At 50.0% G+C, this 125548-nt stretch overlaps 4 protein-coding genes and 1 long non-coding RNA gene across 7 annotated transcripts; all 5 read right to left on the bottom strand.

Annotated features, from left to right (window-relative positions):
• Positions 1–9572: 9572 nt before the first annotated feature.
• LOC144672258 (uncharacterized) lies at positions 9573–10802 on the bottom strand. Its single transcript, XR_013574089.1, has 2 exons — positions 10732–10802; positions 9573–10631 (listed from the first exon to the last, which is right to left on the bottom strand). It is a non-coding gene; the product is annotated as an uncharacterized LOC144672258 (long non-coding RNA).
• Positions 10803–11395: 593 nt separating this feature from the next.
• On the bottom strand, positions 11396–52619 carry scamp3 (secretory carrier membrane protein 3). The gene is made up of 9 exons (XM_078534092.1): positions 52352–52619; positions 37249–37332; positions 21294–21428; positions 20309–20426; positions 18837–18965; positions 18395–18554; positions 17154–17255; positions 15615–15732; positions 11396–11828 (listed from the first exon to the last, which is right to left on the bottom strand). The coding sequence occupies exons 1-9, from the start codon at positions 52403–52405 to the stop codon at positions 11682–11684; spliced, it is 1047 nt and encodes a 348-aa protein (XP_078390218.1). The 5' UTR covers positions 52406–52619; the 3' UTR covers positions 11396–11681.
• A 4085-nt stretch (positions 52620–56704) lies between these two features.
• Positions 56705–72833, bottom strand: LOC144672253 (cytochrome P450 11B, mitochondrial-like). 2 transcript variants are annotated; one of them, XM_078534090.1, is made up of 9 exons: positions 72449–72833; positions 70909–71064; positions 68324–68520; positions 67555–67758; positions 66764–66924; positions 63090–63256; positions 61831–61909; positions 59395–59586; positions 56705–56970 (listed from the first exon to the last, which is right to left on the bottom strand). In XM_078534090.1, exons 1-9 carry the CDS (start codon positions 72730–72732, stop codon positions 56803–56805), a joined length of 1608 nt encoding a protein of 535 aa, XP_078390216.1. In that variant the 5' UTR covers positions 72733–72833; the 3' UTR covers positions 56705–56802. The 2 variants fall into 2 exon arrangements, with proteins under 2 accessions (XP_078390216.1, XP_078390215.1); XM_078534089.1 differs by having other exon boundaries at positions 67555–67776.
• Positions 72834–81406: 8573 nt separating this feature from the next.
• On the bottom strand, positions 81407–89585 carry LOC144672256 (complexin-3-like). Of its 2 annotated transcripts, XR_013574088.1 has the most exons (5): positions 89304–89585; positions 87250–87514; positions 85958–86045; positions 81508–81834; positions 81407–81452 (listed from the first exon to the last, which is right to left on the bottom strand). XR_013574088.1 is itself a non-coding variant. In XM_078534094.1 (4 exons), exons 2-4 carry the CDS (start codon positions 87405–87407, stop codon positions 81610–81612), a joined length of 471 nt encoding a protein of 156 aa, XP_078390220.1. In that variant the 5' UTR covers positions 87408–87514; positions 89304–89585; the 3' UTR covers positions 81506–81609. The 2 variants fall into 2 exon arrangements, 1 of the variants encoding a protein (XP_078390220.1); XM_078534094.1 differs by lacking the exon at positions 81407–81452 and having other exon boundaries at positions 81506–81834.
• Positions 89586–95472: 5887 nt separating this feature from the next.
• Positions 95473–118547, bottom strand: LOC144672254 (dual specificity protein kinase CLK2-like). Its single transcript, XM_078534091.1, has 13 exons — positions 118402–118547; positions 116848–117011; positions 106534–106774; positions 104405–104498; positions 103947–104013; positions 103349–103465; positions 102438–102604; positions 102090–102184; positions 101832–101961; positions 99434–99516; positions 98820–98899; positions 98332–98422; positions 95473–96674 (listed from the first exon to the last, which is right to left on the bottom strand). The coding sequence occupies exons 2-13, from the start codon at positions 117009–117011 to the stop codon at positions 96489–96491; spliced, it is 1515 nt and encodes a 504-aa protein (XP_078390217.1). The 5' UTR covers positions 118402–118547; the 3' UTR covers positions 95473–96488.
• Positions 118548–125548: the final 7001 nt, after the last annotated feature.

Here is a 125548-nt window from a genome sequence, read left to right on the forward strand (position 1 = left end):
TCCCCTACTACCACTACATTCTATTTTTCCCCCACCACTTGAATAGTTTCCTGTGCCAAGGTGCCACGGTCAGTTTGGTCATCCATCCTGCAGTCCCCGGCTCTCATCCTTACAAGCTGTTTTTTATTTATTTACAGGATGTGGGCATCGCTGGCTAGGCCAGTATTGATTTCCCATCCCTAATTGCCCTCAAGAAGGTGGTAGTGAGCTGCCTCCTTGAACTCCTGCAGTCCATGTGGTGTTGGTACGCCCACAGTGCTGTTAGGGAGGAAGTTCCAGGATTTTGACCCAGCGACAGTGAAGGAACAGCCGATATATTTCCAAGTCAGGATGGTGAGTAGCTTGGAGGGAAACTTCCAGGAGGTGGTGTTCCCATGTGTCTGCTGCCCTTGTCCTTCTAGATGGTAGTGGTCACTGGTTTGGAAGGTGTTGTCTAAGGAGCCTTGGTGAGTTCCTGCAGTGCATCTTGTAGATGGTACACACTGCTGCTACTGTGCGGTAGTGGTGGAGGGGGTGAATGTTTGTGGATGGGGTGTCAATCAAGCGGCTGCTTTGTCGATGGATGGTATCGAGTTCTTGGGTGTCTTGGGAGCTGCAGTCATCCAGGCAAGTGGAGAGTATTCCATCACAATCCTGACTTGTGCCTTGTAGATGGTGGGCAGGCTTTGGGGAGTCAGGAGGCGAGTTATCCATCACAGGATTCCTAGCCTCTGACCTGCTTTTGTAGCCAAAGTATTTAGATGGCAGGTCCAGTTCAGTTTCTGGTCAATGGTGATGTTGATAATAGGGATTCGGTGATGATAATGCCATTGAATGTCAAGGGGAGTTGGTTAGATTCTCTCTTGTTGGAGATAGCCATTGCCTGGCACTTGTGTGGCACGGATGTTACTTGCCAATTGTCAGCCCAAGCCTTGGTCTTGCTGCATTTGGACATGGACTGCATCAGTATCTGAGGAGTCGCGAATGGTGAACATTGTGCAATCATCAGCGAACATCCCCACTTCTGACTTTATGATGGAAGGAAGGTCATTGATGAAGCAGCTGAAGATGGTTGGGCCGAGGACACTACCCTAAGGAACTCCTGCAGTGATGTCCTGGAGCTGAGATGATTGATCTTCAACAACCACAACTATCTTCCTCTGTGCTAGGTATGACTCCAACCGGCGGAGAGTTTTCCCCCTGATTCCCATTGACTCCAGTTCTGCTCAGGCTCCTTGAGGCCACATTCCATCAAGTTCTGCCTTGATGTCAAGGGCAGTCAGTCTCACCTCACCTCTGGAGTTCAGCTCTTTCGTCCATGTTTGAACCAAGGCTGTATTGAGGTCAGGAGCTGAGTGGCCCTGGCGAAACCAAAGCAGAGCATCAGTGAGCAGGTTATTGCTAAGCAAGTGCTGCTTGATAGCACTGTTGATGACCCCTTCGATCACTTTACTGATGATGGAGAGTAGACTGATGAGGTGGTAATTGGCCAGGTTGGATTTGTCCTGCTTTTTGTGTAGAGGACATATCTGGGCAATTTTCCACATAGTCGGGTAGATGCCAGTGTTGTCGCTGTACTGGAACAGCTTGTCTAGGGGCACAGCAAGTTCTGGAGTACAAGTCTTCAGTGCTATTGCCGGATTATTGTCAGGGCCCATAGCCTTTGCAATATCTAGTGCTTTCAGCCGTTTCTTGATGTCAATGATTCGAATTGGCTGAAGACTGGCATCTGTGATACTGGGGACCTCAGGAGGAGGCCGAGGTGGATCATCCGCTCGGCACTCCTGGCTGGAGATTGTTGCGAGTGTTTCAGCCCTTGTCTTTTGCACTGATGTGCTGGGCTCCCCCAGCACTGAGGTTGGGGATATTGTGGAGCTTCCTCCTCCAGTGAGCTGTTTAATTATGCACCACCATTCACAATTGGATTTGGCAGGACTGCAGAGCTTAGATCTGATCCATTGGTTGTGGAATTGCTTAGCTCTGTCTATCACTTGCTGCTTATGCTGCTTGGCACGCCAGTAGTCCTGTGTTATAGTTTCACCAGGTTGACACCTCATTTTTAGGTATGCCTGGTGCTGCTCTTGGCATGCTCTCCTGCACTCTTCAATGAACCAGGGTTGATCCCTTGGCTTGGTGGTAATGGTAGAGTGGGGGATATGCCGGGCCATAAGTTTACAGTTTGTGGTTGAGTACAATTCTGCTGTTGCTGATGGCCCACAGCGCCTCATGGGTGCCCAGTCTGGAATGCTAGATCTGTCAAAATCTATCCCATTTAGCATGGTGGTAGTGCCACACAACACGATGGAGGGTATCCTCAATGTGAAGGCAGGACTTCGTGTCCACAAGGACTGTGTGGTGGTCACTCCTACTGATACTTTCATGGTCAGATATATCTGCGGCAGGCGGGTTGGTGAGGATGAATTCAAGTACGTTTTTCCCTCACTGGTTCCCTCACCACCTGCCACAGACCCAGTCTAGCAGCTATGTCCTTTTAGACTCAGCCAGCTGTCTGTGGTGGTGGTAGTGAGCCACTCTTGGTGATGGACATTGAAGTCCCCCACCCAGAGTACCTTCTGTGCCCTTGCCACCCTCAGTGCTTCCTCCAAATAGTGTTCAACATGGAGGAGCACTGATTCATCAGCTGAGGGAGGGTGATACGTGGTAATCAGCAGGAGGTTTCCTTGTGCATGTTTGACCTGATGCCATGAAACTTCATGGGGGCCAGAATCGATGTTGAGGGCTCCCAGAGCAACTCCCTCCCAACTGTATACCGCTGTGCTGCCACCTCTGCTGGGTCTGTCCTGTTGGTAGGACAGGACATATCCAAGGGTGGTGATGGTGGTGTCTGGGACATTATCTGTAAGGTATGATTCTGTGAGTATGACTATGTCAGGCTGTTGCTTGACTAGTCTGTGAGATAGCTCTCCCAATTTTGACACAGGCCATCAGATATTAGTAAGGGGGACTTTGCAGGGTTGCCAGGGCTGGGTTTGCTGTTGTCATTTCCAGTTGATGCCAGGTGGTCCGTCCGGTTTCGTTCCTTAAAGTTGAGAGAACCTCAAACCTATTGCATAATTGCAGAGGCTGACACTCCTGCCCTCTGGGTCCCCTTACCTCCCTCACTCAGTCACACCCTCCTGTCCCTGACCACTGACCAAATCAAAAGACCCTCTCCTAAGGGGTGTGACTGCCACTTGGTACAAAGCATCCAGGTAACTTTCCCCCTCCCTGATGTGTTGCAGTGTCTGCAGCTCAGCCTCCAGCTCAATGACTCTGAGCCGAAGCTCCTCAAACCACAAACTCTTACTGCACAATGTTATCCAGGAGTTCCCACATGCTGCAGCCTTGAACATCACCTCTCCTGTCATCCTTAATGTGTTTTAATTAATTACTTAATTATATTATTCGCTTATTTATATTGCTTTTTTATATATAAATAAGGAGTCATACTGGCTCTCACAGTTCAATGACCCACACCTCCCTCACCCAGATTTAGCAGTGAGGCATGTGCAATTCAGCACCAGTGGGGCAGGGGAGCAGGGGACTGAGCTGAACAAGGCTAGAGTGAGACATCAGAGGGGTTGATGTGACTGTATAAGGATGACAAAGGAGAGAAAGAGACAGACAGGAACAGAGTGAGAGAAATGGACAGAGACACAGTGATATGGTTCCATTTACTTTAATTGTGTACAGTGCTTTAAAATGTACAGTCTCCACTGCAATAGGAAAAACAATGTGAAATTATCTAATCCCCTCACAGGGGAAATCAGAAAAATCAAGCTTCCTGACTGGACACTAACATCAATGTGTTAGAGGCGCTTCCTGTCACCGCCGGCAATAACCTCTTGTCACTGCCAGCAACGGGCCCCTGTCACTACCGGCAGTGGCCTCCTGTCACACGAAGGTGCGATTTCGGAGCAGCACTAGGCCACTTGGCCCTTCGAGCCTGCTCCACCATTCAATAAGATCATGGCTGATCTGAATGTAACCTCAACCCCTCGTTCCTGCTTGATAACCTTTCACCCCATTGTTAATCAGGAATCTATCTAGCCCTGTCTTAAAAATATTCAAAGACTCTGCTTCCACAGCCTTTTGAGGAAGAGTTCCAAAGACACTCAACCCTCAGAGAAAAAAATTCTCCTCATCTCTGTGTTAAATGAGCGACCCCTTATTTTTAAAAAGTGACCCTTAATTCTAGATTCTCTCACGAGAGGAAACATCCTTTCCACATCCACCCTGTCAAAACCTCTCAGAATCTTGAAGGTTTCAATTAAGTCGCCTCTTACTCTTCTAAACTCCAGTGGATACAAACCTAACCTGTCCAACCTTTCCTCATAAGACAACCTGCCCATTCCTGCTATTAGTTCAGTAAACCTTCTCTGAACTGCTTCTAATGCATTTACATCTTTCTTTAAGTAAGGAGACCAGTACACAATACTCCAGATTGACCTCCTGTCATCGCCGGCAATGGGCCCCTGACACCGCCAGCAATGTCCTCCTGTCACCGCCGGCAATGAGCTCCTGTCACCACCGGTAATTGGGCCCCTGTCACCACCGGCAATGGGCCCCTGTCACCGCCAGCAATGTCCTCCTGTCACTGCCGGCAATGAGCTCCTGTCACCGCCGGCAATGGGCCCCTGTCACCGCCGGCAATGGGCCCCTGTCACCGCCGGCAATGGGCCCCTGTCACCGCCGGCAATGGGCCCCTGTCACCGCCGGCAATGGGCCCCTGTCACTACCGGCAATGGGCCCCTGACACCGCCAGCAATGTCCTCCTGTCACTGCCAGCAATGAGCTCCTGTCACTGCCGGCAATGGGCCCCTGTCACCACCGGCAATGAGCTCCTGTCACCATCGGCAATGGGCCCCTGTCACCACCAGCAATGTCCTCCTGTCACCACTGGCAATGAGCTGCTGTCACCGCTGGCAATGGGCCTCTGTCACTGCTGGCAATGAGCTCCTGTCACCGCTGGCAATGAGCTGCTGTCACCGCTGGCAATGAGCTGCTGTCACCGCTGGCAATGGGCCTCTGTCACTGCTGGCAATGAGCTCCTGTCACCGCTGGCAATGAGCTCCTGTCACCACCGGCAATGAGCTCCTGTCACACTAGCAATGGGCCCCAGTTACCGCCAGCAATGACCTGTCGCCACCGGCAATGGGCTTTGGCCACCACCCAGTGAAGATTCCTGCTCCTGATCACCATCCAATGGTACCTGCACCAGGCATCGAGAGTGAATAGCAGAGTAGGACATCACTGGTATGATACTGGTCATAGTCAAATAGCCAGGCAGTCCTCACCACCTGGGCTCACAGATACAGAATGGGCACAAGGGGAAGGCAGTTGACACCAATGAAACCCAGAGCCACAATAAGGGAGAAGGAAAACAGGGAGGTCTGGGCGATCCAGAATCTGTGCAAGGCTGGTTTCTCATTCTGTAACAGGGCTGGAATGAATAACATGCTGAGGGACGCACTAAAGCGTGGGGCAGCTGCTGCAAAGGCGCAATGGGGAAAGGTCGCTGTCTAAGACCTTTCTGCCATAGTGCACCAAGGGGCTGGGAATTGTATAGACTCCCTTGGGCTGTATGACTCACAATGAACATATGTAGTGACTACTAAATGTATTATAATTGTATTGAAGCACCTCAGAGTGCAACATGATGTATGTTGGTAACTCCAATACTATTGCACTGTCTGACTGTAATGACCATATTGAAATGACTGTAATATTCATTGATTGTATTGAAGCACCTCGTGATCCATGAGTAAAAGTTGAATCTGATTGCACTTTTTGTGATGGCCATTTAGAAATGTTTTGTAATGTTCTTTTAGGTATTTTATGAATAAAGTATATTTTTCCAAAAAAAAATATGGTGAGGGACAAGACCAAAGCAACATTACCAAAACCTGTCAGTGCTTTGCACTGGTCCCCTCATCACAACCTTGTGCAAGTCCACTTTGAAATCTTTATCAATTACTGGTTAGGTCTCAGCTGGAGTGCTGTGTCCAATTCTGGACATCACACTTTAGGAAGGATGTCAAGGCCTTAGAGAGGGTGCGGAGGAGATTTACCAGAATGGTATCAGGGATGAGGGAATTCAGTTATGTGGAGAGATTGGAGAAGCTGGAATTATTCTTCTCAGAGCAGAGGAGGCTAGGAGGAGATTTAATAGAGGTGTTCAAAATCATGAGAGTGTTTTGCTAGAGAGAGAGAAACTGTATCCAGCGATTGAAAGGACAGTAACAAAAAGGGCACTGTTTGATGGTAATTGGCAAAAGAACCAGGAGAGGAGGATTTTATTTTTCTTTTAAAAATGCAGCGAGTTGTTGTGATCTGGAAGGCGCTGCCTGAAAGGGCAGTGGAAGCAGATTCAATAATAACTTTTAAAAAGGAATTGGATAAGTATATGAAAGGGAAAAATTTGCAGGGCCATCCCAGGGACAGGGCAGGGGAGGGAGTGAGGCTAACCCAGTCACTGGAGAGCTGGTACAAGCATGATGAATCAAATGGCCTTCCCTCTATGTCGTGTGATTATATGACATTTTCCCAGTTACCCCGGGCTCAACTCTAACACTGGGTTCACCTCTGGCAGATTCCGTGCTGTGGTTAAGGTACTTTCAGAAAGAAATCGAGCAATCCTATGATCGAATAAATTTCCACCTCCTTAATGGGTTTCTTTCTCACATTTCAGTCCATTTCTCAGACATTGGCATCAGTCACAAGGCATTAATCCAAAGCAGGCTGGGCGTGCCTCTATTCGATTGATGAGAGTCCAAGTGAGGCAATTGTTTTTTATTGTTCATTCACAGGATGTGGGTGTCGCTGGCTAGGCCAGCATTTGTTGTCCATCCCTAATTGCCCCTGAGAAGGTGATGGTGAGCCAAATTCTTCAACCACTGCAGTCACAGTGCTAATAGCAAGTTCAGGTTTTTGTCCCAGTGACAGTGAAGGGATGGCGAGTAGCTTGGAGGGGAACTTGCAGGTAGTGGCGTTCCCATGTGTCTGCCGCCCTTGTCCTCTTAGTGGTAGAGGTTGCAGGTTTGGAAGGTGCTGACTAAGGAGCCTTGGCAAGTTGCTGCAGTGCATCTTGTAGACGGTACCCAATGCTGCCAGTGTGCATCAGTGATGGAGGCGTGAGTGTTGAAGGTGGTATATAGGGTACCGATCAAGCAGGCTACTTTGTCCTGGATGGTGTCAAGCTTCTTGAGTGTTGTTGGAGCTGCACTCATCCAGGCAAGTGGAGAGTATTCCACCATTCCATCACACTCCTGACTTGTGCCTTGTAGATTGTGGACAGACTTTGGGGAGTCAGGAGGTGAGTTACTCATCACAGGATTCCTAGCCTCTGACCTGCTCTTGTAGCCACAGTATTTATATGGCTAGTCCAGTTCAGTTTCTGGTCAATGGTAACCCCCAGGATAGTGGGGGATTCAATGATGGTAATGCCTTCGAATGTCAAGAGGAGAAGATTAGATTCTCTCTTGTTGGAGATGGTCATTGCCTGGCACTGTGTAGTGTAAATGCTACTTGCCACTTGCCGGCCCAAGCCTGGATATTGTCCAGGTCTTACTGCGTTTGGACATGGACTGCTTCAGTATCTGAGGAATCACGAATGGTGCTGAACATTGTGCAATCATCAGCAAACATCCCCACCTCTAACCTTATGATGGAAGGAAGGTCAGTGATAAAGCAGCTGAGAATGGTTGGGCCTAGGATACTACCCTGAGGAACTCCTACAGTAATGTCCTGGGGCTGAGATGACTGACCTCCCACAACCACAACCATCTTCCTTTGTGCTAAGTATGACTGCAACCAGTAGAGCATTTTCCCCCGATTCCCATTGACTCCAGTTTTACTAGGACACTCAGTCAAATGCTGCTTTGATGGCAAGGGCAGTCACTCTCACCTCTTTTGTCCACATTTGGACCAAGACTGTAATGAGGTCAGGAGCTGAGTGGCCCTGGCTGAACCGAACTATTAGAAAACACCTACAATTTCATTCCTCTACCTGTTTTACTTTGCCCAACAACTTGCTCTAAAGTTTCTTAATACTGAACTCAGTGTGCTCTCGGTCAGGGCCTCAGTACCCTAGTTAAGGGAGAGGAAAATTCAGGCAGCCTTCCCATTGCTGATGTCTGTCCAGTATCTCCAAGCATTACAGACATTCGGTAAAATCTCTGATACATACCCCTCATTGCGGTCTTCCCATCAGAGGAATTGACCCAATCAAACCCTTTGATCATATTAAATACCTCGATCAGATCACCTCAAATCTCCATAGTGCAAGGAAATAGAAGCCTATCCTCCTAATTTACCACCAGGATTTAATACATCAGGTAAGGGGGATAAATTCACCATGCCGAATTTCATTTGCGATTTACATTTTCCTGCATTTTAATGCAAAGTCAGGGGTTTGGGTGGGGCGGGGGTGGCATAAGCAGGAAAGTGGAATGAAGGCCACAATCAGATCAGCCGTAATCTTATTGAGTGGCGGAGTGGGCTCAAGGGGCCGAATGGCGTACTCCTCCTCCTTTGTTATGATCTTATTCAGTAACAGTGAAGCGTTCCCAATTTAGTAGCCTCTGTGAAAAACAGCTTCAATTCCCCGAGTCCGGTATAAGATGAACAGTGGGCCGTGCACCGATCCTTGGAAGATATCATTTCCCTCCATCTACCAGTGCAAAAAACTTTGCTCAACTCCTACCATCTTGTTTTGCCACTATCGTTAATCCATTCTGCTCCGTGTCACCCCACACACCCTGGCCTTTATCATGAGGCACCTTATCAAAGAACTTCTATTAGTCCACGTAAACCACTGCACTGGCCTTCTCTACTCTGAAGATACAGCAAAGAATTCAATGTTACTTAAACACAAACGTCCACTCCAGAAAGCTGCTGTATTTATTATATTCCCTCTCTTAAGATACATCAGACCTGACATGGATTCAATGGGTTGAATGACCTCCTTCTGTACCATTTGTTGAGAAATCCATGGAAACTGTTTTGGTCACACTTGTCATCTATTGCGTGGTTTGTCTGAGCACAGTTCGCCTATTAATTCACATGTACCTCATTCTTACCGAGTAGAGTATAAGATAGATATTGTAAATTGTTTTATCTTTCTGAACTTGTAAAGTTTATTTTTGTTTTGTTCTAAACCTGTGGAATCTTGTGGCTTTACACACTCAGTGAGCATCTTGGATCTCAAACTTTATCAACTTTAAACAAAGCGTTATTGGTCCCTAACCAGATCTACCACCCCCCACCCCCAAACGTCCTGGAGTCTGGCCAAGGATGGTAACACACTATATTACCCAAGGAGTCTACAGTTTCCTGGATTAAAGCAGCTGTGAGCTGAGCACGTGGTGAGTGTGAATTACCTGACAAGGCTGGTAGCCGTAAGGGAGAAGCAGGACTCCTCAGGGGAAAACCGAGTACAGCAGTGTCATGGCTATGTTACCTGACTAATAATCCAGAGACCACAAGTTCAAATCCTACCCCAGGAGTCTGAGAATTTAAAATCTGGAAATAGAAAGCTGGAATCAGTAAAAGTGAAGCTGTCAGATCAGCGTTAAAAACCCAACAAGCTCAAAAACAAACAACCTTGCGTTTATGTATGACTGTTAACATAGTAAAACAACCCAAGCTGATTCACAGGAGCAAAGACAGACAAAGTAAATTTGACATGAACCACATAAGGAGATAATAGGGCAGGTGGCCAAAAACTTGGTGAAGGAAGTTGATTTTAAGTAGTGTCTTAAAGGGAGGGGAGGCTGCAGAGATGTCTGGAGAGGGAAGTCCAGAGCTTAGGGTCCAATGGAATCAGGGATGTGCAAGGCCAGAATCGGAGGGTGTAGGGCTGCAGGAGGTTACAGAGATAGGGAGGGAAACGCTCTAGGAAGGAACCTGCCATGCTTACTTGGCATGACTTTTATTATGATTCCTAGCCTACACTGGCCTAGCAAACCTCTCAGTTACATGCGACTGGGGAAAAGGTAATTAGCTCTAGTGTTCCAGCGACAAGTGTGTCCCCAAAGTAAACAAATACCAGTCGCATCATTTCAATGTCATAGGAAAGCTGCTTAAATCTCAAGGAAAATCACTGAAGATGCTTGTGAAAACTAGTATAAAAATGTCCTTGAATAAGATACTGATAATGGGACAGGAAGGGAATGTAGAGACGCTATCCCTATACCTAAATGTCAATGTTATACTCTTGCTAGATTTACCTCTCCAGCCTGTCTCAAGGACACAGAGAAGACAGAAGGATCCAATGTCCCTGGCCTGAAGCAATGCACCCACCACTGAAGTGAGCCTTCATTGAGAGTTTGCTAATCTTAAACTTGGCCATCATTAAAGGGAGGGAGTGAAGTGGTCAAAATCCTGTTCTCAATAACCCAGCTTCCTAGTGGTTTGTTTATGGATGTGCTCCTCACCATCATCTCAAGGGCAATTAGGGATGGGCAATAAATGCTGGCCTAGCCAGGGCTGCCCACATCCCGTGATTGAATAAAAAAACACGAGAAGGCAGCTGAGAACTCTGCTGGGTTATTGAGCACAGGATTTTCACCCCTTCTGTCCCCTCACCAATGATGGCCAAGGTTAAGGTTAGCAAACTCACAGTGAAGGGAATCTCACGCTCAGGTCCCCATCTCAGCAAACCTCGCCCGGGAAATGGTGCCGGGGCCCGGCCCGGCCCAGCCAAACCTCGCCCGGGAAACGGTGCCGGTGCTCGGCCCGGCCCAGCCAAACCTCGCCCGGGAAACGGTGCCGGGGCCCGGCCCAGCCAAACCTCACCCGGGAAACGGTGCCGGGGCCCGGCCCGGCCCAGCCAAACCAAACCTCGCCCGGGAAACGGTGCCAGGGCCCGGCCCGGCCAAACCTTGCCCGGGAAACGGTGCCGGGGTCTAGCCCGGCCAAACCTCTTCTGGGAAACGGTGCCGGGGCCCGGCCAAACCTCACCCGGGAAACAGTAGGAATGGCATTCAGCTTCCCGCTGGTTCTGCAGCCTTCGCTGAGCTATATGTCCTCCTGCACAGTAACTCAAGTCCAACAGTCCAAAGCTACACATTCCATTCAGCATCCACCAGGTAGTGACCTCCTCCCTCCACAACACGACCACCCCCACCTGCCCAGTTTCTCTGTTTATATAATAATAAATGTATAACTGCAATTTACAGGGCTCACCAAAAGGCACACAGTCAGGGATGGGCTCTCAAACTGAGCCAGGCTTCACCCCCAATATCCCCAGCCTCTTAATAACTAATGGAAAGGTCTGATACACATCTTCATCTCAGTTCAAGCTTGTTGTCGCCTAGTTCATCAATGGCCTCCTTCATTGGGTTAGCCTCATGATAGCTTCTTGTTGCCCAGATGAATATTAAATATGGAAAATAAAACCAAGCATGCAAATATGTTCAAACTGTAAGCTTCAGAGCAATGAACATACAGAAGTTGCCTCTGTTTATTAACCAAGAATGAAAAGTGCGCAGAATTCAGAACAAAAAATATACAATAAAAACCCATGATGCAGTGGTCAATCATTTGGCACGACCTTTAACCTCAGCAGCAACCACAGCTTCTGATTGGCTAACCAGCAGGGATTGCTGCTGATTGGCCAAGGAGGCTGTATGAACGTTTGGAATTTCTTTTCCTGTAAATATATGAAGCTAAGATGGAGGGTGTGTGGCTGCCTCACACCATCAATTATGCTGGAAGGCGTTTTGTGCAGCTGCTCCAGCAGCAGTCCCGGCTGCATTCCGCATGGTTTGGTTTGACATGACTCCAGCTGCCAGTTCCTCTTGTGCCTTCTGAAAACTGGCACCAGTCCTCCGGTACAGCGAGTGAACCTACAGCAAGGAAAGGAAACCCATTACTATGAGGCACACATTCGTCCGAGTGCTGAAGTATGCTTAATACATCCGTGACATCCAACATCGACAAACCCTACTGACTTGAGGAGTAAATTCTCAGCAGGCACACACTTCTCTTGATTTTATCTGATTACAGAGCTCTGGTCAGACACAATCTGGAGTAACTGTGCCCAGATCTGGGTACCTCATGGAGGAGATACAGGGCTGATTCACCAGAATGATACCAGGACTAACAGAATTAAATTGTGAAGTCAGGTTGCACAGAGGAGGCTTGCATTCTCTGTGTATAGATGATTAATGGGCAATCTGATTGAGGTGTTTAAGATGTTGAAAGGAGTTTTGATAGGGTACAGAGATAAAAGCTATTACCTTGGAGGGGCATTGGGGTAGGGTTGAGAACAAGGTGGTAGAACCCTAAAATAAGAGCCAGGCTGTTCAGGGGTGATGTCGGGAAACAATTCTTCACACAAAGGGGAGAGGAAGCATAGCTTATAGACAATGTCCCAGACACCACCATCACCATCCGCATGGGGATGTCCCACCAACAGGACAGACCCAGCAGAGGTGGCGGCACAGTGGTATACAGTCGGGAGGGAGTTGACCTGAGAGTCCTCAAAACCGACTCCGGACTCCAAGAAGTCTCATGGAAACAGGTCAAACATGGGCAAGGTAACCTCCTGCTGATTACCACGTACCGCCCTCCCTCAGCTGACGAATCAGTGCTCCGCCATGTTGAACACCATTTGGAGAAAGTACTGTGGGTGGAAAGGGTGCAGAATGTACTCTGGGTGGGGGACTTCAATGTTCAACACCAACAGTAGCTTGGTAGCACCACTACAGAATGGGTTGGCTGAGTCCTAAAGGACACAGCTGCTAGACGGGTCTGCAGCAGGTGAGTGAACAAACAAGAGAGAAAACCACACTTGACCTCATCCTCACCAACCTGCCTGCCACAAATGCATCTGTCCATGACAGTATCGGTAGGAGTGACCACCACACAGTCCTTTGGAGACAAAGTCTCATCTTCACATTGAGGATACCCGCCATTGTGTTGTGTGACACTACCACCATGCTAAGTGGGATAAATTTTGAACAGATCTAGCAGCTCAAGACCGGGCATCCATGAGGCGCTATGGGCCATCAACAGCAGCAGAATTTTTTTTATTACTCATTTATGGGGTGTGGGCTTCACTGGCTGTGCCAGCATTTGTTGCCCATCCCTGTTTGTACTCAAACCACAATCTGTCACCTCATAACCCAGCATAACCCCCACTCTACCATTACCACCAAGCCAGGGGATCAACCCTGGTTCAATGAAGAGTGCAGGAGGGCGTGCCAGAACCAGCACCAGGCATACCTAAACATGAGGTGTCAACCTGGTGAAGCTACAACACAGGATTACTTGCATGCCAAACAGCATAAGCAGCAAGTGATATACAGAGCTAAGTGATTTCACAATCAGATCTAAGTTCTGCAGTCCTGCAACATCCAGTCTTGAATGACAGAGGACAATTGAACAACTCACTGGAAGAGGAGGTTCCACAAATATCCTCATCCTCAATGATGGAGGAGCCCAGCACATCAGTGCAAAAGATAAGGCTGAAGCATTTGCAACAATCTTCAGCCAGAAGTGCCAAGTGGATGATCCCGGCCTCCTCTGGAGGTCCACAGCATCACAGGTGCTAGTCTTCAGCCAATTCGATTCACTCCACATGATATCAAGGAACGGCTGAAGGCACTGGATAGTGCAAAGGCTATGGGCCCTGACAATATTCCAGCAATAGTACAAAGAACAAAGAAAAGTACAGCACAGGAACAGGCCCTTCGGCCTTCCAAGCTTGCACCAATCGGATTGCCTGTCAAACTAAAACATTTTGCACTTCCGGGGTCCGTATCCCTCTATTCCCATCCTATTCATGTATTTGTCAAGCTGCCTCTTAAACACCACTATCGTACCTGCTTCCACCACCTCCTCTGGCAGCGAATTCCAGACACTCGCTACCCTCTGCGTAAAAAACTTGCCCCGCAAATCTCCTCTATAGTTTTCTCCTCTCACCTTAAATCTATGTCCCCTAGTAATTGACTCTTCCACCCTGGGAAAAAGCTTCTGACTATCTACTCTGTCCATGCCACTCAGAATTTTGTAAACTTCTATCAAGTCGCCCCTCAATCTCCGTCGCTCAGCTGAGAACAATTCGACTTTCTCCAGCCTCTCCTCATAGCTAATAACTTCCAGACCAGGGAGCATCCTGGTAAACCTCCTCTGCACCCTCTCCAACGCCTCCATATCCTTCTGGTAATGTGGCGACCAGAATTGCACGCAATATTCCAAGCGTGGCCTAACCAAGGTTCTATACAGCTGCAGCACGACTTCCCAGTTTTTATATTCAATACCGCTGCCGATGAAGGCAAGCATGTCATATGCCTTCCTGACTACCTTATCCGCCTGCGTTGCCACTTTCAGTGACCTGTGGACCTATACACCCAGATCCCTCTGCCCGTCGATGCACTTAAGGGTTCTGCCAGTTACTGTATAATTCCTACCTGTATTAGACCTTCCAAAATGCATTACCTCGCATTTGTCCGGATTAAACTCCATCTGCCATTTCTCCGCCCAAGTCTCCAACCGATCTATATCCCGTTGTATCCTTTGACAATCCTCTTCAATATCTGCAACTCCTCCAACCTTAGTGTCGTCTGCAAACTTACTAATTAGCCCAGTTACATTTTCCTTCAAATCATTTACGTATACTACAAACAGCAAAGGTCCCAGCACTGATCCCTGCAGAACACCACTAGTCACAGCTCTCCATTCCGAAAAGCACCCTTCCACTGCTACCCTCTGTCTTCTATAACCAAGCCAATTCTGTATCCATCTTGCCAGCTCACCTCTGATCCCGTGCGCCTTTACTTTCTGCACCAGTCTGCCATGAGGGACCTTGTCAAAGGCCTTACTGAAATCCATGTACATAACATCCACTGCCCTTCCATCGTCGTTCATCTTTGTCACTTCCTCGAAAAATTCGATCAAGTTAGTGAGACATGACCTCCCCTTCACAAAACCACGCTGCCTCTCACTAATACGCCCATTTGCTTCCAAATGGTAGTAAATCCTGTCACGAAGAATCTTCTCCAATAATTTCCCTACCACTGACGTAAGGCTCACCGGCCTGTAATTTCCTGGATTACTGAAGACCTGTGCTCCAGAACTTGCCGCGCCGCTGGCCAAGCTGTTCCAGTACAGCTACAACACTGGCATCTACCCGGCTATGTGGAAAATTGCCCAGGTATGTCCTGTACACAAAAAGCAGGACAAATTCAACTCAGCCAATCACTGCCCCATCAGTCTACTCTCCATCATCAGTAAAGTGATGGAACGGGTCATCAACAGTGCTATCAAGTGATACTTCCTTAGCAATAACCTGCTCACTGACGCTCAGTTTGGGTTCTGCCAGGGTCACTCAGCTCCTGACCTCATTACAGCTTTGGTTCAAACATGAACCAAAGAGCTGAACTTTGAGATGTGAGGTGAGAGTAACTGCCCTTGACATCAAGACATCATTTACCTAAGTGTGGCATCAAGGAGCCCTAGCAAAACAAGTCAATGGGAATCAGGGGGAAAACTCTCAGCAGGTTGTGGTCGTTGGAGGTCAATTATCTCAGTACCAGGACAGGCAGGAGAGTTGGGGAGAGGTTGGGGTGGGGGATGAGGGAGGCAGGTGGGAGGATGGGGTTGGCCTCCTCAGAGCTATCTTAACTCACCCGCTTCAGCATCACAACCCCCAGCACTGCAGACGCCGTGAATAAAACCGAGACCAGCAGCATGACGACAGCCACGCCTACGTTGCTCTTCAACGCAGACAGTGAGGAAATCCAGCCACTGGAAGGAAAAGTGGAAGCAAATGAGGGCACGTGAGAGACAGCCCACACCCCCCCTCCCTCAGTAAGACCTCTTGCACTCACAACACCAAGGTTAGCATTATTGCCTGCGCGGAGTGACCCCACCATTCCCAATGGAAGGGAGTTTATTGAGACATTCCCCGTTAATCACACCCCAGATCTGACTGCTGTCAGTGACTGGGATTGGTTTTATACACTATAATCTGTAGTTTGTAACTATTCCACTCTCACTGCCTTATGCATCCTGTGCTTCCTGGTCTCAGCCAGGATGGACATTGGCCTCAGCACCACTGAGATAGGGAGAAGTGAAAACGAAAAAAAAAAAAAGCTTCAGTTTGATCATCCGAATAAAAATTAATGGTGACAGGTCAGCAAACTGAAACACGAGCTTGGTTTTTTTCTCTCTCCTCAGATGCTACTACTCAACTTGAGTTTTTCCAACGTTATCCATTTCCCTGCTCCTGATCACTGTCCAACATTCTCTAGGTTAGAGAGAGAGAAGAGAGAGAGGAAGGGGGGGGAAAAATCAGCCAGGGTTCCTGCTCCTGATCACTGTCCACTGACCCCTGGGTTAGAGAGAGAGGGGAAATCAGCCAGGGTTCCTGCTCCTGATCACTGTCCACTGACCCCTGGGTTAGAGAGAGGGGAAATCAGCCAGGGTTCCTGCTCCTGATCACTGTCCACTGACCCCTGGGTTAGAGAGAGGGGAAATCAGCCAGGGTTCCTGCTCCTGATCACTGTCCACTGACCCCTGGGTTAGAGAGAGAGGGGAAATCAGCCAGGGTTCCTGCTCCTGATCACTGTCCAGTGATCCCTGGGTTAGAGAGAGGGGGGAAATCAGCCAGGGTTCCTGCTCCTGATCACTGTCCAGTGATCCCTGGGTTAGAGAGAGGGGGGAAATCAGCCAGGGTTCCTGCTCCTGATCACTGTCCACTGACCCCTGGGTTAGAGAGAGGGGGGAAATCAGCCAGGGTTCCTGCTCCTGATCACTGTCCACTGACCCCTGGGTTAGAGAGGGGAAATCAGCCAGGGTTCCTGCTCCTGATCACTGTCCAGTGATCCCTGGGTTAGAGAGAGGGGAAATCAGCCAGGGTTCCTGCTCCTGATCACTGTCCAGTGATCTCTGGGTTAGAGAGAGAGGGGAAATCAGCCAGGGTTCCTGCTCCTGATCACTGTCCAGTGATCTCTGGGTTAGAGAGAGAGGGGAAATCAGCCAGGGTTCCTGCTCCTGATCACTGTCCAGTGACCCATAGGCCAGAAGAGGGTAGGCATCAGCCTTTTGGGGATAGTGACCGAAGTTGACCAGTGCACAGAGAGCTTGGACTCAAGAGAGTCAGGTCCTCTTGATCAGATATCATAGCTATATGCTCACTAATCAGAAGATGGGAAGCTGTTACTCACCAGAATCCCCAGCCTGGAATCCCCACCGTCTCCAAAACAAACACAATGTCTTGGACAAAGAAAATGAAGAAGAACGAGAAGAAATTGAACGAGCTATCAGTCCTGAATGGGAGGACCAAAGGGAACAAGAGGAAGAGAAATTAAAATTGACAAAATACAACCACCCCAGCCAAAAGACCACACAACTAAGATCTCCACTTCAATACATCAGCCTTCCATCATCAGGTTCTGTGTTGGGGTCCCCGGATTGGATCAGTATTTACAGTGGGTCGCCCCGGGAGTGGGTCAGTATTTACAGGGGGATTCTGGAGTTGGTCAGTATTTCCAGGGGATCCCCAGGAGCAGGTCAGTATTTACAGAGGAGATCCCCCAGGGAGTGGGTCGGTGTTTACAGGGGTGCCCCCCCCACCCCAGGAGCGGGTCAGTATTTAAAGGTGGGCCCCCCGGGAGTGGGTCAGTATTTACAGGGGGTCACCCGACAGTGGGTCAGTTTCTACAAGGCGCTCCCCGGGAGTGGGTCAGTATTTACAGGGGGCACCCAGGAGTGGGTCAGTATTTATGGGGGGGGGGTGTCCCTCCGAGAGCGAGTCAGCATTTACAGGGGAGCACCCAGGAGTTGGTCAGTATTTACGGGGGGTCAGTCTGGGAGTGGGTCAGTATTTACAGGGGGTCCTCCAGGGAATGGATCAGTATTTACAGGGGACCCCCCCTGGAGTAGGTCAGTATTTACAGGGGATCCACCAAGGAGTCCAGCAGGGAGTGGGTCAGTAGTTACAGGGGGTTTGCCTCAGGAGTGGGTCAGTACTTACATGGGTTCACCCTGGGAGTGGGTCAGTATTCACATTGGATCCCTGGGAGTGCGTCACTATTTACAGGGGCTCACATCGGGAGTAGGTCAGTGTTTACAGCGGGCTCCCCAGGAGTGGGTCAGTATTTATCGGGTCCCCCAGGGAGTGGGTCAGAATTTACAGGGGGTTCCCCTGTTAGTAGGTCAGTATTTACAGGGGATCCACCAGGGAGTGGGTCAGAATTTACAGGGGGTTCCCCTGTTAGTAGGTCAGTATTTACAGGGGTCCACCAGGGAGTGGGTCAGTATTTACAGGGGGTCCACCAGGGAGTGGGTCAGCATTTACAGGGGGTCCACCAGGGAGTGGGTCAGCATTTACAGGGAGAAGCCTCTTGCTGCTCATAGTGAAGACCCTTTTGGAGTTGGTCCTGTTCTCCTTACCAGTGGTACCTACCTGACTGCCTTGTACAGCGGCCTATACCAACAGACAAAGGAGCAGGGGGTGAACATGAGCAACCACAGGATAGAAAGGCCAAAGTGCGTTCCAGCATCGACATTAACCGTGAACCAAGCCAGACTGCCCAGGAGATTGAAGAAGAGAACCATCGAGCTTACTGTGAACAAAGAAAAACAGCAGTTAAATATTACAGTGACAGTCAGCAACCAGTCACCTTCCCCTACAGCTCCATCCTCTAATCTCAATGGTGGTACACAGAGTCTGGAGAGGGAGAAGGAGACAGGATCTGGAGAGGGAAAAGGAGACAGTGCAATTAGTGACACTGGGAGTACCACAATGGACAGGCTCAGCATTGAGCGACACTATAAGGCCCAGTACCTCTGGGCACTCCCTGGGATGATGTGAACCCAGTTCATGATGGCAGTTTTGCAATACTCACACATCCACAGGTAGTACATCACGGTTACAGTCTTCTGAAAATCATGGGGAATCTCCGTCCTAATGTCATGATAGAAGCAGGGTTGGACTGGGCAGAAGGAAGGCAGCGGAGGCCAATTATTCACAATTGCTGCAATCAAAACAATATTAACCTCAGTTCAAATCTACAAATAAAGCTAGTTCTGACCTTTTTACTTAAATTGGTGCTCATCACTGTTAACGGATAAAACTTCCGTTTAAACCATCTTGTCCCAAACACTCCCAGGGCAGGTGTAGCACGGGGTTAGATACACAATAAAGCTCCCTCTACACTGCCCCATCAAACACTCCCAAGGCAAGTACTGACCCTCCGACAGTGCGGCACTCCCGCAGTACTGACCCTCCGACGGTGCGGCGCTCCCGCAGTGCTGACTCTCCGACGGTGCGGCACTGCCTCAGTGCTGACCCTCCGACAGTGCAGCACTGCCTCAGTGCTGACCCTCCGACAGTGCAGCACTGCCTCAGTGCTGACCCTCCGACAGTGCAGCACTGCCTCAGTGCTGACCCTCCGACAGTGCAGCACTGCCTCAGTGCTGACCCTCCGACAGTGCAGCACTGCCTCAGTGCTGACCCTCCGACAGTGCAGCACTGCCTCAGTGCTGACCCTCCGACAGTGCAGCACTGCCTCAGTGCTGACCCTCCGACAGTGCAGCACTGCCTCAGTGCTGACCCTCCGACAGTGCAGCACTGCCTCAGTGCTGACCCTCCGACAGTGCAGCACTGCCTCAGTGCTGACCCTCCGACAGTGCAGCACTGCCTCAGTGCTGACCCTCCGACAGTGCAGCACTGCCTCAGTGCTGACCCTCCGACAGTGCAGCACTGCCTCAGTGCTGACCCTCCGACAGTGCAGCACTGCCTCAGTGCTGACCCTCCGACAGTGCAGCACTGCCTCAGTGCTGACCCTCCGACAGTGCAGCACTGCCTCAGTGCTGACCCTCCGACAGTGCAGCACTGCCTCAGTGCTGACCCTCCGACAGTGCAGCACTGCCTCAGTGCTGACCCTCCGACAGTGCAGCACTGCCTCAGTGCTGACCCTCCGACAGTGCAGCACTGCCTCAGTGCTGACCCTCCGACAGTGCAGCACTGCCTCAGTGCTGACCCTCCGACAGTGCAGCACTGCCTCAGTGCTGACCCTCCGACAGTGCAGCACTGCCTCAGTGCTGACCCTCCGACAGTGCGGCCCTCCCTCAGTACTGACTCTCCGACAGTGCGGCACACCCTCAGTACTGTACCCCTAACCGAGAGAGTGATCCATAAGGCAATAGTGTGTTGTTGCTCACATATACAGAGGCATACTGGTAGTTGACAGGTGGTTGTGCATGCACGGACCATAATTAGTGCCAGTGCTTTGAGAAGGCTAGCGAGTTGAAATTGTTTGGTGGTGTTTCCCCGTGTAACAATGAATGATGTCAGTGCCAGATGCTCGGGACTCACTGCTGGATGGAATGGCAGCATTCTGTAGTTCCCTCTCCTTCCGGTCTAACTCAGCTGCTTTCTTCTCCAGCTCTTCCTGCTGCTTCAGCAGGTCGGCCGTGAGAATTGTCGCAGGCTTCTGTAAAATTCAAATCAAACCTTTAACAGCAACACTGTGGATTTATACAACACGTTTCACATAGTCAAATAGCCCAAAGTGCTTCAAAGCCGCACAATGAAAATTGAAGTTCAGTAAGACTGAAGGGAGGACAGTTAGAGATAGGTTTTAAAGGAGCCAGCTAAAAGATGGCCGAGGGGTTTAGACAGACAATTCCAAACTATGATAACTGGAAAAAGGGAGGTCACTGTTTCCTGTGGGAATGAGCACAAGGCACATTGAGGGGTGGCTGGCAAGGGGAGAGAGGGTAATGTAGAGGGAATCTCAGGCTGTAATCGTGTTCCCAGCCAGGAGTCTCACATGTCAACCAGGGTGCAGCATTTAATCTGGCCACAGGTTGAAATAAATTCAAGGAGCTAAGTTTACTTCAATGAAGGAAACTGTGCTCCCCTTAAGCCAGTGCAGGGCTGTTTATAGAGAGGCAGGCAAGGAGGATACCAGCTCTGTTCCACACCTCAGGGCTTCAGTCAATGCAGTCAACTGTCACGGTGTTAATATTATCAACACAGGTCCTGTACTGATTTGCGAAGTGTTGTGCAGTGGGAGGGGGGTCCCGGAGAACTGGGGCCTCTCCAGGGAATGAGAGGGGGTCCCAGAGAACTGGAGTCTCTCCAAGGAGTGGGAGGGTGTCCTGGGGAACTGGGGCCTCTCCAGGGAGTGGGAGGGGGTCCCAGAGAACTGGAGCCTCTCCAAGGAGTGGGAGGGTGTCCTGGGGAACTGGAGCCTCTCCAGGCAGTGAGAGGGGGTCCTGGGGAACTAGAGCCTCTCCAGGCAGTGGGATGCTGGGAGGACAGTGGTGAGGGCAGGGAGACTATCGGAGGCACAGACCTGGGTTCCATACGTCCGCTGTTCCACTGGACTTCTGGGGTTTTGACAGACGGCAGGCACAGGAGGTCGCTCTGGGGGCTGGGATGGAGGCAGTGGAGTTGTCATGATGGACGCAGCCTGGTATGAAGGAGGGGGCTGAAAAACAGAAAAAGAATCATCTGTGTACACACAATCCCCAATAAATATCTCTCTGTATATACACACATGCACAATCCCCAATCATTAGCTCTCCATGTGCACACACACAATCCCCAATCACTAGCTCTCCGTGTACACACACACTCCCCAATCACTGCCAGTCCACGTACGCACACACAGCCCCCATTCACTGCCAGTCCACGTGTACACACACACAGACAGTCCCCACTGCAAGTCTGTGTATGTGCGTATGCACTAGCGCACACGTCCTCATTCACAGCCAGCACGTTTACACACACACAAATGTGATTGACTCTTAAATACCTTTTTGAAATGGCCTAGCAAAGTGAGTGTGTGTGTACATGGAGGGATAGTGATTGGGAAGTGTGTGTGTGTACACGGAGAGGTAGTGATTGGGGTTTGTCAGCTGTATCAAACTGCTACGAAGCCTAAAAGGAATGAAACCTGGTGGACCACCCAGCATTGACCTATGCACTGGAAATGACAATGGTAAACACAGCCCTGTTGACCCTGCAAAGTTCTCCTTACTAACATCTGTGTTTGTGCCAAAATTGGGAGAGCTGTCCCACAGACCAGTCCAGCAACAAGCCTGACATAGTCATCCTCACAGAATCAATGTCCCAGACACCTGTAGGTTGTGGGATACAGTTCAGACTTTTTCAGTCTGAAGAAATCTTCATAATCATAGCTTTAGGTCTTTATTGACTCTTAGGACTATTTACAAATATACAGCAAATGTATGTGTGTACAAGCTAGGAGCGGTCTCCATGCTTACTGGTACATACGGCTCTGTCTAACATTAGACTGGCCCTGGATGTGGGTCATGTGCTCTTTTACATCACTGTGTGGACGGTACTGTCCTCAGTCCCACATTAACCCCATATGTGCCACTTATACTACACCTCCTCACCCCACCCCCCACGCACCCCCCCCCCACCCCCCAAGTCCTTATCCAATGTATTTTAAGTGATCATAGTTCACCTTATGTCTTACATTGATGTTGTCATTACTACATTATCACTACCCCATCTCCCTCTTTCAAGTCCTTGAATTCAAAGGTTGAGGTCTGGAAGCCTTATGGCTCTTCCATATCTCGATTGCACTTCACGGAGGAGTGGTGGGCTCTGTCGCTGCTAGTTCTTCCTGTAGGTCTGGTGGTTGTTCTGGCTTCTGGGTATGTTTTCACCCTTTTCTTCCACTCCTTTGTGTTGAACCGCACTCGGTCAGTTCAGCTGCTGCGTGGCTGGGCGTTTGTTACCCTAACTTGTTTCTTGCAGGATGGATGGACATTGTGCTCGCCTCCTTGTCATTTCTTTCACTGCTTCTGTTGTGTGGGCTCTGGCAATGTCCTCTGTGGTGGAAGATGAGCATTTAATAGTCTGCTCATCTCTGTATATCACTCTGCATTAGACGGCTGCTACCAGGTTTTTTTTATTCATCCATGGGATGTGGATGTCGTTGGCTGGGCCAGCATTTACTGCCCATCCCTAATTGCCCTTGAGAAGGTGATGGGTGAGCTGCCTTCTTGAACCGCTGCAGTCCATGTGGTGTAGGTACACCCACAGTGCTGTTAGGGAGGGAGTTCCAGGATTTTGACCCAGCGATAGTGAAGGAACGGCGATATATTTCCAAGTCAGGATGATGTGTGGCTTGGAGGGGAACTTCCAGGTGGTGATGTTCCCATGTGTTTGCTGTCCTTGTCCTTCTAGGTGGTAGCAGTCATGAGTTTGGAAGGTGCTGTTGAAGGAGGCTTAGTGAGTTGCTGCAGTGCATCGTGTAGATGGTACACACTGCTGGCACTTTGCGTCGGTGGTGGAGGGAGTGAATGTTGTGGATGAGGCTCCAGCATCTTTTGTGGCTTTGGCATGCTGGCTGGGAGTTGCAGTGTATGTTCAGCGGTTGCAGTGTTAACCTGCTATACCATTGTCGGAGCCAGAGATTGAGAGGTCATCAAGCTGCTGGTCGCTCCCTTTCACATCCTCCACTGGAGAGGTTGTGGTTACCTCCTGGGTGGTTGGCTGGTTTGAAAATTGAAGATTGTCCAGCGCCTGTGGAGAATGGGCAAATCTGCTCTGCAAAGAGAGAAGACAGTTCAGAGCTGAAGTCCCAGCCAGGATACCCTTTTTCGTATGAATATTTGGGAACTTGCAGTTCTGTATGATTATCAACTGTGGTTGTCTTGACATCTTCTGTTTTGAGGAGATCCAGAGCTACACAGGCATCTGGATGACATACATCAGCTTGAAGGCTTGTTTGATATCATACCTTAGTGGTTCCAGAATTATGCCTATGACTGGAAGCTGGGTTCCTCTGGGCCCATAGAGTGGTGCATCTGTTGTTCGAAGCCAGAGGTCTCTTAGCCACAGTTCTTTGTCTGGCAGGACTGTTACGCTGGCTCCTGTATCTAATGTAAAATTTGTTAAATGGTCATTGACTGAGATGTTCATATTCTAAAATGAGAAACCAAGATCTTTGACCTCACCCAAGAAGCATGGCTGTCTCTCTTGCAGGCTCTCAATCTCAGCCTAGTGGATGATCTTTGGGCCTTCTGTACATTTCAGAGCTTTTGCTTTACAGTCTGCTGTAGTGTCCAATCCTGTTGCACTGAAAGAATTGGGCTGAAACTGAAGGACATTGAACTCACCTGTGGGGACGCTTTACCCCACAGCGTTGACATGGTTGCTTTGCTGACCGGTTCAGGTATTGCTTTCCCTGGCTTGGAGAGTCTTTGTTGCCTCACTAGCTGAACTGTGGGTTGGCCTCTGCACGACGGTTTATTTTTTCTCCTTAAAATGGTTCCGTGCTGCTCATGGAGTTCTGATTGCCTTAACTATCTGGATAGCCTTCTTGAGGGGTAGATCTTCCTTCACTTGCAGCATGTCAGAGAGTGCGTTGTCTGCTACTCCTACAACTATTCTATCGCTGATAAGTTGAGATTTTAGCTCTCCATTTTCACAGCCTTCAGCCATCCTGTGCACATCATTAATGAATGAGTTGGCAGGTTCTCCTAGCTGCTGGACACGTATTAAATTTAGCCCTTTTGAGGATTTTGTTGCTTCTCAGGTTAAAATAAACATCAAATAATTTTAGTACTTGTTAATTCCTTGTGTAGCAATAATGTTATCCGTTATTGGCCCTACTGAATAAAGCACTTACGAACATACAAACAAGGAGCAGGAATAGGCCATTCAGCTCCTCGAGCCTGCTCCATCGTTCAATAAGATCATGACTGATCTGATAGTAATCTCAAATCTGCATCCTGCCTATCCCCGATAACCTTTCACCCCCTTGCTTACCAAGAATCTATCCACCTCTGCCTTAAAAATATTCAAAGACTCTGCTCCCACCGCCTTTTCAGGAAGAGAGTTCCAAAGACACACGACCCCCAGAGAAAAAATTTCTCCTCATCTCAGTTTTAAATGAGCTACCCCTTATTTGTAAACAGTGACTCCTAGTTCTAGATTCTCCCACAAGAGGAAACATCCTCTCCACATCCACCCTGTCAAGTCCCCTCAGGGTCTTATATGTTTCAATCAAGCTGCCTCTTACTCTTCTAAACTCCAGCAGGTACAAGCCTAGCCTGTTCTTTCCTCAAAAGACAACCCTTTCTACCCTTAATGTCACCATTAGCACATATCTTAGCTAATATCACCACTGTCAACACCTCTTTGTCCTTTTGTCTGTGACATCTTTTGGCAATCTCCACCTATCACTGGCCCTCTATCCAGCTCTACTTGTCCCACCCCCCCTTAAACCAGCTTATATTTTACCTCTTTTCTATTTTTCCTTAGTTCGGATGAAGAGTCATTCGGACTCGAATGCTGTCAGACCTGCTGAGTTTATCCAGGTATTTTTGTTTTTGTTTTGGATTTCCAGCATCTGCATTTTTTTGCTTTTACCACTCATTCCAGGTATTAGTCTGGGTGAACCTTCTCTGAACTGCTTCCAATGCATTTTCATCCTTCCTTAAATAAGGTGACCAATACTGTACATTACTCCAGACGTGGTCTCACTAGTGCTCTGTATAGCTGAAGCATAACCTCCTTACTTTTGTATTCAATTCCTCACAATAAATGATAACGTTCTATTAGCTTTCCTAATTACTTGCTGTACCTGCATACTAGTCTTCTGTGATTCATGCACTAAGACACCCAGATCCCTTGCATGTCAGAGCTCTGCAATCTCTCACCATTTAGATAATATGCTTCTCTTTTATTCTTCCTGTCAAAATGGACAATTCCACATTTGCTCACATTATATTCCATTTTCCAGATTTTTGCCCACTCACTTAACCTATCTATGTCTTTTTGTAGCTTCCTTATGCCTTCTTCACAAATTACTTTCCTACCTGTCTTTGTGTCATCAGCAAATTTGGCAACCATCCTGTCCATCCCTTCAACCAAGTCATTTATATGACTTGTAAACAGATGAGATCACAGCACTGATCCCTGTGGCACACCACTCGTTACATCTTGCCAATCTGAAAAAGACCCATTTGTGCCTACTCTCTGCTTCCCATTAGCTAGGCACCATGCCAATATGTTACCCCCTACACCATGAGCTTTTATTTTCTGCAATAACCTTTGATATGGCTTTATCAAATGCCTTCAGGAAATCTAAGTCTAGTACATCCACCGGTTCCCCTTTATCCACAGTACGTTACTTTCTAAAAGAACTTCAATAAGTTGGTTAAAATGATTTCCCTTTCACAAAACAATGTTGACTCTGCCTGATTACCTTGAACTTATCCAAGATGTTAAGCTAATTGGCCTGTAGTTTCCTGCTTTCAGTCTCCCTCCCTTTTTGAATAAAGGAGTTACATTTGCCATCTTTCAATCTGATGGAACCTTTCCCAAACCTAGGGAGTTTCAGAAAATTAAAACCAATGCATCGACTATCTCACTAGCCACTTCTTTTAAGACCCTAGGATGAAGTCCATCAGGACCCAGGCACTTATCAGCCCTGTTATGGCAGGTGGATGGTAAATGCCAAGCTGCCCAAATCCCAGAGGGAAACTTCAAGCAGCTGCCACAACTATTTGCAATTTGTACTTATTTTGAGTATTGGGCTTTGAATTAAGTAAAAAGGCCACCAAGTCTTACAGGTTTCTTAAAAAACTAAATTAAACCTTTATTAAATAAAAAAATGATTCTAAGCACGTACATAGGTTTACAAATTACTACTATAATAACTACTAGCTCCCCTGATTAATCTAACTCCCAGTTACACCTCTGTTAAGGCAACAATAAAAATACATATTTCAAAAAGACCCAGGCAAAGTAACATGACACCCTGAACAGTCGAATTCAAAGTGAGTTTTCTTAACCTCAGTTTCTTTATACAGCAGCTTGGGGCTTAGATGCTGCAGGCTTTTCACACTTGTTACATCTTAGAATTCCTTCTTCCCTACACGCAACCTTCTCTTCCTTTTATACATATTTTCCCCTTTGAATGCAAATTCTCATTGTTTCACTATGTCTTTGGACTTTACCTCTCCAATAATAAAATCTATCATAGTACCAATTTTACCAGTAATCTTTGGGAAAAATAAACACACTGTTTCTTAACTTCTCCTGGCTAGGTGAAACATTTTACCCCCTCTTTTGAATTCAAGCTAGTCTGGTTTATTTAAAAATGCAAATGTTCCCTTTACACCTCATATTCTAAAACTTAACATTTCAAACAGAGCTTATCTTCCTGATACATCAAAGCCTTCAGACCAGATGCCTTTAATTCAATTAAGTCCCCCACACACACACACAGATTCATAGACACAAACCCCACTGCTAGTCTACTTTACAATAAATTCCAATAACATTATGAAAATTATTATATCTTCTTACAGCCCGCAGCACCAACAATTTACTCAGTACCACTTCTCTTGTTCAGCTTTGGTCTTTTTATCCAGACCTGAAGCAATCATGTATCTAAGGATTTTTTTTTCTCTAAAGTACCCAATTATGTGATTGATCAGGGCCTTGGATAAGACCAAATTGATCTGGAAGAGTGGATTTCTGATCCATGGTTAAAAAATTTTAAAGTGTAGGTTCAACTTTAAGAAGTTACTGAAATTCAATATGACATTGCCATTTGCCTTTTTTTATTCATTCACGGGATGTGGGCGTCACTGGCTGGGCCAGCATTTATTACCCATCCCCAGTTGCCCTTGAGAAGGTGAGCTGCCTTCTTGAGCCGCTGCAGTCCATGTGGTGTAGGTACACCCACAGTTAGGAAGGGAGTTCCAGGATTTTGACCCAGCGACATTGCAGGAACATTTCCAAGTCATGATGCTGAGTGACTTCAAGGGGAACTTGCAGGTGGTGGTCTTCCCACCTATCTGCTGCCCGTGTTCTTCTAGATGGTAGTGGTCGTGGCTTTGTTTAAAGACAAAGGGTTCACCTGTGCCTGCAGGCCCTGACAGTCTCCCACTGCAGTGGAGCTTCCACTCAGCCCTGAAAATATTTTAAACAATGGCTGTTTGGATCAACTGGCTGCAGACCTCTCCGTTCAATGCTACTCTTTAGGGTCATGAAAGCATCCAATCCTGGCCTTTGCTGGTCTTTAAAGCTGATTCCTTACTTGCTGTTGTATGATGATGTGCATGCCCACATTGGAATTTAAAGGTGCTCAGCAGAGCAAGGGTTAACGTGGGCCTGGAGAATTGCACTGCGCACAGTATGATATATAGGGTCACATGGTAATAGACTCTGAGAACAGTCTGGAAGGGACCCTGCGTGGGAGGAGCAGCACCAAGCACGGCAGTAATTGGGATCTGGACACAGTTAAAGGCTACCAATAAAGTGTTGATGTTTAAACACACAAATCTCAATATCATCAAACAAACCCATAACACAACAGTTGCAATTCTTCCCAATTAATCAATTTTCTTTTTCCTTTTCGGAGCAAGCACAGTATACAGGAGGTGACTCAGGAATCTGGATGGGGACAGTGCTTTCAGAAATGGGTTGCTCTGACTTTTAAAAGACCGAAAACTTGTTAAAACTAGTTCTGGCCAGGAGCCTAATTTTTCAGCTAGCTCTTCTAGGTCCTTTGACTCTACAATCTGTGGGTTTTCAAACTGGGTGTCCACGCAATCTCTGGAGTCCTCAGCTGCACAATGGAGATTTTCTTCTGTCCTCTGTTTCCAATTGTGCTATGGAGTTTCTCTCAGGCGACCTCCCTCTGTGTCTTCACTTCTGCTGCTTTCAGTCAGTCGGAAGCTGCTCCTTTAATTTTCCAGCTTTTGAATTTCTGCTCCAGCTTTTCCGAGGATCTGGGTTTGTCCAGGAGCTGCCCCCATCTTATGGGATGTTAGATACAGTTCGGTAGGTCTGAAGAAGTCTTCGTAGTCATACGGAGGTTAACTGTAAGTCTTTATTGATTCTTAGAGTTATTTACAAATATGAAGTAAAGGGTACAAGCTAGGAGCTGTCTCCATGCTTGCTGGTACACACGGTTCTGTCCAAGACTAGACTAACCCTGGGTGTAGGTCATGTGCCTCTTACTTCACTGTGGGCACTACTGTAGTCCCACATTAACCCTATCTGTGCCAGAGCCATATACTATAATCATTACCATCTCTGGGTATGTTCTGTCCCACCAACAGGACAGACCCAGCAGAGGTGGCGGCACAGTGATACTATACTGTCAGGAGAGAATTGCCCTGGGAGTCCTCAACATTGATTCTGGACTCCATGAAGTCTCATGGCATCAGGTCAAACATGGGCAAGGTAACCTCCTGCTGGTTACCATCTACTGCCTTCCCCTCAGTTGATGAATCAGTACTCCTCCATGTTGAACACTATTTAGAAGAAGCACTGAGGGTGGTAAGGGCACAAAACGTACTCTGGGTGGGGGACTTCAAAGTCTATCACCAAGAGTAGTTCAGTAGCATCGCTACTGACCGAGCTGGCAGAGTCCTAAATGACATAGCTGCTAGACTGTATCTGTGGCAGTTGGTGAGTGAACCAAGAACACTTAAACCTACCTGTCGCATCTGCGATGTGACAGTCTTAATCCTTGTGAAGGCAAAGTTATCTTCACATTGAGGATTCCCTCCATCGTGTTGTGTGGTACTACCGCCATGCTAACTGGGATAGATTTCAAACAGATCTACCAAATCAAAACAGGACATCCATGAAGTGCCATGGGGGATCAGCAGCAGCAGCACGGTATACAACCACAATCTGTAACCTCATGGCCCGGCATATCCCCCATGCTACCATTACCATCAGGCCAGGAGATCAACCATGGTTCAATGAAGATCGCAGGAGGGCATAAGACCATAAGACATAGGAGCAGAAATTAGGCCATTCGGCCCATCGAGTCTGCGCCACCATTCAATCATGGCTGATAAGTTTCTCAACCCCATTTTCTCCCCATAACCTTTGATCCCCTTACCATTCAAGAATCTATCTATCTCTGTCTTAAATACACTCAATGACCTGGCCTCCACAGCCCTCTGTGGCAATGAATTCCATAGATTCACCACTCTCTGGCTAAAGAAGTTTCTCCTCATCTCTGTTCTAAAAGGTCTTCCCTTTACTCTGAGGCTGTGCCCTTGGGTCCTAGTCTCTCCTACTAATGGAAACATCTTCCCCACATCCATTCTATCCAGGCCTTTCAGTATTCTGTAAGTTTCAATCAGATCCCCCCTCATCCTTCTAAACTCCATCGAGTATAGACCCAGAGTCCTCAAACGTTCCTCATACGTTAAGCCTTCCATTCCTGGGGTCATTCTCGTGAACCTCGTCTAGACCCTCTCCAGAGCCAGAACATCCTTCCTGAGATATGGGGCCCAAAATTGCTCAAAATATTCTAAATGTGGTCTGACCAGAGCCTTATAAAGCCTCAGCAGCACACTCCTGCTTTTATATTCTAGTCCTCTCGAAATAAATGCCAACATTGCATTTGCCTTCCTAACTACCGACTCAACCTGCAAGTTAACCTTAAGAGAATCCTGGACTAGGACTCCCAAGTCCCTTTGCACTCCAGATTTCTGAATTCTCTCCCAATTTAGTAAATAGTCTATGCCTCTATTCTTCCTACCAAAGTGCATGACCTCACACTTCCCCAAGTTGTATTCCATCTGCCACTTCTTTGCCCATTCTCCTAACCTGTCTAAATCCTTCTGCAGCCTCCCCACCTCCTCAATACTACCTGTCCCTCCGCCTATCTTTGTATCATCTGCAAACTTAGCTAGGATGCCCTCAGTTCCTTCATCTAGATCATTAATGTATAAAGTGAAAAGTTGTGGTCCCAACACTGACCCCTGCGGAACTCTGCATGCCAGGAGATGCATCAAGCATACCTAAAAATGAGGCGTCAACCTGGTGAAGCTACAACACAGTACTACTTGCGTGCCAAACAGCATAAGCAGCAAGTGATAGACAGAGCTAAGCAATCCCATAACCAACAGATCAGATCTAGGCTCTGCAGTCCTGCATCTTCCAGTTGTGAATAGTGGTGGACAATTGAACAACTCACTGGAGGAGGGGACTCCACAAATATCCCCATCCTCAATGATGGAGGAACCCATCACATCAGTGCAAAAGATAAGGTTGAAGCATTTGCGACAATCTTCAGCCTCCTCTGGAGATCCCCAGCATCACAGATGCCAGTTTTCAGCCAATTTAATTTACTCCACATGATATCAAGAAACGGCTGAAGACACTGGATACTACAGAGGCTATGGGCCCTGACAATATTCCAGCAGCAGTACTGAAGACTTGTGCTCCAGAACTTGCCGCGCCCCTAGCCAAGCTGTTCCAGTACAGCTACAACACTGGGATCTATGTGGAAAATTGCCCAAATACGTCCTGTACACAAAAAGGACAAATACAACCTGGCCAATTACCGCCCCTTCAGTCTACTCTCCATCATCAGTAAAGTGATGAAAGGGGTCATCAACAGGGCTATCAAGCAGCACTTGCTTAGCAATAACCTGCTCGCTGATGCTGAGTTTGGGTTCCACCAGGGCCACTCAGCTCCTGACCTCATTACAGTCTTGGTTCAAACATGGACAAAAGAGATGAACTCCCGAGGTGAGGTGAAAGTGACTAAACTTGACATCAAGGCCGCATTTGACCAAGCGTAGTATCAAGGAGCCCAAGCAAAACTGGAGTTAATGGGAATCAAAAGGAAAAGTCTCCACAGGTTGGAGTCATACCTAGCACAAAGGAAGATGATTGTGGTTGTTGGAGGTCAATCATGTCAGTCCCAGGACATCACTGCAGGAGTCCCTCAGGGTAGTGTCCTTGGCCCAACCATCTTCAGCTGCTTCATCAATGACCTTCCTTCCATCATAAGTTTAGAAGTGGGGGCTTTTGCTGATGATTGCAGAATGTTCAACACCATTCGCAACTCCCCAGATACTGAAGCAGTCCATGTCCAAATGCAGCAAGACCTGGACAATATCCAGGCTTGGGATGACAAGCGGCAAGTAACATTCACGCCACACAAGTGCCAGGCAATGACCATCTCCAACAAGAGAGAATCCAACCATCTCCCTTTGACGTTCAAAGGCATTACAATCACTGAATCCCCACTATTAACATCCTGGGGGTTACCATTGACCAGAAACTGAACTGGGCTAGCTATATAAATACTGTGGCTACAAGAGCAGGTCAGAGGCTAGGAATCCTGTGGTGAGTAACTCACCTCCTGACTCCGCAAAGCCTGTCCACTATCTACAAGGCACAAATCAGGAGTGTGATGGAATACTCTCCACTTGCCTGGATGAGTGCAGCTCCAACAACACTCAAGAAGCTTGACACCATCCAGGACAAAGTAGCCCACTTGATTGGTACCCCACCCATCATCTTCAACATCCACTCCCTCCACCACTGGTCCACAGTGGCAGCAGCATGTAGTATCAAATGGTGCACAGCACCAACTCACCAAGCCTCCTTAAAAAGCACCTTCCATACCCACGACCTCCACCACCTAGAAGGACAAGGACAGCAGATGCATGGAAACACCAACACCTTCAAGTTCCCTTCCAAGTGACACACCATCCTAAATTGGCACTACATCGCCTTCACTGTCGCTGGATCAAAATCCTGGAACTCCCTCCCTAACAGCACTGTGGGTGTATCTACACCACAGGGGCTGCAGCGGTTCAAGAAGGCAGCTCACCACCACCTTCTCAAGGGGCAATTAAGGATGGGCAATAAATGGTGGCCTTGCCAGCAACGCCTACATCCCGTGAAAGAATAACAAAAATTCACTGCCAGTCCATTGTTACAGAAGTGTGATGTCAAATGTTAAATTTCAAGTTCATCTGCTGGACTCCCATATGGAACTGTTTATAAATAGGCAGTTTTAACTGTTAAAATTAAGACACTGACTTAAGATGGCTGCAAGAGGCCACCTGATATGTCTCCAACTACAAGTTGGTCAATTTTCTGGAAGTTTCCAATCTGGTTTCTTGAGCACAATAAAAACTAACCCCTCACGTGCTTCAACTCAGGAAACCCTGTCTAACGGAACCCTTTGCAATCAGCACATAAACAGTTCATACATACACTGAATTGGCACATTCATGTTTAGAAGTCTCAAAAAACTGTTAAGAAAAATAGGGAATCCTTGCACCCGACTTCACATGGTCCATAACAGATATTTGGGGGTGAGCGTCAGGATTTGAACCCATGGACATAATGAGGAATTGGAAGTGGGAACTAAATTAATCCCTAGATGTAAATTTTAAAACAGTCCAGGTTTTCTTGTGTACAGTGCTACAGTACAAACATGTCAACTTTCAAAGCTAGTGATTTTCTAGAACAGGGTGAGGTGACTTGGAACAGTTTAAGGGCCCTTGAATCATTGAAGAGTGTGGCTTTAGCAATTCAACCAAAAGCTAGGAAGCCTAAATTCAAAAACTAGTGGTTAACAATCTGGAAATGAGAGACAGAGATAAGGATAGAGACGGAAACAGGCAACCTAAACTTTGGCAAACTACAGCTGGAACAGTACAGATTAGAGCTGGAATTCTAGGTAAGGGAAAGGGAAAGAGAGGATAGGAAGCAAGAAAGTGGGAGGGAAGAAAGAAAAAACAGAAAGAGAGGAAAGAGAAAGGGAGATACAGGAACTCAGGAAAGAAAGGCAAATTCAACAAAATCAGCTTGAGCTAATGGGGGGAGAATCCCACTGTACTCAGTGAGGGCACCAACAGTCAGAGGACCACCGCTAACACGTGTATATATACACACACACAAACACACACACACACATACACACAGTGTCCCCATTCACTGCTGGTCCATGTACACACACACAGACACATGGGCGCACACACATGCGTGCACACACAGACCCTGTTCATAGCCCAACTCTGTTGTCCATATTCTCACTCACACCAGACCCACAGAGCCATCCCCACCCCGTGCTAGAATTAGAGTCAATGGAGGCAAGTAAACAATGTCTCAATCCTTCTCATCCTTGTTTTCAACAGGGTCCCCCCCCTCCCTATCTCTGTAACCTCCTCCAGCCCCTACACCCCTCCCTATCTCTGTAACCTCCTCCAGCCCCTACACCCCTCCCTATCTCTGTAACCTCCTCCAGCCCCTACATCCCTCCCTATCTCTGTAACCTCCTCCAGCCCCTACACTCCTCCCTATCTCCGTAACCTCCTCCAGCCCCTACACCCCTCCCTATCTCTGTAACCTCCTCCAGCCTGTACACCCCTCCCTATCTCTGTAACCTCCTACAGCCCCTACACCCCTCCTTATCTCCGTAACCTCCTCCAGCCCCTACACCCCTCCCTATCTCTCTAACCTCCTACAGCCCCTACACCCCCTCCCTATCTCTGTAACCTCCTCCAGCCCCTACGCCCCTACCTATCCCTGTAACCCCCTCCAGCCCCTACACCCCTCCCTATCTCTGTAACCCCCTCTAGTCCCTACACCCCACCCTACCTCTGTAACCTCCCCCATCCCCTACGCCCCTCCCTTTTTCTGTTACCTTCTCCAGCCCCTTCAACCATATCTCTGTAACCTCCACTAACCCCAATACCCCTCCCTTTCTTGGTAACCTCCTCGTGCCTTACTTTCCCGAGATATCAATGATCCTCCAATTCTGTCCCCTCGCATATCAGCCCCTGCCCCAATTTCCATCACTCTACCAGTGTCTTCAGCTGCTTGGGCCCTAAGGTCCGGAATTCCCTCCCTAAACCTCTCTGCCTCTCCTTTAATATACTCCAAAAAACCTGCCTCTCCTTTAACATGCTCCAAAAAACCTGCCTCTCCTTTAATATGCTCCAAAAAACCTGCCTCTCCTTTAATATACTCCAAAAAACCTGCCTCTCTGACAAAGCGTTTGGTGGCCTTTCCTAACATGTCAGTTGACTTGAGGTGAAATTTTGTCATCTTGCTCTCTCATAAAGCACTATATTACATGTGCTACCTAAATGCTGTTGTTGTTTTAGTTCCGCAGTTGATGGCTATCTCTGCAACCATATCACTCTCAACCTATATCCCAAAAGAGTTCACAAGCTGTGGTGACAAACCTATCAGTGTCAACATTACTTGTTTATCAGTGCCTTACATCATCTAGTACGTCCTGACTACTCCCCAGTAAGATAGGAACAACTGAAAACTTGCATTTCTATAGCGCCTTTCACCGCTTCAGGACATTACAAAGCTCTTTACAGCCACTGAAGTGTAGTTACTGTTGTAATATAGGAAACATTTCTGCCAATTTACGCACAGCAAGCTCCCATAAAGAGCAATGTTAATAACCAGATCATCTGTTTTTGTTTGTGTTATTGGTTGAGTGATAGATATTAGCGCAGGATGCCAGGGAAAACTTGCCCTGCTCTTCTTCCAATAGTGGCCACCGGACCTTTTAGGTCCACCTCAGAGGGGAGAGGGGGGGCTAGGGACAAGGCCTAATCTGAATGATTGACCCTCCGACAGTGCGGCGCTCCCTCAGCACAGGCCCACCAGCAGCGCAGCGCTCCCTCAGCACTGACCCTCCGACAGTGCAGCACTCCCTCAGCACTGACCCTCCGACAGTGCAGCACTCCCTCATCACTGACCCTCCGACAGTGCGGCGCTCCCTCAGTACTGACCCTCTGACAGTGCAGCGCTCCCTCAGTACTGACCCTCCGACAGTGCAGCGCTCCCTCAGCACTGACCCTCCGACAGTGCAGCGCTCCCTCGGCACTGACCCTCCGACAGTGCGGCGCTCCCTCAGCACTGACCCTCCGACAGCGCGGTGCTCCCTCAGCACTGTACTGGATGTGACAACCTGGATTATGCTCTCAAGTCCCTGGAGGTTTCGCAACTGAAAAAAACAAAAGCTTTTCAGGGAGACGCAAGTCCTAGTGATAACTCACCTCAAGTATGGCAATTGAGATTCCATTGGATCGTCCTCAGGGTTTTCAGCTTAATGCAGTAAGCACACATAAGCAGCTGAGTGTCTACTGGATCGGGCTACACAAACATACACTCTACCTTTAACCATATGTAAATCAACGACAGCAGCTACACACAAGCAGCTCTGTTCTCCACACCCAGAGTCTGTGTGCACTTTAACATACAAAGCGAAAGGGAATATCAAGGAAAAACACTTGAAGGAATCAGCTGCTCTATCTTTATGCAATAGTTCTTTGAACAGCAGCTGGTGAGACCCCTGTGCACCGAGAGTGATGTCACACTGACTGTCTCACCCTCTCTCCATGCTGAATTAATAACTGTTACCCCTATACTCCTGCTTCTTATCACTATCCAGCTGCCCCTGCTTTACATTTGCTTAAAGGCAAATAAATCAGTGTTGTGGAGCCTGATATGCCTGGTAGGAGTCAATGAAAATGGACTGTTCTAGTTGTGATGCCTCTTGTGGTTAAATAGCCTACCTCAAAGTCGAAGCTCAGCTACTAAGGGGTGGGGAGGGGGGCCTATTGCCTATGAAATCTGTATTGTGCTGAGTCACAGATTCCTCATTGTTTTCAAATTCAGCAGTAGCTCTGCCCCTCGAGTGGCTGCACTCTCGCTCTGCATTCACCATCAGCACTCCCACCCCCCTCCAAAGCCCAGGAGGGCTGAGATCTCACTTTCTCCCCTTGACTCCAACCAGTCCCCAATCACTAAACCAACATCCGGCAAGCCTGATGGCACCTTTCATGTTAAGCACTGCAAGAAACACACATCTACTTCACATTCCAATCCAGGCTGAAATTTAACCAAGGGGTTTATAAAAACAGATATGCGGGAGTGAGTTACAGACTGGAATATAATCGAGGTGTTCGGGTGGTTTACATATAGAATAACAGATACCCGGGAGTGAGTTACAGACTGGAATCTTATCGAGGGGATCGGGGTGGTTTATATATAGAATAACAGATACCCGGGAGTGAGTTACAGACTGGAATCTAATCGAGGGGATCGGGGTGGTTTATATATAGAATAACAGATACCCGGGAGTGAGTTACAGACTGGAATCTAATCGAGGGGATCGGGGTGGTTTATATATAGAATAACAGATACCCGGGAGTGAGTTACAGACTGGAATCTAATCGAGGGGATCGGGGTGGTTTATATATAGAATAACAGATACCCGGGAGTGAGTTACAGACTGGAATCTAATCGAGGGGTTTGGGGTGGATTATATATAGAATAACAGATACCCGGGAGTGAGTTACGGACTGGAATCTAATCGTGAGGTTCCATGCCAGTGTTGTTTCTGGTTCGAAATGTGTCTCTGTGAGAACAACAGGGTGTTTTCCTTTCTCATGGCGTGCAGTATCACAAGTTAATGTCTTTGGTTAGATAATAGGTGGCCTTCCTGCCTCACTTACCCCTCTGTTTCCCTCAAAGGGGTTATAAAGCTGGTTCATGGCAGGCTGTTGATGCTCCATGCTATGTTCAAGCACTGCTGGGTCCTGTAAGCAAACATATATGCAGCAGTCAGTGAAAAGAGCAAAGCAACAGACAGGCAGCAAAACATGTTGCAACCCAATACCAACATTTGATCCTGGCTGTGCTGTACCCCAGGAGTACAGTCATTTAGTGATTATGTTCCTAATCCCATCCTTAGTCTGTGCTGTATCCCGGGGATACAGTAATGTAATGGTTACAATCCTGGACCCTATTCCCCACACTGTGCTGTATCCCAGGGGTACAGTCATGTAATGGTTGCAATCCTGGACCCCATCCCCACACTGTGCTGTATCCCAGGGGTACAGTAATGTAATGGTTACATTCCTGGACTCCAAACCCAGACCGTACTGTACTCCAGGGGTACAGTAATATCATGGTTACAATCTTGGACCCCATCCCCAGGCTGTGCTGTATCCAGGGGTGCAGTAATGAAATGGTTACATTCCTGGACTTCATCCCAAGACTATATTGCTATACCCCAGGGGTACAGTAAAGTAGCAGTTGTGTTTTAACCCAGGTGTACAGGGCACAATTTCAAAATCTGCAGATGCTACAAAACTTGGCAGCATTGCGAACTACGAGGAGGATGGTATAGAACTTCAAAAGGACATAATCAGGTTGGTGAATGGGTGACCAAGAAGCAGATGAAATTTAATGCAGAGAAATATGAAGTGATTCATTTTGTTAGGAAGAATGTGGAGAGGCAATACAAAATAAAGGGCACAATTCTAAAGGGGCTGCAGGAGCAGAGGCACCTGTGCATAAATCATTGAAGGAGCAGGACAGGCTGAGGGCATGGTTAATACAGCCAATGGCACCCTGGCTTTATCAATAGGGGCATAGAGTAAAAAGCAAGCATGTTATCTTGTATAAGACACTGGCTCAGCCTCAACTGGAGCATTATGTCTAATTCATGGTGACTCACTTTAGGAAGATGGAAAGGCATTGAAGAGACACAGAAAGGATTCATGAGAATGGCTCCAGGGAAGAGGAACTTCAGTTACTTAGATAGATTGGAGAAGTTTGGACTGCTCTCCTTGAAGAAGTGAAGGCTGAGAGGAGATTTGATGAGGGGTCTGGACAGAGTAAATAGGGAGGAATTGTTTGCATTGGTGGAAGGATCAGGTACCAGAGTTAATTGGTTATGGTAAGTGGCAAAGAGGCAATAAGACATGAGAAAAAACGTTTTCACACAGTGAGTGGTTAGAGTCTGGAATGAACTGCTTGAGAGTGTGGTGGAGACAGGGTCATTCGAGTGGTTAGGATCTGGAATGCACTGTCTGAGAGTGTGATGGAGACAGGGTCAATTGAGTGGTTAGGATCTGGAATGCACTGTCTGAGAGTGTGGGGGAGACAGGGTCAATCGAGTGGTTAGGATCTGGAATGCGCTGTCTGAGACTGTGGTGGAGACAGGGTCAGTCGAGTGGTTAGGATCTGGAATGCACTGTCTGAGAGTGTGGTGGAGACAGGGTCAATCGAGTGGTTAGGGTCTGGAATGCACTGTCTGAGAGTGTGGTGGAGACAGGGACAATCGAGTGGTTAGGATCTGGAATGCACTGTCTGAGAGTGTGGTGGAGACAGGGTCATTCGAGTGGTTAGGATCTGGAATGCACTGTCGGAGCGTGTGATGGAGACAGGGTCAATCGAGTGGTTAGGGTCTGGAATGCACTGTCTGAGAGTGTGATGGAGATAGGGTCAATCGAGTGGTTAGGATCTGGAATGCGCTGTCTGAGAGTGTGGTAGAGACATGGGTCAATCGAGTGGTTAGGATCTGGAATGCACTGTCTGAGAGTGTGATGGAGACAGGGTCAATCGAGTGGTTAGGGTCTGGAATGCACTGTCTAAGAGTGTGATGGAGACAGGGTCAGTCGAGTGATTAGGATCTGGAATGCACTGTCTGAGAGTGTGGTGGAGACAGGGTCAACCGAGTGGTTAGGATCTGGAATGCACTGTCTGAGAGTGAGACGGAGACAGGGTCAATCGAGTGGTTAGGGTCTGGAATGCACTGTCTGAGAGTGTGGTGGAGAAAGGGTCAATCGAGTGGTTAGGATCTGGAATGCACTGTCGGAGCGTGTGATGGTGACAGGGTCAATCAAGTGGTTAGGGTCTGGAATGCACTGTCTGAGAGTGTGGTGGAGACAGGGTCAATCGAGTGGTTAGGGTCTGGAATGCACTGTCTGAGAGTGTGGTGGAGACAGGGTCAATCGAGTGGTTAGGGTCTGGAATGCACTGCCCGAGTGTCTGGTGGAGGCAGAGTCAATCGAGGCTTTCAAGAGGGAATTGGATATTATCTCAAAAGGAAGAATTGCAGGGCGACAGGGAGCAGGCGGGCAACTGGTGCTAGACGTTTCGCAGCTACTAAGAGCTGGTGCAGAGAACAGCCAATTGGTCACATTCTGTGCTGTAACTGCTCCACGGTTCTGGACCCCATCCCCAGCGGTACAGTAATGTAATGGTTACATTCCTGGACCCCATCGCCATACAGTGCTGTACCCAGGGTACAATAATGAGTACCTGAAAAGAAAACAGAAAATCTTGGAAGAACTGAGCAGGCCAGGCAGCATCTGGGACCAAATGAAAGGAGGTGCAAGTGATTCGCTGCTGCACTTGAAAGGGATGTTTGGGCCCTTGGATGATGAGGAGGGAGGAGGTAAAGGGGCAGGTGTTACCCCTTCTGCGATTGCATGGGGAGGTGATAAGGTGTTGGGGGTGTTGGAGAAGTGGACCAGGGTGTCCCGGAGGGAACGGTCCCTACGGAATGCTGACACGGTGGGGGGGGGGGGGGGGGTGGCACGAAGGGAAGATGTGTTTGATGGTGGCATCAAGCTAGAGTCGGCGGAAATGGCGGAGGATGATTCTTTGAATGCAGAGGCTTGTGGGTGAAAAGTGAGGTCAAAAGGCACCCTATCATGGTTCTGGGAGGGAGAGGAAGGGGTGAGGGCAGAGCTGCAGGAGATGGGTCAGACACAGTTGAGGGGCCTGTCAACCACTGCAAGTGGGAAACCTCGGTTAAAGAAAAAGGAAGACATGTCAGAAGCGCCATTTTGGAAAAATGGCATCATCGGAACAGATGCAAGATGCAATGAAGGCGAAGGAGCTGAGAGAATGGGATGGAGGCCTTACAGGAAGCAGGGTGTGAGGAGCTGTACCGAGGTAGCTGTGGGAGTTGGTGGGCTTGTAATGAATATTGGTGGGCAGTCTGTCACCAGAAATGGAGACAGAAAGGTCAAGGGAGGGAAGGGAAGCATTGGAGATGGACCATGTGAAGGAGAGAGAGGGGTGGAAATTGTAAGCAAAATTGACAAATTTTTCCAGGTCCAGACAAGAGCACGAAGCGACACCGATACAGTTATCAATGTACCGAAAAGAGAGTTATGGGAGGGGACCCTAGCAGGACTGAAGCAAGGAATGTGGTACGTTCCTCGACTAGTCATCCAGGGGTTTAAATTACTGGGCTTTAGAGGATTGGTGCTATAAAATAAAGGATAAAGTTTGCAGGATCTCAATGCTGTCGACCTGGAGTCCCCTTGTGTGAAGACACTGGTCCTGATGGATGTCTGCAAGTTCTCACCAGCTGGTCTCAGCTTTGCAGGTCCAAACGCAGACCAGTTACACTGAATGCAGGTTCTCTGGCTACAGGTTGTTGCCTCACACAATTTTAGGCAAGTTAGAGAGATACAGAGAGCCAGCTAGGGTAGCCTTCCTTCCTCAGCTTGTTCCCCAACAACCAGCAGGTTCACAACTGAAGATTTTTTCTCTCTTCTCCTGTGTGATTTCCAGCAAGTTTGTCATTTCAGTTTTTTGCCCCCCTCAATTAAAGTGATTGCTCTTCAAAACAATCAACCAGATCTTCCTCAAGTGCCATAAAGATCAAGCGATTTCTGGGAAGAGGCCTGCTTGCTGGCAGTTCCAACGTGAATTTAAAAAAAATCCCAGGTTAGCATCCAGGTGTACAGATAATGTCATGTCCTTCCATTTTGTATAGGAAATATTCAGTCTTGAGAGATATGATTCTAACATTGTCCATGACAGTGTTGCAGACTGGCACATTCCAAGGTCCTAGGCTGTGTGCTGAGGGAGGCAGACGCCGCAAACGCTCAATGGGGAAAGGCCACCGTCTGAGGTCCATCTGCCATAGTGCACTGAGGAGCTGGAAATTGTGTAAAACCCATCAGGCGATATCTTTGTCCTGGAATGTGCATTCTAAATATCACGGGTAATTGCAATTGTGCTGAGGCACCTCAGAGTGCCACAATCTGTATGGAAAGAACTGGAATCGTATTGTACTCTCAGTAATATCCAATTTAAACTGTTAGAGGTGGTCACTTTACAAACTTTTACAAATAAAGCATATTTTTGAAAAAAGTAGCGCAATGAGTGATGGAAATAAATGCGAGCCATGTCAAAGACAGCCACACCCCAGGAATGAATTAAAAATCCTGAATGATGAATGAATTACCATTCATCAGTGTGCATTGAAGTCACAGGACTTTGCAGATAGCACTGTTGCTCCAACACCCTCTTTTTGAAAGCTGGTTCACTGATCCTGAATGGCTGAATGGGAGAAAGCAGGGAGGGGAGGCACCAGTCACACAAGCTGTTCACCAACCTGCTGTTCCCTTTCTGCCATTTCATCAGACACTTCCACTCCCAACAAAGACTGCCCAGAGGAGACCACTGCTGTGCTGCCATGAGTTTCCCCTCTTGCCATTGGTGCCTCCACTGCCCCTGCTTAATGCTGCTCAGATCTACTGTGGCTAGTTACTCTCTAAGATCCCTTCTCCCTCCTAACCCCAACCCAGTCCTTCACACTCTATCTTCTACTTTGCAGGATTTCAAGCCTCTGGAAGTCCTCCCTCCTCTCAGTACCCACTTCTGCCTATGGAGTCTCAATAGCCAATGGTGGCATTACCCCAATTTAAAGCATCTTCCATATGATACAGTTCAGCTGGCCTGCTGTCCTGGGGTCTGAGCTTTATGCCTGCATCACACTGTGTGCGGCACATAGCCTGTACACCTTCACACACTGTGTGAAGTGGGTTGTTTGAATCTGTATTACATTGCACAACACTCACACCCAGACCGCACTCAGTGCTAGCAGATGCAGTCGGTGCACAGTCCCACTGAGGAACTTTAACTCACCCAAATTTCATTCTTCACGCTCCACAAAGAAGTAACAGAAACCAGTGTGGGATGGCCCTTTGGCAACAGGCCTAATCAGTCAAAATACAGGTAGGCCTCACTCAATTCCGTCTGTACACACAATATTGAGCTAGAAGCAACAAGGTGATCTAATGCACTCCAACAGGGCAGTCTGCTGAGTTAGTCACTGACCTTATTCAAACTCTGAATGAACCCACACCTGGCTGGCTGTCAGTATAGAGCGAGCTTTACTCTGTATCTAACCCCGTGCTGTACCTGTCCTGGGAGTGTTTGATGCCACCATCCATGGCTCTTTACCAACTCTGAACAATAAAAAATATATTACCTCTATCCAGTTCTACTTCCCAACCCCAGCTCCTGGGGCCTGTAGAGTCCATCAGCTTTCTCCCAGCACCCTTCCCCATTTCACTCAGGGGTATCTGGGAATCCTCAATCTTTTGAGAAATAAACAAGTACGCATACTGTGAATATGAGAGTGAAACCACAGCATTGACTCATCCATCATTATACTAAACCGTGGAGAGCAGATGATCAACTTCCACGAGCCTGGATGATGTCAGCACTCTCACTTTCCCCTCCATCTATTGTCTGGTCAATGTCTCCATTCCCCAGCAGCTAGTTCTGAATCCACCACATCACTGACAGCCATGTTACACGCAGCTCAGACCCCATATGCACTTTAGTGCACCAGTGGTGTTTCGCATGGTCACCGCTGCTGATACCAGCTGCTTATTTCAGATTTATTTCATGAACTGAATTGAAATTCTCCCAGGTGCTGTGGTGAGATTTGAATTCCTGTCTCTGCTACCGTTCCCACCTGGGATAGCACAGGTCAGACAAGTCTGAGAATTCAACCCCACTCTGTGCCAGTTAGTCTCAGTATCCAGCTCCTGATCACTGTCCACTGATCGCTGGGTTAGAGAGGGGGGGAAATCAGCCAGGGTTCCTGCTCCTAATCACTGTGATCCCTGGGTTAAAGAGAGGGGCAATCAGCCAGGGTTCCTGCTCCTGGTCACTGTCCAGTGATCCCTGGGTTAGAGAGAGCGGGGGAAATCAGCCAGGGTTGCAGCTCCTGATCACAATGGAGTGAACCCATCGCCTGGGTTTATGGGCTGATCTTGTGGTTTGTTAAGTTATGTAACAAGATTTGTCAAGAATGGCTGAGAATTGAGATCACGAGACAGGATGTTCTGCACACACTGCAGTCTCGCATACAGGAGTTAACCCAAAGATAGACACTTTCACCAGTGAACGAGTTTGAACATCACGTACACTCTCTATTACTGACTCTATCCACCCATTTAATCCCCTTGCACATCTCCATGTACGCTCTCCCCCTACCACTGACTCTACCCACCCATTTAATCCCCTTGCACATCCCCATGTACGCTCTCCCCCTACCACTGACTCTACCCACCCATTTAATCCCCTCCCACATCCCCATGTACACTCTCCCCTGGCACTGACTCTACCCACCCATTAAATCCCCTTGCACATCCCCATGTATACTCTCCCCCTACCACTGACTCTACCCACCCATTTAATCCCCTCCCACATCCCCATGTACACTCTCCCCTGGCACTGACTCTACCCACCCATTAAATCCCCTTGCACATCCCCATGTACACTCTCCCCCTACCACTGACTCTACCCACCCATTAAATCCACTTGCACATCCCCATGTACACTCTCCCCCTACCACTGACTCTACCCACCCATTTAATCCCCTTGCACATCCCCATGTACACTCTCCCCCTACCACTGACTCTACCCACCCATTTAATCCCCTTGCACATCCCCATGTACGCTCTCCCCCACCACTGACTCTACCCACCCATTTAATCCCTTTGCACATCCCCATGTACACTCTCCCCCTACCACTGACTCTACCCACCCATTAAATCCCCTTGCACATCCCCATGTACACTCTCCCCCTATCGCTGAGTCTACCCACCCAATTAATCCCCTCCCACATCCCCATGTACACTCTCCCCCTATCACTGACTCTACCCACCCATTTAATCCACTCCCACATTCCCATGTACACTCTCCCCCACCCATTTATTCCCTTCATACAGTCCCATGTGCACTCTCCCCTACCACTGACTCTACCCACCCTTTTAATCCCCTTGCACATCCCCATGTACACTCTCCCCTAGCACTGACTCTACCCACCCATTTAATCGCTTCCTACAGCCCCATGTACACTCTCCCCCACCCATTTATTCCCTTCATACAGTCCCATGTGCACTCTCCCCTACCACTGACTCTACCCACCCTTTTAATCCCCTTGCACATCCCCATGTGCACTCTCCCCTAGCACTGACTCTACCCACCCATTTAATCCACTCCCACATCCCCATGTACACCCTCCCCTATCACTGACTCTACCCACCCATTTAATCCACTCCCACATCCCCATGTACACTCTCCCCTATCACCGACTCTACCCACCCATTTAATCGCTTCCTACAGCCCCATGTACACTCTCCCCCACCCATTTAATCCCTTCACACAGCCCCATGTACACTCTCCCAACCCATTTAATCCCTTCACACAGCCCCATGTACACTCTCCCCTAGCGCTGACTCTACCCACCCATTTAATCCACTCCCACATCCCCATGTACACTCTCCCTATCACTGACTCTACCCACCCATTTAATCGCTTCCTACAGCCCCATGTACACTCTCCCCCACCCATTTAATCCCTTCACACAGCCCCATGTACACTCTCCCCACCCATTTAATCCCTTCCCACAGCCCCATGTACACTCTCCCCTACCACTGACTCTACCCACCCTTTTAATCCCCTCCCACAGCCCCATGTACACTCTCCCCCTATCACTGACTCTACCCACCCATTTAATCCCCTTGCACATCCCCATGTACACTCTCCCCCTATCACTGACTCTACCCACCCAATTAATCCCCTTGCACATCCCCATGTACACTCTCCCCCATCACTGACTCTACCCACCCATTTAATCCACTCCCACATCCCCACGTACACTCTACACCTATCAGTGACTCTACCCACCCATTTAATCCCTTCATACAGCCCCATGTACACTCTACCTCTATCACTGACTCTACCCACCCATTTAATCCCTTCACACAGCCCCATGTACACTCCCCCCAGCACTGACTCTACCCACCCATTTAATCCACTCCCACATCCCCATGTACACTCTCCCATAGCACTGACTCTACCCACCCATTTAATCCCTTCATACAGCCTCATGTACACTCTACCCCTATCATTGACTCTACCCACCCATTTAATCGCTTCCTACAGCCCCATGTACACTCTCCCCTACCACTGACTCTCCCCACCCATTTAATCGCTTCCTACAGCCCCATGTACACTCTCCCCTAGCACTGACTCTACCCACCCATTTAATCGCTTCCTACAGCCCCATGTACACTCTCCCCTACCACTGACTCTCCCCACCCATTTAATTGCTTCCTACAGCCCCATGTACACTCTCCCCTACCACTGACTCTACCCACCCTTTTAATCCCCTCCCACAGCCCCATGTACACTCTCCCCTAGCACTGACTCTACCCACCCATTTAATCCACTCCCACATCCCCATGTACACTCTCCCCTAGCACTGACTCTACCCACCCATTTAATCCCTTCATACAGCCTCATGTACACTCTACCCCTATCACTGACTCTACCCACCCATTTAATCCCTTCATACAGCCCCATGTACACGCTCCCCTAGCACTGATTCTACCCACCCTTTTAATCCACTCCCACAGCCCCATGTACACTCTCCCCTAGCACTGACTCTACCCACCCTTTTAATCCACTCCCACATCCCCATGTACACTCTCCCCTATCAGTGACTCTACCCACCCATTTAATCCCTTCACACAGCCCCATGTACACTCTCCCCCTACCACTGACTCTACCCACCCATTTAATCCCCTCCCACAGCCCCATGTACACTCTCCCCTAGCACTGACTCTACCCACCCATTCACTCCCTCCCACATCCCCATGTACACTCTCCCCTATCACTGACTCTACCCACCCATTTAATCCACTCCCACATCCCCATGTACACTCTCCCCTAGCACTGACTCTACCCACCCATTTAATCCCTTCATACAGCCTCATGTACACTCTACCCCTATCACTGACTCTACCCACCCATTTAATCCCTTCATACAGCCCCATGTACACTCACCCCCTATCACTGACTCTACCCACCCATTTAATCCACTCCACATCCCCATGTACACTCTCCCCTAGCACTGACTCTACCCACCCATTTAATCCACTCCCACATCCCCATGTACACTCTACCCCTATCAGTGACTCTACCCACCCATTTAATCCCTTCACACAGCCCCATGTACACTCTCCCCCACCCATTTAATCCCTTCACACAGCTCCATGTACACTCTCCCCCACCCATTTAATGCCTTCACACAGCCCCACGTACACTCTCCCCCACCGATTTAATGCCTTCCTACAGCCCCATGTACACTCTCCCCTACCACTCACTCTCCCCACCCATTTAATCGCTTCCTACAGCCCCATGTACATTCTCCCATACCACTGACTCTACCCACCCATTTAATCCACTCCCACATCCCCATGTACACTCTCCAATAGCACTGACTCTACCCACCCATTTAATCCCTTCATACAGCCTCATGTACACTCTACCCCTATCACTGACTCTACCCACCCATTTAATCGCTTCCTACAGCCCCATGTACACTCTCCCCTACCACTGACTCTCCCCACCCATTTAATCGCTTCCTACAGCCCCATGTACATTCTCCCATACCACTGACTCTCCCCACCCATTTAATCGCTTCCTACAGCCCCATGTACACTCTCCCCTATCACTGACTCTACCCACTCATTTAATCGCTTCCTACAGCCCCATGTACACTCTCCCCTACCACTGACTCTCCCCACCCATTTAATCGCTTCCTACAGCCCCATGTACACTCTCCCCTACCACTGACTCTACCCACCCTTTTAATCCCCTCCCACAGCCCCATGTACACTCTCCCCTAGCACTGACTCTACCCACCCATTTAATCCACTCCCACATCCCCATGTACACTCTCCAATAGCACTGACTCTACCCACCAATTGAATCCCTTCATACAGCCTCATGTACACTCTACCCCTATCACTGACTCTACCCACCCATTTAATCGCTTCCTACAGCCCCATGTACACTCTCCCCTACCACTGACTCTCCCCACCCATTTAATCGCTTCCTACAGTCCCATGTACACTCTCCCCTACCACTGACTCTACCCACCCTTTTAATCCACTCCCACAGCCCCATGTACACTCTCCCCTAGCACTGACTCTACCCACCCTTTTAATCCACTCCCACATCCCCATGTACACTCTCCCCTAGCACTGACTCTACCCACCCATTTAATCCCTTCACACAGCCCCGTGTACACTCTCCCCCTATCACTGACTCTACCCACCCATTTAATCCCCTCCCACAGCCCCATGCACACTCTCCCCTAGCACTGACTCTACCCACCCATTCACTCCCTCCCACATCCCCATGTACACTCTCCCCTATCACTGACTCTACCCACCCATTTAATCCACTCCCACATCCCCATGTACACTCTCCCCTAGCACTGACTCTACCCACCCATTTAATCCCTTCATACAGCCTCATGTACACTCTACCCCTATCACTGACTCTACCCACCCATTTAATCCCTTCATACAGCCCCATGTACACTCTCCCCTAGCACTGACTCTACCCACTCATTTAATCGCTTCCTACAGCCCCATGTACACTCTCCCCTACCACTGACTCTCCCCACCCATTTAATCGCTTCCTACAGCCCCATGTACACTCTCCCCTACCACTGACTCTACCCACCCTTTTAATCCCCTCCCACAGCCCCATGTACACTCTCCCCTAGCACTGACTCTACCCACCCATTTAATCCACTCCCACATCCCCATGTACACTCTCCAATAGCACTGACTCTACCCACCCATTGAATCCCTTCATACAGCCTCATGTACACTCTACCCCTATCACTGACTCTACCCACCCATTTAATCGCTTCCTACAGCCCCATGTACACTCTCCCCTACCACTGACTCTCCCCACCCATTTAATCGCTTCCTACAGTCCCATGTACACTCTCCCCTACCACTGACTCTACCCACCCTTTTAATCCACTCCCACAGCCCCATGTACACTCTCCCCTAGCACTGACTCTACCCACCCTTTTAATCCACTCCCACATCCCCATGTACACTCTCCCCTAGCACTGACTCTACCCACCCATTTAATCCCTTCACACAGCCCCGTGTACACTCTCCCCCTATCACTGACTCTACCCACCCATTTAATCCCCTCCCACAGCCCCATGTACACTCTCCCCTAGCACTGACTCTACCCACCCATTCACTCCCTCCCACATCCCCATGTACACTCTCCCCTATCACTGACTCTACCCACCCATTTAATCCACTCCCACATCCCCATGTACACTCTCCCCTAGCACTGACTCTACCCACCCATTTAATCCCTTCATACAGCCTCATGTACACTCTACCCCTATCACTGACTCTACCCACCCATTTAATCCCTTCATACAGCCCCATGTACACTCTCCCCTAGCACTGACTCTACCCACCCTTTTAATCCACTCCCACAGCCCCATGTACACTCTCCCCTAGCACTGACTCTACCCACCCTTTTAATCCACTCCCACATCCCCATGTACACTCTCCCCTATCAATGACTCTACCCACCCATTTAATCCCTTCACACAGCCCCATGTACACTCTCCCCCTATCACTGACTCTACCCACCCATTTAATCCCCTCCCACAGCCCCATGTACACTCTCCCCTAGCACTGACTCTACCCACCCATTCACTCCCTCCCACATCCCCATGTACACTCTCCCCTATCACTGACTCTACCCACCCATTTAATCCACTCCCACATCCCCATGTACACTCTCCCCTAGCACTGACTCTACCCACCCATTTAATCCCTTCATACAGCCTCATGTACACTCTACCCCTATCACTGACTCTACCCACCCATTTAATCCCTTCATACAGCCCCATGTACACTCTCCCCTAGCACTGACTCTACCCACCCTTTTAATCCACTCCCACAGCCCCATGTACACTCTCCCCTAGCACTGACTCTACCCACCCTTTTAATCCACTCCCACATCTCCATGTACACTCTCCCCTATCAGTGACTCTACCCACCCATTTAATCCCTTCACACAGCCCCGTGTACACTCTCCCCCTATCACTGACTCTACCCACCCATTTAATCCCCTCCCACAGCCCCATGTACACTCTCCCCTATCACTGACTCTACCCACCCATTTAATCCACTCCCATATCCCCATGTACACTCTCCCCTAGCACTGACTCTACCCACCCATTTAATCCCTTCATACAGCCTCATGTACACTCTACCCCTATCACTGACTCTACCCACCCATTTAATCCCTTCATACAGCCCCATGTACACTCTCCCCTAGCACTGACTCTACCCACCCTTTTAATCCACTCCCACAGCCCCATGTACACTCTCCCACTATCGCTGACTCTACCCACCCATTTAATCCCCTTGCACAGCCCCATGTACGCTCTCCCCCTATCACTGACTCTACCCACCCATTTGATCCACTCCCACATCCCCATGTACACTCTCCCCCTATCACTGACTCTATCCACCCATTTAATCCCCTTGCACAGCCCCATGTACGCTCTCCCCCTATCACTGACTCTACCCACCCATTTAATCCACTCCCACATCCCCATGTACACTCTCCCCCTATCACTGACTCTATCCACCCATTTAATCCCCTTGCACAGCCCCATGTACACTCTACCCCTATCACTGACTCTTTCCACCCATTTAACCTCCTCCCACATCCCCATGTACACTTTCCCCCTATCAGTGACTCTACCCACCCTTTTAATGCCCTCCCTGAGCCCCATGTACACTCTCCCTCATCACTGACTATTCATGATCAGCCATGATCATAATGAATGGCGGAGCAGGCACGAAGGGCCGAATGGCCTACTCCTTCTCCTAGTTTGTGTTTCTATGTTAATCCCCTCCCACATCTCCATGTACACTCTCCACCATCACTGACTCAACCCACCCATTTAATCCCTTCACACATCCCCATGTACACTCTGCCTGATCATCAATATAACATAATCATGTTATATTTTCTGTAGCTGATTTTAAATATCTCAGTTGACTCACCCCTCATTATTCTATACTTGAGGTAATTCATGCACAGGTTATGGACCCTGTTCTAATAATGGTGTTTACTCCCTGCCTTTCAGCACTGAGTTGCAGTCCATGGCCACTGTTAAGCACCTCTGAGTAGTATCCTCCTGGGTTGTGCAGTTATTTGCAGTATTCGTTTACCTGTCCAGGCTTTTAGCAGCTCTTCACTGATGCCGTCAACACCTTGCTCGAGTCCAGCCCAAAAAGGCTGAGACCGACCTGAAGCACTTTATAAACAACGACACTCCTTTTGAAGTTTAGTCACAAATGTAATGTGACAAAAGCAGCAAGTTCCCCAAAACAACAATCGGATAATGATTCAATGCTCTTGGATCAATGTGAATGATTGACCTGAGGTCAGAGGGGAGAACACTCTCTGCTCTTCCCCAACAGCAACCATGGGAACTTTAATATTTTCGTCAAGGGGAAGGCACGGGCCACAGTTTCATGTTTCATCCAAAAGATGGCACATCGGACAGTGCGGCACTCCCTCAGTACTGACCCTCCGACAGTGTGGCGCTCCCTCAGTACTGATCCTCCGACAGTGCGGCGCTCCCTCAGTACTGATCCTCCGACAGTGCGGCGCTCCCTCAGTACTGATCCTCCGACAGTGCGGCACTCCCTCAGCACTGACCCTCCGATAGTGCAGCACTCCCTCAGTACTGACCCTCCGACAGTGCTGCACTCCCTCAGTACTGACCCTCCGACAGTGCGGCACTCCCTCAGTACTGACCCTCCGACAGTGCGGCACTCCCTCAGTACTGACCCTCCGACAGTACGGCGCTCCCTCAGTACTGACCCTCCGACAGTGCGGCGCTCCCTCAGTACTGACCCTCCGACAGTGCGGCGCTCCCTCAGTACTGACCCTCCGACAGTGCGGCGCTCCCTCAGTACTGACCCTCCGACAGTGCGGCACTCCCTCAGTACTGACCCTCCGACAGTGCGGCACTCCCTCAGTACTGACCCTCCGACAGTGCGGCACTCCCACAGTACTGACCCTCCGACAGTGCGGCACTCCCTCAGTACTGACCCTCCGACAGTGCGGCACTCCCTCAGTACTGACCCTCCGACAGTGCGGCACTCCCTCAGTACTGACCCTCCGACAGTGCGGCACTCCCTCAGTACTGACCCTCCGACAGTGCGGCACTCCCTCAGTACTGACCCTCCGACAGTGCGGCGCTCCCTCAGTACTGACCCTCCGACAGTGCGGCGCTCCCTCAGTACTGACCCTCCGACAGTGCGGCACTCCCTCAGTACTGACCCTCCGACAGTGCGGCACTCCCTCAGTACTGACCCTCCGACAGTGCGGCACTCCCACAGTACTGACCCTCCGACAGTGCGGCACTCCCTCAGTACTGACCCTCCGACAGTGCGGCTCTCCCTCAGTACTGACCCTCCGACAGTGCGGCACTCCCTCAGTAGTGACCCTCCGACAGTGCGGCGCTCCCTCAGTACTGACCCTCCGACAGTGCGGCGCTCCCTCAGTACCGACCCTCCGACAGTGCCGCACTCCCCCCGGTACTGACCCGGTTTCCTCCGGGAATCCAAGGCCTGATTCTCTTACCTCGAAGGGATTAATATCGGGGCCGCTGCTTCTGCCGTTCTGCTGGCGCGACATGTCGGCACTGGAGAGTGTGCAGCCGGCAGTGCCCGGGCCGCTGAGGAGAGAGGCGGGCTCGAGCTCGGGCTGGGCCCCGGATAGAGCGGGAGCGGCGGCTGGATCTGGGTGGCGGTAACAGCCGCTTTCGGCTCGACCTGTGGGCGGCTCGAGCTTCCGACACGGCCCCGCCCACTGGAGCCGGCGCGAGCATGGCCCCGCCCACTGGAGCCGGCCCGAGCCTGGCCCCGCCCACTGGAGCCGGCCCGAGCATGGCCCCGCCCACTGGAGCCGGCCCGAGCCTGGCTCCGCCCACTGGAGTCGGCCCGGACCTGGCCCCGCCTCCTGGAGCTGGCCCGATCCTGGCCCCGCCACTGGTGCTGGCCCGAGCCTGGCCCCGCCCATTGACATACGACCCGCGCCTGGCCCCGCCCACTCGTAAAGACCCGGAGCCGGAGCCAGCAGTCTCCGCCCACTGTCATTAATCCAGACCTGGCCCCGCCCCCGGATCATAGCTCTGCCCCCTTGTAGTGTCTGTGAGATTGGCGCCTCCCACTGGCATTGACCCCGCGTCTGGCGCCTCCCATTGGAATTGACCCGACGTCTGGCACCTCCCACTGGCATTGACCCCGCGTCTGGTGCCTCCCAGTGGCATTGACCCCACGTCTGGCGCCTCCCACTGGCATTGACCCCGCGTCTGGTGCCTCCCAGTGGCATTGACCCCGCACCTAGGCCTGCCCACTGCAGTCCCCCCCAAGACTTAACCTAACCACCTGCCCTTACACCATCCCTGCCCCCAATATCTCACCCCCACAACATCACGCCCCCCGATCTCCGCCCCCGCCGTCTCACCCCCACAACATCACACCCCCCGATCCCCACCCCCGCCGTCTCACCCCCACAACATCACACCCCCCGATCCCCACCCCCGCCGTCTCACCCCCACAACATCACACCCCCCGATCCCCGCCCCCGCCGTCTCACCCCCACAACATCACACCCCCCGATCCCCGCCCCCGCCGTCTCACCCCCACAACATCACACCCCCCGATCCCCACCCCCGCCGTCTCACCCCCACAACATCACACCCCCGATCCCCGCCCCCGCCGTCTCACCCCCACAACATCACGCCGCCCGATCCCCACCCCCGCCGTCTCACCCCCACAACATCACACCCCCCAATCCCCACCCCCGCCGTCTCACCCCCACATCACACCCCCCGATCCCCGCCCCCACCGTCTCACCCCCACAACATCACACCCCCCGATCCCCACCCCCGCCGTCTCACCCCCACAACATCACGCCCCCCGATCCCCGCCCCCACCGTCTCACCCCCACAACATCACGCCCCCCGATCCCCACCCCCGCCGTCTCACCCCCACAACGTCACGCCCCCCGATCCCCACCCCCGCCGTCTCACCCCCACAACGTCACGCCCCCCGATCCCCACCCCCGCCGTCTCACCCCCACGTCACGCCCCCCGATCCCCACCCCCGCCGTCTCACCCCCACAACGTCACGCCCCCCGATCCCCGCCCCCGCCGTCTCACCCCCACAACGTCACGCCCCCCGATCCCCGCCCCCGCCGTCTCACCCCCACAACGTCACGCCCCCCGATCCCCGCCCCCGCCGTCTCACCCCCACAACGTCACGCCCCCCGATCCCCGCCCCCGCCGTCTCACCCCCACGTCACGCCCCCTGATCCCCACCCCCGCCGTCTCACCCCCACAACGTCACGCCCCCCCGATCCCCGCCCCTGATGTCTCACCCCCATACCCGACACCGCCCCAGCTCCCTCCCCGCCCCTGACGTCTCACCCCCATACCTGGCACCCTTCCCCGGACCTCTCCAATCCCTGCCCTCCTCCGCCATCTCACTTCCATAATCCAACATCCCCCGCTGACCTGCCCCCCTGCCATATCGCTCCCATACCCGACACACCACCCCCAAGACACCCTCCCCTTCCTGCTGTCCCACTCCCATACCCGACAACACCCCACCCCCTGGACTACTCCTGCTCCTCTCTGTCTCACTTCCATATCCAACACTTCTGCCCCCCCCAGACCCTTCCCCACTCCCAATGTCTCACAACCAAACATGACACCCTCACAGAGCCCCCAGACCCAGATGCTCCCATTCTGGCTTGCTAGACTGTTAGTGGGCTCAATCCTCAATGAAGCTGGGTGACACACTCCAACCTGACTCAGTCTGACTGCTCCCTCCTAAGCCCCTGAATCCCGAATCCCATCCTCTGCCAACTGACCAACTACTCCCCCTTGCCAATTGCAGGTCTCTTCCTGTCTGTCTGCAAACAGCAGAATTTTATTCATTTCTTATCATGTGGGGATTGCGAAATGGAGATAAGGAAGACCATTCTCTCAAACCCCAGAATAAGGTGGAATCTGCAGAATGTGGAAGAAGAACCATATGTGCAGGCTAATAGAACTTTGTGAGATTTATTTGCCTGGTTAAATGTTCACAGAAGCCACAAGTTACAGCATCGCACTGGAAGAGCACAACTTATACCCCAATGAGCTCATAAGGCCTCTATTTCAAATGATCTTCTCTCAGAGTCTGATTGTGGGGCAAGTGATTCCACATTCTTACCAGTCGCTCCATCGAGGGGTTTCTTAGTCGGGCTGGGTAATGTTCTATCCGGAAGGTGTGAATTCCAGATCACCACTCGATTACAGGACCTTCCTCAGATGCAAGGACTGCAGCAGTGTCTCACCATTCACATTCCAACATAAAAGTAAGGGCAGAAGTAGGCCATTCGCCTCCTCGAGCCTGCTCCACTGTTCAATAAGATCATGGCTGATCTGTTTGTGTTTTGAATTCCACATTCCCATCTACCCCCAAAAACCTCTGATTCTCTTGCCTAACAAGAATCTATCTACCTCCGCCTTAAAAATACTCAATAACCCCACCTCCACCACCTTCGGAGGCAGAGAGTTCCAAAGTCGCACAACCCTCTGAGAGAAAAAAAAATTATCCTCATCTCTGTCCTAAAAGGGTGACCCCTAATTTTAAAACTGTGGCCCCCTAGTTCTGGACTCACCAACAAGAGGAAACATCCTTTCCACGTCCACCTTGTCAAGGCTGTTCAGGATCTTATATACTTCAATCAAGTCATCCCTCACTCTTCTAAACTCCAGTGGAAACAAACCCAGTCTGTCCAACCTTTCCTCATCAGACAACCCACTCATTCCAGGTATCAATCTAGTAAACCTCCTCTGAAATGCTTCCAACGCATTTACATCCTTCCTTAAATAAGGAGACCAAAACTGCACACAGTATTCAAGATGTGGTCTCACCATTGCCCTGTATAACTGAAGCATAACATCCTTACTTTAATGTTCAATCCCTCTCGCAATAAAGGATAGCATCCCATTAGCCTCCTTAATTACTTGCTGTACCTGTGCACTAACTTATTGTGACTCATGCACTAGAACACCCAGATCCCTCTGTACCTCGGAATTCTGCAGCTGTTCTCCGTTTAAGTAATACACTGCTTTTTTATTCTTCCTGCCAAAGTGAACATTTTCCCACATTATACTCCATCTGCCAGATTTTTGCCCACTCACTCAACCTATTTATATCTGTCTGCAAACTCCTAATGTCCTCTTCACAACATACTTTCCGACCTATCTTTGTGTCAGCTGCAAATTTAGCTCCCATGTCTTCACTCCCCTCACCTAAGTCATTGATGTAAATTCAGTTGAAGGGATTGAAATGAGCAGGTACCAATCGCAGTGAATGAGAGCACAGAATGCAGGGACGTGGAAGTGACGCTCTGACCTCCTTTGGACAGCGAGGTTTTCCTCCTCAGTCACTGGACTGGAACTGGGTGTGTGGACCACCTGGGACCCTCCTCCCCTCTGGATCTTTGCTGTAGGCCCTTACAGCAAAAGTGATCTTTAACCAAACAACAAAAACTGAACTGTCTACACTGGGCACTCAGGATATAATCTGAGGCCTCAAACTCAACTCCTGGTGACCTCCTGGCCCCATTCTCTCAAGGTCCCCACTCCCGCCCTCCCCACCGTTCCCGTCCTCCTGACTCCCGGCCCCCTCTGCCATCCTCTCGAGCACGCCCCCCTGCCCTCCCAACCCACCCACCCCCACCCCCCGTCCTCCCGAGCCCCCCCATCTCCTGTCCTCCCAAGGCTCCTTACTCCCTCCTCCCCATGCCCCACCCAAGCACCTCCCCCCCCTCCCAGCTCTGTCCTCCTGAGCCCCCAAAGATAGTCCAAAATCAATAACACCAGCTCCCTGTGAGTGTGTCGATCAGCCCTGCACTACGTCACACTGTGAAAACTACCACTCAGTTACCTAGACAGGCAAACAGAGAGAGAGAGAGAGAGAGACATATGGTCATTTCAATGGAGCAGGAGAGTGAAGCGATGCTATTGTGGAGTGTTAGGCATGGAGCTGGGAGCAGTCTGGGCCCTTGGTCAGTACACTTTGCTCCTGTTGGTCAATGGGTCTGAAGGCGAGCAGAGGAGGCTCATCCACCATCACGATGAAAGCATAAACTAGTTTGACATCTGCTTTGGATCTTGTGACAACCTGGAACTTTCTTAAAATCTGCTGGGGCGAAAAAGAATACAAAATGGGTCAGGCAGCCACTGAACAGTCGAAGTGTTCCTGATGGAAACTCTTTTGAGTCAGCCAATTAAACTAAATCAACAAAATAAGGGATAAAGCAAACACAGCCCCTAAGTCGGTCCAGCTGTGAAACCAAGGACAAAGTTTAAAGGAAACTTACAAACATTAAACCAAAATGTGGTTAAAGGGATCGATACAACACTCCAGTCCCCGCGGTGCTCACCGGGCATGGGAGGCCTCGATGGTGCCGGCCGACACCGCGTGCTCCCTCTCCAGGGAGACCCGGCCGCAAACGGAGCCACGGAAGAGGGACAGACAATCGGGCGGGACTCCCCCCTCGATCGCCCGCTGCCTGGGCCTGTTAATGGCCAACTTGGCCAGGCCCAGGAGCAGGTTCAGGAGGAGGTCCGGCACCCCCCTCCGCACCGGGTGTCCGTAGATCAGGAGCGTGGGGCTGAAGTGCAAACAAAACGTTAATAGAAGGTTTTTCAAGTCACTGAAGAGGGAGTGCGGCCTAGGCGAGCAGCTCCAGGCTCTGGGGAAGTGGGAGGGGATGCACCACCCAGATCCACGCTGATCTCGCAAATCCCAGACAGGGAGCTGGGAGGAGCCACCGGGCTTTTGGAGGATCTCTTGTCCCGATCACTAAGGGGATCTGCGGTCTCCCAATCCCCATAGCCAAGCAGCCCTTAGGAAATCCGATCTTCAAAATAATGCCCCCCCCACCCCGTCACCCACAGAGGAACGTTTACAACTTAGAGGTCACTCCCAGCGAGGGCTAGTGGTGGGGAGAGGGGAGTGAGGGGGACGGGAGTGAGGGGGAAGGGAGTGAGGAGGACGGGAGTGAGGGGGACGGGTGTGACGGGGAAGGGAGTGAGGGCGAAGGGAGTGAGGAGGAAGGGTGTGAGGGGGAAGGGAGTGAGGGGGAAGGGAGTGAGGGGAAGGGAGTGAGGGGGGAGTGAGGAGGAAGGGTGTGAGGGAGTGAGGGGGAAGGGAGTGAGGCGGAGGGGAGTGAGGGGGAAGGGAGTGAGGGGGAAGGGAGTGAGGGGGAAGGGAGTGAGGGGGAAGGGAGTGAGTGGGAAGGGAGTGAGGGAGAATGGAGTGAGGGGGAAGGGAGTGAGGGGGAAGGGAGTGAGGGGGAAGGGAGTGAGGGGGAAGGGAGAGGGGGAATGGAGTGAGGGGAAGGGAGTGAGGCGAAAGGGAGTGAGGCGGAAGGGAGTGAGGGGGAAGGGTGTGAGGGGAAAGGGTGTGAGGGGAAAGGGTGTGAGGGGGAAGGGAGTGAGGGGGAAGAGAGTGAGGGGGAAGAGAGTGAGGGGGAAGGATGTGAGGGGGAAGGGTTTGAGGGAGTGAGGAGGAAGGGTATGAGGGAGTGAGGAGGAAGGGAGTGCGGGGGAAGGGAATGAGGGGGAAGGGAGTGAGGGGGAAGGGAGTGAGGGGGAAGGGAGTGAGGTGGATGGGAGTGAGGGGGAAGGGAGTGAGGGGGAAGGGAGTGAGGGGGAAGGGAGTGAGGGGGAAGGGAGTGAGGGGAAGGGAGTTAGGAGGAAGGGTGTGAGGGAGTGAGGAAGAAGGGTATGTGGGAGTGAGGGAATGAGGAAGAAGGGTATGTGGGAGTGAGGAGGAAGGGAGTGTGGGGGAAGGGAGTGAGGGGGAAGGGAGTGAGGGGGAAGGGAATGACGGGTAAGGGAGTGAGGGGGAAGGGAGTGAGGGGGAAGGGATGAGGGGGAAGGGAGTGAGGGGGAAGGGAGTGAGGAGGAAGGGAGTGAGGGGGAAGGGAGTGAGGGGGAAGGGATTGAGGGGGAAGGGAGTGAGGAGGAGGGGAGTGAGGGAGTGAGGGGGAAGGGAGTGAGGGAGTGAGGGGGAAAGGAGTGAGGGAGTGAGGGGGAAGGGAGTGAGGGAGTGAGGGGGAAGGGAGTGAGGGAGTGAGGCAGTGAGGAGGAAGGGAGTGAAGCAGTGAGGAGGAAGGGAGTGAGGGTATGAGGGAGTGAGGGTGTGAGGGAGTGTGGAGGAGGGGAGTGAGGCAGTGAGGAGGAAGGGAGTGAGGGGGAAGGTAGTGAGGAGGAGGGGAGTGAGGGAGTGAGGAGGAGGGGAGTGAGGTAGTGAGGAGGAGGGGAGTGAGGGAGTGAGGGAGTGAGGGAGTGAGGAGGAGGGAGTGAGGGAGTGAGGAGGACGGGAGAGAGGGAGTGAGGAGGAGGGAGTGAGGGAGTGAGGAAGAGGGGAGTGAGGGAGTGAGGGGGAAGGGAGTGAGGAGGAGGGAGTGAGGAGGACGGGAGTGAGGAGGAGGGAGTGAGGGAGTGAGGAGGAGGGAGTGAGGGAGTGAGGGGGAAGGGAGTGAGGAGGAGGGGGTTGAGCAGGTGGTGCCCGTGCCCACTGCGCCCTGGGTCCAGTTGACTGTGGGGCACTCACGTGGATTAGGAAAAGGCTGATCTCCGTCTCGGCAACTCTGCGCCCAATACACTGGCGCACCCCGAACCCGAAGGAGACGGCCTGGAAGTGGGTGCTCTCACTGGTTAACCACCTCCTCGGGTTGTAACTCTCAGGATCGGGGAAGATTTCTGGGTTCCTACCCAGAGAGTAAATCCCAGCCTGCACGACCGTCTGCAGAGAGACACAGAGAGAGGAACCAAACTGGGGTCAGACAGGTCAACTTCCTGTACACCATCATTAACGCTTCTCCTTAAAGAATTACATTTCATTTCTTAAAGAGTTACCTTCAGCTCCTCAGCACATCCTTCAACACTTCACAGTCAATCATTTCTCAGCTTGAAATGCACTCACTGTTGTCGTGTAGGGAACACAGCATCAAATCAGCACACAGCAACTCCAGCTTCCACTCAGAGAAAATACTGACTGTCGGACCCGTTACATACACCTAGAGTGACACACAAGCTCTCACACATCCAAATTCCTGACGCTCCAACAGTGCAGCTCTCCCTCAGTACTGACCCTCCGACAGTGCGGCACTCCGTCAGTACTGACCCTCCGACAGTGCGGCGCTCCCTCAGTACTGTCCCTCCGACAGTGCGGCACTCCCTCAGTACTGACCCTCCGACAGTGCGGCGCTCCCTCAGTACTGACCCTCTCACAGTGCGGTGCTCACTCAGTACTGACCCTCCGACAGTGCGGCGCTCCCTCAGTACTGACCCTCCGACAGTGCCGCACTCCCTCAGTACTGACCCACCGACAGTGCGGCGCTCCCTCAGTACTGACCCTCCGACAGTGCGGCGCTCCCTCAGTACTGACCCTCCGACAGTGCGGCATTCCCTCAGTACTGACACTCCGAAAGTGCGGTGCTCCCTCAGGCGCTGTGTGAGAGTCAGTGTGTGAGAGTCAGTGTGTGAGAGTCAGTGTGAGAGAGTCAGTGTGTGAGAGTCAGTGCGTGAGAGTCAGCGTGTGAGAGTCAGCGTGTGTGAGTCAGCGTGTGAGAGTCAGTGTGAGAGTCAGCGTGTGAGAGTCAGTGTGTGAGAGTCAGCGTGTGAGAGTCAATGTGTGAGAGTCAGCGTGTGAGAGTCAGCGTGTGAGAGTCAGCGTGTGAGAGTCAGTGTATGAGAGTCAGTGTGAGAGTCAGTGCGTGAGAGTCAGTGTGTGAGAGTCAGTGTGTGAGAGTCAGTGTGTGAGAGTCAGTGTGAGTCAGCGTGTGAGAGTCAGTGTGAGAGTCAGCGTGTGAGAGTCAGTGTGAGAGTCAGCGTGTGAGAGTCAGCGTGTGAGAGTCAGCGTGTGAGAGTCAGCGTGTGAGAGTCAGTGTGTGAGAGTCAGTGTGAGAGTCAGCGTGTGAGAGTCAGTGTGTGAGAGTCAGCGTGTGAGAGTCAGCGTGTGAGAGTCAGCGTGTGAGAGTCAGCGTGTGAGAGTCAGTGTGAGTCAGCGTGTGAGAGTCAGTGTGAGAGTCAGTGTGTGAGAGTCAGCGTGTGAGAGTCAGCGTGTGAGAGTCAGCGTGTGAGAGTCAGCGTGTGAGAGTCAGCGTGTGAGAGTCAGCGTGTGAGAGTCAGCGTGTGAGAGTCAGCGTGTGAGAGTCAGCGTGTGAGAGTCAGCGTGTGAGAGTCAGCGTGTGAGAGTCAGTGTGAGAGTCAGCGTGTGAGAGTCAGCGTGTGAGAGTCAGTGTGTGAGAGTCAGTGTGTGAGAGTCAGCGTGTGAGAGTCAGTGTGTGAGAGTCAGTGTGAGAGTCAGCGTGTGAGAGTCAGCGTGTGAGAGTCAGTGTGTGAGAGTCAGTGTGAGTCAGCGTGTGAGAGTCAGCGTGTGAGAGTCAGTGTGTGAGAGTCAGTGTGAGTCAGCGTGTGAGAGTCAGTGTGTGAGAGTCAGTGTGTGAGAGTCAGTGTGTGAGAGTCAGTGTGAGTCAGCGTGTGAGAGTCAGCGTGTGAGAGTCAGTGTGTGAGAGTCAGTGTGTGAGAGTCAGTGTGTGAGAGTCAGTGTGTGAGAGTCAGCGTGTGACAGTCAGTGTGTGAGAGTCAGTGTGAGAGTCAGTGTGTGAGAGTCAGCGTGTGAGAGTCAGCGTGTGAGAGTCAGCGTGTGTGAGTCAGTGTGTGAGAGTCAGCGTGTGAGAGTCAGCGTGTGAGAGTCAGTGTGAGAGTCAGTGTGAGAGTCAGTGTGTGAGAGTCAGTGTGTGAGAGTCAGTGTGTGAGAGTCAGTGTGTGAGAGTCAGTGTGTGAGAGTCAGTGTGTGTGAGTCAGTGTGTGAGAGTCAGTGTGTGAGAGTCAGTGTGAGAGTCAGCGTGTGAGAGTCAGCGTGTGAGAGTCAGCGTGTGAGAGTCAGTGTGTGAGAGTCAGTGTGTGAGAATCAGTGTGTGAGAGTCAGCGTGTGAGAGTCAGTGTCTACAATTTGACAGCTTTCCGGTTGAATTGCACTTACACCAGCTGGAATGTGGTAGTTCTGAATGACCATGTCCTTAGCTGAATAACGCTGAAGAGTCAGTCCAACGGGGTACAGTCTGAAGATTAAGACAGAAAGAGTTAGTAACCCAAACCGAATTAAATGTACAGGCAATCGACATAGACACACATTCTTCCCCCACGAGGCACTGACTCACACTCGGTTACAGGGTCCCATCCTCTGACGCCTCGAATCAGGCTATTTAACCAAGCGTGCCTCACCCTCAATAGAGTCGGTATATTACAAACAATTCTCAGCAGGGGGTCAGTGGGAAGTGATCAGGAGCAGGAACCCTGGCTGATTTCCCCTCTCTCTCTAACCCAGGGGTCACTGGACAGTGATCAGGAGCAGGAACCCTGGCTGATTTCCCTCTCTCTCTAACCCAGGGGTCACTGGACAGTGATCAGGAACAGGAAACCTGTCTGATTTCCCATCTCCCTAACCCAGGGATCACTGGACAGTGATCAGGAGCAGGAACCCTAGCTGATTTCCCCTCTCTCTCTCTAACCCAGGGATCACTGGACAGTGACCAGGAGCAGGAACCCTGGCTGATTTCCCCTCTCTCTCTAACCCAGGGGTCACTGGACAGTGATCAGGAGCAGGAACCCTGGCTGATTTCCCCTCTCTCTCTAACCCAGGGGTCACTGGACAGTGATCAGGAGCAGGAACCCTGGCTGATTTCCCCTCTCTCTCTAACCCAGGGGTCACTGGACAGTGATCAGGAGCAGGAACCCTGGCTGATTTCCCCTCTCTCTCTAACCTAGGGGTCAGTGGACAGTGATCAGGAGCAGGAACCCTGGCTGATTTCCCCTCTCTCTCTAACCCAGGGGTCACTGGACAGTGATCAGGAGCAGGAACCCTGGCTGATTTCCCCTCTCTCTCTAACCTAGGGGTCAGTGGACAGTGATCAGGAGCAGGAACCCTGGCTGATTTCCCCTCTCTCTCTAACCCAGGGATCACTGGACAGTGATCAGGAGCAGGAACCCTGGCTGATTTCCCCCCTCTCTCTAACCCAGGGGTCACTGGACAGTGATCAGGAGCAGGAACCCTGGCTGATTTCCCCTCTCTCTCTAACCCAGGGGTCACTGGACAGTGATCAGGAGCAGGAACCCTGGCTGATTTCCCCTCTCTCTCTAACCCAGGGGTCACTGGACAGTGATCAGGAGCAGGAACCCTGGCTGATCTCCCCTCTCTCTCTAACCCAGGGGTCAGTGGACAGTGGTTAACAAATAACTTACCGTAAAGTTTCTTTGACTGCTCCCCTGAGCAGTGGCACAGAGCGCAGTAACTTACACACATCACCCTGAGCCTCTTGGTAGGCCGCAGTGACCTCATTGCGAAGTGTGCTTTGGAGGGTCTGGTTACGGGCCAACTCAAACAGTGTGAAGAGAAGGCTGTGTGCTGTCTGGATAGGGAGACATAGAATACCACTGAGTTTCACTCTGAACATAACCAACAACCTCTCCACAAATACCCGCCTACTTTCACCCCCAAATACCCCCCCACTGAACCTCTCCACAAATACTCCCCTCCTTCCACCCCCAAATACCCCCCCACTGAACCTCTCCACAAATACTCCCCTCCTTTCATCCCCAGGATTCTCTTAAGGTTAACTTGCGGGTTGAGTCGGTAGTTAGGAAGGCAAATGCAATGTTGGCATTTATTTCGAGAGGACTAGAATATAAAAGCAGGGATGTGCTGCTGAGGCTTTATAAGGCTCTGGTCAGACCACATTTAGAATATTGTGAGCAATTTTGGGCCCCGCATCTCAGGAAGGATGTTCTGGCCCTGGAGAGGGTCTAGACGAGGTTCACGAGAATGACCCCAGGAATGAAAGGCTTAACGTATGAGGAACGTTTGAGGACTCTGGGTCTATACTCGATGGAGTTTAGAAGGATGAGGGGGGATCTGATTGAAACTTACAGAATACTGAAAGGCCTGGATAGAGTGGACGTGGGGAAGATGTTTCCATTGGTAGGAGAGACTAGGACCCGAGGGCACAGCCTCAGAGTAAAGGGAAGACCTTTTAGAACAGAGATGAGGAGAAACTTCTTTAGCCAGAGAGTGGTGAATCTATGGAATTCATTGCCACAGAAGGCTGTGGAGGCCAGGTCATTGAGTGTATTTAAGACCGAGATAGATAGGTTCTTGAATGGTAAGGGGATCAAAGGTTATGGGGAGAAGATGGGAAAATGGGGTTCAGAAACTTATCAGCCGTGATTGAATGGCGGAGCAGACCTGATGGGCCGAATGGCCTGATTTCTGCTCCTATGTATTATGGTCTTAAATACCCTCCTTCCTCCCCCAAATACCCCCCACTGAACCTCTCCACAAATACTCCCCTCCTTCCTCCCCCAAATACCCCCCACTGAACCTCTCCACAAATACTCCCCTCCTTCCTCCCCAAATACCCCCCCACTGAACCTCTCCACAAATACTCCCCTCCTTCCTCCCCCAAATACCCCCCACTGAACCTCTCCACAAATACTCTCCTCCTTCCTCCCCCAAATACCCCCCACTGAACCTCTCCACAAATACTCCTCTTCTTTCACCCCCAAATACCCCCCACTGAACCTCTTCACAAATACTCCTCTTCTTTTACTCCCAAATGGCCCACACTGAACGACACACCATAAATACCCCCCGTTTAACTTCTCCAACAATATTCGCCTCCTTTCAGTCCCAAATGCCCTCCTGCCTAATTTCACCCCACATACTCCCAACTTCACCCCAAATACCTCCTTCCTAACTTCACACCAAAGACCCCCTGCCAAACATCATCCCAAATACCCCCTGCCGCACTTCATCCCAAATACCCCCTGCCTAACTTTACCCCAAATACCCCCACCTAATTTTACCATAAATACCCCCGCCGAACTTATCCCAAATACCCCCTGCCGAACTTCATCCCAAATACCCCCTGCCTAACTTTACCCCAAATACCCCACCTAATTTTACCATAAATACCCCCGCCGAACTTATCCTAAATACCCCCTGCCGAACTTCATCCCAAATACCCACTGCCTAACTTTACCCCAAATACCCCCGTCTAATTTTACCACAAATACCCCTGTCGAACTTTACCCCAAATACCCCCTGCCTAACTTCACCCCTCCTTTCACTCCCAAATACTCCACACCACTCCCTTGAGTTTCAGCCCTGAACACACCCCTTCCCATCCCTCCAATAACCCCCCATCCTTTCACCTCCAATCACTCCCTCCTCCTCCCTCCCCCAATTACCCCCTCCTTTTCCCTTCCCCCAATTAACTCCCTTCACCCCCAAAACACACCCTCACAAAACTTCACCAAATTTCCCCACCTGACCCCTACCCCTCCCTTTTACTCCCATCTCCTTCCCCCTCCCACTTTTATCCCCCTCCATCCCTTTCCCTCTTTATCACCCTCTCTTCTTTTCCTCCTCCCTACCCCTTCCCTCATTTTCACCCAATCTCTTCTCATCCCCCTTTGCCCCAATCAAGGATTCACCAAGGCTTCTTCGACAGCACCTTCCAAACCCACGACCTCTACCACCTGGAAGGACAAGGGCAGCAGACACATGGGGAACACCACCACCTGGAAGTTCCCCTCCGAGCCACTCACCATCCTGACTTGGAAATATATCGGCCGTTCCTTCACTGTCGTTGGGTCACAATCCTGGAACTCCCTCCCTAACAGCACTGTGGGTGTACCTACACCACAGGGACTGCAGCGGCTCAAGAAGGCAGCTCACCCACCACCTTCTCAAGGGGCAATTAGGGATGGGCAATAAATGCTGGGCCCAGCCCAGTGAAGCCAACATCCCATGAATGAACTTTTAAAAAAATCACTCCCTCTCCTCCTATTTAACAAATCACTCACCCTCTCCCCTTTTACCCCCAATCTCTCCCTCCCCTTTACTCCCAATCACCCCCTCCCCCTTTACTCCCAATCACCCCCTCCCCCTTTATTCCCAATCACCCCCTCCCTTTACTCCCAATCACCCCCTCCCCCTTTACTCCCAATCACCCCCTCCCCCTTTACTCCCAATCACCCCCTCCCCCTTTACTCCCAATCACCCCCTCCCCCTTTACTCCCAATCACCCCCTCCCCCTATACTCCCAATCACCCCCTCCCCCTTTACTCCCAATCACCCCCTCCCCCTTTACTCCCAATCACCTCCTCCCCCTTTACTCCCAATCACCCCCTCCCCCTATACTCCCAATCACCCCCTCCCCCTATACTCCCAATCACCCCCTCCCCCTTTACTCCCAATCACCTCCTCCCCATTAATCCCAACATACCCCCTCCCCTTTAACTCCCAATCACCCCCTCCCTTTATTCCCAATCACCCCCTCCCCCTTTACTCCCAATCACCCCCTCCCCCTTTACTCCCAATCACCCCCTCCCCCTATACTCCCAATCACCCCCTCCCCCTTTACTCCCAATCACCCCCTCCCCCTTTACTCCCAATCACCCCCTCCCCCTTTACTCCCAATCACCCCCTCCCTTTATTCCCAATCACCCCCTCCCCCTTTACTCCCAATCACCCCCTCCCCCTATACTCCCAATCACCCCCTCCCCCTATACTCCCAATCACCCCCTCCCCCTTTACTCCCAATCACCTCCTCCCCATTAATCCCAACATACCCCCTCCCCTTTAACTCCCAATCACCCCCTCCCTTTATTCCCAATCACCCCCTCCCCCTTTACTCCCAATCACCCCCTCCCCCTATACTCCCAATCACCCCCTCCCCATTAATCCCAGCATACCCCCTCCCCTTTACCCCCATCACTCCACCCACCCCTTTCCCCGCAATCACTCCCCTCCCCCCATTGTGCCCCACACATTGGCCCCCCCCCTCGCAGCCCCCTCGGTGACTCAGTGAGCCTCAGATGGGACTGGGAGTGGGGACTCTCCGCGATGCACTCACCGTGTCGACGCTCCCAACCATCAGGTCTGTCACATTGGCCTTGATCGTGTCAAGCGGGAGCCTGGAGTGAAGTAAGAGTTCTGCGAAAATTCCCGAGTACTGCCACTGTGCTTCCGGAACATCCTTCACCTTCCGGGAGAGCTGCTGGATACACTGGTCAGCTGCGGACAGGCAGAGAGCGGGGTGACTGAGCACAGGCAGAGAGAGACGGAGAACTCCCAGCGAATTCCCTTCTCCTTCTTGTTGCTGGGTCACTGGCTCTGGGAGGAGCCTCCACTGCCTCACCAGGAACCATCGGTCACACCTGAACCCAGACAGGGAGCAGCTGGGGACTCAATCGGCCATGGGGTCCATTGCAACCCACCCCCATCCTGCCTACCCCTTTGGGGATTGCCCCCTCTGAGCTCAGAGACTGAGCGGCGGATTGAACCTCTACCTCTGTCTGTGTGGTCCGGTATTGCCCTGGACAGTTGTCTGACCCAGTGACAGAATCATAGAATTGTTACAGTGAAGAAGGAGGCCATTCGGCCCATTGTGTCTGCACCAGCTCTCCGAATCAGCATTACGACTCAGTGCCCCTCTCCTGCCTTTTCCCCGTAACCCTGCACATTGTTTCCATTCAAAGAATTAACTAACGCTCCCTTGAATGCCTCGATTGAACCTGCCTTCCACAACACTTCCAGGCAGTGACCATCACCCATCCAACTCTTCCTTTCACTCTCACCTCCTATGGAAACAATCCCGTGATGCATTGAATAGGCAGGTGGACAGACTTAGCCTGTGGTGCCCACCGTGCTCGAAGATGGTGTCCCACGCTGCAACATGATCTCTCCAGGGTTTGATGTTCAGCCACTTCACCAGCTCCACTGGCAGGTGCAGCAGGGGGATGGTCGTCCTCAGCATCTCCTCGATCGCTCTGATGAATCGCTCGGAACTGGGGCACACCTGGTCAGCAAACAAACCCAATCGCTCTCCATACAACATCTGGAAACTGGCTAGAAACAGAGTGTTGGCTATAACCTGGATACAGAGAGTGATGGACATAACCCAGATAAAATGGACAGAGAGTGATGGATACACCCTGAGTCAAATGGACAGAGTGTCGGATATAACCCGGGTACAGAGAGTGTTGGATATAACCCGGGTACGGAGAGTGTTGGATATAACCCGGGTACGGAGAGTGTTGGATATAACCCGGGTACAGAGAGTGTTGGATATAACCCGGGCACAGGGAGTGTTGGATATATCCCAGGTACAGAGAGTGTTGGATATAACCCGGGTACAGAGCGTGTTGGATATAACCCGGGTATGGAGAGTGTTGGATATAACCTGGGTACAGAGAGTGTTGGATATAACCTGGGTACAGAGAGTGTTGGATATAACCCGGGTACGGAGAGTGTTGGATATAACCCGGGTACAGAGAGTGTTGGATATAACCCGGGTACGGAGAGTGTTGGATATAACCCGGGTACAGATATTGCCTGACCTGTACCTGCATGTTGGAAATGAGGGATCCTGACTCACTCATCCCCACCCGGTACCCTGTCCCAGGGCACTTACACTCCAGAGCGAATCGGAAGAGATCGGGCATCATGTTGACCTCTGTGACTCCACCACCTGCCTCCAGACGTTGGTCAATAAAGCGTGTGAAGTCCAGTGTCACTGCCTCCAGGAGAGGGGCGAACTTACTGACAGCGATCGGACTGATTACCTCCTTATTCAGGACCAGTCGATCCCTTCTCCATTGCTCTCCGTTCCTGCAAGGCAAACTCAGAGCATGGGTCACTCACAGGCCCCTGATCCCTGAACCCCCCATCCCAAGGTGATCTGTCCGCACTGACCCGCTCGATTGTCTGGAGTTCAATCCCAGGTTCCTCTGGAGTACAGCTCTTCTCCCCCCTCCCCAGCCCACACTTTACAACTGTCTCCCAGAGAGGGAGTGCCAAAGGGTTACTCCATCATAGGGGCCTTGCTAATCCTGTCCTCACACAATGTCCTGCAAGTGGGAGCTCACACTGTGGTGAGCAGACCGAATACAGCTCCACCCAGGATCAGCGGCTTCAGTAGGTACAGGGGATTAACCCTGGAAACTCGCTGTGAGCCTTACTCACACACTGACTCAATCCTCCAGCCTGCAGCTAACCCTGCTGGGACCTGCCTGTACAGCCAGTGTGTGCAGACTCCAATTCCTATTTGGGCCCTAACCCAGCCTCAGCCTGTCCCAGAGCACTTGGCAGCGAATCAAAGACTTTCCAAGACAACCACAGCAGCATCCCATAAACAACTCCTCTCTTCTTCATCCCATAAACAACTCCTCTCTTCTTCATCCCATAAACAACTCCTCTCTTCTTCATCCCATAAACAACTCCTCTCTCCTTCATCCCATAAACAGCTCCTCTCTCCTTCATCCCATAAACAACTCCTCTCTCCTTCATCCCATAAACAGCTCCTCTCTCCTTCATCCCATAAACAGCTCCTCTCTTCTTCATCCCATAAACAGCTCCTCTCTTCTTCATCCCATAAACAGCTCCTCTCTTCTTCATCCCATAAACAGCTCCTCTCTCCTTCATCCCATAAACAGCTCCTCTCTTCTTCATCCCATAAACAGCTCCTCTCTCCTTCATCCCATAAACAGCTCCTCTCTCCTTCATCCCATAAACAGCTCCTCTCTCCTTCATCCCATAAACAGCTCCTCTCTCCTTCATCCCATAAACAGCTCCTCCCTTCTTCATCCCATAAACAACTCCTCTCTCCTTCATCCCATAAACAACTCCTCTCTCCATCCCATAAACAACTCCTCTCTCCTTCATCCCATAAACAACTCCTCTCTTCTTCATCCCATAAACAGCCCCTCTCTTCTTCATCCCATAAACAGCTCCTCTCTTCTTGATCATATTGAGGGAGGAATATTGCCGGGGACGCTGGGAGTTCTCTGTTCATTGTCCGACAGTGCGGCGCTCCCTCAGTACTGACCATCTGACAGTGCTGCGTTCCCTCAGTACTGACCCTCCCATAGTGCGGCGCTCACTCAGTACTGACCCTCCGACAGTGTGGCGTTCCCTCAGTACTGACCCTCCCATAGTGCGGCGCTCCCTCAGTACTGACCCTCCGACAGTGTGGCGCTCCCTCAGTACTGATCCTCCGAAAGCGCGGTGCTCCCTCAGCACTGATCCTCTGACAGTGCGGCATTCCCTCAGTACTGACCCTCCGACAGTGCGGCGCTCCCTCAGTACTGACCCTCCGACAGTGCGGCACTCCCTCAGTACTGACCCTCCGACAGTGCGGCGCTCCCTCAGCACTGACCCTCCGACAGTGCGGCACTCCCTCAGTACTGACCCTCCGACAGTGCGGCGCTCCCTCAGCACTGACCCTCCGACAGTGCGGCACTCCCTCAGCACTGACCCTCCGACAGTGCGGCACTCCCTCAGTACTGACCCTCTGACAGTGCGGCACTCCCTCAGTACTCCACTGGCATGCCAGCCTGTTAGCTCAGCTTCTCAGGCTGCTGAGGGTGCTGCTAAGTCGATTAGCTGGTCTGCGGGTTTAACATTGAAGCTTGCTTTCTGATAGTGTGGCTGATCACACATAACCAGACATATATGTGTGCTCGCCAGTGATAACGTGCAAAACCGATGCCCTCCTTTTGACAGATGAGACAGTTGTGCAGTAACTGATTGATACCAGGACAGGGCACATCCCATTAAAACTAAAGAGTTCTCCCATTGGGAGTCAACATGTCTAAACATCAAAGATATTGAAAATACAACTTGCGAGTCTGGCCCGAGTTAAACTGACATCTGTGTTTCGGAAACTCCTTTGGAAATCTTTCCTACATTACAGATGTCACACTGCAGATGTTCATGGAGAGAGAGGAAGGTTTCATATCACTAACTGGGTCCTTGCTGCTTGGACAGGGTAACATGTGCTAAATATCTGTCTCCCAGTCGACCTGCCTCACTTATTGTGTCATTGGACTCTGAGTAAGCGGAGATTCTTTATGGCACAGAGTTCCCCGGGGAGTCAGGCAGCCCAGTGACACACTGCACATGCAGCATTCTCAAGCAGCACCTATCGCCAGGTCCTCAACACAGCCACACCCTCACCCACCACAGGAGCAATGCTGCCCCCACCATCTCTACACTTACATCAGGAAGATCCCACGCTGCTGGTTCCGATATTCCCGGTGGGCCACCCAGGCATCCAGCATCATTCTCTTGGGTAAAGTCCCCTCCGACTGAAAGAGCAGAGCAATGTCCTTGGGGAGGTAGATGTTGACACTCTCCGTCCTTCCCAGACGTTCCCTGATGGATGGGCAGCTAACAGTTAGTGAAAGGCAAGACCCATGTCCCAACGCCACACAACCCCATCCAGCACCCCCACACACCCACACACACACACACACACACACACACACAGCACTCTTCACCTACAGAGACCTGTACCATGTTCAAAGGTGCAGACAGTGTGGATGAGGCTAGTTCAGCCCTCGCCCCACCTGCACTTTCGAGCAGACACTGGATTGTGTTTTGGGGCTGAATTCCCCCCCTCTCACCCCCCACCCCCCCCACCACACCCCCACCAGGGGCGAGAAACCCAACTCCCCAGCAAGCCCCAATGCCAGGCAAGGTGACTCAGTGGCACATGGACATTCCAGTTACATCTCCACATAGGAGATTTCCAGAAAGGACTCCCTTCTTACAACATCTTTCACGGCCTGGGAACATCCTAAAGCATTTTACAAGCAATGAAGTACTTCTGAAGTTTAGTCACTGTTGTAGAAACAGTACTGACCCTCCGACAGTGCGGCTCTCCCTCAGTACTGACCCTCCGACAGTGCGGCTCTCCCTCAGTACTGACCCTCCGACAGTGCGGCGCTCCCTCAGTACTGACGCTCCGACAGTGCGGCGCTCCCTCAGTACTGACCCTCCGACAGTGCGGCGCTCCCTCAGTACTGACCCTCCGACAGTGCGGCGCTCCCTCAGTACTGACCCTCCGACAGTGCGGCGCTCCCTCAGTACTGACCCTCCGACAGTGCGGCACTCCCTCAGTACTGACCCTCCGACAGTGCGGCGCTCCCTCAGTACTGACCCTCCGACAGTGCGGCGCTCCCTCAGTACTGACCCTCCGACAGTGCGGCGCTCCCTCAGTACTGACCCTCCGACAGTGCGGCGCTCCCTCAGTACTGACCCTCCGACAGTGCGGCGCTCCCTCAGTACTGACCCTCCGACAGTGCGGCGCTCCCTCAGTACTGACCCTCCGACAGTGCGGCGCTCCCTCAGTACTGACCCTCCGACAGTGCGGCGCTCCCTCAGTACTGACCCTCCGACAGTGCGGCGCTCCCTCAGTACTGACCCTCCGACAGTGCGGCGCTCCCTCAGCACTGACCCTCCGACAGTGCGGCGCTCCCTCAGTACTGACCCTCCGACAGTGCGGCACTCCCTCAGTACTGACCCTCCGACAGCGCGGCGGTCCCTCAGTACTGACCCTCTGACAGAGGGAGTGCTGCACTCTTATGTCCTGGTTTTCAGATGGAACATTAAACCAGGGCCCCATCTGCCCCCTTGTCCCCTGCATCAGTGACTGTGATTCTGAAGGACTTTTCTGACTGTAAAGCGCTGTGGGATGTCCTGAAGTGGTGAACGGCACCATAAAAACGCCCGGTTTTTTTCCTGCCCAGCCTCTCACCTGTAGATGGGTCCGAGGGTGTTGAAGTTGTGGGTCATGACCAGGTGCATGTTGCGGAGCCCGTCGCTTCTCCACAGACGGTACAGGTTCAGCCAGCCACTCCTCGCGGTCGAGGGAATGTCCTCATATGGCCGGACTCCCTGCCCCTCACTGGGGGAGACGGCGGCTGCCCAGGAGCTGGTGTGGATCCAGTGGGAGGAGGACTGGCCCTCTACCCTGGGGAGAGGAGTGCGAGAGGATCCCTGAACTGGGAGCTCCCATACCTTCCTGCCGAAACACTTCATTGGGCTGGGCTCTGCTTGGTACCCTGGCTGCGAGTGGCCCCGGGGAGAGAGGACTTTGTCTTATATAAGCAGCAAGTGAGCCAGACTGAAGGGAGAATGGAGGCGGAACTCACAGACCCGTCAGATTTATAACTACAAGTAACTGGTGTGAATGATATACCGGGTGTCCTGATGGGACAAGGAGAACGATGAGAGATCTGAATGTGTGGAGACAGATTGAAGACTGTGAGCAGCCTGAAGTCAAGGACATGAAGACAGACGTGATGAAGACTGGGGCTCTCTATGTCCAGGTCATCAATCAGCTCGAGGGCCGATGTCCCTGACCTGTGCAGCACCATCGGTACATGCAGCGCAGTTTACCTGCGTTCAGGCATCTGCCTGGGTCACACACCGAGTGTGAGGGAGTCACATCACAAGGTGTAAGGTGTGTAAGATCCCAATCCAAAATCCATTCCTTCATAGGTGGATCCAAAACTGTTCCTCCTCACCCACATCCAATTCCTCCCACTGTAAATACATTCATTCAGCTGTGTACCCGTGTAAAGGAATACATTCATTCAGCTGTGAACCTGTGTAAAGAACAAAGAAAAGTACAGCACAGGAACAGGCCCTTCGGCCCTCCAAGCCTGCGCTGATCATATTGCCCGTCAACTAAAACATTTTGCACTGCTGGGGTCCGTATCCCTCTATTCCCATCCTATTCATGTATTTGTCAAGCTGCCTCTTAAACACCACTATCGTACCTGCTTCCACCACCTCCTCTGGCAGCGAATTCCAGACACTCGCTACCCTCTGCGTAAAAAACTTGCCCCACACATCTCCTCTATAGTTTTCTCCTCTCACCTTAAATCTATGTCCCCTAGTAATTGACTCTTCCACCCTGGGAAAAAGCTTCTGACTATCTACTCTGTCCATGCCACTCAGAATTTTGTAACCATCTATCATCTATCTCCGTCGCTCTAGTGAGAACAATCCGAGTTTCTCCAACCTCTCCTCATAGCTAATAACCTCCAGACCAGGCAGCATCCTGGTAAACCTCCTCTGCACCCTCTCCAACGCCTCCATATCCTTCTGGTAATGTGGCGACCAGAATTGCATGCAATATTCCAAGTGTGGCCTAATCAAGGTTCTATACAGCTGCAGCATGACTTCCCAGCTTTTATACTCAATACCCCTGCCAATGAAGTCAAGCATGCCATATGCTTTCCTGACTACCTTATCCACCTGCGTTGCCACTTTCAGTGACCTGTGGACCTGTACACCCAGATCCCTCTGCCCGTCGATGCACTCAAGGGTTCTGCCATTTACTGTATAATTCCTACCTGTATTAGACCTTCCAAAATGCATTACCTCGCATTTGTCCGGATTAAACTCCACCTGCCATTTCTCCGCCCAAGTCTCCAACCGATCTATATCCCGTTTTATTCTTTGATAATCCTCTTCACTATCTGCAACTCCTCCAACCTTAGTGTCGTCTGCAAACTTACTAATTAGCCCAGTTACATTTTCCTCCAAATCATTTATGTATACTACAAACAGCAAAGGCCCCAGTACTGATCCCTGCGGAACACCACTAGTCACAGCTCTCCATTCAGAAAAGCACCCTTCCACTGCTACCCTCTGTCTTCTATGACCAAGCCAATTCTGTATCCATCTGGCCAGCTCACCTCTGATCCCATGCGACTTTACCTTCTGTACCAGTCTGCTATGAGGGACCTTGTCAAAGGCCTTACTGAAATCCATGTATATAACATCCACTGCCCTTCCATCGTCGATCATCTTTGTCACTTCCTCGAAAAACTCGATCAAGTTAGTGAGACACGACCTCCCCTTCACAAAACCATGCTGCCTCTCACTAATACACCCATTTGCTTCCAAATGGTAGTAAATCCTGTCACAAAGAATCTTCTCCAATAATTTCCCTACAACTGACGTAAGGCTCACTGGCCTGTAATTTCCTGGATTATCCCTGCTACCCTTCTTAAACAATGGAACAACATTGGCCATTCTCCAGTCCTCTGGGACGTCACCCGTAGCCAGTGAAGATACAAAGATTTCTGTCAAGGCCCCAGCAATCTCCTCCCTTGCCTCCCTCAGTACTCTGGGGGAGGCAAGGGAGTGTGTGTAAAGGAATATATTCATTCAGCTCTGTACCCGTGTAAAGGAATACATTCATTCAGCTGTGTACCCGTGTAAAGAACAAAGAAAAGTACAGCACAGGAACAGGCCCTTCGGCCCTCCAAGCCTGCGCTGATCATATTGCCCGTCAACTAAAACATTTTGCACTTCCGGGGTCCGTATCCCTCTATTCCCATCCTATTCATGTATTTGTCAAGCTGCCTCTTAAACACCACTATCGTACCTGCTTCCACCACCTCCTCTGGCAGCGAATTCCAGACACTCACTACCCTCTGCGTAAAAAACTTGCCCCGCACATTTCCTCTATAGTTTTCTCCTCTCACCTTAAATCTATGTCCCCTAGTAATTGACTCTTCCACCCTGGGAAAAAGCTTCTGACTATCTACTCTGTCCATGCCACTCAGAATTTTGTAAACTTCTATCAAGTCGCCCCTCAATCTCCGTCGCTCTAGTGAGAACAATCCGAGTTTCTCCAACCTCTCCTCATAGCTAATAACCTCCAGACCAGGCAGCATCCTGGTAAACCTCCTCTGCACCCTCTCCAACGCCTCCATATCCTTCTGGTAATGTGGCGACCAGAATTGCACGCAATATTCCAAGTGTGGTCTAACTAAGGTTCTGTACAGCTGCAGCATGACTTCCCAGCTTTTATACTCAATACCGCTGCCAATGAAGGCAAGCATGCCTTATGCCTTCCTGACTACCTTATCCACCTGCGTTGCCACTTTCAGTGACCTGTGGACCTGTACACCCAGATCCCTCTGCCCGTCGATGCACTCAAGGGTTCTGCCATTTACTGTATAATTCCTACCTGTATTAGACCTTCCAAAATGCATTACCTCGCATTTGTCCGGATTAAACTCCATCTGTCATTTCTCCGCCCAAGTCTCCAACTGATCTATATCCTGTTGTATTCTTTGATAATCCTCTTCAATATCTGCAACTCCTCCAACCTTAGTGTCGTCTGCAAACTTACTAATTAGCCCAGTTACATTTTCCTCCAAATCATTTAGGTATACTACAAAGAGCAAAGGTCCCAGCACTGATCCCTGCAGAACTCCACTAGTCACAGCTCTCCATTCAGAAAAGCACCCTTCCACTGTTACCCTCTGTCTTCTATGACCAAGCCAATTCTGTATCCATCTTGCCAGCTCACCTCTGATCCCGTGCGACTTTACTTTCTGTACCAATCTGCTATGAGGGACCTTGTCAAAGGCCTTACTGAAATCCATGTATATAACATCCACTGCCCTTCCATCGTCGTTCATCTTTGTCACTTCCTCGAAAAACTCGATCAAGTTAGTGAGACACGACCTCCCCTTCACAAAGCCATGCTGCCTCTCACTAATACACCCATTTGCTTCCAAATGGTAGTAAATCCTGTCACGAAGAATCTTCTCCAATAATTTCCCTACAACTGACATAAGGCTCACTGGCCTGTAATTTCCTGGATTATCCCTGCTACCCTTCTTAAACAATGGAACAACATTGGCCATTCTCCAGTCCTCTGGGACCTCACCTGTAGCCAGTGAGGATACAATGATTTCTGTCAAGGCCCCAGCAATCTCCTCCCTTGCCTCCCTCAGTACTCTTGGGGAGGCAAGCGAGTGTGTGTAAAGGAATACATTCATTCAGGTGTGCACCCGTGTAAAGGAATACATTCATTCAGCTGTGTACCCGTGTAAAGGAATACATTCATTCAGCTGTGTACCCGTGTAAAGGAATACATTCATTCAGGTGTGTACCTGTGTAAAGGAATACATTGTGATGCCTGCCCGACATTTGCCTGTCGAATCTCTCTCCTAACACGGCCTGCTGTGTATGGTTTCATCTTCTCTCTCTAATCTCAAAACCTTTGCAGGTTCCCTGTGGAGTTGTCCCTCTTTGAGGCAGAGATCTGTCTGATTAGATTATTCCTGAATGGCCGTCCCTCTTTTTATATTCGTTCACGGGATGTGGGCTTCGCTGGCTGGGCCCAGCATTTATTGCCCAGCCCTAGTTGCCCTTGAGAAGGTGATGGGTGAGCTGCCTTCTTGAACCGCTGCAGTCCATGTGGTGTAGGTACACCCACAGTGCTGTTAGGGAGGGAGTTCCTGGATTTGGCCCAGTGACAGTGAGGGAACGGCCGATATATTTCCAAGTCAGGGTGGTGAGTGACTTGGAGGGGAACTTCCAGGTGGTGGTGTTCCCCATGTATCTGCTGCCCTTGCTGAGTTCCTGCTGTGCATATTGTAGATGCACACAGCTGCCACTGTGCATGTGTTAGCATGTGCAAGAGTGTGTGTGTGCATGTGTGGGAGTGAGTGTGTGTGTATGTTAGTGTGTGTGTGTTTGAGTTCGTAGTGTGCACGTGTGAGTGAGAGTGCATGTGTTAGTGTGTGCGTGAGTGAGCGTGCCTGTGTTAGTGTGCGTGTGTCTGTTAGTGTGAATCTGTGTTTATGTGTTATTGTGTGTGTGTGTGTGTGTTAGTGTGTGTGTTAGTGTTTGTGTGTGTATTCGTGTATGCGTGTGTGTTTGTGTGTGTGTGTTAGTATGTGTGTGTTAGTGTGTGTGAGTGTGTGTTAGTGAGTGTGTGTTAGTGAGTGTGTGTGTTTGTGTATGTGTGTGTGTTAGTGTGTGTGTGTGTGTCTTAGTGAGTGTGTGTGTGTGTGTGTGTTAGTGAGTGTGTGTTAGTGTGTGTGTGTGTAGCAGGTACTGTTTCTGACTATCTGACTACACTGAGCTGATCTGCTGATCCTCCCCTTCATGGGCAGACAGCAGTCACAATCAGTGTAAACTCTCCCAGCGAATCCTTTGATGGATGGGGAGGGAGGGTAGGGACCTGATGAGGTTCATCTTAAATCAGTCGGGAGCCGAGACAATCTCGTGTCCTTCAGTAAAGTGGCCCTGAACAAACTGTACTGACTGTCACTGATGACCGGCTCAGGGGACAGCAGCAGGCAGATGAAATCCCTGTACTGTCATCTGGCCCTGCAGGTTGGGGTCCCATTATCAGACTGGACCAGCCTCTCCCTCACAACATATTCCCCCTTCAACCTCGGTTCCTCCTCCTTTCTCACAAGAATGTGGCTGAGCTGGGGAGATGGTCACGACCCCTCACCGCCTCCCCCTCATGTCCGTCTGTATCCCCCACCGCCTCCCCCTCACGTCCGTCTGTACCCTCCACCGCCTCCCCCTCACGTCCGTCTGTACCCACCACCGCCTCCCCCTCACGTCCGTCTGTACCCACCACCGCCTCCCCCTCACGTCCGTCTGTACCCACCACCGCCTCCCCCTCACGTCCGTCTGTACCCCCCACCGCCTCCCCCTCACGTCCGTCTGTACCCCCCACCGCCTCCCCCTCACGTCCGTCTGTACCCTCCACCGCCTCCCCCTCACGTCCGTCTGTACCCCCCACCGCCTCCCCCTCACGTCCGTCTGTACCCTCCACCGCCTCCCCCTCACGTCTGTCTGTACCCCCCACCGCCTCCCCCTCACGTCCGTCTGTACCCCCCACCGCCTCCCCCTCACGTCCGTCTGTACCCTCCTCCCCCTCAAGTCCGTCTGTACCCCCCACCTCCCCCCCTTCACAACCGTCTATACCCTCCTCCCCCTCCCATCCGTCTGTACCCTCCACCGCCTCCCCCTCACGTCCGTCTGTACCCTCCCACCGCCTCCCCCTCACATCCATCTGTACCCCCCACCGCCTCCCCCTCACGTCCGTCTGTACCCTCCACCGCCTCCCCCTCACGTCCGTCTGTACCCTCCACCGCCTCCCCCTCACGACCGTCTGTACCTCCCACCGCCTCCCCCTCACGTCCGTCTGTACCCTCCACCGCCTCCCCCTCACGTCCATCTGTACCCTCCCACCGCCTCCCCCTCACGTCCGTCTGTACCCTCCACCGCCTCCCCCTCACGTCCGTCTGTACCCTCCAGCGCCTCCCCCTCACGTCCGTCTGTACCACCCACCGCCTCCCCCTCATGTCCGTCCGTACCCTCCACCGCCTCCCCCTCACGTCCGTCTGTACCCCCCACCGCCTCCCCCTCACATCCGTCTGTACCCACCACCGCCTCCCCCTCACTTCCGTCTGTACCTCCCACCGCCTCCCCCTCACATCTGTCTGTACCCTCCACCGCCTCCCCCTCATGTCTGTCTGTACCCTCCTCCCCCTCCCCCTCCCCCTCCCGTCCGTCTGTACGCCCCACCTCCTCCCCGACACATCCGTCTGTACCCTCCCACCGCCTCCCCCTCACATCCGTCTGTACCCCCCTCCCCCTCCCATCCGTCTGTACCCTCCTCCACCTCCCCCTCACGTCCGTCTGTACCCTCCTCCACCTCCCCCTCACGTCCGTCTGTACCCTCCTCCACCTCCCCCTCACGTCCGTCTGTACCCTCCTCCACCTCCCCCTCACGTCCGTCTGTACCCTCCTCCACCTCCCCCTCACATCCGTCTGTACCCTCCTCCACCTCCCCCTCATGTCCGTCTGTACCCTCCTCCGCCTCCCCCTCACATCTGTCTGTACCCTCCTCCACCTCACGTCCATCTGTACCCTCCATCCCCTCCCCCTCACGTCCGTCTGTACCCTCCATCCCCTCCCCCTCACGTCCGTCTGTACCCTCCTCCACCTCACGCCCGTCTGTACCCTCCATCCCCTCCCCCTCACTTCTGTACCCTCCATCCCCTCCCCCTCACGTCCGTCTGTATCCCCCCCACCACCCCCTCCTCCTCCACAACCCCCACCTCACCTCCCCTCCTCCCCCAACACAGGTTAGGGTTATAACACACTCCAGCCAGCCTCCCACCCCGGTGCCACCTCTGGACCTGCTCTGGGCCGGGGAACGCTCCTCCACCCTGACCTTCTGGAAAATCCAAACAGAGGCAGCAGCTGAGATCCTGCTGATGTTTTATTAGCCGTTGTTATACAGCAGCCGTCTCACAGCCTCAGGCCCACCCGTAACACGTGTAAAAATACAACATGCAGGTTAAAAATCGAAATAACACACAATGTAAAGACGAGGGAACAGCGGACAGGAAGATTTCACACCGGAAACCACGACAGTCCATTGCCAGGGTACCCGCGGGTTAGTGTGCAGGGAGCTCGCTCCTGTCCAGGCCACCTGCCCCCGGATGAGGGCACTTGATCATGTGACCTGTGAGGTCTCACGTTGCCGACTGGCTGTCACAAGACAGGAGGGGGGAGACGTAGAGAGCAACCTATCTCACAATGCACTCAACAAGCATGCACACATCACTGGAGGGAATACAGACAAGGACAGGTACAGCACGGGGTTAGATACAGAGTAAACTCCCTCTACACTGTCCCCATCAAACACTCCCAGGACAGATACAGCACGGGGTTAGATACAGAGTAAAGCTCCCTCTACACTGTCCCCATCAAACACTCCCACGGCAGGTACAGCACGGGGTTAGATACAGAGTAAAGCTCCCTCTACACTGTCCCCATCAAACACTCCCACGGCAGGTACAGCACGGGGTTAGATACAGAGTAAAGCTCCCTCTACACTGTCCCCATCAAACACTCCCAGGGCAGGTACAGCACGGGGTTAGATACAGAGTAAAGCTCCCTCTACACTGTCCCCATCAAACACTCCCAGGACAGGTACAGCACGGGGTTAGATACAGAGTAAAGCTCCCTCTACATCGTCCCCGTCAAACACTCCCAGGACAGGTACAGCACGGGGTTAGATACAGAGTAAAGCTCCCTCTACACTGTCCCCATCAAACACTCCCAGGACAGGTACAGCATGGGGTTAGACACAGAGTAAAGCTCCCTCTACACTGTCCCCATCAAACACTCCCAGGACAGGTACAGCACGGGGTTAGATACAGAGTAAAGCTCCCTCTACACTGTCCCCATCAAACACTCCCAGGACAGGTACAGCACGGGGTTAGATACAGAGTAAAGCTCCCTCTACACCGTCCCCATTAAACACTCCCAGGACAGGTACAGCACGGGGTTAGATACAGAGTAAAGCTCCCTCTACACTGTCCACATCAAACACTCCCAGGACAGGTACAGCACGGGGTTAGATACAGAGTAAAGCTCCCTCTACACTGTCCCCATCAAACACTCCCAGGACAGGTACAGCACGGGGTTAGATACAGAGTAAAGCTCCCTCTACACTGTCCCCATCAAACACTCCCAGGACAGGTACAGCACGGGGTTAGATACAGAGTAAAGCTCCCTCTACACTGTCCCCATCAAACACTCCCAGGGCAGGTACAGCACGGGGTTAGATACAGAGTAAAGCTCCCTCTACACTGTCCCCATCAAACACTCCCAGGACAGGTACAGCACGGGGTCAGATACAGGAGCTAAAATATAAAATAAATTTAAGAGGTGAATGCCCAGGTCTGTGATGGGCCTCACTTCCCCCTGGGGGGTGTGTTGAGGGGGGAGGGGACGTGTGTCCAGTGGACGGGGCGTGAGGTTTGGGAGAGGTGAGTAAAGTGAGCTGGAGCATTTCCATCATTAACCCCACCCCTGCGAAGGTGTTGGGCCGGGGTAGCTGAACCCCGGGCACTGTTCCCTTATTTGGGCAGGACATGGATTGTGACCATCGGAGAGACCCATAGAGACTGGGGAAAACACTGTCGGAGAAATAACCTTGCAGAAAATTTCTAATCAAACTACTGATCGTACCCCTCCCAACCACCCCTCGCACGTCTCCCAGCAGGGACAGGTGGCGGGCTGAATGGAGGATGGAGAAACTACTGGGCCTAAGCCCTGACCCGGTCACATCAGCGCGCACTGTCTCTCTGTTGTCTGGCGCAGTTGGTTGATGGCAGCCTGGGCTGTGTTGGTTAGTTCAGTCAGGTTAGTCTCCGGTAGCCCAGGGAAGGCTCCGAGCAGCCGGGGCGCAGTCCCTGCTGTCCTCCCCACATTGACGATAGCAGCCAGGTCCTCAGGCAGGTCCACCCTCCCCTTCACCGCTTTCAGCTGCCGGGTGTCCGTCTCGTTCTGGAGAGAGAAAGGGGGAGAAAAAGAGAAAGAGGAAGATAAAGAGAGAGAGAGAGAAAGATAAAGAGAGGGTGAGCGAGAAAGAGAGAGTGAGAAAGAGTGAGAGAAAGAGAGAGAGAAAAGAGAGTGAGAAAGAAATAGCAAGACAAAGAGAGAAAGAGAAAAGAGGAAGATATAAAGGAAGAAAAAGAGAGAGAGAAAGAAAGAGAGATGAAGAGCGAGAGGAAGAAAGAAAGAGCAAGAGAGAGGAAGAGAGAGAGGAAGAGAGATGGAGAGGGAGAGGGAGAGAGAGAGAGAGAGAGAGGGGGAGAGGGAGAGAGAGATGGAGAGGGAGAGGGAGAGAGAGAGAGAGAGAGAGAGGGGGAGAGGGAGAGAGAGAGGGAGAGGGAGAGGGAGAGAGAGAAAGAGAGAGAAAGGGAGAGAGAGAGAAAGGGAGAGAGAGAGAGAGAGAAGAAAAGAGAGAGAGTAAAAAAGAGGTAGAGAGAAAGAGAGATTTCAAGTTGATCATTCATCTCTGGCCTCCTAGGTTACAGTGACAACAAACAGTGTCTATTCTCCTTCCTCATTGAACATCCACTCCGGAAACCTGAGCCCAGAATCCAGGTTAATAAGCTGATCACAGCACTGAGGGACCACTGCCCTGTAGGAGGGTCAGTATTGAGGGACCACTGCCCTGTAGGAGGGTCAGTATTGAGGGACCACTGCGCTGTAGGAGGGTCAGTATTGAGGGACCACTGCCCTGTAGGAGGGTCAGTATTGAGGGACCACTGCCCTGTAGGAGGGTCAGTATTGAGGGACCACTGCGCTGTAGGAGGGTCAGTATTGAGGGACCACTGCCCTGTAGGAGGGTCAGTATTGAGGGACCACTGCCCTGTAGGAGGGTCAGTATTGAGGGACCACTGCGCTGTAGGAGGGTCAGTATTGAGGGACCACTGCCCTGTAGGAGGGTCAGTACTGAGGGAGCACTGTGCTGTAGGTGGGTCAGTATTGAGGGACCACTGCCCTGTAGGAGGGTCAGTATTGAGGGACCACTGCCCTGTAGGAGGGTCAGTATTGAGGGACTACTGCCCTGTAGGAGGGTCAGTATTGAGGGACCACTGCCCTGTAGGAGGGTCAGTATTGAGGGAGCACTGCCCTGTAGGAGGGTCAGTATTGAGGGAGCACTGCCCTGTAGGAGGGTCAGTATTGAGGGAGCACTGCCCTGTAGGAGGGTCAGTACTGAGAGAGCACTGCGCTGTAGGAGGGTCAGTATTGAGGGAGCACTGCCCTGTAGGAGGGTCAGTATTGAGGGAGCACTGCGCTGTAGGAGGGTCAGTATTGAGGGAGCACTGTGCTGTAGAAGGGTCAGTATTGAGGGAGCACTGTGTTGTAGGAGGGTCAGTATTGAGGGAGCACTGCCCTGTAGGAGGGTCAGTATTGAGGGAGCACGGTACAGTCAGTGGGGCAGCACTGAGGGAGGCAGCACTGTTGGATGAGAGGTTAAGTCCAGGCTCTCTCTCTCCTGTAATGCGGGGAGGGTGGAAGGTTCCACAGTCATTATTGGACGAACAGAGTATTTTCCTGTATCCTGGGGTAAATATTTTTCCCTTGACCAATATCAGTGAAAGAGAGGGTCCTTTTCTAGATTACAAAGTGACTACACTTCTAAATATTCTTGACTAAAGCAGTTTGGGACATCCTGTGGTGGGAAAAGGCATTGTAGAGGTGCACAGCTTATTTTGACAATCTATTGAGTCATGGAGTCATAGAGGTCTACAGCACAGAAAAAGGCCCTTCGGCCCATTGAGTCTGTGCCGGTCAAACAAGTACCTAACCATTCTAATCCCATTTTCCAGCACTAGGTCCATAGCCTTGTAAGCCATGGCATCACAAGTGCACATCCAAATACTTCTTAAATGTTATGAGGGTTTCTGCCTCTACCACCCTTTCAGGCAGTGAGTTCCAGATTCCCACCACCCTCTGGGTGAAAAAATTCTTCCTCACATCCCCTCTAAATCTCCTGCCCCTTACCTTAAATCTATGCCCCCTGGTTATTGATCCCTCCACCAAGGGGAAAAGTTCCTTCCTGTCTACCCTATCTATGCCCCTCATAATTTTATACACCTCAATCATGTCCCCCCTCAATCTTCTCTGCTCCAGGGAAAATAACCCCAGTCTATCCAATCTCTCCTCATAACTAAAACTCTCCAACCCAGGGAACATCCTAGTAAATCTCCTCTGCACTCTCTCTAGTGCAATCACATCCTTCCTATAATGCGGATTCCAGAACTGCACACAATACTCTAGCTGTGGCCTAACCAGTGTTTTATACAGTTCCAGCATAACCTCCCTGCTCTTATATTCTATGCCTCGGCTAATAAAGGCAAGTATCCCATATGCCTTCTTAACCACCTTATCTACCTGTCCTGCTACCTTAAGGGACTGGTGGACATGCACATCAAAGTTCCTCTGATCCTCGGTACTTCCCAGGGTCCTACCATTCATCGTGTATTCCCGTGCCTTGTTTGTCCTGCCCAAGTGCATCAACTCACACTTATCCTGATTAAATTCCATTTGCCACTCATCAGCCCATCTGACCAGCCCATCTATATCCTCCTGTAATCTAAGGCTATCCTCCTCACTATTTACCACCCCACCAATTTTTGTGTCACCCGTGAACTTACTGATCAACCCTCCTACATTCAAGTCTAAACTGTTTATATATACCACAAACAGCAAGGGACCCAACACCGATCCCTGTGGAACCCCACTGGATACAGGCATCCAGTCACAAAAACACCCCTCGACCATCACCCTCTGCTTCCTGCTACTCAGCCAATTCTGGATCCAATTTGCCAAATTGGCTTGGATCCCATGGGCTCTTACCTCCGTTACCAGTCTCCCATGCGGGACCTTATCAAAAGCCTTGCTGAAGTCCAAGTAGACTACGTCAAATGCACTGCCCTCATCTACACACCTGGTCACCTCTTCAAAAAATTCAATCAAATTGGTCAGACATGACCTCCCTTTAACAAAACCATGCTGACTGTCCTTGATTAATCCCTGTCTCTCCAAGTGTAGATTAATTCTGTCCCTCAGAATTGCTTCCAATAGTTTCCTCACCACTGAGGTTAGGCTGACTGGCCTGTAGTTCCCTGGTATATCCCCTCCTTCCTTGCTGAATAACAATGTGTGTGTGTGTGTATGTGTGTGTGTGTGTGTGTCTGTGTGAGTGTGTGTGTCTGTGTGTGTGAGTGTGTGTGTGTGTGTCTGTGTGAGTGTGTCTGTGTGAGTGTGTGTGTGTGTCTGTGTGTGTGTGTCTGTGTGAGTGTGTCTGTGTGTGTGTGTGTCTGTGTGTGTGTGTGTGTCTGTGTGAGTGTGTGTGTCTGTGTGTGTGTGTCTGTGTGAGTGTGTGTGTGTGTGAGAATGTGTGTGTGTGTGTCTGTGTGTTGTGTCTGTGTGTGAGTGTGTGTCTGTGTGTTGTGTCTGTGTGTGTGTGTGAATGTGTGTCTGTGTGTGTGTGTCTGTGTGTGTGTGTGTCTGTGTGCGTGTGTCTGTGTCTGTGTGTGTGTCTGTGTGCGTGTGTGTGTCTGTGTCAGTGTGTGTGTGTGTGTCTGTGTGTGTGTGTGTCTGTGTGTGTGTCTGTGTGTGAGAGAGTGTGTGTGTGTGTGTGTGTGTCTGTGTCTGTGTGTGTGTCTGTGTGTGTGTGTCTGTGTGTGTGTCTGTGTGCGTGTGTGTGTGTGTGTTTGTGTGTGTGTGTCTATGTGTGTGTGTGTGTCTGTGTGCATGTGTCTGTGTGTGTGTGTGTGTCTGTGTGTGTGTGTTACAGATTGAAGGGGCTCTGTGACTGGCCAGCTCACTGAGTTCACACCGTGATGAAGCTGCAGTGTGCAGAGACTCCCAGGCCCCTCTTGCTGCTGTGTCGAACTGGTGCATCTCAAGTTAAATCAAGGCCCTGTGGTAGGAAGGCAGAGGTGAGCATGGGCCCTCCAGTAACATCTCCAAAACAGGCCAACATCTTACTGTTCAGGCCAGTGCCTGTGGAGGCTGTGCCCCGGGGTGGGGCTGGGTTCAGCAGGGGGGGGTATTGTGAAGACAGGAGCATCGAGCACAGGCGAGAGCAGCATCGCAAGACGCACAATACCTGGCCAAGCTGGTACTTCTGTCTCAAGTGACTCCTCATGGCCGCTCTCTCCACTTTCTTCCGAGCAAAGTCCTCATCCCGCTTCTTCCTGTGGGACACAAAGAAAGGTTGAACCCACACCCAGATTCGCAGACCCAAGCCAACAGGGCCGCCTTGTGTCATCGGGGTGAGCGCGAGAGAGTCAAGTCTCTCGGGAGTTGAAAGGGAAGCGGAATAAGGAGAGGAAGAGTTTTATCCGACAGTGAAGAGGGGGAAGAGGGTGGAGCAGGAGTCCCTGTGAATCATCCCCCCCCATACCGGGGGGTGGGTGGATGCGTGGACGTGGGAGAGAGAGTGAAGACGAGGAGATAACAAGGGTGAGAATCTGCCTCCCTGCAGGGAGGGAAATGGAGGTTAACAGTGCAGCGCCGGGAGTTAAAGGTAGATTTAAGGTTTTGGACGAGAGGTGCGGGTGGGGATGAGGGGTGTGAGGAAGAACGTTTTTGTTTTGGGAACACAGTCCGTGGTAATAAACCGGAACTTGCTGCAGATGAAGGTGGTGGGAGTGGAGACGGGGAATGATTTCATGAGGAAACTGGGCGGGCGCTGCGAGGAAATAAACTGGCAGGGTTACAGGGGCAGAGCGGGTATAGGGGGAATGGGTCTGCTCCCTGGGGGTGGAGGAGGGAGGGCTGGCATGGGTTCAATGGGCTGAAAAGCCCCCACCCTCTGCAGTGGAAATGACTGACTTGTCTAGAGTGCTGCAGTGTGGGAGCTTGAAGGGGGGGCTCGATCCAGGGCGGAGCTGAATGTTGCTGGGCTGGCCTGAGCTGGCCTGGGTGTTGGAAGCAGGAGAGAGGGAAATCCTCTCGGATTCCTGGTCACACCGGAAGCAACCCACGGGGGGGAAAGGGTCACCATTGTACGAACGCTTCTCAAAAAACACTGGTCCAAAAAAAATAAAGCCCTGGACTCCCACACCATAAAACGTGGGATTTATTCCGGTCAGTGGCGGCGACTGTGTGTGAACGCCGAATTGTTACAGCGCAGGAGGAGGCCATTCAGCCCATCGTATCAGCGCCGGGCTCTCTGGATGAGCAATTCACCTGGTGCTATTTCCCTGCCTTCTCCCCGTAACCCCGTACATTATTCCTTTTCAGATAACCCATTCCCTTTTGAATGCTTCGATTGAACCTGCCTCCGCCCTGCTCTGGGGCAGTGCATTCCAGACCCTGGCCGCTGGCAGGCTGCAATGCCCCTTCTAGTCAAATAGCCCGCCAAGTCCCATGAAAAATCTGCCTTTTGATACATACTTTTCTTCCTCCAGTGCCTGCAGGTGCCTCCGATAGTCCTTTCGGCTCAGTTTTCCCGCTTTGCTGGCGCCCGCGGTTTTGCCATCTGATGGTGGTGACACGCAACACACCAGCTGCCCCACGGAGTCACCGAATGCCAGCTTCACCAGAGAGCTCATCTTGCAGCCGGGGTGCAGGCTCCAGGCCCACAGGCTCCCGAGAGGTGGGCCAGCAGGACCCTGGTCTTGTCGAAGGGCAGATGTACTGGAACGAACATGCACGAGACCTAAGAGCCAAGAGGAAATCCATCGTCAGCGATCAGGGAGACAGGTCTGAAGAACAGTCCCTGCGTCAGGAGGAGGCCGACAGCAAGTGGCTCCGCACCCCCGAGGATTCAGGAGCTGCGATTTCACTGTCGGGGAGTGGGCTGGGGTGAAGCGTTGGCCCCCCTGCTGCTCAGTCAGGAGCTCAAAACCACTTCAACCTCAAAACAGCGTCCGGTTCATTCACATCGGAATCAGGGGAAAGTAGCAAACCAAACAAATCCTAAACGCTCGTTAACTTTAGGAGAAAATAGGAAATCATAGGACAGAGTAAAGGGAGCTTTACTCTGTATCTAACCCCGTGCTGTACCTGTCCTGGGAGTGTTTGATGGGGACGGTGTAGAGGGAGCTTTACTCTGTATCTAACCCCGTGCTGTACCTGTCCTGGGAGTGTTTGATGGGGACGGTGTAAAGGGAGCTTTACTCTGTATATAACCCCGTGCTGTACCTGTCCTGGGAGTGTTTGATGGGGACAGTGTAGAGGGAGCTTTACTCTGTATCTAATCCCGTGCTGTACCTGCCCTGGAAGTGTTTGATGGGGATGGTGTAGAGGGAGCTTTACTCTGTATCTAACCCCGTGCTGTACCTGTCCTGGGAGTGTTTGATGGGGACAGTGTAGAGGGAGCTTTACTCTGTATCTAATCCCGTGCTGTACCTGCCCTGGGAGTGTTTGATGGGGATGATGTAGAGGGAGCTTTACTCTGTATCTAACCCCGTGCTGTACCTGTCCTGGGAGTGTTTGATGGGGACAGTGTAGAGGGAGCTTTACTCTGTATCTAATCCTGTGCTGTACCTGCCCTGGGAGTGTTTGATGGGGACAGTGTAGAGGGAGCTTTACTCTGTATCTAACCCCGTGCTGTACCTGCCTTGGGAGTGTTTGATGGGGACAGTGTAGAGGGAGCTTTACTCTGTATCTAACCCCGTGCTGTACCTGTCCTGGGAGTGTTTGATGGGGACGGTGTAAAGGGAGCTTTACTCTGTATATAACCCCGTGCTGTACCTGTCCTGGGAGTGTTTGATGGGGACAGTGTAGCGGGAGCTTTACTCTGTATCTAATCCCGTGCTGTACCTGCCCTGGGAGTGTTTGATGGGGACGGTGCAAAGGGAGCTTTACTCTGTATCTAACCCCGTGCTGTACCTGCTCTGGGAGTGTTTGATGGGGACAGTGTAGAAGGAGCTTTACTCGGTATCTAACCCCGTGTTGTACCTGTCCTGGGAGTGTTAGATGGGGACAGTGTAGAGGGAGCTTTACTCTGTATCTAACCCCGTGCTGTACCTGTCCTGGGAGTGTTTGACGGGGACGGTGTAGAGGGAGTTTTACTTTGTATCTAACCCCGTGCTGTACCTGTCCTGGGAGTGTTTGACGGGGACGGTGTAGAGGGAGCTTTACTCTGTATCTAACCCCGTGCTGTACCTGTCCTGGGAGTGTTTGTTGGGACAGGGTAGAGGGGGCTTCACTCTTGAGAGTTTATTTGATGCTGATACCGCTTGATGTCTGTTAGAGAGTGTGTATCTAGCTCCAACATCCCTGATGATTAAATAACACGGTTTATAGAATTAGTCTGTTGAGGAAACACAACCAGGAGAAGAGCACAAGGCTAGTGCACCCAGTACCCTGTCACCTACAGCAATAACAGAGCAAAGGAGAGCCTCAGAAAACAGTACCGATATCCCACTGTAACTAATAAATACCCGACAGGACTCTCCCCTCTTGAGCATCTAGGCGGAGAAGGATCGGTGGAAGGTACTCACCTACTGACTGCTCTCCGAATCGATTCTCTGTCCCCACACTAGTTTCCAAAAGCTGAAAGTTTCTCCCAGGATTCTGCACTTGTCATCACCGTACCATTGCAAGCTGCCCGAGGTAAGACAACATCTTCCTCAGCACAACGTGTTCCAGACAAAGGCCGGCCTTTGGAAATCCATTCCAATCTGTTTAGAACGGATTATGTTCTGGGATCTTCTTTAAACGCACTAAGTGACCCAATTATTCTGTTTGGACACTGAATCCTTCACCTGCCCAAGAACTCTGACAAACAGAACTGAGGTGGGGGATGGTATGTGCCTCTCACCCTGTACGCACACAGATTAGAAACGGCCAGCTATTGATCAGATGTTAGCATCTTTTCACACTCTTACCCACCAAAAGGCAGTGCCGATAACAAAGGGCACAATTTTGCCCCACTGTGCCCACCATGTGCCTTAAACTCAATTCTCATCCTCATTTTCAAATCCCTCCCTGACTTTGCTTGCCCATCTCCGTAACCTCCTCCCGCCTACGACCCTCGAGGTCTCTGCGCTCCTCCAATTCTGGCCCCCCGTGAAGCCCTGAGTTGAATCGCTTCATCATTGGTGGCCATTCCTTCAGTAGCCTGGGGGCCCTGAGCTCTGGAATACTCTCCCTAAACCTCTCCGCCTCCCTCTCCTCCTTTAAAATCTACCGTGGAACATTCCACATTTAAAGCGCTATATAAATGCAAATGATGTTGATGGGCATGCCTACCAGGGCCATCATTTACCTCACTGCACAGTGGACCATCTGTGCCCAGAAGCTCTTGTACCCCAACCACTATCCAACACTTGCTGTTCAGCCACTGAAAGACAGTACCAAAGCCTAGAACACAGGTGGAACTCTCTTCCACAAAAAGCAGCAGAGGTAAGCGCAATTAATCATTTTAAATCAGAGGTCGATAGATATTTGCTAGCCAAAAGGTATTGGAAGATACAGAGACAGGCTGGTAAATGGGATCCATGCTCTGATCGAATGGCAGAACAGGCTCGAGGGGCTGAATGGCCTCCGATGAGGGCAGGAATTGATATAGTCACTGCAGGAAAGGGTCACTTGGGAAGTGAATTGGAGTCTTTCAGAATGTGACTTTGACAGGGAATAATTCCATTTATCACCTCACCCCACCCGCCGCCCCCCCCACCCCCACCCGCCCCCACACACACAAGCAAGTGTCTCCAGTCAGCTCCCTGCACTCACCAAGTGGAATTAACCCTTGGCACACGAGGAATAAAGCACCATCCTAAAAATCTGACCAACTCCCCTTCCACCAGCTACCTCTAAGCAACCTGCTCTCCAAGCCTCCATCACCTTCAACTGGTCCTCAGACTCTGCAGCATTCATCCTGTCCAAGTAAGGCCTAGCAACAGCCTTGCCCTTACCCATAGCATGTGGTTCCCACCTGTCAACCACCCCCCCTGCCAACCACCCCTCTGCCCCCACCTGCCAACCACTACCCCCTGCTAACCACCCCACCACCTGCCAACCACTACCCCCTGCTAACCACCCCACCCAATACAATGTTCAAAATGCCCATCGTGTCCATTCTCTTTCCAGCACCACAGAACTGCCGAAGGGTCACGAGGACTCGAAACGTCAACTCTTTTCTTCTCCGCCGATGCTGCCAGACCTGCTGAGTTTTTCCAGGTAATTCTGTTTTTGTTTTGGATTTCCAGCATCCGCAGCAGTTTTTTGTTTTTATTTTTGCATTCCTGTCAGGCTCTGCAATTCCCTTTAAGTCTCTCCCATTCACCAAGCTTTCAATTGCCCCCTTCTCACCTCTCCATGGGGGTATTTCTTTTTTACTGTGGGAGCCGCTGCAGAGACAAAAGCTAATAAATGGCAGGCACGGCTCCTTGGGTAGCATTCGCCCCTCTTAAATCGGAGGGTTGTGGGTTCGAGTCCCACACTGGGGAGCACAAAATCTCGGCCGAGGCGACAGTGCAGCATGAAGCCCAGTGTGTAGCCAGTGGAGCTCCACAGTGAGCAAGTTATAATCAGATAGGGGCTCACACTGGTAGAGCGACTCTTTCAGTAAGCAAAACAGAGGAGAACAATGATCAGCCTCAAAACTTTGAATGGCAGCTTTGAGTGAAAGAGGAACTCGGGAGCAGAGTGCACCTCGAGAATGGACTCAGGTCGGAGGTGGGAACGATAGGAGGGAATAAGTGTGCACCGGAGGAGTGTGCACCTCAGGGGCAGAGTGCTCCTCTAGAATGGACTCAGGTCGGAGGTGGGAATGTTGAGTGCTGAAACTCTAAAACCCAGCTTTGATCGTCCTGTAAAACTCACGTTTCATGTATAACGCACTGTCTGTAAGGTTAAAATCCTGGAACTCCTCCCCTAACAGCACAGTGGGTGCACCTACACCACAGGGACTGCAGCGGCTCAAGAAGGCAGCTCACCACTTGCCTCCTCAGGAGCAATTAGGGATGGGCAATAAATGCTGCCAATAGTCAGCGGCGCTCACCCGTGAATGAATAAATAAAAACAATCATGATGCACTTTGGGAAGACCCGAGGACTTGTTTGCAATTTTAAGAGTGCAATGGTTGTTCTATAGTCAAAAGTTGACGACCATTTTGTACACAGCATAAGCCCTAAACAATCAGAAAGATGAACGGCGCTTGTGGTTAAGCGAACGGATGCTGCCCAGGACACTGGACGAATTCCCCTGTAATGGCACAGGCATGAGGTGTCTCAGGGAATGTATTAGCTAGTGCCAATTCACAAGTGATGTAATGATTCCATTACAGCACAAGACCCAGGCCTGTCTGCGCCCTTTAACCGGCCTGCCCGGTGAGATCATTTCGAAACGCATATATCCTCTAGGTGAGAGATCGTAACATATTAGGAATTTCACATTCAGTTTGAAGGTGGGCAATTTGGGTCTGAAACTAGTGTCTTAAAGTTAGACAAGGGTATGAAAACTGGAATGGGAAAAGGATGTTAAAAATGGCATCAAATTGAGAGAAAAGATGTATAATGCAGCAAAGATTAGTGGTCGGTGAGAAGATTGCAAAAATTTTAAGAATTTTAAGATTGCAGAAATTTTAAGAGGATGACTTAAAAAATGAAAGAGGGAGAAATTAGAGAAAACTAACAAGAAATATAAAAACAGGCAACAAAAGCTTCAAGTATATAAAAAGAGAGTAGCTAAAGTAAGTGTTGGTGCCTTAGAGAGCAAGACTGGGGAATCCATAATGGGAAACAAGGGAATGGCCGAGATTTTGAACAAAGACACAAAAATCATCCCAAGAATAGTAGAAAAACAGGTGAAAGGGAGAGAGGAACTTAAAACAATGAGCATCAGAGGAAGAGTACTAGGAAATCTAATGGGACTATAGGCTGACAAGTCCCCTGGACCTGATGGCCTGCACCCTAGGGTCTAAAAAGAAGTGGTTGCAGAGATAGTGGATGCATTGTTTGTAACGTTCCAAAATTCCCTAGATTCTGCAAAGGTCCCAGTGGATTGGAAAACCACAAATCTAACCCCTCCATTCAAGAAAGGAGGGGGAGAGCAGGAAACTATAGGCCAGTTAGTCTGACATCTGTCATGGGGAAAATGCTAGAATTCATTGTTAAGAAGGTAGCAACAGGACATTCAGAAATTTATAATACAACTGGGCAGAGTCAACATGGTTTCTGTGAAAAGGAAATTGTGTTTTGACATACTGGTGCTTTTTTTGAGGATGTAAGGGTGGATAAAGGAAAAATCAGTAGAGGTCCTGTGTTTGGATTTCCAAAAAGCATTTGATAAGATGCCACATAAAAGTTTATTGCAGAAGAGTTCATGGTGTTGGGGGTTGTATATGAACATGGATAGAGAATTGTTTTTTTTCACTCGTTCATGGGATGAGCGCGTCACTGGCTGGGCCAGCATTTATTGCACATCCCTAATTGCCCTTGAGGTGGTGGTGAACTGCCTTCTTGAACCGCTGCAGTCCATGTAGTGTAGCTACACCCACAGTGCTGTTAGGGAGGGATGGTGTTCCAGGGTTTTGACCCAGCGACAGTGAAGGAACGGAGATTTATTTCCAAGTCAGGATGGTGAGTGGCTTGGAGGGGAACTTCCAGTTGGTGGTTTTCCCATGTATCTGCTGCCCTTGTCCTTCTAGATGGTAGTGGTTGTGGGTTTGGAAGGTGCTGCCTAAGGAGCCTTGGTGAATTCCTGCAGTGCATCTTGTAGATGGTACACACACTGCTGCCACTGTGCGTTGGTGGTGAAAGGAGTGAATATTTATGGATGTGGTGCCAATCAAGTGGGCTGCTTTGTTGTGGATAGTGTCAAGCTTCTTGAGCGTTGCGGGAGCTGCACTCACCCAGGCAAGTGGAGAGTATTTCATCACACTCCTGATTTGTGCCATGTAGATGGTGGACAGGCTTTGAGGAGACAGGTGAGTTACTCACTGCAGAATTCCCAGCCTCTGACCTGCTCTTGTAGCCACAGTATTTATATGGCTAGTCCAGTTCAGTTTCTGGTCAATGGTAACCCCCAGGATGTTGAAAGTGGGGAATTCAGCAATGGCAATGCCATTGAATGTCAAGGGGCGATGGTTAGATTCTGTCTTGCTGGAGATGGTCATTGCCTGACACTTTGTGGTGTGAATGTTACTTGCCACTTGTCAGCCCAAGCCTGGATATTGTCCAGGTCTTGCTGCATTTGGACATGGTCTTCTACAGTATCTGAGGAGTCGCAAATGGTGCTGAACATTGTGCAATCATCAGCGAACATCCCCACTTCTGACCTTATGATGGAAGGAAGGTCATTGATGAAGCAGCTGAAGATGGTTGGGCCTAGAACACTATCCTGAGAAACTGCTAACAGGAAAGAGAGAGTTGGGATAAAAGGTTCCTTTCCAAGTTGTTAAGCTGCAACTAGCGGAGTACCACAGGGATCAGTGCTGGGGCCTCAACTATTTACAATCTATATCAATGACTTGAATGAAGGGGCTGACTGTATTGTTCCCAAATTTAATGATATAAAGACACGTAGGAAAATAGGTTGTGGGGAGGATACAAAGAATCTGCAAAGGGGTATATATAGGTGAAGTGAGTGGGTAAAAAACTCGCAGATGGGATATAATGTGGGAAAATGAGAGGTTGCCAATTTTGACAGGAAAAATAGAAAAGCAGAATATTAATTAAACAGAGAGAGATTGCAGAATGTTGTGGTGCAGAGGGGTCTGGGTGTCCTGGTATACGAATCCGAAAAAGTCAGCATGCAAGTAATTAGGAAGGCAAATGGAACGTCCGCCTTCATTGCAAGGGGGTTGGAGTTTAAACACAGGGACATCTTGCTACAGCTGTCCAGGGCACTGGTAAGACCTCACCTAGAGCACTTTATTTTGGTCTCCTTGCTTAAGGAAGGATATACTTGAATTGGAAGCAGTTCAAAGATTCAGTAGACTGATTCCTGAGATGAAGGGGTTTGTCTTACGAAGAAAGGTTGAGCAGGTTGGACCTATACTCATTGGAGTTTAGAAGAAAGAGAGGTGATCTTATTGAAACATAAGGGTAGATGCTGAGAGGATTCTCCCTTGGTGGGGGAATCTAAAATTAGGGGACACAGTTTAAGATTTTGAGACAAGAGAGGAGGAGGAATTTCTTCTCTCAGAGGGTCGTTAGTCAGTGGAATTCTCTTCCATAGCAAGCAGTGCAGGCTGCCTCACTGAATCTATCCAAGGCTGAGTTAAGACAGATTTTTGATTGACAAGGGAGTCAAGGATTATAGGGGATAGGCAGGAAAGCGGAATTAATGCCACAATCAGGTTAGCCATGACCTTACTGAATGAATCATGGAGCAGGCTCGATAGGCCAAATGGCCTTCTCCTATTTATGATCCTATTGGCAGCATGAGGTCCATTTAACAAGCATCACATATTAACATGCATCTTTTCCAATTCCCTCCAGCTATTTCATCTTTTTATCTTCACCAGCAGCCGCCAGTTCTGTGAGGTAGGTTTTCACGTGTCTGCCCATGTGGTTCATTCTCCTGGTAAGGACCCCGCTCCTCCCTCGACAGATGATTTATATGGCAGGCACGTTAAAGACAGAGGGAGGGACAGTGCCTCAGGGTCTGCTGATTCACCAACTCGATTCCCGGATCTGGACTGTATATGCACATCGGCTTCACTTAGACAATACAAAGCTTTTATTATAAAAACACTGATGGTAAAGCAGATATCAGATAAACCTATTTTAAACCATCACAAAAAGTGCCCAACCCTTCCCTGTAACATCCTCCCAGTCCAATAATCTACATAAACACAGCTGCTGAATTCTTGTAAACATGTGGGGGTGGGTGGGGCAAGGGGTGGGTGGTGCGGAAGGGGGGGTAGAAAATAAGATTTACAATCCAGAGTTTACTGTCATGGCAAATTTCCAAGTAAACGAGCACAAGACTCCCATTGAGATCATATTTACAGCAGACGGTGGGTGGATGGTAAACACAGTGGAAATGCTGAATTCTGACAATGACAGTTCAGCAGGATGAAAAGTCCTGGCATTGCAGTGTACATCACATGGTACAAAAGTCCCTTCCACTGTTCAATGATTTCTGTGCTGGGGGGTGGGGGGCGGGGGAGGGGGGGAAGAGAGGGAAAGAATGTTCCATTTGATGCTCAATGCCCTGCTCGAGCCAAACCAGCAGGGAAGTCAGTGTAAACAGCCGCCTCAAAGTCAGGAGTGCCTTGGTTTCTAAAGCTACCACGCAGATGGCGCGGTAGAAAGAATGAAGCAGATTACACGCGCAGTCCAACCCCATCCCACCACCAGGTTGACTGCAAAGGCATCCAGTCATGTCAGTTGTCTTTAAGCTGCTGCTTCTCCGTGTAACTCTCCACGAGCGGAACACAGGCATCCACCTCTGGTCAAAGTCGAGATCCACAGACACAAACAGTGAACACAAAAAGGAAGCCAGCAAGGGAGCTCAGCGGCTCTACGCTTTTCAACAGATTGATCATAGTCAGCAGCTTCATTACTGATCACCGGAATTTTCTAAACTCTGGTTTCCATGGGTCAAGGATCCGTTGAGAAGATGGCTGCCCAGGAAGACTGGGGGCAGCAGTTGGAAGGAATAAGTTAGGCCAAACAAAATAAAGGTTCTTCTCTCTTCCCCCTCCCCCCAATAGTCCCCAGCCCAGCTTTATGTCATCTACTGATATCTCGATTGGAGTCCCAGCCTTTTGTGTTTTTCTGTTCAGTTTTGAGACAGTCAAAGTAAGGATGCCGCAGGCAGTCTGCCAGAGTTATCCTTTTGGATGGTTCGTACTCCAACATTCGCTCGATCAAATCAAAAAGCTGGCAGTGTTCCTCGCTCTCTGCAATAATGTATCGCTAAACAAGAACAGAACGACACAGCTGTTAATTTGCAACACAGTTTGAGAGAAAAACCACCTTATTCTTCCTATCGCTCACTGGACTGTCCCGTTCCCTCGACATGTTCAACCCTCACTGGCGTCTGCCAAGGGCAGAAGCTGTTAAGAGGCACACGGCTGAAATAGAATAACTCCAATAAATATTTCCCCCCCTCGACCTGCCTGCACTGACCATGCTCAGCTTCACAGCTTCTTTCAGGAGCTACCCCTTCCTCATCGGTGTACCACTTGTTAAAAACCAAGTGTTAAACAGGACACTCGACCACAACCCAAAAACCCCCAAACCCCAGCCCAGACCATTAAACCGGAGACCCCCAAAGTCTAACCCGGACCATTAACTGAATGGTTAAAATCCCCAGCTTCCCCAATAATCAGAGAAAAAATACAGTGGGGCCTAGAAGCTACTGAGGACAGACTGACTGACTAAACTTGACTTGTTTCCCCTAGAATTTCCAAGACGTTGGGATGATCTAATCAAGGTCTTGAAAATGATAAAAGGGTAGCAAGGATACAGAAGAGTTATTTCTTCTGATGGGCACTCCAGGGCAAGGGGATACCGTTTTATTGCAAGGCCACACCCAAGTCGAGGAGAAAAATCATTTTGAGCAGTTAACAAACGTGCAGGTTTGAAGATACATTTGGCATTGAAAGGGTGAATCTGCTTGCTTTCAATCTAGCGACGTGCGCGGTGGTAAAACACTTGCTTTGGCTGTGTTTTTTTTTCCACATTGCGGTTCCTCCCCCCCAACCACCCAAAAAAAAAATCTGTGGATGGACTCCGGATCAACCGAACATAAGGTCAGCAGATTTTGATTAGACAGGGACAATGGTGGTAAAATGGAATCCAGGTACATGGTCTAAGTGAATTATGTTGGTGGGACAGGCCTGAAGGCAGTACGACAATTCTCATGAGTATAATTTCCTTTAACATAGCAAAATGTTCCAAAGTGCATTTGAGAATAGGATCACCGGAAAAACTGACACTGACCCAAAGGAGGAACTATGAGCACAGGTCAGCAAGCACTTGGTCAAAGAGCTGGGAGTGAGATAGAAAGGTTTAGGGAGAAGATTCCAGAGCTCAAGGCCCTGGTGGCTGACAACACGACCACCGATGGTGGAGGAGACACAAAGGGTCAGAATCTGAAGGCAGTACAAACCCTGTGGGGTTTATAGGAGGTTAGAGATAGGGAGGAACACGGGATCGTGGAGGGGTTTGAACATAAGGTTGAGAATTTTAAGACTGAAACATTCAGACGAAGAGCCAATGTAGGTCAGCAAGCACAGTGGGGATGATAGGTGAACAGGAGTTGGGATAAAGGCAGAAGAATTTTGAATGAACTGAAGGTGACGGAGAGTGGAAGATGGGAGGTCCTGCTAAAGGAGAATTGGGATAGTTGAGTATGGGGGCCACAAAAGCACGGATGACGGTTTCAGTAGCAGAGGGGACTGAGGCAGGGGCAGAGATGGATGATCTTATAGAGGGGCAGACAGAATAACGAGGAATTGCTGACTGCAATTGCAGGGGCGGTGGGGCTGGGGTCATACAGGAAACACGCCTGGAGACTTAATCCTTCACAAAACCAGAGATTTCAGCCCAGCAAGCACAATAATCTTACTTTCAATGGTTTGCAGTTATCTCTGACATATCTTCCAGCAGAACTGCTTTCATCCCAATCCAAGCGGCCATGATAGAAATACTTCTGTTTTCTGTTAAAGGTAAAATGTCAATGCGCATTTTAATTGGGCAAATTGAGGCAACTCAGTTTTTGTTTAAAGTACATGCCATGCTGCCCCTCGGTCACATGCCACAGGATCCCTCCCTCCAACCCCTCCTCACCACGATACAAACCATAAAAGACCCACCCCTCCCCCCTCCTCCGATTCACGGCACAAGACCCCATCCCTCCCACGATACCAACCACAGGAACCAACCTCCTCCCCTCCACAGCCCTCTGCAGGCACCACCCCCCCCCACTGATTCTGCTTTTGCCCCGAATACAGACATGCTTGAAGAAAGAAAGGATCATAACTGTCCCCAGCCTATTTAGGTCAATAATCACAGAACTCCATAAAGACGCTAGAATACCACACAACTAGCTCCCACCTGGTCTTTCTGATCATTCGTGCAGGGATTGGACCAAGGATTCTTTCCATCATGGCCAAATGCTCTCGATTGTCATGAGTCTGCAAAGAGTAGATAAAAATCTTACATCTCTCCCCAGTAATGGGATTTTTGAGAAACTTTAACACAGTAGGTTTTCCTGCAAGCAGGCAATAGTTCACGTTGGTCTAGACAATTGAATGCTAGTGGAATGGAGATGAGAAAAAACAGCCTATCCTAAACTCTATCCTCAGCTGACATTCACAAACGTCATTTCAAAGCAGCAGCAAAGATCCTGGATAATGTCCTCCAGCCCACCCCTTCTCCTTAGCCAAGACCACCAATGGCCCCCTAGGGCAGAGATCAGCTAACTCAAACTTTCAGGCATATGTCTCAGCATTGTATCAGGCTGGGCAATAATATTTCATGAGGGGCTTGTGAACTGCCATTCTCTTGTTCTGGTCATGTTTATGGCAATACAAACCAACAGAATTACATTTCCCATCTGTCCCACCACCCCCCCAACCTCTGGTTAGCACCAAGAATAATTTTTACAGATTAGATCACCTAGGAACCATGCACTCAAGTGGACTGGGTCAAATTCAGCACAAACCTACCTGGAAAAGTGTAAAGCCGAGGTAATATTCAAAAATGATACAGCCTATGCTCCACACGTCACATGGCTGGGACCACCCAAGCTCTGGAAAAGGAGCAGCATTTGTTAGATACAGACTGAGTGAAGCTGGTCAGAAATATATCCTCACATTTAAGAAGTTAAGCTGGCTCCCTTTGCTCCAGCCCACCCCCTACCCCAAAACAGGGATTAATGAATGATCCCAAGGTAAAGGAGCCTCTAGACAACAGTCATCATAACATGGTAGAATTTCACATTCAGTTTGAGTGTGAGAAAATTAAATAAAGGCAATTACAAAGGGATAAAGACAGAGTTGGCTAAAGTGAACTGAGAAAATATGTTAAAATGTAAAACAGTAGAAGCATTTAAGGAGATACTTCATAACTCTCAGCCAAGCTATATTCTATCAAGAAAGAAAGGCCCTTTAGAAGGATGCACTTTCCGTGGCTAACTAAGAAAGTTAAGGAAAGTATCAAATTGAAAGAAAAAGCCTACAATACTGTGAAAATTCATGTAAGTCAGAAGACTGGACAGATTTTATCAACCAGCCAAGAATGACAAAAATAGGAGGGAGAAACTAGAAAATGAGAGAAAGCTAACTAGAAATATAAAAACAGATAGTAACACAAGTATTTAAAAAAGAAAAGAGTAACTATTGTAACTTTGCTGCCTTAGAGGGCAAGACTGGGGAATTAACAAGGAAGTGGTGGAAGCATTGAACAGGTATTTGGTGTCTATCTTCACAGTAGAAGACACAAAAACTGCCCAAGAATACTTGAAAATTAGGAGGTAAAAGGGAGCGAGGAACTTAAACAATCACAATCACTAGGGAGAAGGTACCAGTAAAACTGTTGGAGCTAACGGCTGACAAGTCCACTGGACCCAATGGCTTGCATCTTAGGGTCTTAAAAGAAGTGGCTGTAGAGATAGTGGGTGCATTGCATGTAATCTTCCAAAATTCCCTAGATTCTGGGAAGGTGCCAGTGGATTGGAAAATCACAACTGTACCACCTTTATTCATGAAAGGAGGGAGGAAGAGAACAGGAAGCAATAGGCCAGTTAGTCACAGGGGAAATGCTAGAACCCATTATTAAAGCAGGACATTCAGAACATCATAATACAGTCAGGCAGAGTCAATATGGTTTTGTGAAAGGATAATAGTGTTCGACTAATTTATTAGAGTTCTTAGAGAAAGTAACAAGCAAGGTTGATAAAGGGGAACTGGTAGATGTGGTATACTTGGATTTCCAAAAGGCATTTGATAAGGTGCCACATCAAAAGGTTAATTCACAAAATAAGAGCTCATGGTGTAGGGAGTAACATATTAGCATGGATAGGGGATCAGTTAGCTAACAAGAAACAGAGAGTAGGCACAAATGGGCCATTTTCGGGTTGGCAAATTGTAACTAGTGGAGTGCCACAGGGATCAGTGCCGGGGCCTCAACTACTTACAATCCATATCAATGACTTGGACGAAGGGGCTGACTGTATGGTAGCTAAATTTGATGATGAATGGGTAAAAATTTGGCAGATGGAGTATAATGTGGGAAAATGTGAACTTGTCCACTTTGGGAGGAAGAATAGAAGAGCAGAACCCGATGGTACAGAGGGATCTGGATGTACTGGTCACTAATTACTAATCACCAAATGTTAGTATGCAGGTACAGCAGATGGTTAGGAAGGCTAATGGAATATTAGCCTTTATTACAAGGGCAATCGAATATAAAAGTAGGGAAGTGTTGCTCCAGCTGTACAGGGCTTTAGAAGCCGCTCAGAAAAGATTCACTCGACTGATTCCTGGGATGAAGGGGTACCTTATGAGGGTCCTATGAAAGGTGAGCAGGTTAGGCCTGTAAACACTGGAGTTTAGAAGAAGGAGAGGTGATCTTATTGAAATATAAAAGATCCTGAGGGTGCTTGACAGGGTGAGTGCTGAGAGAATGTTTAACCCTGTTGGGGGGAAGAGTTTAGAACTAGGTGACATAGGTCCCTTTTAAGACCGAGATAAGAATTTTTTTCTCTCAGAGGGTCATTAGTCTGTGGAATTGTTTTCCACAGAGAATACTGGAGGTTGGGTCATTGAATGTATTCAAGGCTGAGTTGGATAGTTTTTTGATTGACAAGGGAGTCAAGGTTTATGGGGCAGACAAGAAAGTTGGGTTGAGGCCACAACCAGATCAATCATAATCTTATTGGATGGTGGAGTAACTCGAAGGGCCGAATGGCCTACTCCTGCTCCTAATTCCTGTGTTCTTCCTCTGAACCACTTCCCCCCAATCACTGGTTATCAGAATCAAGTGATTTGCTCCCAGGCCTTTAAGTTCTTGTACCAAGTTTATTTTTATCTACAACAGAGTGGGACTAAAATATGCAATACTCACCTAATATGACTTCTGGTGCTCTATAGTGTCTTGTGGAGACTATAGTGCTGTGATGCTCATGGTCAAAGGTGGCACTGCCAAAGTCTACAACTCTGGTCGCTGTGTTTTTAACCACTCGCTCTTCACGCTTCTAAAAGCGGGAAAATGGAGAAAATCAACAGCTTTTAAATCTCATCATTTAGCCAGCTGCATGGGAGATAATGCATGAGAGATACACAGGAACAAGTGACTGTTTGAAGTCCCAGTGTTTACACATACCTTTTCCACATTACACACAACTTCATAGTCGGAATTTACAAAAAGAATGTTCTCTGGCTTTAAATCGGTGTGAGTGAGCTTGTTGTCATGTAAAACTGTTAAAAAGGGATAAAAAGACAAGATTAGGCAACAACACAGGCCACTATCTAACAATTAGACAACAGACCGGCCGGCAATAACATTCCACTGTGCTGGCTACACAAAATCGTTTGGGGAAAGCTTTAAGAAACGAGCTTCTACTGCAGGAAATAGGCTATAATATCTGCTTTAAACAGTTAACAAAAATGTCACCATTAATGGGTTATTTACACACGAGGTACCCCACCAGTTAATCAAAACGATACTCACAGTTAACTGCATGGCAAGTCTGAAAGGCCATGTGTCTCACTTGGTGAATAGGATATGGCGTATAATTGTTATCCTTCAAGAAATCAAAGGTGCTCTGGCCAAGTAATTCAAAAGATATACATATATGGCCATGGTAATCAAACCAATCGAACATCTGTACACATTGACTGAAAGGGAGAGAGAGAAAGAATAGGCTTTAGATACACAATGCACTACAACTACACAAGTGCCCATTTAATACCCACACTGGGTTCTGCCAATCTTCTTGAGGGTAAGGATATCTCAGCAGACAATCTGCCTCATTCTGCCCTGTGGCTATTGCAAATCTCCATAACCTCCCTCAAGGCTCTGCTTGGTCCCTTGCCTCAATGAGCAACAGTTGTACTGGGAGGCGGTGGCATAGTGGATTGGTAATCCAGAGATCATTACCCTACGCTCTGGGGACCTGGGTTCGAATCCCACCACGGCAGATGGTGAAATTTGAATCCAATAAAAATCTGGAATTAAAAGTCTAGTGATGACCATGAAACCATTGCCGATTGTCGTAAAAACTCACCTGGCTCACTAACGTCCTTTCGGGAAGGGAATCTGCCCGCTCTGGCCTACATGTGACTCCTCCAGACCCACAGCAATGTGGTTGATTCGCAAATGCCTTCTGAGCAAGGGCAATTAGGGATGGGCAATAAATGCTGGCCTAGCCAGGGACGCCCACATGAACCAATGAAAAAATAAATCCACCTTCTCCCCTAACTATCTTCTTTATTGAACCTAGGACTGAAATGAGCTAGACTCCCCGCATGATGAGATATTGAGATTCTCATCACAGTTACACTGCAGCCATGTCACTGTTAAAAGGATATGGGATTTGGAAAGACAATTGTCATTTTTACAAAGGTAGTAAAGTTACTTACAATTTGTTTTCTGGATCCTTCTCATTGATTTTCTCCAGTACATTAATTTCTAGCCGGGCAGCTTCTCTGTACTTTTCCACATTCTTAATTATTTTAAGAGCCACCCGTGAACCACTCCTGTGGAGGAAATGAAGCCATCACCTCTCTAGCTACATTTCAACATCAGATATCAGTTCAACAAACAGATCTTTCTACACCTGTTGATAGGGAGTGGAGGTGAGAAAGCTCATTTGCAGCACAAACACATGGACCAGATGTGCTGAATGGCTTGTTACTGCACTGTAGACTATATGTAATAATTGGCATTCACTTTAACTTGCATTTTGCTCTCCTCCCAGAACAAACACACACATTCAAGCCGGGGAGAGGTGCACTGCACAGTGGTCAGAGGAAAGGAGAAGGGGTGAGGGTCTCGAGACCATTCACAGCATCCCCCCACTTGTCATGCTGGATGAGACCAGCAAACCTTACACAGGTCAGCACCTGAATGCCTGACCTTCTGGCTTGCATGAGGCGAGGTTTTACACAACTAACTCAACAAGGCGACATATCAAGGAACAGGTGGAAGAAAGGAAAGAGTCACGTGTAGTCAACATACCTTCGGTGGTCAATGCACTGTACGACTTTCCCAAAGGTTCCTTCACCTAAAGTGTTAACAATTTCATCTATCAAGGGAAGAAGAAAGGAGATGAAATGAGCCTCTTGAATGGGACTGAACGAAGACAACGTTTAAAAAGATCACAGTCAATCAGTTTGAAGGTAAATTACAAAGCCTCATCTCATTATACAGGTTTTTTTTCACTTGTCAGTACAAGTAAGGCACATGTCTGAAGCAGAAAGCATATAACACCATCTGCTGAGAAAACAAGATTTCTGTACAATATTATTTTCCTGCATTTAGGATAAATTATAACAAGTATAAACAAATAAAAACAAAAGCAGGAGGAGGAGGAAGGGAATTAGAAAATAAAAAAACAGCAATGAGAGGTCTGCAACTTTTTTTTTTTTCGGGATCTTAACTATAGAGCTAAATGAAGTTACGATTTAAGCTTGTACATCGTTCTTGTAGCCAGTCGCCGTTGCGATAGATCAGGTGGCCCTCGTTGTCATCTTCCACACTCTTGGCCCTTCTGCTGCTCTGATGACTCCGCTGTGTACGCAGAATCCCCGATGCCAGGGCGGTGACAGCAACACACACAGGCGCCCATCAAACCATCATCCAAGCCAATTGGAGAGAGACATTTTCAAACCAGCAGCCACATTGGATGGTTTGGGGTTTTCGCATTGTAGAGAAGAAGGGGGGCAGCGATGGAGTGGTCGATTGCCAGATTGTCAAGATTCCAGGCAAATCATTCGCCCACATAGGATATATAACGATAGGGATATTGCAAGGGAACATGTCAAGATACACAGTACTAACTCAGAAAATGAAAAAATAAACATTTCAAAACCCCACCTACACCTTCCCACCCCATCCAATACAGTTTAGCAAGATTTAATTTACAAAGTAAATTTCTAACCACTGCTCCCAATAAATCAGTTTTAATGCAATTAATTTAATAGATTCAATTAAAATTTTCCCAGTTGAGTTGCAGTGATACTATTTTTTTTAAAAATGGGAGTGTAAACATTACGGAATAAACTCTCCTGTCACCCTTCTCATCAGATGGAGTTCCACAGCAAGGACAAGCACCATCATTAACAGTCACTACTAGCCCCCAGCACACCGGGTTAGAGCACAGCAACTAGAAACACACGAAGCAAGCAGCCACAGCCACCCCCTGGGCTGCACAGTGCGTGCTGGCCAGTGTCAAATGCCTACAAGTGGCTGATGTTCCGAGTGCGTGACAGAGCAAACTTTGCATTTTAGCAAAACGGGTTGGCCAGCTCGGTGTCAATTTAATCGCTGTTGCAGTTAGTCAAATTTATAAAAAATAAAGCGTAATATCACTGCAACCCCTTTCCTATAAAAAAAACTCTCACTCTGCATTATAGTCACTTGTACTGTTCAATGCATTACTTTCCATTCTTATATTCCAGATGTTAAGACTAAACTCAACTCCTATCTTAACACAAGCAGCCAGCCACACACACACACACACAGACACACACACACATACACAGGAACACTCAACACATTGTTAAATTCTCTCCTTTTCATGATCATTTCTACCGCACGTGGTCAGCTTTGTCAAAAAAACCTAGTTCTTCTCAGCACATTGACTAAGTGTGTGAAACAACAGAAGGTTAGGGCAGGCAGTGGAGGGAAATAACAGCATTTCAACAGAAAGGAGGGGAAGGGGGAGGAGAGAGAAAAAATACAAAAAAAAAGACTTCATTCCGTTCAGAAATAGTGGGAGAGAGTGAATGTCTGGCTCCAAACCAAGTGGTCACTAGGTTCCATTCCATCCCTCAGCCCACTCTCCCACCCCCAGCCCAGCCCCACGGTGGAGTTTGACCTGGTCAACAGCTCCATGACATTTGGGACAAGAGGAGAAGGAAGATGCGAGAAAGACTAGGGAAGAGGCTCCAGTTACTCCCACTTCAAGCACATGTTAAGAGTGGACGCTGACTGTGGTGATGGAGAGGTCCACACGCCACGAAACAAATCAGGAGACGGGGCGGGGTAGGGAGAAGAGCCCCTCTCAGCGCAGCACTCTCCCAGAAATTTCAATTTCCTTCCCACTCTGCACACAGGCCAAGAAAGTGAGCAGTCAGTCAGCCAGCTACCAGGTCTTACCTATTCCGCTGCCTGGTCACAACGAATAACAGTGGCTATGAGGTAAATTTACACAGCCCCCCCTCCACCCTGCCCCTCAGACCGAGAGCAATCCTAGTGCCTTCCTTGGCAGCTGCTGGGTGGCGGGTCACGGAAAGCGGAACCACAGCAGCCTCCCTGCCACCAAAAAGCAATCTACTGTAAATACATGTGCTCACTGTACAAGGCAGATCAAAGAAAGAGCAATGAAAGAGTTGCCTGGATAGCCACATTCTAGGTTACAGCTTTCCAAGAGACAACAAACAGAAGGATGACACCAAACTTGTGGGGATGTGTGAGTGTTCCACCTTAAAACAGTCCACACAACCATTAAAAAAAGCAGAATAAAAATGGCTTTACTTACCAAATCCTGTGGGCTGTAAAGGAAAAGCTATTGACATACTAATAGAGAGGTGGGTGTACTCACCGAGGAGGAACGGCTATATGACCTGCTTCTGTGGCGCCGCCGTTTGTGCTTACGTCTGCTGCTCTTCCGACTCCTGTAGCTCCTGTCCCGGTCCTGCGAACGCCGGTAGTCGTACGAGTTGCGAGAGCAGTAGTCCGACTCATGGTAGCCATCTCCCTGGTCTCGGCTGTAGTTGCCCCTGTAAGCGTCACAGTACCTCCTCTCATTGTACAGTCGCCTGTCGCACGAACAGTTCTCTATGCTAAAGGGGTGGAAGAAGTGGAGAAACACGCATTAACTGATTAACAATGTGGCAGCAAGAAACACAACCAGAATAGCACAGAAGGGCTTCTCAAATTCTGATGCACTGGCTGAACCACAGCCCTGCTGGTAACATGCTGTCCAACAGAATCAGGTTGAGTTATGAAGAAAATGAAGAAACCTGCTGGGTGAAGCTGTAGCTCATGGTTAGGTGAGCTGTTACATTTCACCAGCCCCGGCTGCAAGTGTGCAAGTGGTCACATCACTAATGCCTCAAGTTTGAGCTCCTCAAAAATTTAATCCCAACTGGCTGCAGAGGTGCTGCGTTAAAGTCCTTCGGTAACCGGGTTACAGTCTCTCAGTAACCCAGGGGTGCTCGAGGCTGCAGGGGGACTGATTTACAGTCTCTCAGTAACCCAGGGGTACTCGAGGCTGCAGGGGGACTGATTTACAGTCTCTCAGTAACCCAGGGGTGCTCGAGGCTGCAGGGGGACTGGGTTACAGTCTCTCAGTAACCCAGGGGTACTCGAGGCTGCAGGGGGACTGGGTTACAGTCTCTCAGTAACCCAGGGGTGCTCGAGGCTGCAGGGGGACTGGGTTACAGTCTCTCAGTAACCCAGGGGTGCTCGAGGCTGCAGGGGGACTGGGTTACAGTCTCTCAGTAACCCAGGGGTGCTCGAGGCTGCAGGGGGACTGGGTTACAGTCTCTCAGTAACCCAGGGGGTACTCGAGGCTGCAGGGGGACTGATTTACAGTCTCTCAGTAACCCAGGGGTACTCGAGGCTGCAGGGGGACTGGGTTACAGTCTCTCAGTAACCCAGGGGTGCTCGAGGCTGCAGGGGGACTGGGTTACAGTCTCTCAGTAACCCAGGGGTGCTCGAGGCTGCAGGGGGACTGGGTTACAGTCTCTCAGTAACCCAGGGATACTCGAGGCTGCAGGGGGACTGGGTTACAGTCTCTCAGTAACCCAGGGGGTACTCGAGGCTGCAGGGGGACTGATTTACAGTCTCTCAGTAACCCAGGGGGTACTCGAGGCTGCAGGGGGACTGGGTTACAGTCTCTCAGTAACCCAGGGGTGCTCGAGGCTGCAGGGGGACTGGGTTACAGTCTCTCAGTAACCCAGGGGTGCTCGAGGCTGCAGGGGGACTGGGTTACAGTCTCTCAGTAACCCAGGGATACTCGAGGCTGCAGGGGGACTGGGTTACAGTCTCTCAGTAACCCAGGGGGTACTCGAGGCTGCAGGGGGACTGATTTACAGTCTCTCAGTAACCCAGGGGTACTCGAGGCTGCAGGGGGACTGGGTTACAGTCTCTCAGTAACCCAGGGGTACTCGAGGCTGCAGGGGGACTGGGTTACAGTCTCTCAGTAACCCAGGGGGTACTCGAGGCTGCAGGGGGACTGGGTTACAGTCTCTCAGTAACCCAGGGGTACTCGAGGCTGCAGGGGGACTGGGTTACAGTCTCTCAGTAACCCAGGGGTGCTCGAGGCTGCAGGGGGACTGGGTTACAGTCTCTCAGTAACCCAGGGGGTGCTCGAGGCTGCAGGGGGACTGGGTTACAGTCTCTCAGTAACCCAGGGGTGCTCGAGGCTGCAGGGGGACTGGGTTACAGTCTCTCAGTAACCCAGGGGTGCTCGAGGCTGCAGGGGGACTGGGTTACAGTCTCTCAGTAACCCAGGGGGTACTCGAGGCTGCAGGGGGACTGGGTTACAGTCTCTCAGTAACCCAGGGGTGCTCGAGGCTGCAGGGGGACTGGGTTACAGTCTCTCAGTAACCCAGGGGTACTCGAGGCTGCAGGGGGACTGGGTTACAGTCTCTCAGTAACCCAGGGGTACTCGAGGCTGCAGGGGGACTGGGTTACAGTCTCTCAGTAACCCAGGGGGTACTCGAGGCTGCAGGGGGACTGGGTTACAGTCTCTCAGTAACCCAGGGGGTACTCGAGGCTGCAGGGGGACTGGGTTACAGTCTCTCAGTAACCCAGGGGTACTCGAGGCTGCAGGGGGACTGGGTTACAGTCTCTCCCTCTGTATGATCCAAGGGTAACCAAGGCTGCAGGAGGGACCGGGTTACAATCTCTCCATCTGCATAACCTAGGAGTGCTTGCTCTGCTCTATGCTTCTGCAGCAAGGTTCCTTGAACCTAAAGCAAAAGAGGAAAGAGTTAAAGATTTTGTGACTTTGCTACAGATCAAGGCTGAAGATGATTTGAGCTTCAAAAGGTGAATCCGTTTACACTCTTTGACTGTGGGCCCCTCATGTTCCAGAGCAGCAGCAAGCAATATTTAACCAGATTTTCTGAAGCATGAGGGCTGGGGGGTGGGGGGACTCAAACCAACAGAATTGATTTCTACACGAAAACATTCTCAGGGTATTGTTACCCTCCTGTCCCAACAAAAGGTTTCGTTAGAGTTGAGGCAAGAGAATATGAAGTACTGAGCGTTTTAATCATCAGGGCCCAGCTCAGGTCTCTTTATCTTGGAGCCTGAAAAATGTGAACCATTTTTACCCTTTCAACACACATTAAAGCAGAGGACCTGAATGAGCGAGGCTCAGATCTCCATAGTGAGCTTCATGCACATCTGAATGAAACCCTTACTTCAAGCAACCTGCAAGCAATAAAACACAACAGAAGTGATTGATGTACCTTGATTGTGTCTAGTATAATGCAGATCATATCCTCAATTAGTTAAAATACCACTCAGCTACTGGGATTACATTGTGTGGTCTCAAGTAGAAATGACAGAATCTTATCTTTTGTTAACAGGGGCATTTTTAAAAAATCAATCCCCTTTATTGAAAATGATGAGATTGACAAAACACCTTTCACCCAGTGTCATGTGCTGGCAGATTTTAATTTATGACACACCATCATTCTGCAGTGCCATGGGCTCTGGGTGCTGCTTACCTTACCACACAGAGAATATAAAAAACACCCCCTATCAACCATGGAAAGCGAGACCCAGCCCAAGCTGCCAGTGACAATGAACATCAGCTACTGTTGGTTCAAAGTTCGAATAAGTTTATGGGTGTCCATTAAACATTTCACGTTGCAGCTCTTAGCTTTAACATCAATGTTCGGTCATTTCCAGGTTTATCAGGAAGAAACTAAGCAAGGATTACTTGCAAGCTAAAAGCAAAATATTACGGATGCTGGAAATCTGAAACAAAAACAGAAAATGCTGGAAAAACTCAAGCAGGTCTGACAACATCTGTGGAGAGAGAAACAGAGTTAACACTGAGTCCGTATGACTCTTCTTCAGAGCTACAGAGAAGTAGAAATGTGATGGAATTGATACTGTTTAAGGGGGGGGGTGGAGCAGGTGAAGCTGGATAGAAGGTCAGCGATAGGTGGGGGCGAAGGAGAGATTGACAAAGATGTCATGAACAAAAGGACAAAGGGAGTGTTAGGAGGTGCTGATAGTGGCATTAAGGTGAAAAAGCAGAATGTGATAATAGCAGGACAAGGGTAAGCACTCTGAAAAGAACATGAACAAGTAACAGATGGCCCTTGTGGGGATGGGGTTGGGGAAGAGGGTGGTGGTGGGGGAAAAGGGATCAAAAACGGGATAAAAAGGTGGGGGTGGTGGATAAAACAATGAATAAGTGGATGAAAAATAAAAATGAATATTGAAAAAAGGGATTAAAAAAAGGGGTGAAGCTAGAGGAGAGTTCATGGTCTGAAGTTGTTGAACTCAATATTCAGTCCGGAAGGCTGTAAAGTGCCTAGTCAGAAGATGAGGTGCTGTTCCTCCAGTCTGCGTTGAGCTCCACTGGAACATTGCAGCAGGCCAAGGACGGACATGTGGGCATGAGAGCAGGGTGGAGTGTTGAAATGGCAAGCGACAGGGAGGTCTGGGTCATGCTTGCGGACAGACCGAAGGTGTTCCGCAAAGCGGTCACTCAGTCTGCGTTTGGGTTCCCTGATGTAGAGGAGACCACATTGGGAGCAGCGAATGTAGTAGACTAAATTGAAGGAGGTGCAAGTGAAGAGTTGCTTCACCTGAAAGGAGTGTTTGGGCCCTTGGACAGTGAGGAGAGAGGAGGTAAAGGGGCAGGTGTTACACCTTCTGCGATTGCATGGGAAGGTGCTATGGGAAGGGGATGAGGTGTTGGGGGTGATGGAGGAGTGGACCAAGGTGTCCGGGAGGGAACGGTCTCTACGGAATGCTGACAGGGAAGGGGGTGAGGGGATGTGTTGGGTGGTGGCATCATGCTGGAGGTGGCAGAGGATGATCCTTTCAATGCAGAGGTTGGTGGGTTGAAAAGTGAGGACAAGGATAACCGTATCAGGGCTCTGGGAAGGAAAGGAAGGTGTGAGGGCAGAGGTGCAGGAGGTGGGTTGCACACAGCTGAGGGCCCTGGCAACCACAGTAGGTGGGAAACCTCGGTTAAGGAAGGAGCTGTGCACCCATACATTTATACTGCTCCTGTTACAGTGACAGGGAGAAGGAGCTGCGCACCCATACATTTATACTGCTCCTGTTACAGTGAGTGAGGAGGAGCTGTGCACCCATACATTTATACTGCTCCTGTTACAGTGAGTGAGGAGGAGCTGTGCACCCATACATTTATACTGCTCCTGTTACAGTGACAGGGAGGAGGAGCTGTGCACCCATACATTTATACTGCTCCTGTTACAGTGACAGGGAGGAGGAGCTGTGCACCCATACATTTATACTGCTCCTGTTACAGTGACAGGGAGGAGGAGCTGTGCACCCATACATTTATACTGCTCCTGTTACAGTGAGTGAGTAGGAGCTGTGCACCCATACATTTATACTGCTCCTGTTACAGTGACAGGGAGTAGGAGCTGTGCACCCATACATTTATACTGCTCCTGTTACAGTGACAGTGAGTAGGAGCTGTGCACCCATACATTTATACTGCTCCTATTACAGTGACAGGGAGAAGGAGCTGTGCACCCATACATTTATACTGCTCCTGTTACAGTGAGTGAGAAGGAGCTGTGCACCCATACATTTATAGTGCTCCTGTTACAGTGACAGGGAGAAGGAGCTGTGCACCCATACATTTATACTGCTCCTGTTACAGTGAGTGAGAAGGAGCTGTGCACCCATACATTTATATTGCTCCTGTTACAGTGACAGGGAGGAGGAGCTGTGCACCCATACATTTATACTGCTCCTGTTACAGTGAGTGAGAAGGAGCTGTGCACCCATACATTTATACTGCTCCTGTTACAGTGACAGGGAGAAGGAACTGTGCACCCATACATTTATACTGCTCCTGTTACAGTGACAGGGAGAAGGAACTGTGCACCCATACATTTATACTGCTCCTGTTACAGTGACAGGGAGAAGGAGCTGTGCACCCATACATTTATACTGCTCCTGTTACAGTGACAGGGAGAAGGAGCTGTGCACCCATACATTTATACTGCTCCTGTTACAGTGAGCGAGAAGGAGCTGTGCACCCATACATTTATACTGCTCCTGTTACAGTGACAGGGAGAAGGAACTGTGCACCCATACATTTATACTGCTCCTATTACAGTGACAGGGAGTAGGAGCTGTGCACCCATACATTTATACTGCTCCTGTTACAGTGACAGGGAGAAGAAGCTGTGCACCCATACATTTATACTGCTCCTGTTACAGTGACAGGGAGAAGGAGCTGTGCACCCATACATTTATACTGCTCCTGTTACAGTGACAGGGAGAAGGAGCTGTGCACCCATACATTTATACTGCTCCTGTTACAGTGACAGGGAGAAGGAGCTGTGCACCCATACATTTATACTGCTCCTGTTACAGTGACAGGGAGAAGGAGCTGTGCACCCATACATTTATACTGCTCCTGTTACAGTGACAGGGAGTAGGAGCTGTGCACCCATACATTTATACTGCTCCTGTTACAGTGACAGGGAGAAGGAGCTGTGCACCCATACATTTATACTGCTCCTGTTACAGTGACAGGGAGAAGGAGCTGTGCACCCATACATTTATACTGCTCCTGTTACAGTGACAGGGAGAAGGAGCTGTGCACCCATACATTTATACTGCTCCTGTTACAGTGACAGGGAGGAGGAGCTGTGCACCCATACATTTATACTGCTCCTGTTACAGTGACAGGGAGAAGGAGCTGTGCACCCATACATTTATACTGCTCCTGTTACAGTGGCAGGGAGAATGAGCTGTGCACCTTTTCACTGTCACACTAACAGGGGGTGACGATGCCGTAGTGGTATTGTCACTGGACTAGTAATGCAGCAGACCCAGGGTTCAAATCCCACAGCAGCAGATGGTGGAATTTGAATTCAATAAAAATCTGGAATTAAGCGTCTAATGATGACCATGAAATGATTGTTGTAAAAACCCATCTGGTTCACTAATGTCCTTTAGGGAAGGAAATCTGTTGTCCTTACCTGGTCTGGCCTACATGTGACTCCAGACTCTCAGCAATGTAGTTGACTCTTAAATGCCCTCAGAAATGGCCTAGCAAGCCACTCAGTTGTAACAAACCACTACAAAGTCACAAAAAAGGAATGAAACCAGACGGACCACCCGGTATTGACCTAGGCACCAGAAATGACAACAGCAAACTCAGCCCTGTCCACCCTGCAAAGTCCTCCTTAATAACCCCTGGGAGAAAGCGCCAAAATTGGGAGAGCTGTCTCACAGACTAGTCAAGCAACAGCCTGACACAGTCATCCTCACAGAACCATACCTTACAGATAATGTCCCAGACACCACCATCACCATCCCTGGGTATGTCCTATCCCACCGGCAGGACAGACCCAGCAGAGGTGGTGCCACAATGGTATACAGTCGGGAGGGAGTTGCCCTGGGAGTCCTCAACATTGACTCTGGATCCCATGAAGTCTCGTGGTATCTGGTCAAACATGGGCAAGGAAACCTCCTGCTGATTACCATGTACCGCCCTCCCTCAGCTTATGATTCATATTGAACACCACTCGGAGGAAGTACTGAGGGTGGCAAGGGCACAGAATGTACGCTGGGCGGGGGACTTTAATGTCCATCATAGTAGCACCACCACTGGCCGAGTCCTAAAGGACATATCTGTTAGACTGGGTCTGCAGCAGGTGGTGAGGGAACCAACAAGAGGGAAAAACATACTTGACCTCGTCCTCACCAACCTGCCTGCCGCAGATGCATCTGTCCATCACAGTGTTGGTAGGAGTGACCACCTCACAGTCATGGAGAAGTAGTCCCGCCTTAACATTGAGGCTACCCTCCATGGCACTACCACCGAGCTAAACGACTTCCAACAGATCGAGCAACTCAAGACTGGGCATCCATGAGGCACTGTGGGCCATCAGTAGCAGCAGAATTGTACTCAAACACAATCTGTAACCTCATGGCCCAGCATTTGCCCCACTCTAACATCATCATCAAGCCAGGGGATCAGCCCTGGTTCAATGAAGAGTGCAGAAGGACATGCCAGGAGCAGCACCAGGCATACCTAAAAATGAGGTGTCAACCTGGAGAAACTATAACACAGGACTACTTGCGCGCCAAACAGCATAAGCAGCAAGTGATAGACAGAGCTAAGCAATCCCACAACCAACAGATCAGATCCAAGCTCTGCAGTCCTGCCACATCCAGTTGTGAATGGTGGTGGACAATTAAAAAGCTCACTGGAGGAGGAGGCTTCACAAATATCCCCATCCTCAATGATGGAGGAGCTCAGCACATCAGTGCAAAAGATAAGGCTGAAGTATTTGCTACAATCTTCAGGCAGAAGTGCCAAGTGGATGATCCATCTCGGCCTCCTCCAGAGGTCCCCAGCATCACACATGCCAGTCCTCAGCCAATTCAATTCACTCCACTTGATATCAAGAAATGGCTGAAGACACTGGATACTGCAAAGGCTATGGGCCCTGGCGATATTCTGGCAATAGTACTGAAGAGCTGTGCTCCAGAACGTGCTGCACCCTTATCCGAGCTGCTCCTGTAGAGCTGCAACACTGGCATCTACCCGGCTATGTGGAAGATTGCCCAGGTATGTCCTGTACACAAAAAGCAGGACAAATCCAACCCGATCAAATACCGTCCCATCAGTCTACTGCCGATCATCAGTAAAGCGATGGAAGGGGTCATCAACAGTGCTATGAAGCAGCACTTGCTTAGCAATAACCTGCTCACTGACGCCCAGTTTGGGTTCTGCCAGGGCCACTCGGCTCCTGACCTCATTACAGTCTTGGTTCAAACATGGACAATAGAGCTGAACTCACGAGGTGAGGTTAGAGTGACTGCCCTCGACATCAAGGCAGCATTTGACAGAGTGTGGCATCAAGGAGCCCTAGCAAAACTGGAGTCAATGGGAATCAGGGGGAAAACTCTCTGCTGGTTGGAGTCATACCTAGCACAAAGGAAGATGATTGTGGTTGTTGGGGGTCAGTCATCTCAGTTCCAGGACATCACTGCAGGAGTTCCTCAGGGTAGTGTCCTCAGCCCAACCGTCTTCAGCTGCTTCATCAATGACCTTCCTTCCATCATAAGGTCAGAAGTGGGGATGTTCGCTGATGATTGCACAATGTTCAGCACCGTTCACGATTCCTCAGATACTGAAGCAGTCCATGTCCAAATGCAGTAAGACCTGGACAATGTCCAGGCTCGGGCTGACAAGTGGCAAGTAACATTCATGCCACACAAGTGTCAGGCAATGACCATCTCCAACAAGAGAGAATCCAACCATCGCCCCATGACATTCAATCGCATTACCATTGCTGAATACGCCACTATCAACATCCTGGAGCTTACCATTGACCAGAAACTGAACTGGACCAGCCATATAAATACTGTGGCTACAAGAGCAAGGCAGAGGCTAGGAATCGTGCAACGAGTAACTCACCTCTTGATTCCCCAAAGCCTGTCCACCATCTGCAAGGCACAAGTCAGGAGTGGAATGAAATACTCCCCATTTGCCTGGAGGAGTGCAGCTCCCAAAACACTCAAGAAACTTGACACCATCAAGTAAAAAGCAGCCGCTTGATTGGCACCACATCTACAACATTCACTCCCTCTACCACCAACGCACAGTAGCAGCAGTGTGTACCATCTACAAGGTGTGCTGCAGAACTTCACCTAGGCTCCTTCAATAGTACCTTCCAAACTCACAACCACTACCATCTAGAAGGACAAGGGCAGCAGACACATGGGAACACCACCATCTGGAAGTTCCCCTCCAAACCACTCACCATCCTGACTTGGAAATATATCGGCTGTTCCTTCACTGGGTCAAAATCCTGGAACTCCCTCCCTAACAGCACTGTGGGTGTACCTACACTGCATGGACTGCAGCGGTTCAAGAAGGCAGCTCATCACCACCTTCTCAAGGGCAATGAGGAATGAGCAATAAATGCTGGCCCAGCCAGCGAAGCCCACATCCCATGAATGAATAATCAAAAATAACATTTATACTGCTCCTGTTAGTGACAGGGAGAAGAAGCTGTGCACCCATACATTTATACTGCTCCTGTTACAGTGACAGTGAGTAGGAGCTGTGCACCCATGCATTTATACTGCTCCTGTTACAGTGACAGGGAGGAGCTGTGCACCCATACATTTATACTGCTCCTGTTACAGTGACAGTGAGTAGGAGCTGTGCACCCATGCATTTATACTGCTCCTGTTACAGTGACGGAGGAAGGAGCTGTGCACCCATGCATTTATACTGCTCCTGTTAGTGACGGAGGAAGGAGCTGTGCACCCATACATTTATACTGCTCCTGTTACAGTGACAGGGAGAAGGAGCTGTGCATCCATACATTTATACTGCTCCTGTTACAGTGACGGAGAAGGAGCTGTGCACCCATACATTTATACTGCTCCTGTTACAGTGAGTGAGGAGGAGCTGTGCACCCATACATTTATACTGCTCCTGTTACAGTGAGTGAGGAGGAGCTGTGCACCCATACATTTATACAGCTCCTGATACAGTGACAGGGAGAAGGAGCTGTGCACCCATACATTTATACTGCTCCTGTCAAGAGTGACAGGAAGACAAGTCATCAACTGGCAAACAGATTTCAGCTTCAAATGAATGGCCCATTGGTCTCCTGCTCTCTCGTTAATAGGGAAAAATGTTACAAACCTCCTGGACCTGATGTAACTTTCATTCCTGTGCCGCCTGTCTCTATCACTGCTCCTCGAACGGGACCGGGATCTCCGTCTCCCACGCCTGCTTCTCCTGTAACGATCGTGGTAACTGTCCCGGCTCTCCCGCTCTGACGAACGGTACCGCCTCAAACGAGGCATCTGCAAAAGAAATGGAGTTCTGTTTGTGGTGGGCAAATAGAGTCGAGGTACAGAGCCACAATGAGCTGGCTGAAAAACAAATCATGCTTGATGGGTTGAATAGCCTCCTCCTGTTCCTATCTTTAGGAAGCAGACCCAGCCAGCCTTTAACGTAAAACCTTTCGGAAAAGTCGCCTTTGCAGTTCAGAAACTGTAGATTGCTCATGTTTTGTTAGACACAGTCCGGAATAAGGCTTTTATGAATACAAATTAAACTATGCAGACTCCAAATAAAACACAGGCAGAAAACAAACAACTTGCATTAGGCCACCTTTAATGCAGTAAAAGGTTCATAAATTAATCCTTAGCTCACTAATATAATAGTTGGTGGGCAAACACTGGGGAAGCAGTATTCACTACCTGACCCTAGGTATCCTTTGGGCATGTACGGTTAAACCACAGGCATTGGACAGGAGTCACCTGATGCAGAACAGGAAGAGGTGACTGGTTCCCTTCATGGGGAGCTGGATGGTACCAAAGAGGCAGAATTTAACACTTACCTACACTCGCCCGGGGGACGCAGAACCCTCAGATCAAACAGAGAGAGTTGGGACTGGAGTCACTGGCAGGGGTGGCTGACCCCTGAAGGACAACAGCACACAACAATCTATGGGCCCCCCCTCTCTCTCTCTCAGCTTTTGCAATCCTATACCGCACACAGTGTGCAGTCGGCAATTATTCCTTTCCTGGAATTTGAGCAGACAGTGTATTAGATGGGCTGTATCTGCTCTCTCCTGCCCTCACCTCACATGGCCGTATAGCTTTGTTGTGGGGTCACCTGAAACAGAAAGAATGCAGGAGCTGTGGCCTGAATGAGTTCAAAACATCTGACATGGCAGGGAGCCCCCTCCCCCACACCGGCCTTGGTGGTAAAATGAATGGGATGGGGAAAGTGCAGTGACAAAACCCAGACTGGCACCTGGGGAAGGGGCTGTCAACAACCCAGCCTCCTTCCTCATCCGGGAACCTGGCTCCAGAGGCTGGACTACAACTCCCAGCATGCACTGCGTCGGCGCATCCGCACCGCCCCTCCCCCCACTTCCATCAGCAACATTTATGTTTTCAATTAGGGGGAAAAAGGCCAGAGTCTCATTTCATTTGCAGCCGACAGACCGCGGGCGCTGAGGAGCTCGGAAGGGCCGGTGATGTGATGTGTGGGGGTTTTTTTTTCCAGCTTTCCCTCTCAATGGCGGTCGAGCGCCGCCGCCATTTGGCAGCGCAGCCGCCATCTTGTCGCCTGACGGCTGCTGAATTTTTTCCCCCCTCCCGGATCTCCTGTTGGAGAGGGGACAAAATCCAATCCCGGCCGCAGGATCGGGGGCCTTAATCCCCCGGGATAGCCTTCCCTTACCGTCTTCGCAGCCAGCCCAGTGTGCTTGTCCCACAAGAAATCCGTGGTTGCCGAATTTCTCCAGACCGCAAACTTCACTCTCTCTCTCTCTCCGTCTCCAACGTTGAAATTAGAAAAAAACCTCCACAACGGCAGCGCGGCCACGCCCCTTCTTTGTGACGCGCCGCCGCAAACCCCGCCCCCCGCGTGATGACCCCTTCTCGTCAACCACAACGCCCCTTCTTTGTGCCGTGACAAGCCCCACCTACCGTCCCTACGCGATGACGTCACTACCCCATGACCACCCCCCCCCCCCTCTTTGTGTGGCGTGCTGCGAGCCCCGCCGCCTGCCAGTGATGGCGTCAATGCCCGTGACCCCGCCCCCTCCTTGTCACGTAAGGAGACAGACCCCGCCCCTTCCTTGTCACGTAAGGAGACAAACCCCGCCCCCAACGCTGTGACTACCACCGCCCTCCCCCACCCGTCTGCGCATGCGCAGCACCAGACCGCTACTTCTGCCCGCCCACTTGGAAGCTATTCAGCCCATCCTGCCCGTGCTATCTCTTAGAAGCGCTGTTCAATGAATCCATCCCAATGCTCTCTTTTTCAACTATATAGAGGGTGGTGGTGGTAGTAATGTCACTAAGCTGATAATCCAGAGGCCCTAGTGAATGCTCTGGGGACATGGGTTCAAATCTCACTATAGCAGCTGGTGGAATTTAAATACAATTAATAAATTTGGAATTGAAAACTGGTCTCATTGTCATAAAAACCCATCTGGTTCACTAATGTCCCTTTAGGGAAGGAAATCTGCTGTCCTTACCCAGTCTGGCCTACGTGTGACTCCAGACCCACAGCTGTGTGGTTGACTCTTAACTGCCCCCTCTGAAATAGCTGAGCAAGCCTTGGTTCAAGGGAAATTAGGGATGGGCAACAAATGATGGCCTTGCCAGTGACGCCCACATCCCAACGTAAGAGTTTTAAAAACTCAATCGCTTCTCCCTTGCAGTCTTCAGGCTTTTCTTTTTTAAAAAGAAAGCAGCAGCATGTTGTTACGGTCCGGAACTTGCAAAGAGCCATCATCGTTATCATCGCCATTGCCGGCTGTCCCTCAATTCAAGCATGACCTCACTCAGCCATGAGTTTTCATGTGACTGAACAGACCAATTCTCGGCCCAAGTCCTTGGGCACGTGGGGCAGGATGACCCGCAAGACAGTGCAGGATTTCCTCCCTTTTCTTTCCCTCTCTGGAACTTCGACCATCAATTTGCCTCACCGGCAGAGGCACAATGGGCCAAGTAAAAGCCACCTCCAGTACGATTCAAGGATTCAACTCCCTTTTGAAAATTATTATTGAATCTGCTTTCACCACCCTTCAGGGAGTGATCTTTATAATATAACTTGCTCTGCAACATGGGATTAGGTGGGTAGGTCAGGTGTTTCTCATGTGTCGGTGCAGAGTCGAAGGGCCGAAGGGCCTCTTCTGCACTGAGAGATTCTGTGATTATCTCTCCTTCCGCTGGTCATTTTTCCAATTATTTTAAATCTGGCCTCTGGTTACCAACACTTAGGCCAGGGAGAAAGTTTCTCCTTCCTTAATCAAAATTCCATAGTTTCGAACAAAGCCATTAAATCTCACCTTAATCAGGGCTCTGCTCCCAGGAGAATAGCCTCCCAGTTTTTCCAGTCTCTCAACATCACTAAGCAAGTCCACATATCGTTACCTTGTTTCTGCATCTTAAGTTATGCCTAACCAGGAGTTATGTTGAGAGCAAATAATTACTGCGGGGGGGGTGGGGGGTGGAGTTATAAAAAATGTCTTTGGGTGGCGAAACAGTGAAATTCTCCATCGCTGAGTTGTTGAAGTGGAGGCCATAATCAATTATTTTGAGCGATTCAGATATTTGCTTGATAAACGGAATAGTAAATGGAATTAGGCTGAGCCATGTTGGGGGGGGGAAAGCACTGGTGCAGAGACTTTACAAGTCCAAGTCCAATGAATGTTTCTGTGCTGGAAGATTCTATAAATAGTAAAACGAATGCCCCTTTTTTGTAACGCACAGAAACTCACCGAAATTAAGCAAAGCTGAACAGATCCATGTACATATCACTGCCAGCTGAGAGATGTACTCGAGACAAATGAGAGAATGTTAATCCATCCGTATGATTAAAGCCGTCTTTAGAAAATCAAAGGGTGATCAGATCATCTATGTCCACTGATGGGAGGAATGAAGAACGAAGGAACATAATCTGAAAATTAGGAGGGAAGTCAGGAAGTCAAGTGAGCATCTGGAACTCTCTCCCCCTGTGAATACTGGGAGGGGTGGGGGGGTGGGTCAGCTGAAGCTCTCAAGATGGAACAGCAGATTTTGGTTAGGTTAAGGGCATTGGAGTTGGGGCCAAGCTGGGTAGGTGGAGTTAAGGTAGAGGTCAGCCATGATTTAATTGAATGATGGCGAGCGTTCGAGGGGCTGAGTGGCCTCCCCATTTCTAAAATAGGCTTCTGACACCTACTGTCTAGACTCACACAAAAAACATGGGTCACTTGAGTGAGTTACTCTGAGACATCCAGCACCTGTCCAACCGGAACAAAGCGCCAGTCAGGATGGGAATAGAAATGAAAAATGGTTTATTTAATTGAATTTCTGCCTCTGGAAGCACAGTCACTGCAGCTGTTAGCATCTGAGCTATCTGGGTCATACATTTCTCTAAGGATCAGAGAAATCAACACCTCTCCGAGCCTCTATCCACCCAGGAACTGTGCTTTGTGGCTGAGGCCCCTTCCTGGGAGCAGTCGTGATCCATCAGAAAAAGGTTGGGGAGATTCCAACCAGTCAGTCCCTGTAGGGCAGCCCCCACTCTCCAACTCCTGAAAATCAGCCCTCAGCACCGATTTTAAGAATGGACACGCTGAACCGGAACACACAAGGGTGACCATGATCAACAAGCATTTTGCAGAATGTGGGGAGAGAAACAGAGAGGGAGCATCGCAGAGGGACTGAAAGGGGTTGGAGTGGGGGTGGTGGGGGGGCGAAGAGAGGGAATTCCAGAGCACAGTGTCAACAGTGAGACGAAGGGAGAGGGGGTTGGGGGACAGGGTGCGGAAAAGGCCTGAATCCCGAGTGTTGTGCAATCTTGGACACAGAGAGAGAGAGAATGTGCTAACTGAAGCTTGGCTGAAGGTCAAGCAGGCACACCACGCTCTGAGCAAGCAAACACACGGGAGGATGAGATCAGCAGCAGGAGAGCCGAATTTGTAACTGGGTCGAAAAACAAATGCCTTTGGCACTCCTAATCTCAAGGAAGCTATATTTCACCCGAGACTTGGTGTCTCACAGAGGTCATGGAGCAGAGGGGAAAAGCGCAGCCGCCAGCTCATGTACAGATACTGATCCACGGTGACGACTGACAGACAAGGAAAAAGGAAGCTGCAGTCGACGGAGCCTCTGGGGTTCTGGAGATGGTGCAGGAAGACAAGATATGGCTGGAAATGCTGTGGCAATAGTCCTAATAAGACAAAAATAGAAGCACAGGGACAAACTGACAGAACTGAACAACAAGAATAGGATGTCATGGGTTACACTGTCAGAGATTGGGAAGGACAAACAGAGATAACACATGATGCTCAGAGTCAGAGAATCAGAGATTTACAACACAATTATGACGCTAAAAAGGCAGAGTAGGACACCAGGATGTAGTTTATTTATACATAAATCTGATAACCTTTTGAAATGCACAGACACGTGAGTGAGTACAACAAAGGAAGAAACAGCAATTGAGGGCAAATCAGTAAATGCACCAGAATGATTGATTTGAATCTAGTTTCTCTCCAGGTCAGTGAACCAGCTCAAGGTCAGGTTTGCTTTAAATCTCCACACTTGGCTTCCACATGCACCACCACCCCACCCCCCAACCCCACCCCCCCACCCCACCAACCCCGGGGAAGATTATGCAACTTCCACTTGGCAAGGATTGGATCAGAGAGCCACCAGAGTGCAAGAACCAGCAGGGGGCCTGACACGGCAGTGCCACAAGTTGGATAGGTACCTCTCGCAAGAGAAAAGGCGACTGTTGGGTAAATTAACTGGCAGCCACAGCCTGAGAATTTAAGGAGCTCTTATCTTCAAACAGAACAGGTTTACACACACACAGCTGTAGCCAGGAGAGGGCAGAGTTGCTGGGTACTTCAGATGAAAAGAGCTGCCAACATCATTTCCTCAGTAGTTTTAGTGCGGACACTGAAGGCTGACTTGTCCGCCTGCGATGCTTCACCAACTCTTGCGTATTCTCCATCCAGAAACACTGCAACAACAATAATAAAAACTGATGGTTCCATGGAGCTGCGATTCCATGATTATAATGCTCAGAGTCTAAGAAATAAATCTCCCAGAAAAATGATAAATCACAGAAAATGCTGGAGGCGCGAGTTAAAAGAGAAAGGTGGCTTAAATGTTTTTGGGATGACGTCCTTCGTCAGAACAGTGAAACCTGAGCTAGTCTTCCTTCCAGCTGAAGGTTCACTGGTTTCCTAACCCCAGCGTTTATCCCCGTGACCAACGCCACGACCTCACGTTATCTCGGGTCATTACTGATTGGGGCTCTCTTTGCTCTTCCTAAAGTGGATTCCTCTTTTCCCTACCGAACGGCACTGACTAAGCACTCAATGAGTGGTTAATTCGCTGCGAGCAATCTTCTCTCTAAGCCGCGCGGGTGTTCAGCAACTTCAAAGTCCCCGGGCAGGCCACACACGAGTCGGCCCCTTTAAGAACCATAGAACACTACAGCACAGAAAACAGGCCATTCGGCCCTTCTAGTCTGTGCCAAAATATTATTCCGTTAGTCCCATTGACCTGCACCTAGTCCATAACCCTCCAGACCTCTCCCATCCATGTATCTATCCAATTTATTCTTAAAACTTAAGAGTGAGCCCGTATTTACCACGTCAGATGGTAGCTCGTTCCACACTCTCACTACTCTCTGAGTGAAGAAGTTCCCCCTAAACCTTTCCCCTTTCACTCTAAAGCCATGTCCTCTCGTGTTTATCTCTCCTAATCTAAGTGGAAAGAGCCTACTCGCATTTACTCTGTCTATACCCCTCATAATTTTGTAAACTTCTATCAAATCTCCCCTCATTCTTCTACGCTCCAAGGAATAAAGTCCTAACCTGTTTAATCTTTCCCTGTAACTCAACTCCTTAAGACCTGGCAACATCCTAGTAAATCTTCTCTGCACTCTCTCAATCTTACTGATATCCTTCCTGTAGTTAGGCGACCAGAACTGCACACAATACTCCAAAGTTGACCTCACCAATGTCTTATACAACCTCACCATAGCATCCCAACTCCTATACTCAATACTTTGATTTATGAAGGCCAGTATGCCAAAAGCTTTCTTTACAACCCTGTCTTTTTTTTTTTGCGTGGTATTTAAAGGGGCGATGGATTTATATAAATCACCAAAAAACAAAATCAAAGGGAATGTTGGCTGTCAGGTGCTTTAGGATATCTTGAGGCTAGAAGAGGCATGTATATAAAAAAATACATAAAATATATACTTTTTATTCTTTCACGGGATGTAGGCATCACTGGCTAGGTCGGCGTTTATTACCTATCCTTAGTTGCCCCTTGTGAAGGTGGTGGTGAGCTGCCTTCTTGAGCCGCTGCAGTCCCTGCGGTGTAGGTACACCCACAGCGCTGTTAGGAAGGGAGATCCAGGATTTTGACCCAGCGACAGTGAAGGACATTTCCAAGTCAGGACGGTGTGCAGTTTGGAGGGGAACGTCCAGGCGGTGGTGTTCCCATGTCTCTGCTGCCCCTGTCCTCCTAGGTGGTAGCGGTTGTGAGTTTGGAAGGTGCTGTCTAAGGAGCCTTGGCGAGTTCCTGCTGTGCACGTATATGAATGCAAAGTTTGTCGGGCCCCATGGGTTTCCCATGTTAAAGAATTTGAAAGAATTTTGCGTGACATTTTACGCAAAAGGGAAAAAAAAATCAACAAAGAAAACTGGTTTTAGATCACTGCTGTCCAGAGGGGATTATTTTGAGGGAGAGTACGAGTGTGTGTTTGAGAGTTTTGAATGAGTACACACCGTTCTATCTGGAAACATTGCTTATTAATGACAATTTTTTTTGTTTGAAAGGACAGAGCTTGAGTATTACTGAAAAAAATAAAGACATGTTGAATCTTTTCATCTTACACTCATCAGGACGTTTGCAAGAATACCAAATGTAAAGGGAACAACAATTTATACTTGAATAAAGGAAAAATATTGCGGAAGCTGGAAATCTGAAACAAAAACAAAAATTGCTGGAAAAACTCAGCAGGTCTGACGGCATCTGTGGAGAGAAAGACAGAGTTAACGTTTCAGAGTTAAAGGGAAGTAGAAATGTGGTGAAATTTATACTGTTTATGGGGGAGTGGAGCAGGTGAAGCTGGGTAGAAGGCCGATGATAGGTGGGGGCTAATGAGAGATTGAAAAGGTGTCATACACAAACGGTCAAAGGGTTGTTAATGGTGGTGGTGTTGGCTAAAGGAGGTGCTAATCGTGACATTCAGAGCAGAAAGCAGAATGTGATAATGGCAGGACCAGGGTGAGCACTCTGGAAAGTGACAGATGGCCCTAGTGGGCATGGGCGTGGGGTGGGGGCAGACGGTGGTGGTGGGCTTTTATGGTAACATTAAGAGTGGAAAGCAGAATGTGATAATTCGATGCAATTTAACATTCACCGTGCTGTTACAAACTAGCAGGACCTCGCTCTCTCTCTCTCTCTCTCCACCTGGAAGATTTAACTTCTTAATCTGCCTGATGGAGGTCTTGTGGTGCAGTGGGAGCGTTCCAACTCTGGGCCAGAAGCTCCAGGTTCAAGTCCCACTTCAGGACTTGATGGCCACGGAAGGCAAAGCAGGCTGATCATCAGCCTGTAAATCCTTCCAGTACACCAGACGGCAGGCGGTGAGAGCGGGAAAGTTTCCTGGTCAGCCATACTGCAGACGGCAACAGCAAATCACTGCAGCACTTGGTCAAGCATAATCGTGAACTAATCCAGTGGAAGTCCATGGCCGCCAGTGCCCTCTTAGGGTGTGGGACGTGAAGGAAGGATCTGCCCGATAACAAAATGATTTAGGACTTGGGTCAATGACACTGTTCACCACAGACTGTCACCAGTAGACA

Source organism: Cetorhinus maximus, chromosome 36 (assembly GCF_964194155.1).
Source record: "Cetorhinus maximus chromosome 36, sCetMax3.hap1.1, whole genome shotgun sequence".
In the NCBI taxonomy this organism is placed as follows: Eukaryota; Metazoa; Chordata; class Chondrichthyes; order Lamniformes; family Cetorhinidae; genus Cetorhinus; species Cetorhinus maximus.

Excerpts from the sequence above, each read along its gene's own strand:
- scamp3 (XM_078534092.1), bottom strand. The coding sequence starts at position 52,405 with ATGTCGCGCCAGCAGAACGGCAGAAGCAGCGGCCCCGATATTAATCCC. Across the intron at positions 18,966-20,308 it reads TGCTGCCATTCCATCCAGCA|CAATTGTGAATAATTGGCCT; the intron begins GTGAGTCCCGAG and ends TTTTGATTGCAG. Across the intron at positions 18,555-18,836 it reads GATGTACTACCTGTGGATGT|TAAGCTCGATGGTTCTCTTC; the intron begins GTGAGTATTGCA and ends CTTTGTTCACAG.
- LOC144672253 (XM_078534089.1), bottom strand. The coding sequence starts at position 72,732 with ATGAAGTGTTTCGGCAGGAAGGTATGGGAGCTCCCAGTTCAGGGATCC. Across the intron at positions 66,925-67,554 it reads GGACACCATCTTCGAGCACG|CTGACCAGTGTATCCAGCAG; the intron begins GTGGGCACCACA and ends GCCTGTCCGCAG. Across the intron at positions 61,910-63,089 it reads GCAGTCAAAGAAACTTTACG|ACTGTACCCCGTTGGACTGA; the intron begins GTAAGTTATTTG and ends CTTAATCTTCAG.
- LOC144672256 (XM_078534094.1), bottom strand. The coding sequence starts at position 87,407 with ATGAGCTCTCTGGTGAAGCTGGCATTCGGTGACTCCGTGGGGCAGCTG. Across the intron at positions 86,046-87,249 it reads CAGGCACTGGAGGAAGAAAA|GAAGAAGCGGGATGAGGACT; the intron begins GTATGTATCAAA and ends TGTGTCCCACAG. Across the intron at positions 81,835-85,957 it reads AGAAGTACCAGCTTGGCCAG|AACGAGACGGACACCCGGCA; the intron begins GTATTGTGCGTC and ends TTCTCTCTCCAG.
- LOC144672254 (XM_078534091.1), bottom strand. The coding sequence starts at position 117,011 with ATGCCTCGTTTGAGGCGGTACCGTTCGTCAGAGCGGGAGAGCCGGGAC. Across the intron at positions 102,185-102,437 it reads GACTTGCCATGCAGTTAACT|TTTTACATGACAACAAGCTC; the intron begins GTGAGTATCGTT and ends CCTTTTTAACAG. Across the intron at positions 101,962-102,089 it reads TTGTGTGTAATGTGGAAAAG|AAGCGTGAAGAGCGAGTGGT; the intron begins GTATGTGTAAAC and ends TCCCGCTTTTAG.